The sequence below is a fragment of the Colius striatus genome, chromosome 8 (genome assembly GCF_028858725.1).
Source record: "Colius striatus isolate bColStr4 chromosome 8, bColStr4.1.hap1, whole genome shotgun sequence".
Classification (NCBI taxonomy): Eukaryota; Metazoa; Chordata; class Aves; order Coliiformes; family Coliidae; genus Colius; species Colius striatus.
In genome coordinates, this window is record NC_084766.1 from 28672784 (window position 1) to 28799505 (window position 126722).

Below are 126722 nucleotides of genomic sequence, written 5' to 3' on the forward strand. Positions count from 1 at the left end.
TACCTCAGTGGAACAACACGTTACTGTCAAGCAATTTACGGTATCATTTACTATGTGCTGTCATCCAGCCATACCTTTATGTGGATGTTTCCTTGGACAGAGGATCTGTTCTCACTGTCTGGGGAATGGCAGAGCTGTCTGTGGCTTGTGTAACTAGGGTCATTTCCTTGGGCTGATGGAGGCTCCTGGTGGGTGTTGCACTCTCAGACCCCCTGGGCTGGGTCCTTCTGGCTGCTCAAACCTCTCATAAACTCTACAAGAGCTGGGCAGTGCCCTGTGGGATGGAACCTTCACCACCTGTCCTGGTTTAAAAAGCATATATAAACACATCCCTACATCTCACTAGGGTCTTTTGTTGGAACTGCTTGTTTGTGTTGAATCCCAGATGCAGGGTGGTGTTTCTGCTGCAATGCCTCATCACTGCTCAGGCCAGGAGCCTTGAAGGTGAGTGCTGAATGCCTCTGAAGAGTTAAGGTTCCCTACCTCCAGTTTGGTAGGTGGGTTGGTTGGTTGGTTGCTGGTCCTTTGCCAAGAGATACTCAGGAATTCCAACCAGTCCTTGACTCCCTCCACTATTTGCCTCTTAAGTTCTGTTTATTTTTAGTCATTGCTGCCCAGCAGGAAGGCTACTTCTGTTAGCAGGGCATGAGCTCATGGTCTCTGTGCCTTGAGTTGCCTTAACCAGCAACTGCAGTTGTGGTTTGGGAAGCCAGGATAAGTGTTGGCAGCTCTGGGCTGAACACAGAACAGGCTGGATATGGATCTTCAGCAACTAAGTCACTGATGGCTCAGTTAAGTCCTGTGTGAAAAAAAAAGCAGGATTTTGTTCAGATGACTCATAAAACCTTTTTTTTACATAACACTAGTAAGGCAGAAGAAATGCCAAAAAAAAAAATTAAGGAAGTGCAACACAGAGATTGCAATTATTTCCAAGCTTTTAATCACTAAGGACAGGGAGAAGGAGACAGCAAGTTCTGAAATTCTTTTAATCTCTTTTTTTGAGAGGATTTTGTTGCTGGGTAAAAGTTTACTGACATTTTGCTGAGTTGCCTGAGGGTACCTAGTAAGAGAGGTGCCAGCTTACTTTAATACATCTAACAAATGTTGTCATCCGGGCTGTGCTGAGGGCTGCAAGCCCTACATATTTAAGTTAATGAAAGATCAATCAGAAGTTAATTAGGGCTTTTGGCTTTTCCTGCCTACATCAATAACAGAGCAGAAGAGGACAAATGATGGTCTCAGACTGCAATGTTTAATAGACAGTTGGAGTACCATGGCTTGTGTCAATGAAGCAGAATTTCACAGAATGGTAGGGGTTGGATGGGACCTTTAGAGATCATCTAGTCCAACCCCCCTGCAGAAGCAGGTTCACCTAGATCAGGTTGCACAGGAACATGTCCAGGCAGATTTTGAAGACCTTCAAGGAAGGAGATCACAACCTCCCTGGACAGCCTGTGCCAGTGCTCTTACCTAACTCTGAAATGCCTCTAGTGACAGTTCCACTGAACCTCAGGTAGCTGGGACAGGAAAAAGATAGAGTGATTGTACTCCTTTACCTCATTCCCAGCTCCCTGGAATGCCAAGTGTTTGCAGCTTTGTGAGCTGCATTGTGAGATGGGCAACATTAGTTCCAGTTGCCTACATATTCCATATGCTTTCTTCACTTAGGGCCTTATAGAAAAGGGTCTATGGCTGACTTCACAGTCACAGAATGGTGGGACTTGGAAGAGACTTCTAGAAACCATCCAGCTCAACCCCTTGCTAAAGCAGTTTCCCCTCAATCAGGTCACACAGGAACATGTCCAGGAGGGTTTGGAAACCTCCAGAAAAGGAGCCTCCACACCCTCCCTGGGCAGCCTGTGCCAGGGCTCCTTCATCTCAACAGGAAAGAATGTTCTCCTCCTGTTCAAGTGGAGCTTCCTACGTTCCAGCTTGTGCCTGTTACCCCTTGTCCTGTCATAGGGCACTACAGAAAAAAGACTCACCCCATCCTTTTGATACCTGCCCTTTAGGTTATTTATCAGCATTGATGAGGTCTCCCCTCAGTCTTCGCCAGACTAAACAGCCCCAGGTCTCATTAGAGAGAAGTTCCAGTCCCCTCATTATCTTGGTAGACTTGTCTGCTTGGTGTTGCTGCTGAGGCAGACAGAGTGGATAATACAAGCCATGTTGAGCAATCTCCTGTCACCCCTTTGTATCAGAGGGCTGCATGCTTTGTTCCATACTGATATTTTTCCCCCATTCCTTCTCTTACTCTTTAATATGCCCTGGAAAAGCATATATCAGAAGAGCAGTTGGATCTCCCACTTTCTTTATGTCTCTCTGCACAGTAAGCAGCTACCAAACTTCTTGATGAAAGGTTGGGAAAGTCATTCTTCACAACACAAACCAAACAATACATTGTCCTGTAACCATGTCCTAGGAAAGGACAAACATTTTAGCTGGAGACATTGAAAAAGGTCATCTGGAAGCAAATACTGCAGCTAAAGGACCACTCCTAGTCATTGGCCTTTCTCCATTTTGTTTCAGCTTGATTGAGAAAACAACTTCTATGAGAACATTTTGAGAACTGAAGGAAGTTGTTTTATATTTAGATGCTCATTTCAAAGCAAAGAGAAAGAATAACAGTCTCTGATCTTGTGGAAGCTTCACCAGAAGTCAGGGCTAGAGAGATGTGACATGCATATGAATTGGATTTCTGCTGCTTTGCCTTTTGCATGTTTGTATTAGCTGAAGTAGTTTCAATTAAAGAAAACCAGCCCCAGAAACTGGTAGGTAATTAATGTCTCTTTGGAGAGATTGGAACCTCCAAAGGAGGTTCATTGGAAATTCATGCTCTGAAAAGGCAGAGGAGAAGTTTGAACTTTCCTGACATTTCTCTTTACTGAGAAGCTGGTTTCAGTTACAATTTCATCAAACTGAAACTATTCAGGGTTATTTCTCTCCTTCAAGGTCTGTCTTACCTCCCCTCTGTCTATCCTTATCACCAGGCTTTTGTTTATATCACAAGGGTCCTGAGAGGTTTCCTTGCTTCTCCCAGACATGTGACCTGAATTGTCTGTGATGCTGCCTACAGTTCTAGCATCTTTTTTCAAACTAAGACAGTAAGGACACAACTGTGACTATGAGAAACATGAAAGTGAGTAATATTATTCTTTGAGGACTGTTACCTTTCTCAAGGGCTGAGTTCAAAGTGAGCTGATTGACAAGTATTTTCAATACTGTATTTTTTTCAGTAATTAATCTGCTTTCTGGAAAAAAAACGGTGTGAAATGTCAAGTTCTCTATGAAAAAAAACAAGGGGAAAAAAGAAAAAGAAGAGGAAAAGTTTTTTCTGCTTTATAGCTTTTTGTCCTGCAGGTGCAGGTGTCCTGCAGTGGGGAAAAACAGAAAAGTGTATATATTGTAACTACAATCAAATGAATTTCCTTGTGAACTACTAAAGCTAAGGGAGCTTTCAGTGTTTAAAATGGGTTGTGTGCCATTCAGTTCAAGGAGACTACTGTGAGTTTCCCCAGTTTTATAACTGGGAATTACTGGAAATCACAACTAATTTCCTAAGTACAGACTTTCCCTGGCTCAAGGGTGGTTTTGTTTTTCCTTGAATCCTGAGGCTGAACTATTCCAATGCTTTTGCTTCAGTCTGTTTATGGTAGCTGTTTGCTTCGGGCTGTATGGTAACTCCTGCATTCCACGTTGTATGTGCATGATGTTTGGAAGATTAGTGCTGATGTGTTATGAGAGCCAAGGGCAGCCCCTGTAAAAGCTTTGTGGGCTGTGACTGATGGGTGGGTTTGATGTCACTTCTTTCACCCCGGGATTACCGGCCACATTCTCATCACGTGTCTTTTTTTATCAGTGTAGGGAAAAGGGGTTGGGTTTCTGAGTGGATTGAAGCAACTGACTGTTCAGCCAAGATTCTTCTTTAGGTGCAGAATATTCTGAAGTGACAGTATTTATTTTATATGTGAAGAGATGGCTTCTCAGGGCTCTTGCTGAAACAGAGACTACCTATTAGCTAAAATACTTAATAATTTTGACTTAAAGAAGCATCAGTTAAACTAAGCTTTCCTTAGGCTCCAGTTCAAGGCTTTCTGGATGGAGTTGAATTTAAGACATATTCCAAGTGTGAAATTTTACTGTCACAAGGCCTGTGCCTGGAGTGGCTTCTGTTTCTGGAAGAGGGATTAATTTCTTAAAGACAGTCCATGACTTTACATTCTTTCTAGGTCCCAACTCTAATATCTGAAATATTTGTATCTGCTTCAATCTCTCTCTCTAATAGAATGGCATTTTCTTCTTCCCTACTTTGATTATATCTATGCATCACTTTTAAGACCCTCTTTAGATGCATGGTCATGCCATTTATTAACATAAACTCTTGGCCATCTTCAAACCTCTTGAACCATGGACTTGCAAGGACTGGGAAGAATTGCTGCAGCCTGCAAACTACATAACTTACATCCACTTTTGCATTTCTTGCCTTCCAATGGATTTTGTGTCCTTCCTTGCCACTCCAGAGTCTGCTTGCTTCTGTAATCGTGGAAAATGGGACACCTTGGAGTGACCTAATGCCTCCTCCTGCCCCAAAGGTGGATTGTGTTGACATAGTCTCTCATTTACCATTAGGAGGTTTAATATTGAAGTGCTTTTGCCATGATTCAAGTCTACTTTCTTACATCTTCTTCATTGTGGGTATCAAAACCAACTAATTCCATTCTTCTTTAAAGGCTATTTCCTTCCTTCAGTCTTCTCCTTTCTAGACTGAACAATATCCTTTCTATCATCGTTTTTTTTTGGGGGGGGGTGTGTGTGTGTCTCTCCTTTTGTAGGTTTTTGATCAATCTTATTCTTTCTGAATTGCTTAATCCACTTCCTACCTAAAGTACAACTGCCAGACTGGGTGTAATGTTCTGAGGCTTTATCACCACCAAGAAAAACAAGGGAATTGCGTCAGGTGAAACTCCTGTTGTACAGCTGAGGTTGATGGATGCCTTCTTTGTGACAGCATATTGTTGACTCATGTTCAGCTCTGATCCTCTGTAATACTCCCCAAGTCCTACTCAGAGCAACTGTTATCTGTCCAGTCATTCTCCATCCTGTACTTCCCAGACAATATTTTTCCTCCCTATGTACAATATTTAGCGCTTGTCCTTGCTCAGTTGAATCCTTTGATTTTCAGATCATTTCTCTGATCTCTCCAAATCATTCTGAAAATTCTTTCTTTGCCCTGGTTTGCCTAAATTTGGAAGTAACAACGGAGAAGCCCACCAGAGTTCAAGTCAGAGGTTTTTATTATTTTCCTATCTTAGCTCTGAAGTGTTTCAATAAACTAATTTGTTGTCACAGTTAACGATAGTTACTTTTCTCCTCTGTAACTGTCTCTCAAGACTGCTTTGTCATTTTTCAGTCCCTATGATATTTATTCACATAATCTATTTCCACAATCCAATGGATTCTCATCAGATTTCCAGTATGAATATGAATTTAAAAGCTCTTTAAGCTTTTCTAAAGGGGAAGGAGCTGGTGAAAGGTTGGCAACTATGGCAGTTCAGTGAAACAAGCAAGAACTGTAGATTTTGAACTGGAAGGCTAATTTTACAAGATGACCTCAACAGGTGAGCAGATCATTCCAGGTAACTTCAAAGCACTTTGGTTCTCTGCATTAAATGTCAATGTGAATTTGTCTGTTGACTTACTCAGAATATATAGATTACAGGAGCTGAGTTACATTCCAGGTCAGCAAGATCATGTTTTCCACTGGAAACATTCCAGATGATGATAAACATCATCAAATAACTTCAGGCTCATCATTAATGTTGATGAAAGCATGCCTGAAACTTCAGGGACATATAGTTTCACCTACCTTATTGAAACGCCATGTGAGTTCTTTGAAATCAGCATAGTATCTGTGCAACAAATGCTGCATGGATTTAGAACTTCTGCAAGACATCTTCTCTTTCAACTGCAGAGCTGGCCTGGCTGCAGTGGGCTGCCCCTCACTACGCAGCTGCAGGTCAGAATAGCAGTGGATTCCCCTCTCCTCTTGTTCACTCAGGGCCCACGATTCCCTCAAGAAGGTTGTCTCAATGTAATGGCTCTGCGCCACTGTCTGGCATGCAGAACATTCCTGGTTTGTCTCTGGAGATCCGTAATGCAAGTGCTGACATGTAACACCACAGCTGTGCAATTTGTCAGCGGACAAGGGGGAAGGAAGGAGCTCTCTGCGGGTCCGTGGGGAGGCACTGCGGCTCCAGCCCATGCCGACGAGCTTCACACTTTCCCCAGCCACAGCACCTGGGCAGGTCCCACCAGCAGACGGGCCTCGGGCAGGTGGCCTGGGAAAAGCTCACTCTTGCAGAAAATCTTTCACAAGTGAGAGGTCCCAGGAATAGATCCATTTGCCACAGACCAGATGAGTGTGTGTGTCAGTCATTCCAGTCCAGAGCAGCCTTGCTGACAGGGATAGGCGTCTCATCTCTGGCTGCTTTCAGTGCATTTCTCTTTTCCTGTTGCCCATCACATGCTGGTCTCTAAGGATACCAAAGCAGAACTCCATCGGTCATCAGATGTTTCCAATATCTGGATCTAATTTTCATCAGAAAAATAATACTAAAAAAACCTGGTTTTGTGCTGGAGACAGCATGCCAAGCACAAAACCTCCACAACTTGGACTACTTCAGGAAATGCAAGATTTCCTCGATAGCTATCCACTCTGCTTTCTTGTTTTAAAACTCAGATGCTTTAAATGCTCAGCTTAGTCCATTCTGGTCTTCAGCATCATTAGCAGTGCACAAGGACTACCAAAGATAAAATGTGTCTCTAAGTGAAGAGAAGTTTGGCTTGGTACTAAAATGACTTGCAGTGAAATTCATGCAGGACTTCTCCAGGGGAATTAATATTTTACTTGGCTAATAAAGCCTCAGTCTACTAGACAAAACAATCTTCATGGCCAAATACTAGTTACAGGTGTTTAAGACATGCCCTCTTTGGTACTGTACTCCTTAGGCATACTTTCAGAAACTGGTTGTCTTCATTTAAAATTTTGAAAGGCCCTACTTTGCCTTCTGAATTGTGTTCAGTTTATCCTTGAGTGTTGGTAGCATTCATCCCTATCTAATGGTACTTAGCAGTTTCATAAAAACTCTACAGGGAAAGAAACCATTAAGCTTTAGATTTGCCTCCAGCTATGCATATATCTGTAGAACTTGCATGAGCATAAAGCATAATTAGTATTTAAAGGCTTGAAAAATGAAGCTTTTTAAAGTCTGGACATTCTTTCTAATCTCATATGCTTAAAAATTAAAAAGGACTGAAGTAAAAGCTGTACTAAATGTATTCATTATGGTAATATTCATTATGGTAATAATTATTATCCACAGCTTTGGAGATGAGAGGAAAAAGTCTCCAATATGAGCACACATGCGTTAGAAAGGGGTGGGCTAAACAAATAAATAGGCAATTATTGTAAGCTTGCTTGGTGCTTCTGGGGTGATGAAGGATGAGAACCAGAAGTGAGGATGACTAGAAACAGACCTGTTATGCCATGATATGAACTGATGGAATGGTGAAGGCATGGAAAGATAAGTTGGGTTATTAACGTGCATGTTTTGGTTATCTCAAGAGCCGAAGGTAACATCAAGGATTTTTTAAAGAGCACAGTTGTTCCTCAGAGTAATTTAACATAGATTTTTTTTTACTGTGCCCATTATGCTTGCTTTGATTCCTTTTAGCTTTTCTTTGAGCAGTTGGCTAATGGAGTTAAAATGGTAAACATTTGCCATTTCTGAAGCTAGAAAGGAGCGTGACACAAGCCATTAATGACATAAGCCAGTATTTTGGGATCAAACAGCATGTGTAAACATCCTAGGTATGATCAGTTGCACATTCCAGCCTTTTCTAAATTTACAATATGTGAATTGAGGATTATACTGTCACCAGCTTGAGGTGCTGAGAGGGTGTACAGCTTTTCACAGTAAATGTAAAAGCACAATTATTATTCCACATTATTCTGCACCAGCACTAAAGTTCTTCAGTATTTGCCTTTCATTAGCTGGCTGTCCCCAGTGTATTTGAAAGGCTCAGCTACCCATGGTTGAGTGTCTGCTAGCTTGTCTCCAAAGGTTATCCTTTTGTATCTTGAACAGCTCAAGTCTTTAAGGCACGTGATCATCACTGGTGTGATCAGTCCAGCTCCTGAGTTTTGTCATTCTCCTTCTGCAGATGTGGAACAAGGCTGTCTTTCTCAGTGTGTCACTCATGACCTCCATTTTCTCATTGATCATGGGGTGATTATTCTGCTTCCATCCTAATATGTTTAGTCAAAGTCTTTAGGTGATGCTGTTCCCCTATAAAAACATCAGTTCTATAGCCAAATACTTTTAAAGCACTACATCTGCCCTGTATTTTCCTTTCAAAACCACAGGAAAGTGTCTGTTTCTAATGTCAGACAATCATTTCCATTTGCTTATAAAGCAACCTGTGGCCCTGAGCTGAATTTTATCTGGTCCTTTGGATATACACCCCGAGTATTTCTGAACATCACTATTCCAGTGACATACAGAGCCCGTGCAGATGCAGGAAAAAGAAAGCAAGAGTGACTGTAAAAGAACCCGTGAATTGTGGCTACCTATTTCCACTCAAATCCAGTGAAAAGAAAAACACCAAAAAAAGAAAAAGTGTTACTGATTGAAACATTTTTCAGGAGAAGCTGATAGCAAAACCTCATAGAAGCAAACAGAGACTCACCCAGAAGGCAGATTTCATATACCCAGACACTGGAAATTTCTGCTTCAATCTTCAGCTGCTGTATCCAAACAATGATCAGAGAGAGCAACAAGCAAACATGCACAGCAAGCTCCAGGAACAGTGTTCAATGATAGCTGGGGAAAGCTACTGTGTTAATAATCATAATCCACCAAGCCCAAAGTGGATTTTGTAGCCTTTTTTTTCCTGGAGTTTGTAAGTATTTTTCTTTGTTAGATTTAAAAGTTGAATAAGAAAGTGTTTTCCTGCCTCTGTCCACAGTGTGTTAGGGGAGTATGATGTTGCCAGTCTTCTTAGATGAAGTCTTTTATTTCTGCAACTGGATCCTTATGTAGCCTCAATTCTATTTAGGAGCTGACATCTTATTTGTCATGAAATCATTTTTGTATTTTAATGACTATTTTATGGCTGCTTGCAGAGCCATCACAACACTGTCTAGATGACAGTCTACATGACACTTGATAAATCTGAATTAAAATTCCCATCCACTGTAGTAACAGTATAAAACCCAGACTTTATTCACCTTTATTTGCATATCTCATACTCAGTTACCCTTCAGCCCTGCTACACATGCAGTGGCACCTTAACCAGCTCTGCACTTTGCAGCGTAACCAAGCAGGACGTTGACACTAGGGCACAATATGTACGAACAGGCCAGCCTCGGCCTAGGAGTACTTGTGTTATCTTGGTTTTCCATCTTTCAGTTTTTCCAACCCCCTGTTTCCCCTGATAATGAAGGGTTGATTATATATTAATTTCACAGAGGATTACCTTGGGGGTATTGAATTCGCAAGGGATTAGATTTCAGGTCACAGAGAAACAGACAGGTTCAGGCACGAACCAAAGAAAGGTCTTAGACTAAGAGGTGTATTGACTTGATATAATCTTTTATTCTTAGCTATGTTTCCTTGCTACTCTGCAGCTCTATGGTTAATTGAGCTCTTAAAGCAATGAAGTTATAGCTATTTTTGTTATTTGACGCTGAGCTATTTGGGGACACGCTATCCTGTGTGTACCTGACTCCATCACTTTTCTGCTTTATGATCCCTTTCTTTTTTTTTCCCTGGGTTTTGTGTGTGCCTTTGTTAATCTACCCTCCTAAAAATTAAATAGCCTGGCTATGAGTTCGTGTATACCAGAGAGCTGCTTCTGATTTAGACTTGTGCAAATTAGAACAGCAGTTAGATAGGGGTTTCAGTTTTAGCATGCAGACTCCTACAACTGGAAAAATAAAAAGGGCATTGCAAAAGGTGGGAGTCGTTACTCATCATATTTGGGGATGCAGTAAGCACATCCATCTCAGCTGAAGATGGGGTTTTCATTAATACCCACGGCTTAGATGCTTTGAAAAAAATCAACACCTTTAATCTAAAATCCTAGACATTTCAAGACTCGGGCATCAGCAATAGGAGAGTCAGCATTTTGCCAGATTCATTGCTAAACTTGCCATTAGATGACAGCTACACTAACACAGAATGGGGCTTTAGCCAAGGGGAAAAACCTACAGGCGGGATATCTCTGTGTGTGTAAATAACCAGATTCCCTATTAGGAGAGCAGGAACTTGTACTGCAGTTTGCACTTGCTCAGTTCTGCTGCAAAATCCAGACCCTAAAACAATATTTGGCCCAGCTATTGCTCTTCCCTTCTTATGGCAGTGCTCCAGAAATACTGAAAGGCTTGAAGAGAAAAATGTTGATTTCTGGAATGAGAGAGTCCATGAACCTTCATCAGCCCTGTTCACAAGGAGTTAAACACTCACCCACGTATTTCCATGCAAGACAACTAGTGATGCAGCTCGGCATCCCTGTGAGCCCTCTTGTTAGTGTATTCTGACAAGGCAGGGATAGGCATGGGTGGGTAGGACAGTGCTCCTGCCAGATCATACCAAGCCAAACTCCGTGGTATGATGGCAAAAGAGGAAAAAAAAAAGGCAAAAGAGAAAGAAAATCTTGGCAAAAGGAGATGTGAGGATGGGGGCTGTGGCTTTGAAGACAGCAAATAGAGTAAAACTTTGCAGAGTTTAAGCCCCCATGCTGAGTCTGAGTGCCAAGCTGTAGGCTGTGTGTCTTAAATGCAGAAATAGTAGTGCCTGCTAAAACACACTTGATCCATTTTTATAAGTGATGTAATGTAACTGTCTGTGTGAAGTAACACGTTCTTGTGACTATCCACTTTCTAATCCAGGGCCGTGCGTTAGTGTCATAGCTGTGCTCCTGCTGCCTTCAGAGCCATGAGTCACCATCTTTCACTTCCTCAAACAATTACAGGCAGTAAAAAGCCGCTGTCTCTTGGTCTCCCGAGGGCTTCCTCTGCTGCTGTAACAAGGAGGAAATTGACGTCTGTGGATGATCAGTGGACACCTGAGGCTCATTTTAAACCTTAGGGAAAGATAGCACTGTGTGCTATGCTTTTTGCTTCTGGGCATTGCCTCACCTGTCTACCAGATCTCCCCTTTCCTGAACTGGGATATATGGCCACACAGCACTGACTACTCCTTGGCCCTCACTGAACCAGAAAACAAAGGATATTGCAATTTTTTCTTCCTCGGAGGAAAGCTCTGTTGTTTGTATTTCTCAGAACAGAGGGTGTGTAAGCCTATGTGTCTAAACCAGTACCTATTACCGTTCATTTTCAGAAGGTACATTTGGTGTTACATTGCTACTATGTCACTGTGCAACTGAAACACAGCTTGATTCCCCGCTGCCCTGCACCTGGTTACTGCTCTCCATCTCCAAAGCGCAAAGGACGTGATCAAGGCAAATAACGTACAATTTTCCAGTCTCTGGTGATAGCATTTTGTACCCATTTACAAGGCTATGTACTTGTAAATGACTATGCCAGGTGCAGTGGGGAGGAGAACCTGAGCCCCTCCAAAATTAATCTTTTTCCCCTGAATCGGGATTAACTTTTCAAAGAAGCCAGGATGTTTCTGCTTTCCTCCGTGCGTGTGTGAGTGTGTGTGGGTGCTGGCGGGGGTGCAGGGGGGTGAGTGGTTTCTGACTCAGCCCTCTCTAACAAACAAGAGCCCCCTACAAAGGAAGCAAGAAGACTTCGAAGGAACGTTTTCAGTGTCACTGAGTTGGTATGAGCAGCACAATTTCTGATCTGTCACTCATCTGAAAGGTACTCCCAAAACACCTGCAGGTAAAACTTCTTTGTCACACTGTACCATTGAGCGACAATACCAGTTGTGAGTGCTGTGTTGTTAGAGCAGTGAGCAAAGCCTTGCTGGACAGGTCTTGATCCCACTATTGTGTGTATTTGGGAGAGCTCAAGACTGACCATCCTTTATCATAAACTGTTGCTTTGGTTAGGCCCAGACTGGCGATTTGCTTTAGGGATGACTCTGTTACTAGAGAAGGTTTGTATTTGTTGGCTTGGGCAAACTCTCGTCTCCCGTTTTGTTTCAGCTGCTGGAGCCTATGTCTGACAGATGAGTAACACCATTTCCACAGAGGTGAACTGGCGAGGGATTAAAACAGTTATGGACACTTTCTTCCCCCGGCCCTTGGGAAGGGGAAAGATTCGATGTTTGCAGACCGCTGCAGGAGCCTGAGCAGGCCGGTGCCGCTCGCTCTTTCCCGTACTGCCGTTTCCCTCCCGAAGCACGGCCCCGAGGCGAACCCCCGGTATGGTCAGGTGCCCCCCGCCGCCCTGCCCGGCCGGCCCACGGGGCACAGCCGCCCGGGGGCGGGGGCCCGGGAGTCCCCCCGGGCAGGTGCCGGCGGCAGGAGGCTGCGGGCCCGGCGCCCAGGTGGGGCGGGCGGGGCGGCGGGGGGGGGGGGGGGGCCGGGCCGGGCCGGGGGCGCCGCCCGCCCCTCGAGCCCCGCCAGCGCCGCCGAGGCTCCCGCGCGGCGCCGGCCGCCCCCGGCCGGGATCGCGGCCCTCCTGCAGGGCGGGCTCAGCCGCGGCGGCCGCAGGCACTGCTCGTCCCGCCGCCAGCCCGGCGCGGGTGCCTGCGCGGCCGGTCCTCTGCCCTCTCCCTCCCTCCCTCCTGCCGGGGCGGCGGAGGGCTGCGCGGCCACCCGCGCCTCCCGCCGCAGGGGGCCTCCCCGCATGGTCCCCGCCGCTGCCATGAGCCAGGCCCCGGCCCCCCGCGGCGCTGACCCGCCGGAGAGCGATGCCCGCAGCGGGGCCCCGAGCCGCGGCCCCGGCCGAGGGATGCCGCCGCCGCCGCCCAGCCTGCCTCAGCTCCTCCACAAGTAAGAGCCGCCCCGCGTTCCGCCGGGCTGGGAGGGCGGGCAGGCGGGCAGGCGGGCGGGCAGGCGCGGGTCGCTCTCCCTCCCCGCCGGTGGTGCCCCCCTTCCCTCCCCCGCGCCCAGACTGACAGCCGGGCGGGCGGAGGGTCGGCCCGGCGCCGGCCCTGGCCGAGCGGTTCCCCGGGGGCTGAGCCTCGCCTCCACCGCCCGGCGCGGCTGCCGTCAGGAGGGCGGCGGGGCCGTCCCCGCTGATGCGGGAGCACGTACTCCCCTCAACGACCGCCACCGGTCCCGCTTCCTTGCAGAAATTTTCTGCCCGGGAAGTCTCTCATGTCGGTTTTCCGAGGGCTCGCCCCGGCACCGCGTCTGCTGCCGCCCGGGAGCTCGGTCGGGAAAGTTTTCCGTCCCTTCCGTGGTGACTGCGGCGCGTCCGTGCGTGCCCTGCCCGCAGCTGCTGCCCTGCCCGCGGGCTGAGGCGCTTCCTGGCTGGGCCTGGGGTGCGGGAGCTCGCGTTGTGCCAGAAGCGACCGCATCTCCGCAAAACTGGCACAGAAAAAGTAACCTGTGCAGGCGTGGAAGGTTTATTGGTGAGGGCAACGATACGAATGGCATTTTGCTGTTTCGTTTCCATCCGGAAAGAGAGGGAAGAAGTACTTTTGCTACACAGATAATAGCGGTGCACGCGTTACTTTTCTGCCTAAATGAGAAGCTTGAAGACAAACCGAATGCTCCGTAGTTAGTACGTGACGCATAGGTAATACATAAATTGATCTGTGCTGATTGAAGGTGTTTGGTTTGTTTTTTTTCCAAGCCGTAACATGTTTAAAAAGAGGCAGGGGCTGTTAACAGAGCGATAAATGTACTAACGAACACCCGGTCATGGAGCCGTTTGAATTGCCTTCTATTGCTTTAAGGCTTGCTGCTTGAGTTGCCGAGCAGGACACAGCGCAGCGGCGTAGGTTGGGAAACGCTTTTGACGTTGTGTCCCAGGCCACCAACTGGACTGAGCCTGTGTTCGGCCATCAAGCAGAGCACGACTATGACAAAGCAATGCAGAGCTGCGGCCGCCTCGCTGTGGGGCTTGCACTGCTCCCCTTACGAAACAACAAACCCCCTTACGAAAGGGGTTGCTGGCTTAGGCATCTCCTTTATTAGTTTATCAACAAAACCCAACGGTATAACTAATACAGGGCACGATTTCAACCTTCTCACATGTATTTGCAAAATACATATGTATACATACATAAATATATGTGCATCAACATTACAGCAAACTTAGACCATGACCGTTGTTTAACTTGGGAGTTGTGTTGTCTTTTTTAAATATACGTAAAACCGGACTTTTAAGTTGCTGTGGAGTGTGGCCCATAAATTTCTTGATGCTTGGTTACCTTTTTGCCTGTTTGCTTTTAAATCACGTTCTACAATTTCAGCGTGAAAACATTAATGATTCTTGTTACCCACGTTTTTATTCCTAATTGGAAATACGGACTTGGGAGTTTACATTGAAACTGAAACAGTAATGATTGCTCCCTAAGTCCGCTGAGCAGCTGCAGTGCCACTTACGAGTTATTGTGCAACCAGAAGGTAGTTTACACTTACTCAAAATCAGTCTTAAGTTTTAAACTGGGCCCTCTAAAATGGGCCTTATTTTTTCACGGTTACCAAGACTTTATGCGGATGTACATTGCAAGTCAGAGAGGCGAAGCTGTCGAGAGGGCTTCATGACTGTGTTTCTAAACGCGGCGCATGTTACATCCAAAGGCATCGCAGCTTTGCCTCCTAGCAAATGATAGGTAAGAAAACTTGAAATGGTTTAGCTCTGATCCTATCTTTAATGGAAAGACTTGAGACAGGTGCCATGTTCTGATCGATCTTTGTCATGGCAATGTGACGCAGAAGGGCAAATGTCGAACGTCTCCATCTAAGGTCCTGCAACTTGATCGTGTGATTTTGTAACTGTGTGGTGGGAGCCTCTGTATTTACCTGATAATTAACAAATCTCCGCCCTGCATTTAATTATAAACTCAAGCAAAGTCTGCTGTAATGAGAAAAACTCGGTGGTTTATAATGTGAATTGGATATTCTGGGATTGTTGGGAAAGGTGATGCTAGGGAATATCTTAAAATGCTCTTCTGAATTTGCTTCTTATATGCTAGAACAGGTATTACGACTGGTGAAATAGGATGGAAAGGAAAGCAGTGTTTCTTTGACCAAAAAATAATTGTGATTTTTTTTTTACTCAGAAAGAAAACATTGACGTCTTTTCCAGAATGTTTTTTGTTTTCTTGATTTTTGTTTTTTTTTCCAGGAATTGCTGTCTTTTTGCTTTGCAAACTGCAGTAAACAAGTGTGCAGTTGCAGAAAACTAATCCAGAGCCATGTAGGTCAGAATATTGGGTGGTGCTTAACTGGATCTCCCTATTTCAACCCTTTTATTTTTCATTATACTGTATAAACTTTAAAAGCTCTCTGGATTCCTTCTTTCTTCCCCCAACACTTGTGTTAGAAACTTTTACAGAAGTTAGGTGAAGACTAATATAATCTAAAAAAAGTATTTCTTATGTGGGCAGCTGATAAACTTTCACTGTGAACACTGAGTGCTGAATGAGGATTAAAATGTAATGAAACTGGAGATCTGAAATGGTTTTGGTAGCAGCTATATTGGCTGAACTCATGCGATGCAGGTAGCACGTACCATATTCTTTAAACGCCTCTCCGCTTTAATGTTTATAATGTAATTTTAGTATTAAACTACAACCGAATCCCTCATTTGAAATTCCTTGCTGAGAGTACAATAACATATAAATTAAAATATGCCACCTACGTGTTGTATTTTTCTCCCGAGTGACAACGTCATTTCAGTTGATAATAAAGGTCCAGTCGTAAGATTTACAGCGCAGTTCGCACTTTCTATCTACGCAGGTTGCTGTGATGTTTGACGGGAAAATGCTTGGTATTTTCCAAAAGTAAAAGTCTTACTGCAGTCAAAGCTCTGAAGTTGTAGAGCTGAGAATGAAAAGGTGGGGAGGAAGGGAAACCTGAAGGTGACTTAGAAAAATATAGGCTTGCATACGAAATAATGCAGAAGGCTGAGCAAGAGAAGGACGGTTGTAACGGTGTTGATCCGTGTTTGTAGCCTGTTTCTACTGCAGTTGTGTGGAAGGAGTGGAAATGTAGAGCAGTAGGGTCTGTAGTAGCAGCCAGTGAAACCCCTGTGGGAAACCTCTGAAAAGACCTCAAATACCTGTTCTGCACAGAAAGGTTTTACTGCGCTTTTGGAACTGCTGGTTGGGGTTTTTTTTGCCCTCCTCTTGGTAAGTATTCTCTGGGAAAATTTTTGTTTGTAACTTGGAGGTGTTGCTTATAGTTTGCAATTATATTGCAAAACATAATTTTTAGATGATGGCTCAGTGTGTGACAAATGTTAGCACCTGCTGTTGGATGGACTGGAGTGCTTTAGCAGCACGGGAGAGTGGAGTCTCCTATATATAATTCCAGGTGTGTGATTCATTGTGGTCTGGTGGAGCAATTAGCTGGAAATAACTGGGAGAAGGGACCAAGTGGTGGCTGTGGGCTGTGAAATGTTGCTTTCTTGCTTAAAGCACCAAGAGTAAAGTCCATAATTACAGAAGACCTAATTGCATTGAAATGCAATCTCTTTGTATGTTTTGATGGCTGGTTACATGCTTTTGGTTCTAATGATTTGTCACGGGTAATATCTGCTCAGTGGAGCAGTTTTCAACTCCCTATGTTGATCTAGGAGTAAACGTTTGTTTTACAAATTGAATAAAGACGTTTTAAAACAATGGGGGAAAAACCAAAGTGAATATTTTTTTTTCTAAGGGGTTGTGCTCTGGAGATTTTGAGATCCTCTGGAAGGAAGATGGAATTTCCAACATCTGCGCTCGAGTCGTCATCAGTTTGTGCCAGTTCTGGGGGCAGACAGGAGTAAGCAGGCTGGTGCTGAATGCTTTGAGTCCTTTATTTCCTGTAGCAGCGAGGAGGAAACTTGTTGGGAAAAATAACCTCCAACTTAATTATTTGTTAAACTGAAAGCTGTTATGTTAAGCATATGCTTTTTTATTTGCTTCCTTGTGTGTTTATTTTGTGTAAAGTGTGGGATTTTGTTTTTCTTTTTTCTTCTTTTTTTCCCCAACTCAAGGTCTCTCAGGAGAGATAAAATATGAAATGTACTCCCGTCATATACATTAGTCATGGCAAATAGTTTGGCATAATATGGCAAAGGCTAAACTGATACTTAACAAGGGGACATGAGAAGAAACACTGGTTTCACTGTTTCTCTTACTGTTACTGATCCAGACTTTCCATGTTTATTTGCCTTTTAAAGTACATCTCCAAAATCTGAGTTGCTTCCTGACAGGACCCTGAAAACTTGTAGAATTTGTCCTGTAACAACTATAGTGACCCTGAATGGAGATGAGAACAAACCAGAAAGTGCTGTAACTGTCTTAGCTGGGAAGCTGTGCCAAAACAAGGGCCAAGAGCTGAAAAAGCAGACTGCGTGGTATGGGACTCACCAGAGAATGTGGGAACCAAACCCTAGTGTTTCCTATTAATTGCCTCTGTATGTTAGGAAATAGACAATGAGGAAACCTCAGTTTTCTTGGAATTGTCTTCCTCTTTGCTGTGTAATTATTGAGACTTTTCTTAGACCTCACCTGAGATAAAAATCAGAACTTAAAATGTGTGTACCAAACACATGTGTGTGAGGCAGGGCAGGGACTGGGACACCTGGGGATTGCTTCACTTTTGAGTTTACTTGCTTATGAAAAGAAATATTGGAGATGATAGACACTGTCAAGTCAGGTAATTAAAATCTCTCTTTTAATATTTCCTTTACTTAACAATTCTCATTTAAAATACTTATAAAATTTTCTTTTTTTGATTGAAATCAATGACCCTTCCTGTATCTGAGGTGTGACTGACCCAAAGCTTTCAGATGAATTAATCATATGCATGTTCTCTGTTTTAAACAAAAGTGACTGAAACCCTAGGTTTCTTTATCTCAAAACCTTTTCTATTTGTTTGGATTTTTTTCCATTTTTATTATTTTAAAGTGCATGTTTAAAACCCAACAGCTTATTGCAAGAAAAGTATAATAAAATTGAATTTAAGGCTTGAAAAAAGAGCACAGAGGTACAAATTGGAAAGGGGTTAGAAAAATGCCTTGCATGCAAACATTTCCATATAATCTGTATTGCATTATCAGTTATCAGTTAATTCTTAGTGGCCCAGAAATGTCAAAACATATTTTATTGAAGTGAGAGGTGACAGCAGTGATACTGACTTTAATAAAAAAGTTAAATAACTTGTGCTTTATAAGGAGCAATGTAGTGACTGGGTTTTGGATCACAACAAATGGCAGTGGAGTCCTCTTTACTGAAACTAAGTTGCCTGGATGTTGGGTTTTTTTATTGGAAATTTAATACTACTGTTCCCATCAGTGGGAAGACTGAGAAATGTCTTCTTTTGGTTTTCCTCTTAATTCAGCCCTTGTCCATTCAATGCTCTGTGAGTGGTTACATGTGACCTGCTGAGTTACTGCTATGTGGTGGTGATGATGTGAAAATCTTTGACTCCTTTCGGAGGAAAGGAAAACGAAGATGGGTAAAAACTTCAATACCTCTTAGTTCTGATCCTTTCTGAGAACCGTCAGATAGAAAGAACTAGGTCTTCAAAGATATGTTTATACTTCATAGAGGATTTTAGAAATTTATTTTGGAGAGTAAAAATGGACTGTTTGCATGAAATAATATTTTTTCATCACTTTAAAATAGTCCTTGAAATAGAATTTTTCTAGAGTAAGCTGTCTTGGTTATTTTTTTAATTTAAATGAACTCCTTTGATCTGATTTGCAGCTAGACACTTTATCAGACTGACTTTATTCCCTGAATATACTCCCCCGCCTTTTTCCCCCTCTTCATCCTTTGTAACATTTTATAGTTGATTTAAGGATGTAATCGCTCTGTTAGCCTCTGCCCCTCTGTGTCCAGCTGCTTTCTCTTTGTCACGCTAATGACCCATCACAGTGTAGCTGTCACTTGACACACTGGGTGAAACCAGAAAACCTGCCCTTTTGGGTTATAGAAATGTTTAATATCTGTCCTGTTCTGACAACTCAAGCCTAGCCCGCTTTACAAATGCCTCTTGCCTATTTAGAGAAAATGCCAAATAGAAGCATCGGGTGTTCTGTTGCAGGAAGGCAGCAAAGGCTCATTTTCTTAAAGGATCAGTATTTATGAGTGCACAGACTATTATTTTGTTGCATGATTACTGCATTTTGTGATTGTGTGTATGTAAACTTGTGAAATGTGAGTTTAACAGATGTTAGTTGTACCAGAAGGCATGTATTTATCTCGTGCATCCAAGCAAGATGGATTTATTGGTAGTTTGCTGCATGTCCCTGTTGGGAGATGAGCTGAACAGACAGTGGACAGGACCGGGTGGAGTTATGCTGTGTGTTGCACTAAACGGTGCTGTTCAGGTTTGACTTCTGTCATTTCTGTTCTCTAGAGACACATAGATGTCTCACCAGCTTTTGCAGAATGCTCCAAAAGTGCCATGAGCTTTGCCTGGCTCTGGGAGTGATAGGAATCTGTAGCTATACTGGTTGTGTAGTCAGTCTCCTGCAGGGCCTTAACCCTAAAGTCTCTGTCACATGAAATGTTAGCAATGGTGACCGCTTCAGGAAGGGTGGGAAAATAGACAGGGGCAGGATAAAGAAACGTTTCCCTCCTGTTCCCTTGAGTAATGTCTTCTGCTGGCTAAGAGGTACAGAGAAAATGGGCTGGTCATGAACAAGCTCCCTGGCTGATTTCTGATCACCTGGTCCCTTTCCTGCCTTACTGGCCTCTGAGATATCAGAAATATCTGACATTATCTAGTCTCAGCTTTCCTCAACCATAAATCTTGTGATTTTCTGTACAGTAGGCTGCAGAGTATTCAAATTCAAGCAGTGTAAAATGTCTTGTGTTGGTAGTGTCAAAAGCTACAGTTTTGGGCATCCTGGCTTTTTCCCTGGAGGGGCAAGATGTATGAGTTGATGGTGCCTGTGAGCTAGGGTCACTTCTTTAGAGCCATCCAGGAGTTACTCTTGCATGTTTTACTTACATCTCAGCCTTTAAGAAATAGACTTTACCTACCTCTGTGACAAGTGGCTTGATGTCTGACATTTCCTTTACTGAGACAGCACATACTCTTCTGTGGGCTTTTGCACGTTGTAAAAGTAGGAACAAGTTGACCGCAACCTGTCTCTGCAGTAAGGAATAATATCTCTGTCTGTGCTGATTAACAGATTCTTCTCTTAGAGGAAGAAGTCTTAAGTAATTTTATTAGCTTGATGATACATACAGTTCATTACACTGACCCATTTTTATTGTTTTCTTTTTGGCCTCAGTAATATAGTTGTGAAACACTTACTTGAGAACAAAATACTGTAAAATGTTTTAATGATGTCTTTTTCATCCTACTTTCTGCTCTGCCTGGAGGTTAATTTCTGGTAGAGAAGAGTTTGCTCCAGTCCCTGCAGGGCTGTGCTTAGCTACTTGTGTTTGTGTGGTTTGCAGTCTGGATGGCACTTGAGAGATTGTCAGAGGTTTTCTCTGCATCTGCACATAAAGTTCTTTGTCAGAGACTGAGAGTAGGACTGGGGAAAAGATCACTCTTGTCTCCTGAAACTATAGAGAGAAATATTAGCAAGCCAGGGTGAGGGTTTTTCAGCTCTAGGCTCCTCTTATCTTCCAAACCATTCCTCTGACACATCTTAACATTCACACTCCTGCTACCCATGCACTCTGTGCCCCAGTCATGGCACATTCTTGTAAGGTCACCTACAGCTTTCTGCTGTCTTGCCAACCAAACATTGGGCTCTTTTCTTTAATTGCTGCTTCATTCAAGGTCACTATTTTATCCTGTAGCAACACCTTCTCCTCATGGTACAAGCAGGACTTATCCCTTTGCTGGCATCTTTCTGTTGAGTCTGAGATGGCACAAGAGGTTTGTCTCAGCTTACTCTGATGGCCATTCTGCTTAGAAAAGTGTCATTGATGTGTCTAGAGGTGAACATGTTTGTAAGTCATGTGGAAGAACAGTAGTTGAGTGGGATGGTGTTTACAGAACCCTCTGTTGGCAGCATGGGCAAACAGGGTCGTAAGTAAGTGATATAAACACAAGAATTCAAGTTCTGTGATACTTAAAGTCAGTTCTTGTATTTTCTGTGCTGAAATGGATATTATTTTATGCTATCACCTCTTTTCCATTTCCTGGAGAGGTAAAAAGTACCGACCACTTCAAATCTGACAGTAACATTTGAGTTAATTGTGTGTCAGTGTATCTTTGGTGGATCAGAATTCTAAAAGACAAGGAATGATTACTGTTCAACTTAGATTTTGTAGACTTTCTGTGTTGCAAAGTATTAAAGGATTGAATTTCCTTTAAAAAAAAAAAGAGAGAAATGGAAATTTACAAGGACTGGAAGTGATATAGTCATTTTATTTAGATGGTTAAAGTATATCTCTGCGGAGTGAAGCATGTGTTAGAAAATATATTAGGTGGCTAAGGCAGTTTGCTTGTCAGTTGTAAATACAACTTAAATTCCTCTTTCACTATAGTATATATACTATGAGACTCATCTTGCAAAGCTTTATTCATACACATGAGGATTATTTATGTGTGTGAGACTTCAGAGGATCAAATCCTATCCTCTAAGCCTGCAAGGCTTCATGACTATTTACTGCTTGGTTGTTTTTTTTTTTGTCAGGTAACTAGGAATCTGGCACAGAAATGTTAAGAACAGTAATTGCTGATAGGAGAGATCTAATATAGTAGAAACCAAAGAAAATAGCAGAAAGATACCTTCTGTTCCAGCATTGAAACTTCTCTTCTAAAAGAGCGCGTGGAGCTGTGTGGAGCAGAGTATGGATCCATGCTCCTTTTTGCTGCTTAACAGCACATTAATGGTATGATATGTTTTAAAACCAGTACTCAAGGGTGTTGAAGCTTCACTGTCTGTAGGGATTAGAAGAGAGAGGGGTTTACAAAGAGCCAGTCATCCCCTCTGCACAGTGCTGCACCTATGGATGGCTATCACTGCTGTCTTTCATTTGGTGCTCAGCATTTGGGAGAAAAAAAGCATGGTTTTACACCTCACAGCTAAGCTGGCTACTTGCTTTGTTTTCTGTGTAAGTTCTCAGGTTGGATTTTTGTTGTTGCTGTTGTTACATTTGCTGCCATATTTTAATGGAATAACGTGAAAATAACAGATTTGGATCTGTGGTATTTCCATCTCTATTCAAAAGAGCTTTTATAAATGTTACATTCCCATTTTATCCTAATCCATATGGCGAGGACATAACTTGCCATAATCAGCAACTAACAGTACTTCCTGAATTGCTGGCATAATTTAGAGAGGGAATCTGCTCTAAACTGCAAGACAGCTATTTGCAGCCATTTCTGTACAACAGACTGGCTCTTACTGTGCATTTTGTCAGTATTTGGCACTGCTCTGTTTGTAGTCTTCTCCTGCTCTGTAAAACGTAAGACCCTTTTACACAAAGACACAGAACAGAGGCTACTCACACATTTCTCATTTATCTGTTTAGTTTGGTAGATTATTCTTTTGTGTGTCCTTCTTTGAAGCATTAAATCCTACTGTTTTGTTTTGACACTTCTATACTTTCAAGCTGTATTATGTGAAAGTTGGTAGCAGTGTTCCAAAGCCAAGGACTTGATTGGCAAGTTTTAGCTGTGAATAAATTTTCACAGCTGATCCATAAATCCCCGACAGACCATTAGGAGCTTCAGAGCAGCTCTGGCAAGCTCTCCTATAATAATTGTAGTTTTAAGTTTGTTATATTTAGTTTTCTCACCTCTTAGCTGGATGCCAGGGGGACCTCTAGAAGCAGGCCAGATCTGTATGTACTTTTTCATCCAAGCTGGCAGTTTGTGTGGATAGCATGATGTGGGAGGAGGTTTTTCTGGTTGACCCTCAGTGGACAAAGCAGAAGTTGTCTAAGAGTGTGACTTGTGACGAATGGACTCTAGATCTGGGATTAGACATTTCAGTAATTTGAAGGACTTGGAGTACATAATTTTTTTGTCACTCCTGCCCTTGCAATAGAATGGAAAATAAACACCACAATTGTAAGGAGGAGGAAAAAAAGCTTCTTCAAGCTTAAACTTGACAGAGTTGTACATAACTCTGTGAGACAAGAGAGGCAGCTCTGAATTTAAATTCCCTGAGGTAATTGAACTTATTTATCTGTAGTGAAGCTGTCAGAGTGACCAGCTTTTAGGAGTGACGACTGCTCCAAGAACAGAACTGCATGGGTGGCCGTGGAGAGAGCAGCCGGCATCTCTTTCGGGTGACAGTGTCTGATGGTAACCATGTTGCTGGAGCATCTGGAAGCCTGGCTTTGAGACCACTTACCCTTTAGGCTTACTGCTCTATACACACGCAGTAAAGACAGTGCTATAGTGACTATATTGCATCTTTGATAAGCCCTGGAGAATACTTCTTATATGCTAAGGCCTCAGTGGACAGCCAAATAAAGCCAGAGGAGTTTCCTGGATTTGGATCTTGCTGGATGGGCTCTGGAAGCAAACTCAGACTTGTCTGCTTGTTTGAGAAATGAATGAATGTTTTGTGCAGTTCCTTCTGAAATCTGAACTAATTTGCCAAGGATGTACTTGCCACTTGGTGGAGTCTGGTGTGCTGTCTTGCTGAAAGCACAAGGACTGTGGAAAAGGAAGGGATGTGTCTGCATGGTAAATGCTTCCAAAGGGAGTTTTTTTTCCCCCCCTTTTTAGAAGGGAGAATGATAATTTGAATCTCTTTGTCCCCTGCTACATGAAATCAGCCTCTCATACCTATAATTCATGAATGATTTCTTTATACAGTAGGATGATAGAGAAGCCTAATCTGAACTATTTACGAATAATGAAAAGAAGAAGAATGGTGATGTTTTTTTAATTGAATTTTCAAATAATATTTTTACAGCAAAAAAATATAGAAGTTTCAGCATATTAAAAGCTCCTTCAAACAAAAATTCCTTCATGTGAAAATTTTTATTTATGAGGATCAGAAACTTTGCTGTTTAAGGGCCTGTTAGAATATGGATAGAGTAAATAACTATAAACAGTGATACAATGAGTGATGATCTTGCCCTACAAACTTTGTTTGAACTTAAGCAGGAAAAAGTAAAAATGTCAGCTGACAGCCTTCTTGCAAGGAGGAATCTCTGATTAAATAGGAGGATCTTCGGTAAAAGAAACAGAAGTGCTGATATCTTCAGTCTTTATTTTAAGTGATTTAACTTCATTTGATGCAAGAACTGAAGTGGAAGATGTCATTCCTGTGGTGGGAATAGAGTGCTGTTGATGCCTAGGCCAGTTTTGGTATCTGACACTTAAACTAGCAATGTTAGGGGTGATAAGAGTAAATGAGATAATTACATGTGTACCAATGAAGTGCAGAACATGCTTCTACTGGAAGGAAAGATGATGAGCTTCATCTGGATACCATAATGGAAAAAAAGGTTTCTGAATGTGAATTTTTAACATGAATTTGGCTTGGGGTAGAATTGTGAAAACAATTCCAATAATCAAAAATACCAAGAGATATCAGGTATTTGGGTTTAAGCAAACTACATTTATCTCCCAGGTTTCACCTGCATAAGTGGTGTGCTCTGCTTTATCTCCTCAAGAACTGTAGAGATGGGAAGCAGGTCACTAAGGACACTATGGACCTCCTATGCATTTGGGCAAACATTTCACTAAGATAGTGGGCTATAGATAAGAATGGCAGGGCATCCTCACCTAGTAATTGCTGACCAGCAGGATGTTAATGCAAACTTCCACAAACTCACATTTCATCTCCCTGGCAAATAAAATTTGCAACTGTTTATTCATGGAAGTAGCTGGAGTGCATCAGTGACCAGTGTTTGCACATGTAAGAAGCTTGCAGATGGAGCCTAAGATGAATCTTTAATTAGAGGCTAATGATAAGAGGGAGTAGATGAATCTAGAGTCTCTCTGCTGATTGTTGCCCTAAAATACATGCAAGGGTTTGCAACTGTGAAAGACAAAGGGATAATTTAGCAGGCTTGTTTTCACTGCAGGGTTAACTCAGACTCTTGCCTAGATTTGAAACATTACAATCTGTCAAGCAAAACCGATCTTAACTTAAAAGGTGCCTTTAAGACAGTTGAGAATTTCTGGGAGAATTAGACCTTTGCCTGGATAGCTGCCACTATGGGAAGAATAAGTTGGAAAAAATAATCTGAATGCTGATTATCCTCCATTTCCACCATTCCCTAAAGGACAGAAAAATTTCTCTGTGTGGTGCTATTGACCAGGAAGGATTCCAGCCCTGCCCTACTGCCAGAACTTGCCAGACTGAAAGAATGTTGGGTGGGCTGGGACCTGCGATGGGGGAGCTTGTGCATGGGTTAGGTTAATCAGAGATATATCAGGAAGTTGAAGTGAGAGGGAGCCATACCCAGGGAATCAAGCTTTCTTTATGTGGGGAAAAGCCTGTGTACTTCTATCCAGCTTCTTTGGGAGAGCCTAGGCATTATGACAGCATTAAGTCAAGAAACTTATTTTTCCCTCTCTGCAATGGTCTAGTTGGTATCAAAGTTTTCCAGCTATTGATGAAAATGAGAGTGAAATTAAACTTATTGCAAGGTGCAAACTCAGTCGTTTGTTTTCCCCTCCTCGTGAGATAGTATGTGGCGTACTAACAGCTTCAGTAATTCCAAGAGGTGAACTGATAAAAAAACTGTCTTTTCCTGCCTGGATGTTATTTACCTGTGAAGTGGCAGGGCCAGTCAGGAAGCTCTCCAACTTGTGTTTATGTCTTTGAGAGTACAAATGATTAGAAGAAAGAAACCAGAACTTTTTACTGATTTGAAAGGGTGCCTAGACTTATCTAGGGCTACAGCAGGATATTAATAGAACAGACTGCATTTCCTTCACATAAAAATACGAAGGGCACTTTGCTGAGAAAAAAATCCTGCTGTGCCTTTCTGTCTTTGGGACCAGCTCATCACTCAGCTAAAATTAAAAGGTGAAGTCAGGCAGTTCTTACTCTCTATTTTTAAACTGCTTCAGCATATGAATGTGAGTGTGAAATCTTTCTTTAGGCCTCTCTTAACTTAATTACCTACTTATTCAAAATATTCTCTTCTCAAATTGCTGCATTATAATTATATTCATCTTTCCTGTGGACACATTTTAGCTGCTTGGTGTTTGTTTAATTAGTTTTGATCTTAATTTGTAGTTCTGTAGTTATTTACAGTGATGGAGCCTCATGGTAAGAGTTTAAAATCTACTTTGATCTGTTAAAAATAAGCAAGTAGGTGATGTTTTTGTATATTTATTTCACATTTTTCTCCCAGAAAATACCACAGGGAAGCCCACTTAAAAAAAAGAAACCAAGCAAGAAAAAGAATTGATACTAATAATTTTTGTTTTACCTTAGTAGTAGGAAATGATGTCATAACTGAAAATGTTTTATTACACTTTCATTTCTTCAAATCTTTTGCTCTGTACAAGCTTATTCCTATTTTATTTTGGTTATATGCCTTTTGTTTGGTGGCAGTAGCAATGTGACTGCAGCACAGGAGGTGCAGTGGAACGGGTTATTATCCGTAGATTTCTCCCTTTTTCCTGCTGATTTGGCTATATTGCATTCTTCTCCTGTATTTCAGCAAAACTGTGAAAAATCCCTGCCAACCACCTTTGGAATCAAATCGAGTCCTCTTTTCTTGCATAGAGAAGTAATGTTTTCCAGTGCTTTGGTTTCTGCCTGCAGAGGGTGTACTTTCCCCCTCCAACCCATCACCATCCACCCCAGTGCCTGTAACACACCGTCCTGTTACCACTGGGCTGCAAACCCAGCATTGCACCCAGAGGTACGAAGGAAAAAAGGCATCTGTCTGTCTCCTCTGTGACATCTTTGCCTCGATTTCTCTGACTATCAGCTGTTTGAAGCACAAGCTGTGGGACTTCTTCCCAACTGACCCCTTTCACAGCCAAAAGGACACTCCTGAGAGAACACAGTGTTTCTTTGCATCCTCTTTCAGGACTGGATAGTGACCGTAAACATAGTCCAAAATGGAGATGCATGCTCTTTCCTTCTCAGTGTTTTCCCAGTTCCTTTGCATTTGTCAGTGGGAGCAGCTGTGGTGTGATCTTGGGAGAGTCTTTCCTGAAGTTTCCTGTGTCTGGTCAAGCAGTGACCAGGCTCCCCTGTGCTTGGTCATTCCTTAGGTACCTGAAACTGGGTGAGGTGGTAAGTTTTGAAAGACATTACCTTCAGCATCCGTGTACCCCTGGAGTGTGCTTATGGGAGTCTATATGGAGTCCATCCTTTGACTGCTAAAGGAGTAAGCCACGTGCTACAAACTGTCTTTCAGATGGTTGGTACCTGGGGACAGCAGTAAGTGTAGTTCCATCTCCCCAGGCAAGTTCCACATGCTGTGGAGATGACTGATACACTTCCACCTACCTCCCTCTCCTGCTTACCACAAATACTGAAGATCTCGTAGACTTGGGTGTTAGATGACAGTGAATTTGTATTGGTGTTGAGAAACATGTTGCTATTAATGGTGTTTAGTGGCAGTATAGTGAGATAGCTAGACAGTTAATGTTAAGTAACACAAACCTGGAGCCACAGTCTTTGGACATATCTTCCCATGCCAATCTTGGTGCTCAGAACAGCTTGCCCATAATTTTTTTTCCAAGATTTCACTTCTTCTCTGCCCTCTGCAGAAACCTTTGGGAAATCTTCTCTTCTGTAAATCCTCCTGTCTCATCTGTCCACTGTCTTTTTTTGTGCTGCCCTGTCTTGTTGCTCATTTTTGACTTCAGATTGAAAATTTGTAAGCACAGAGATTTATGTGAGCATTTTTCCTCTTGTAAAGAAATACACAGACCGTTTGTTCCTTCAGAAATGAAAAGCTGCATTTTAAGACTTAAACGTAGACATGATATTGACCTAGACTGTGGGTTTTTTTTAATATAGAATCATAGAATGGTAGGGGTTGGAAGAGACCTTTAGAGATCATCTAGTCCAACCCCCCTTCAGAAGCAGGGTCACCTAGATCGGGTAGCATAGGAACATGTCCACGCGGATCTTGAAGACCTCCAAGGAAGGAGCCTCCACAACCCCTCTGGGCAGCCTGTGCCAGGGCTCCCTCACTTCAACAGTGAAATAGTTTTTTCTTATGTTTAAGTGGAACTTTTTGTGTTCCAGCTTCATCCCATTACCCCTTTGTCCTGTTGCTAGCTACTATAGAAAAAAGGGATGTCCCAACTTCCTGACACCAGATTTTTCTCTTCTCCAACTGGACCCTGTAGAAATGCTACACTAACCATACCCGCAGAACTTCTGCTGCCATCATGTCTCTCTGCATCTTCTGCTGCTGCCTAGTTTTCAAAACTGATTGGCTCTGTATGTTTGCTTTTGTAAATGAACGTAGTTATTGTGCATTAGTGAAACACGTGCTTGACAAAAGCATCTTGACAAAATCAGTGGGTTTTAACAGTGTTCACATAATTCTGTGCTTGAAACGGAGCCTGAAGAATTTGTCCTGTGGAATCTCACATTATGGTTCAGTCACTGGAAAAACAGCACTTGACAGCATTAAGCTATCAGGAGGATTTCCAGTCATGGGCAAGGAGCCATTACGTATGTTAACCCACAGTAGGAGATTTGGATAGCTTTTGATTTACTAGCACTCATCTGTTCAATATAAGCTGGAGATCAGCACAGCAGTTACCTTTAAAATTGATTGAAGAGTGCTGAAAGACAAAAGAGAATTTTATGGCTATGATGCAAATCTTGTAGAATTACTAATTGTGCTTCTAGATAATATTAAAAGCACGTTTCTCAAGGTGGCCAAAGGAACTGTTTTGTAATTGTTACACAATTGTTGTAAAAAAATAATTTCCCAGCTTTTTCTCATTTGAAAGGAGACACTTTAAATTGTTTAATGTTCTTTTCAATAGATTGGAGAACTAGAAGCTGTGTATGATTTTTAGCAGCTTGAACATTTATACATTTGTTTGAATGCTGCAGAATTTAGATTAGCTGAGCTAAATATATGGTTTTAAAACTACACTATAAAAATTCTTCCATTTTCTTCATATTGTAGCTTTAAATAGTTTTAATAGCAGGCTTTATTTGAAGGACCCTCATTTTTATTTCCAAAAATGATACATGAAGTGTTTTTAAGTGAATAATCAAACTAAAGAGCCAGGTCATAAAGCCCTGCTCACTAAAATGTGCCAAAATAATACAAAGATTCATGTCATGATCTGATAACAAAACCAGAGGAAATATATACTTGTGTAGCACATCATGAAGCTGGAAGAGAAAACATATGTCTCAACCCCTACCATTCTATGATGAGTAACAAAGATGTATGCAACATACCAGTATTGTGATATGACCATCTGTTTTTCGGTATATTTAATGTGTTTATGCACTTACATACAGTTTTATTTATTTAAGGAACTCCTATTTTAGAAATCATTTACTGTTTTAGCTATTAATATTGCTAACCTTTCCCAACATATAAATACTACATTGTGGTCTCCCACACAGCTGTTGTGTCCTCCAAAAAGACCTGTGCTCTTTTAACCAGGGGATTGTGGAAAAACAGTGAGTGTTATGATGATGATCTATATGATATACTATATTGTCCAAATGATCCACTGGTTTCTTACCAGATTTCTGGGTCACTCTGGGGCAAAGCATTGATAGGATGGAAACTGTCTTTATATTTTCAGGGCACAATTTTAAAAACAAACAGACCTGAACTGTTCCAAATCCACCCCAGTGATTTGGCTTTTCTGTCAGTGGAGATTTCAGGTTTGTTGGGTGGCACATAGCATAACCTAACTTTTCTGTTAAGTACTCCTTCTACAGGTTTTACCACATTTGTAATAAATTTGTGATGAGCTTAGCCTGATCTGATTGTTCAGAGGGTTGGAGGTTGTGAAGGAGTTGAGAATGTTGTATGTGCATGGCTTTGTATGGAGTATGTGTGTGTGTATGTATATATACACATCTATGTACATGAATAAGTTCTTTTGAGCAGTGGGTAATAACCCTGTTGCATATTTCCTTAGAGATACTGAAGTATTAAAAGTAAAATGGGAATAGCTGCCTGGGAAAGCCAGTCCAAAGGTTTCATATGCTGAGCTCTCCACAGACTGCCCTGCCAATGGCTTGGCTTTGCTTTCCTGGGAGAAATGTCTCAAGGAGGACAGTGGGATGTGTCAGCCCAGGGCTCTGTGTAAAGGGAATCCACTGTGAAACCAAAATGCTGTGCGCTGCTACCCCTTGTTATCTTTCAGCCATGGAGCAAGTTTCAAAGCAATGGATCTAAATGCTGTTGTATAAACTTTACTTTGCATGTCAGGAGTGGTACTAGTCCCTTGTGGGCAAGGAGTAAGTTCAACTTCTCTTTTAGTGAGAGACAACTCTGTAGCACATGCATCATGGGCCAGAAATAACATGGGATGGTGGACATTCCTCATGGGAAAAGTGGGTGATACTAAAGGCAACTGTGACTTTATAAAACACAATGTTTGGCTGCTGGGTTTTCTTGAGTGCATTCTTTGGGCAGAATTTCTCTTCAGCAGCTGATCATGAACAGTTTTCTCTGGCCTTACCAGAATAGGAATAACATGCAGCACAGGAATGCAGTGGCTCTGTCCCACTCAGTGAACTGTTTGGGGCAGTGACCTCACATTTATGTGTTACTGTCAAATGCCATCACAATTTTGAATCTCACTGCCTACCTAATAGAAGTTGCTAAGTAATTTCTGGAGAATCTTTAAATCACCTTGCTGGTCCTGGAGAAGTGTATCCCAGTATGGTTTCTTTGAGCTAACTAATCCATTGCCAGAATGAATTCAGCAAATTTAATGGGGGAAATTTGCAACAGTATATAACTGGTTAAGGATATAAGCTGAAGTTCAAATTTGTACTCAGAGATGATTTTTATTTGCAGCAGTATTTTTATTTACAACAATATCCTTCTTAGGATTTCAGAAACATATTTTGCAAATCACTTTTCAGATGCTCTTCCTGGAATTTGAACAGTTACCTTATAAATGAAGAACAGATTCAAGAACATGGTGGCTACAAAGTATCAGTGATCATTTGATAATGTTTTCCAGATGGCAGAATGTGATGCAATCCATATTGCCCAGTTTATTTCACTCTACTGTATACTCTGTCATACCCAATAAGTAACCAAGAGACTTTAAGAAGCTCATCAGGCTGTTATGACGATAGCTGGTTAATCCAAGTGTTCTTTATTACGTTATGAAAACAGCAGATTAACAAATCACTTGTTGGTGGATGCAGGAAGATTGATTGCTCCTCAAAGCTCTGTGAGAACTAGATACACAACTCGGATTAGTTTAGCTCAAGCTACACTTCAGTGAACGAATTCCATTGTCTTCAGGGCTGTGGAGTAGTACCCATCTGTTCAATTGTAAATTTCTCTAGCTGCACTGGATAGTTTTGATTGCTCCTCTTTGGGGAAGTGATATGAATGTTTACTTGTTGTTATTTGCGTTGATCTGGAATAAACCCCACAGAACTAACTCACTGTTTTTGTGGGCATGGTGGCTAAGGAAAAATTAATTGCAGCTTGCACTTGCTCATAATTCTACCAGTGTTCATGCAATGGTGCTCTTTACTAACTGATGCTTTTTATTAGGTTGACAGACCATGATCTGAGTGGCAAGCCCATCAAATTTAAGTAGGCACTTAGCGCAGAATTTTCTCAGCATTAATTAAAGGCGCCAAGGATACTGCACTGGGACAGATGCAGTCTTGCTGGATTTGAGGAGTATATGGGGGAATGAAAGCTCCCTGTACATCCTGACACTTGAACCCATGTCCAAGAAGTCTTCAATGGAGATTAGGGCTGAGATAGGAGATTTCAATCTGCTGGCAATTATCCTGTAGAGTAGGTTTTGTGGACACTTCTATAGGTTATCCTACCCTTTGGTTAAGCCCCCAAAAATGGGGTGAGGAGAAGACTAATAAGAGAGGCATAAATACATGGTATTAACTGGCTTCTGGTAAGGAGGAGAAAATTCTGTGAAGTGAGTTTAGTATCTTGTGATTGTCTCATCATTCATAGAATAACTCCCCGTGGGTTGCCATTCGTAGGACGCAGGTAGATCTGGTCTGGCATGGCACTTTCTACCCCATCTATATGCATTCAGGCAAGGAAAGTTGGAGGAGGAGCTGAGGAATGCTGGAAAGAAGAGAAGTTTCCAACACAATTGTTATTTTGATGGTTGTGCCATGTTTGCCTGTGTTGCTGTTTTACCCAGTGACTTCCTCATCTGGTTTTTGTCATGCATGACATTACTTGGCTGGTAGCTGTTTTTATTTTTCCTCTATCATGTCTCTGGAGAATTCCACAGTTCCATGTCAAAACATCCTGTCATAGGGGAGGAGGGAAAGAGGAGGGGTTTACACGATGCACATGTCTCGTTTTACAGTTTCCTAATGATCTTCAGTTTGGCTGCTTCTAAGCATTTACTGTTCATGGTCACTCGGTCCGGGCTCATTTATTGACTCAAGCTGTCTTTGCTCCCTGCAGTATTACTGGTGATAAATCACTTCACTCTTCTGATTTCTACGGCTTGTCCTGTGAAACAAAATTAATGACATTGACTTTTTGAAATTGAAGAGTAGCAGAGACATAATTATATTTTTCATTGAATATTTCTCCAAGTCCAGGGAATGGGCTGTGATGCTGTTTTAAACAGCCTCTTTGCCTCTTTCTCTGCGTCATTTGCCAAGAGTATGTGGAAGATGAGCTCACCAGTGAAATAAGGGCTGGCAGAGGGGACATGGGAGGGGAAAGAGTCCTGAAAGGATGGTGGTTTTGTGCCTTTCTTCCACAGCCCTTCTCCCTTTTCTTCCTTACTAGTCAGCAACTTTTCCGTCAGGTCTTCTCACACACAAAATCTTTTCAGTCTTCTTGATGCTTTATCAGTCCTGATCTGCCAGATCCCCACTTTCTCCCCTTCCAAACCTTCTTTTGCTTAAACTCCTTTTTGTTTGGTATAAGAGTTGGCTGCTGTTTCTTCAACAGCTAAACCTTATGTATAAAGCACAAAGAAGAAACATCTATTGCTTTTTCCTGTTTACAAGAAATGCCATAGAAAATCATCACAGACTTGACACCTGGGAAGGTTTGGCTCAGAAATCCAGCACTCTGGCTTGGTTTAAGATGGTGGAAATAGAAATGAATTGTTTGTCTGAGAGTCCAGAGATTCTCAGAGTTGACAGAGAAAACTTTATGTTCTGAAAACGTAACATTTATCAAAGGCCTGCAAATTGTCTATTAAACAGTGACTTTCTAGCACTGTGGGGTCTCTAATCAAAAGAAAAAATTACTTTGTTGATGAAAGAGAGAGTGACTGTAAAAGACATAATCTTCCTGAGGAGGAGCAGATTGCCCTTTCCTGTCTTTAACGAGACTATAAAACAAGTCAAAATCCCGCCTCAAAGGATTTTTGGCGTGCAAAGCACTGCTGTAAGCATAGTTTTTGTGTTGGCTCAGCGCACAGACAACGGGTCTCGTAGCTCTAAGCGCAAAAGGTCAAGTTTGCCTTTAGCCTATAACTATCAACTCTGTGATACACTATTAGTCATAGAAACTTGAGAAATTTGTTAAGATACTCCGAGTCTGATTTTGATATATTGACAACTTTTGAAAGCACAGTTTTAAGTGGTACTCCAGTAGGAAAGTCAATCGATTGAAATACAGTGTTTTTAAAAGATTTTACTCCTTGTTCTTTTGTGGATTTACAGTCATCTTCTAATTTTAAGAGAAAAAGGTGATCTGTGTGAAAGATAGTCTGCCTGGAAGGAAATGCACAATATGGTTAAAATACTTCCACGTAACTTTTCAGCTGCAGGAGTAGTACAAAACCGTTTTAGCAGCAATAGGTTGAAACAATTATTCAGATACGTGAAAGATTTTTTTTTTTTAAATGTCACAAATGGTCCTTTAAAATTCTTAGTTATATTTTTCCAATTTATAAGTATTCCCAATTAGGCAATATTTGTTAATTAGTAGCCTGATGCTGTATTTTTTCTTTGTTTCTTAGCTCATTTACGTAAACACAGTTCCAATGTCACACTGTAACTTTTATTGGAAAGCTGCAGAGTAAACCATTAACCACTTACCCTGCATAAATCACTTCTTTTTGTCTGTAAACATCAGGTTGTACATATTAATCTTGCCCTTTTTCTGTTTAAAGGTGAAGGTTTTAATGAAGCAGAGATATGAGATGATCTGTTCAGTCTTTTGTTTTACGTACAGGAAAAAGAATAGTTTTTGCAGAAAACATATAACCAGATATCAAACTGTATTTTTCCCCATTGATAGTAGGTAGGATCAAGCTGCTAACTGTCCAGAAGTCTTAATCTGAGCAGCGACTCTTGAATAGGTTATAGGGGAGTGATGGGACAGTTCAATGTGATTGGGACAAGCAAAATGGATAATCAGTCATGTTTATCCATCAGTCAGCAATAAGATACTGTGGCACATCTGCCAATTTTGCTGTAGTTAAATATTTTCTATTTAGATACATCAAACAAAATGTTTGTTCGTATTATAGTTCATTCTTGCTTGTCAGTGTATTTCTGCTCTTGAAGGCGACTGCAAAAACGTCCCATTACTGTTCTCATTCTCTAGATATGTTGAGCATGGAAATTTAAATCATTAGCTGAAGAAGCTATTACTTTCCAAGAGATAGTGACTTATTCTTATTTTAAATTGTTTCATGTTCTTGGATCTGTAGTGCAGAGGGAAACTAATTTTTTTCATCTGTATCCCCTCAGGAAGATTGTATGTCATTGGAGAAAACGTCTTCCAAAAGCAGGAGTTAATTCTTCTGGCAAAAGAAGTCCCTTTGGGGTTAGAATCCCACACTGGAGATCGGCAGGTCAAATTTTTTATCACTTCTAAACTAAACATATAGAATGTGAAAGCTGTTTAGACGTGTCTGAATCTCCATGGTGCTATTTTGAATATTTTTTTTAAAGTACATATAGGAAAAACCTTCACATGTTTTTTATATATATATATATATATATATATATATATATATATATAAAATCAGGCTTGAAAATGACATGTTTATTGAAATTTGTGAATAAAAAAATCTTTTAAATAAGAGGGAATGCCCCTTTAGTAACAATTGTATTGAAATAACGCTATTTTTTTCTGATTTAGTAGGATTTTTATTATGTTTTTATTATATATGCTGATACTTTGTCAAATGCAATTAGCTGAGTACTAGCAAATAATACGTGTTCTTTCGGATGCTAAATAGAAATTATTTTCCCCCTTAATTTAATGACATTTTTATTCACTCTGTAATGATTCAACACCTTGGAATTCCAATAATCTGAAGGCATTGAAAGTAAAATATTAAGTATTTTCTAAAGCTTTCTGTTAAATATCAAGGTTATTGATTCTGAGTAAAAGGCAAATGAAAGATTTTTTCTTTCCTTGTACAATTTAAAAAGTAATCCTTCAGTACTCGTTGTAGTGAAAATGTCTTCATGCAATAACGTGATCTAGGCACAATGCAGAATTCCTAAACTGTTATAACTTTGGAAAGTGTTTGTAAAATTTCTGATATTGAATTTAAAAAGCATAGAAATGTGAGTTATTGTATAGTCTTGGAAAAGATTCTGTCGGTACTGTGTTTATAGAATCCAGAATACACTGTTTTTAAACAAAAGTTAAGGTTTTCGTCAAAAAAGAGAAAGATCATTTTCTTATGCAAGATAGTCTTGTAATGGAAAAAGTTTTGTTTTGCTCTTTTGCAAAGAAATTGTGTGTCTCAGCTAAAAAGCACACCACCTTTTTATTAACGAAATTGTATCTCTCAGGAACCATTTTATTTACTTTTCTTATGAAAATATAAAACTCTGTGGTGAAGAAAGTGTGTGGGTACAATACCTGCTTATTTGAAATGGATACAACTAAGTGGTTAGTAATTGGTAATATCTAGTGGAACCTGGTAGATGTTCTTGTCGTCAATGCATTTACTGAATTGTTACTGTACAAACTATAACATAACATTAACTTTCAGACTGCCCTGCCCTTAAGTTCTGTTTCTAGCACCGTGTTGCCCTTCAAAAGATAAACTTTCCATAGGCCAGTGCTTATCTGTCTGGCTTCTCGGCTGACTGAGATTTAAGTTATACTGGCTTGGACAACGCCTGCAGTTGAACCTTGCTAACTTCTGTGAGTGCTCAGCAAGAACATGAGGGATTACTGAGTTTTGCTAAGGAAACGCTTAAACGGAAAGATAATGGATCAGAAAAGGTAGCGTATTCATTTAACCTATTATTGGTTTGTTACGATTACTTAAAGTAACATTTAATAGGTAATGATATTTCTTTCTTAGGTCCATAAAAAGGGAGAGAATGTAGGGAATCTTACTGCTGTGTGTGGCTTCTTCATCTTTCGTTAGAAGCATTTGTGTCTCCTATGCGTAACATTATTGTCTTGATTAGCAAAGGCAGATGAAGGTCTGTATGCTCAGTTTTAATTCTTATTGTCAATGGGATGGTAGTGGCATTTGTAAAGAAGATATTTCCTTTTATGGAAAGCGTAATGCACAGACACAAGCGATGGGACTTGAAGGTAGAATTTATTTTTCTTAGTTGTTCCTATTACCTTTGACAAACACACTTATTCTCAAACTTGATTCAGGATAGTTGTCCCCGGTTGCAGCAGATATTGATGGCATTATATAAAGTGCTTGGTGTGGTTTGCAAAACAACTAACAATGAGATAACTGTGGAAGTGTTCTCTGCTGCTTTCAGAAGCAGACACTCTATTTTTGACCTGGAGACTAAAAATCAAGCCCTGGATTTTGTCAGATCGGGGGGTGGGCACTGAAGACTTTATCTCTTTTTCCTTTGTTGAAAACATATCCTTATCCTTCCTTGGTTCTGGGGTGACCGCTTGATAGTACTGGTATTTAAAACACCTAGATAGGAGAAGTCATGAACTCCTTTTTCTATTTTTAAGGATGTGCATTAAAGTTAATAACAAGGCTCAGTGAGCTGCAGGGGTGCTGGAAGAGACTGGGGGAGACTAGTGAGACAGGAAGCCGTAGGAAAACACTGCTTTGTTAAACAGAGGTGTATTAAAAGGGTAAAGTAGGGTTACATAAGCATAAACAATTTGAAAGTATTAAATATTTTAGACACTTTATTTATTTTTTTAATTTAATAGTTGTGCTTTCAGGAAAATGCATTTTTCTGGTGCATTTAGGAAATTTTAAATTAAACAGTTAATTGTTTTGTTTGTTTTTGAGGAGGACCACTACAATTGCACAGTAGTTTACTTAAGGAAAAGCTATTCATGTGCATTTTAAAATAAAACGATTTCTTGTTAGATAAGCAGTGAAACTCGATTATAGACCTTCATGAAGGTAAGGAATTGAAGAGGAAGCTTCAAAATAGTGATTATAAGGTGCACATCAAATTCTGTGCAAAGCTTTAGAACATGTGAAGGAGTGCTGGGTCTGTGCTGGAGTCTGGTAGTGGCCAGATTCATTCACGTTATGTTAAATGGATTTTTTTGTTTAACCATTTTTTGTCTTGGCTTAACATTGCTCCTCTTCTCCAAATTCTTGGATCCTGAAGTGCTGAAAGAGCAAACCAGTTTAACTGCAAAGCTACTACTCTGTCTCAATTTGTGGGTTAACAATAAAGAATTTCATAACTAAGAAACAATATGACTTTATTGACTTTGTTTATATTGGGATTTAAAACTAGAGCAAAATAATGTAAACAGTCTGTAACTGTGAGAATTTAAGAAATGTGAAGCTATAAGCAATGCACAGTTCTCCAGAAGAAATTATATGTGTGAACTCAAAGGGAAAAATCCTATTAAGAAGCTGCACATAGCTTCTTATTGCTACAGTATCACTATGGATAAATATTGGTGATTTTGGCGGAGTGGTAGCTTTTTCCTCTGTTTTCAGTCTCTTTCGTATCATCACAACTCTTCCTTTACTGGAGGGGAGGTAACAACAGGAAAGAAAATAAGCAATTTATTCAATATAGGCTGGTAAACATTTCCCTATCTAAATTGAAGCAGGACTTTGAAGGAGGAAGTAAAAATGTGTGGATAACACGTTAGCAGAAAGATGAATGCTCTATAGTGTATTCAGAGTCTATAAAAATGTAATTGTTCGTAATTATTATGTTGCCTCTGTCTCGTCAACTTATACCATGGAAAATATAATACAGGGTTATTTTCCTCATGGGAAATACAGAACATTCTTTTTGTTCAGTGGTTACTAGGGGGTTTTTAAGACATTTATTGACACGCCTACTGACATGAATAATCATTGTGTAATCAGCAATAGTCGTGAATTATACCTGAAATACAAAATTAAGGTGAACAATTAATATATATTTGAATTTGGGTTAGTGAAGCCTAACAGAAGCCAGTATTTAACACCTGCATTGCATAAACTTATCAGACAATGTATGCAAATGTTATATGAGGAAGAAATGCTGATGAACAAAGGAAAAGTGAAATTCTTTCATCTTTCAATGTAACTTCTTAATTGGACAAAACATGATAATCACAGTAGCAGTTCACACAGTCCAATATCTCGTTTATGAGGTCTTCCCTGGATGTCTTTGATGTGTTGACTGCAATATTAGTCTCATGAGCTTTTATGTGACTGGTTCAAAATGGTTGGAAAGAATTTTATGAAATCTGATAAATGATAGTCTGACTCAGAATGTTTCTATATGGAATGAAAGGAAGAAACAAAAGCAAGAGCTACGACATATTGCTATCAAGTAAGATTAGAAAGTGGTTGAGCTTGAATAGATATTTCTTGATGTCATGTATCTTATTTATATGAGTATAGGTATTTTCTTAGTTGCAGTCTTGGGTGAAAAACAGGAATTAAGTTAAAACTACAGAATAAATCATAGCTTAATTATGCCTCTGTTTTTCCTGTAGTGACAAAGGTGTTCTTATCCTTTAGAAAAACATTGTTAGCATTGATTACTATTATGATAATTTTTTTCTGTTGTAGTCATCCACGAGTGTCATTCCTGTTATAGCTGCATACTGGTCCTAGTTATTGTGTTAAGTGAAAAATCCGAATCACACAACTCAACCACTGCTTGTCCTGGCAGTTTGTATAATAGCTACATAGATTTGTTAAACTCTCTTATAAAAATTATTATTTTAGCAGCATAGACTGTTCTGAAGCTGTCTACAATCCTATGGATTTTGTGTGTAGGTTAATCCACAATGACCCCTAGGACTAGAAGAGTAGATGCAAAAATGTTTACCTGTTGAAAAGTGTACAATCCATTTTTCAGTGGATTGTATGTGGTGTCTGGTTAGAGATCTGTAGTTACCACATGGAAGCATTTATCGTTTTTAGTGTCACTCGTCTTGAAACTGTCACAAAATACAGCCTAGATTTTATTTTTTAAAAGAACTATAGTAAAGAAAGAACTGCTTTGATCCTACCCAGATCTTCTATACCTCTCCAGTTAGCAAGTTGGGATTTCTTCTTTAAGACACTTAACTTCAAGGATTTAAACAATCAAAATGTTCTGTTTAAGTAGCAGAAATGGCTTAACATCTGCAACATAATGGTATTTTCTATGTTTAAATTTGTCATGGTGAGTTTTTCAGTTTCCAAAAACCCAGCTTGCAAGCTCTTTTCATGTATCAGACATGTAATACGGGTCAACAGAGTATTAGAACTGTGCTGAATGTAATAAATTGCTTCAGTAGTATTTCACTGTTCCTTCTCTCCGAGTTTGTTTCTTAAAGCAATGACCCATGTTTTTCCACTTGTATTTTAGCTTTAGTGAAACCTGTAGAAGTTTCTTTTAAATGGATTTTACTGCTGATTTCCAATATGATTTGAGTATGTTTCACAGTAAATTGAGTGGCAAGGAAAATATATTAATCTAGATGCTGACGTAGCATTGTATGAGTGAAGAATGGAATTGCTATGAGCTAAACTTTTCAGTGCTCACAGTGACCTGATTCATGCAGCACATACAAGCAAACTTGTGAAGGAGTTTAAGATGCAACCTACTTATTTGCATATTATACCAAATATCACCTTGATGGGAGGTTTATTTGTCTTTTAAAAAGACTCTAGCACTCTTGTTAAGGTATACGAATAAAATCAGGGAGAAATTATATTACTTAGGAATAATTAGCTCTGGAACAGTTCTTGATGTGTACCTTTTTATTCAGTGCATATACATCATAGGTATATAACTAAGCAAATCGTATAGTTTTAGAAATCATATTGTACCAATAAATATATTCCACCTTATTACCTCCAAAGAGCAGCAGGGAGCATGAAATCTTCCTTTCCAGGAACACGGGAATTTATTTTATATTCCCTTCTATCTCTTCATCATCAATCACAGTGAGTTTGTACCAAAAATTAATATTTTAGAGACTCTTGTTCAACTCTCTCAGAACTGTACTTGCATGCAGAGATGTCAAATGCAGTTGGTTTGTGGTTTTCTGATTGTTATTCATTAGTCCTACTGGAGCTTGAAAATTTTCTTTTTAGAATTAGGAGTTCCTTTTCTGAATCTCTACTTCAGAAAATACTCCTGGGAATCCTCCACATGCTCTCTAGTATCTAAGCAAAATAGTTGTTAATGTCCAGTATTAATCTTTGTTAAACAGCCCACAAGATGAATAAATACTGAATTTCTCAATAAAATTACTAAAGAAAGAATAGGAATCTTGGCTTTTTTGAGCAAGAAAATGATCTCATTCTGTCCGGTTAGTGGTTTCAAATAGTCCTTTATGAATAACTGACATAGGACAATTTGAAGCCCAACTAATTCTCACTGATAGATCTTAAATCTTAGAACTGTTATATTTGTGGTGGTTTGTTCACTTCTATTTTTGAGCTTGAGAGAAAAACAAAACAAAAGTGACCTTAAAATAAACCAATCAACGAGTGTTGTGGAGGTGTTGGTAATCTCATTGAAAACTGTCCCCTAAAGAGCCTGCAGAATTAGGGATTTTTTTTTTCCTTCATAGCATAACTGGGACACAGAAACCCCGTTTTCTTTAGTGAGAATGCTTGGATGCCCTCCAATTGAGTGGGAACAATGAGCTGTCTGTCAGGGTCCCAAGAGCCCCCACATCTGCTTTTTAAAACAGGATGTGGGGAGGGGTAAAAATCCTCTCCATCTGTGACGCTACCATGGCTTTGAGAACACCTGGAATTACTAGAGCCAGCATTTGAAGCTTTTTGCTAGAGCTGATTTCTGATAGGCTAAATGCCTTTAGAGACTGAGTTTCTGTGTTGTGTGGGAGCTTAGTGTTAGGGCTGGTTTTCCACTGGAGAATGTGGACCCTAAAATCTGAACCCAGCCTTCTTTTCGAATATTATAAAATAATTTCAGCAAATAACTTCTATGATATTGTTTAGCCTACTTTTAACTTTTATTCTTAAACCAAACAAAATAACAACAGAAGATACTTTGGGTAATTTTTAACACATTTCACTATCTGCTCAGAAATTCGTAAGCCTTTATTTTTGTCAGTTTTTTTCTGTTTAAGTTGATTTCTCTGTGTGGATGTCCAACAAAGCTGAGAAGAATAAGCACACAACCAGGTTATTTAAGTGAAGTTCCCTCTGTGCTCAAGAGCATTAAAAACCATACCTGTGCATTTTCAGTAGAGTCTGAAAGTGTTTCATCTGGTCAATATGCAGTGCAAACAGACTAAGTATGTCATGTCAGTCATCTTTAACAGAACATAATTCAACAGATACTGAGATAATTGCATAACTAGTAAAAAAGAAGAAATATTTTGGACAATCTGTGAAAGGAAAGTTGTTTCCTGGCTTCTTCAAATTAATTATTCATGTTTCTGTTTTCAACTAAAGGTGAAGTCTGTCAACAATTTCAAAGAAGCAGTGATGTTTAAGACCTAAGTCTTTGGTTTCTGCGTGTCATGTCAAAAAGTTTTGTTGGGTTTCTATAATCTTGTTTGTTTTGTTTGCAATGAGGAAGCAATACTGGGCTACCGTGTCCTGGCTCTAACACTTCTAGATTTCAGGACTAGCAGTAATTACACTCAGCATTCTATTTCAAAGATTGGTCATTTAAATCAATGGTCTAATTAGCTGCATATTGAGAAGCTTAGAATTTTTTAATATAAAAATAATGAATCTAATTAAGAATAAATGTACAATGTTACAATTTTAGAAAATAGGCATAAAAAATGTGATTACAGCCATCTTTATTTCTGGAATTCTAAAGTTTGCAGGAAAATTCTGGAGTGGAAAGGTTGACAGCTCTAGTAGTAATTACGTGCTCTTGAAATTAGTAGGTGAATATGTGAATCACTGCTTTTTGCGTTCACTACTCATCGTTTATGATAGCACCTCAACTTGTGTTTCATGCTTTTAATATTGTAAAATCCCTGCCCTAGGGAGGAGGATGTACCATACATATTGAGAGCCAACTGAATGTGTTAATTCTTGTTGTTTCTTTTTTTACTATAAACTCAAATGTTTTAAGTCTGGCCACGGCTTTTTTGTTCAGCTGAGATTCTGCTGTTTTTCTTGAGTAAAAATCTGAATAATGTGCTTGGAGTTTTAAAATTAGATTGTTTCAGAAGTCAGCTTTAGTTCCTAAGAATGAAAGTTCAATTTCATGTCTTGTATAATTGTCTTCTTAAAAGAAAATCTTTAAATTGCTACAAACTACAGCAGAGTTAATGTGTCACTGGGTTGGTTACATCCTTCTTAACAGAGGAGTCTGTGAAATAACGAGACTATAGCACTAGGGGCACATCTACTTCATAACTTCAAGTAAAGAAAACGATATAATTGTTTGATAGATTACTTTTAAACTTAAGAAACAGAGAATATTTTAAATGGAAAAAGCCCTATGGAATTGGGTGGTTGGAGAAAATCTTGGTGACAGAATGTTTGTGTTAATCTGTCTTGCAGCTTGCCCTCACTCTTGCTTCTGACAATTTTAGCACAATGTAATCCTTCATAATTTGAAAGTGAGTATGGATTGCTTTTTCTGTGTAATAAAATATCAACTAGAGAGAAAAAAAAAGAAACAGTAACCATTAAAAAGAAAAAAAACACAAAACCCGACCCTGTGTATAACAGAGGCTTTTTCTAATTACTTGGGAGAAAGTATAGTGGCTATGACTTTTAGAATGATTTTCTATTACTGTACTCCTTGCAATCTATTCACCATTTAAGAAGTTTGTATTTCAGACATCCTGAAGCTGCTACACTGTTGATTTGTTGGAAAAAAAAGATATTTCCCTAGACATTGACTGTTATAGTAGAAATATTTAACAGCCACTTCATTCTCTGTGAATTCTCTAAAAGTAAAATATTTTAGAAACTTGTTTCAAAAAATAGTAACACCTGTCTTGAATTGACACTTTTTTCCTTTTCAGTCAAATATTTTCAAAGTAATTAAAAGTTAATTTTAAGTATATTTCTGTGTATTTTTAAGAGACACAGTATAACAATAACACAGCAAAAAGGAAGGATGATTAAATGGTAGTAATGAAAAAAATGGATCTCTTGAACAAGGCATTTCATCAGTATGGGAAAGTAGTTAAAATGTTACAGAATTTCTGTTTCTTTGAAGTTAATATATTCATATTAATTCTGACAGTGAAGTAAACTTTCTTGAAGTCCTCACTGAGCTTAGTGAGTAGTGTTCTGTTCTGTCCAGAGGGTACAGGGAATGAATGCAAAAGCATTTTGACGTTATAACTGTCAGTATATTACAATGTCTGAACAAAATGAGCTTTTCATGCCAGTCAGACAATTCTTTGATGTGTTTGCCATTAGATTTTGGGGGAGATATATAAAAAGTATATTACATAAATACGGTTAACTACCATTAATCCAGATGTTATAATACAGGAGTCAACTGATGTTTAACTATTACAATGTCTTTAATAGTGCATTTTTACATTGTAAAGGATAGAAACTTTGTTTTCCTTTGCTTACATTTAAATGTCTTGAAATGGAGTTTCATTTTGTTTCAAATGTATAGCTTTAATTTTCCTTTTTTGAGTCAGTTTTGTTCTTTTAGCTTATGGGAAAGTGTTTGCGATAGAAAAATACCGTAATGTTACCCGTGCCCTTTAAACTGGAATGGAGATACAGAGCCGTTGCATATATCATGAATTCCCTGTCTAGACACACACACATATCGTACAATCTCTTCTTTCTTCTACATACGGTGATTTTAAAAAGCTTTTTTTAAAGATTTTAGGAGGCTTGAACCTAGCTGACCTTTTTGAAAAATGGAATTTGTGTTAGATGTCTGTTTCACTTTTATCTCCAAACCTATTATCGGTGCTTTGTTTTCAAGTACTTTTAGGGATATACAAATCAAAAATACCTTGGAAATAAATAGTAACTCCTGTAAGATCTTTGAAGAGTAGTGACTGGAATATAGAGAAGATGAATTACAGGCAACACGTTAATCTACTGTTGTACAGCAACAACTAATTAAAAAGAGAATAACTAAGTAAAAGCTTGAGGACGTTATCTTCCCCGTGATATGTAGTGCAGGGTCAGTCTATTGGTTCTAGGAAAAGAGGAGGCAGTTGCCACATTACCCACCTGGCCATAGGTGCGTGGCAGGGACCTCCAGACGTAGGGGCTGCTGGCCCCTCGCTCCCTCCACATGGCAGCCCCGGCGAGTCTGCAGTGGGGCAGGCGTGCAGCAGCCTCGGAGCCCGAGCACTCGCCTTCGGGATCGCTACGGCTTACGTTGCATGGGGGATGAGAGGTTTTGATCCCATTCCCATAGGCACTGTGCATATCTAACAGGAGTGATTGCCTCTACCTCAAAGACTTTGTTAAGGATTAGAGGGCTTTAGCAAGGATTGTGTGGTTTCGTTGCTCCCAGTGTTGGAAAATGCAGTTGTGGCTTACGCGGGTAGAGGTTACAGTCTGGCTTGAAAGATGAGCTACAAGAGCTTCCTGTAATACTGTGAATTAAATAATGCAAGTTGAAGCACAACAAAGAAGATAATAAGTAGGGAGAGGATAAAGGAGAGGCATAACAACGACAAGTGAACTGGGCACACGGACTAGCATGTGCCTAGGTATTAGCAAGTACCAGGAAGTACTTAGATTTCTTGAGACAACAGTAAACAATTTAATAGTAATTTACCCATATGTATTTGGCTACTGATAAGACTTTACAATATCTTGCATGTTTTTCATTTCCATATTGGTTAAAAATAAAGCATATTACTGTCTCTCATGTGAATGAGCTGGGATACTCTGAGTGCAGTTTAAAAGATCAGTAATAGAATTTAAACCACAGAAAACACAGGTGCAGAGAACATAAATAAGATTGCACATGCTTGAGCCATTCCATATCATGAAGTGCTTAATTATCCTTCTTTACTTGTAATTGAATATAGCCAAACCAGGCTGGTGTTTATGAACAGCAATGGGTGATATTTCTTATGAGATTCCTTGATGAGATTGCCGTATCATCTGACACTCTTCACCAAAAGTCATTTTCTTACCTCCTAGCCTCTCAAGATGAGTAGACTGTTTTTTTTTTTCACAGCTTGATGACAGATGAGACTAGTGTGCTGCACATGGGAATGAATCTTCTTTGTGCTAAGATGTAAATGAATGTGTTTTATAGCAGAGAGTTAAGAAGGCTTGCACCTTTTTTCCTCCCTTTTCTTAAAATGAGCATGAAGAACATTGATATGGGTCATTAATGGTAATAGTCAACTCTAAGGAAAAGGCACCTGCCTGAATGCTTCATGGGGATAGGAAAGGCTGTCAAGTGTTCAGGCCATGGTTTTGAGTGTAAAGCCTGGGTGAAAGTATCTGAGGTTGAGCATTTTTGGTGACTCCTGTGTAGCAAACTGATAGGTCTGGTTTGAATTCCCAGTGAAAAAGCATCTGTATCTCAAAGCCTGGTTATTGGTCTCAGCAAAGGGAGACTACATTACTCCAGCCTCTGCAAGGTGTCAATATTCTCCATTGTGTGGGAGCTACTATGGTTTACTTAAACCGTTTCTAGCTGGATTGCAGCTGTTTAGTGCATCAGTAGGATCCTGATGGCCAGGCTGGCTGTATTTCCCAGTAGAGTGAGGACCCAACTCTATTTTAGCTTTCTAGACAAGCAGGATTTACATGTGGGTTTTGGAAGCTTTGTCAAGAGGCTAAAATACCTGTGTTTTGTTCTGAGGTTGCCCATCTTGGCCAGTCACAATTGGAGTTCTCCAAAACTCATTTAGAAAGTGGTAGAGAGAAAGTAAATATGAAAGAGGGATGAAACCTCTACTGAAACCAGTGGACTTATGAAGTCAGTGTCACAATTTCAGTTCAGTGGCTTATAAGAAATTAACAGTGACAATTGAGAAATATCCCCCCCAAAATAGACCTGCCATCCCAAACTAGAAGAGAAACATCAGCTTCTCTGGAAGTGCACTACGTGGAGGCAACTTACAGGCTTTTCCATAGTTTTCTCAATTTGGGGAGGAGCTAGTTTTATTCAGGGCAGTGTTGGGCTGGAGAGAAGTTTGCCTAGAGGTCACCAAGCTGTTGGGAGAATTACTGTGACATCGCTGCAGTTAGTGGTTTTGTCAGTTTGGGGCACTGGAGTGACAATGTGGCCGGTTGATCTCCTCCAGAAACCTCTGGACTCCAAGAATAAGTTTAAAGGTGATTATGGTATGTCATATCATTTACATAACTTATCTATCAGTAACACCTCCCATGTTGTCAAATGTGTGTGTGTTTCTATATATGTCTGCTGAAAGGATCGGGTTCAAAGGATAAACTCTGACTGTTGGGGACTCAATTTGACCTTGTAAAAAAGTAAGCACCTCCTCCTTTGATTGTACTGCTTTTCGTAAAAGAAAAAGCAGATGTCTACGTTAGCCATTTCTTCTTCCACAACACAGGCTATGCAGGACTTCTGTAACAAAAATGAGCAAATCTGATTATAGCCCTTGATGTAAGCTTTTGACAACAGTCTGGTTTGGTTTTGGTTCATAAGCGTTTTCTAATGTGAAAGACTTGCCTCACGATTAGGATAAACGGCTGGAATAACAAGGATTTGGGTCACTCTTGATAGTCAGCAATGCCTGTAAGCGTGGCTTTTCACCAGGCTTCATGCCATATTAATCACAAAGTTTAAGAGCAGTGGTGAGACCTGTCTCCCCGCTGTCAGACCCTGCAGCCTGTGTGCTGGATATGTCAGCACAATGCCACTGGCAGATGGAAGAGTTGCAGTAAATACACAGTTATGGTTTAAGTCAAAAAGCTGTGGGAAAGGAAATACATTAATCCATTGCGGCTGTTTTTTCTTTTAAGTAAGCCTCTGTAATAAATTATGAGTTTTTCCTGGACTTACCCTTTATATTTCTAGATTCCTTTCTTCAGTGGGGGATGGAGTGGAATAGAAATTGAACTGAAGCATAAACAAAATGTTAAAATACAGAAGCAACTGAAAATTAAATTAGGTTGTTCATGGGGAAGTAAATTTTCTTCCATATGGTCTCCTTCCTGAACACACTTCAGGAAATTCTGGTGTAGCAGGTCATAAAATATGCCCTGTGCAATACATGTGCATTGTTTGTTTATGTGGTGTTGCGGAGGCAATGTTTAGGAAGAGCTTTAAACCCAGAAAAAAAAGTGTATCCCTGAATCTGGGAAGAGTTAAGCTTGGTGAAAGATTGAGTACAGACTTGTCCTTCAAAACAACACTAAACGTTTGGTCTTTTAACTCTTTGGGTTTTAGAGACTTTCTTCCTGGATAATCAGGAGTTTCGTGTCTGATCCTCTTTGATTTTTGCAGTTTAAGAACATTTAGTGAATATTTACTCTGGATGAAAAGGAGAGGATGTTGAGTATTTTGAAGAACACTTTTTAAAATTGAAAACCATTAGTATAATTTTGAAAATACTTTTGTTTCTAAAATGCCAAATTTTCATTTTGATTCTTATGTCATCATTTTGCTCTTTTTCCAATTGTTATAATTTTTATATCATAGAAGGACTAGGTAACCTAAAGAGGCAGCTTCTTGTGCCATAGAGATATGGAGCCAAACAATGCAGGTGCAGGAAAGCTTTATTCCTTTTAAAGATCCCATGACTCCTTCTCCATGTGGCAGCGGTACAGGATGCCTGCTGTTCCAGGGCAATGTCTCCATACAGCTCCGTAGTGTTTCCATAGGGTTATTAGGGAAGGGTTTAGGCTCCTTTTCTCTGATGGTGCCACAACTGCTGTTGTGGCTAATTTGCCTGTTTGATGTTGATATGGGTGTTGCTGCAAGGGCTGGTGACATGTGGCTGTGCACTAAGGACATGGATAGCAGGAGTCTAAACTTTCTCTGTCAAAGTGCTGTTAAAATTGAATAAAATGCCTGTTCAAAGATGGAGTGGGAGCAGCAGAGCCTGCACACAAAGCTGAGCTCAGTCGGCACTGATCCAATCCTAACATATCTGCAAGCTATGCCAATTCCTTTTGGTTCTTGTTGGGGTAGATGAAGCCATGGCAGAGCTCTGTGTTTGTTACATCTAGACCCATTTCTTGTGCTCAAGCCAGTTTATTTTAAGCTGGCTTGAAATATCTCTGCACTGCACCATAGTGGGTAATGTATGCAAAGTCATGTATTTCAGTGGTATCAGTTGCAAATTGCTCTTCTGTCACATGGAAGCCTTACAGGAAGAAAAAGAAAAAGAAAAATAGGAGTAAATAACATAAAACTGTGGCTAAACTGTTGCCAAATCTTAAAATATTCATGTCTTGCTTTCCAGAAATGTTGTGGAAGATGGAAATACTCTAGGAAAAGGTGGCCAACTAAGGACACTTGGCTGAATTAAGTCATGGCTTATGTGGGTTCTGTTGTGTCAGTAATTTCATATCCTCCTAAGAGCTTGTTGATCTTCTTACAAGGGTTTGATATGAATAAAGTCGGGGCAGAAGCTGATGCAAAATATGTATTACACAGCCAAGTCATGCACAGCGAAATGGGTAAACCCACATGCATTTGTCCTGCAGGCGCCTGCTCCTTGGTTAACTGTTATTTTTGTCAGGCCTGTCCAAGTACTTACAGTATATGAGTGATCAATTTTGTTCACATTCTCATGGCTTTCCAACGTTGACAATAACACTGAAAAAGTGCAAGTACTACTTTAATAAGCTAACATTTAGAAAAACTGTAGCAGAGCTGATGGATTTTAAAAAATTATTTATTTATTTAAATGCACTGAAGTACACTGTGAGCATAATAACTTCAAATTCAACTCTCAAAGCAGCTTTTGTCCTTAGAGAAAAATCCCTTCCAGAGGAACACTGTGCACTGGCTAATGCTAGCTCTAATGTGGGTGGGACACCTGATTCCCTCATGAAGGAGAAATTGTAGCCCTGTAAACAGGAGGAGATGCAGATGTTTTCCTTGTTCAGATTCACTCCTCGGATAATGCTGTACTGTGTGCCGTGTGTGCACTGTGCCATGTGGATCCTGCAATGCTCAGAGGAGCTTTATTTAAACATACGCTGCAACATTCCAGAGCTGGGGCAACATGGATGCCCATCGCAACTTTTCTCCTTCATGCATCTTTTCTGGTGCTTGACTCATGCCAGATACTTAAACATCTTAGGAATGAAGCTTTTGCAGACTAATTTCCCCTGCTGCATATTTTCTCATGTAGATTTTAGTCCTTTTTCTTGCGTGAGATGTATTTGTTTGCTGTTAGATAAAGGGTGCAGTTTCTTGTTCACAGCTGAGAGACTGCTATCTGAAGTTTCATTAATATTTGTGCAAGTTTCTAACTCTGTTGCATTTTGAGATGCAAAATATTAATCTCTTCTACTCCACAAACTGATGGGTTACTTTTCTTCTGAAGTGTTTAATTGTTCTGTTAGTTGTCAAAATGAGATACCCCAGATGTTTTCCCCCAGCCAGAGAAGAAAACAGACTACTGTTTCTTCAGAGAAACAGCCTAATGTTTTGTTAGGGCAATAAACCACGATTCTGGCTTGATGTCAGAGTGCTTTGTGAGCAGTGTACTTAACGGAAATATCTACTGGCATATATAGAGACTGAGAGAAAGGTTAATACTACATTGCTGAGGCTATTTCAGCATCAAGGGAACAACTTCATCAGCTAGGGGAATGAAATATTAATTCTGTTGTATTTTGGAATATAAGCTTCAACTTACTTAAAAGCAGTCTTAAAGTACCTTTTTTTTTTCATCAAGAGAATCATAGAATCATAGAATGGTAGGGGTTGGAAGGGATCTTTAGAGATCATCCAGTCCAACCCTCCCTGCAGAAGCAGGTTCACCTAGATAAGGTCGCATAGGAACATGTCCAGGTGGCTCTTGAAGACCTCCAAGGAAGGAGACTCCAGAACCCCTCTGGGTAGCCTGTGCCACGGCTTCCTCACCCTCACAGTCAAATAGTTTTTTCAAACATAGCAATTTTATACCAGTTGTCTTCTGATAAATGTCCCCACATAGATTAACAGAGGTTGTGACATTGCTTTTAACCTCTCTTGATAATCTGAAAATCTTCTGTGCTGAAGCATCTGCTCCTGACCAGTAGCATAGGAATATCAGGTAGATTCTGTGATCCGTCCCCTAATGGATATGTTAGCCAGCAAGTTATGTAGCAAGCCTGCAGAGGAAGAAGGGGCTATGCCAAAACATAATGGCATAGCTTCCCTAGGAATCAGAAAATTAGGAATATAGAAATGCTAGTGTAGAAATATATTGATGACTAGAAAAAATAGGACTGACTCATGGCATGATTACATTATCTAAGAAAGAAATCTTATACTGATCTTCAGAAAGGATATTCTAAGCCTACTGCTTAATCCCTGTATATTATATCAGAGCCCTAGCTCTGCTGCACTTGAGCTGGAGAACTTCATTCTGCTGGGTGTTGAGTTTTCTGAGGACTCTCAAATCAGTATCTCTTCTTTGGGCCATCCTGAAATTTGGGCTCTCACTGCATGACGGGACAAAACTTATAAATTTGGCGATCATGTTTGCCAAAATACAGCATCCTTCCACCATAGAAGCTTTTCTTTCAGCAGATTTTGCAGCTTTTAAAAAATATGAACATGTTGGAATCACATTACTGTTCTGCTCTTACCCCAAAAGCAGCATGAGCTCTGTATGTTCACCTGCATAGCCTTTTAGTTTTTAGCAAAACTAAAAGCTTGAAAACTAGTCTGGGAGACAACAGGGGCAACAATCTGATGTTCAGGAGATACGGATTACACGTGCAAAGACCATACTGCCACAAGAAGTTTTTGTCTCTTGGTATCATAAGAGCTGGATAGTCGGAGGAGACATACAGCAGCCAGTTGAACAGCATTGTTAAGCAGCCAATTTCAGTTCCTTACTATTGGTTGTCTTGATGCGTTTTAGCGTGTTCATCAAAAGACTGTGAGGCTTTTAGCCTTCCTCTAAAGAACTGATTGTTGTTGGCAAATAGGACAGAAAGTTTGTTCATCAGTAAGAGAATATTCATAGTAATGAATTAAATTAACCATGCTGATTAGTAAGTTGTATTAAAATAAACACCAAGTGTCACCAGTGTTGTTCCACAGGGGTCAGTTCTGGGGCCAACAATTTCACCAATGACCTGGATGAGGGGACAGAGGACAGAGAACCAAACTGGGAGGACTGGCTGATTCACTGTGCTGCCATTCAAGCTCGACTGGCTTGAGAGTTGGGCAGAGAGGTACCTCATGAGATTAAACAAGGGCAAGTACAGAGTCCTGCATCGGGGAAGGAACAACCCCATGCACCAGTACAGGCTGGGGATAGACCTGCTGGAGAGCAGTATCTAGTGACAGGACAAGGGATAATGGAAAGAAGCTGGAACACAAAAAGTTCCATTTAGACACAAGGAAAAGCTATTTTACTGTGAGAGTGACAGAGCACTGGCCCAGGCTGCCGAGGGAGAGTGTGGAGTTTCCTTCTCTGGAGGTCTTTTAAACTGGCCTAGGTTTTGTTCCTGTGTGACTGACCTAGGTGGACCTGCTTTGGCAGGGGCGTTGGACTAGATGATCTGTAAAGGTCTCTTCCAACCCCCACCATTCTATGATTCTGTGAAGTGCTCTATTTTTCCTCTTGATGAATCAAATTTCTGAAAAACTGTTAGCACCCAAGTGCTTCCTTATGAGTTACTCTGCCTTTTGTAAAGATGTATCTCAAGACATCAGTGACATCTTGACTTGTTCACCTCTTCTGTGCTCTGTTAGTGTTTGGAAGGTCTCCAGAACCTATGGCGTTGTGCTTCATCCATTTGTTCAACTGTGCCGGAATGCAAAGTGACCTTCGCTCTCAACTAATGCTATGGAGATCAGTGGAAATGCAGAAACATATTCCAGCAGTAAATTTGCATCCTTAATTTCAATTACATGTATTTACCTAAATCACTTGTGCAACCAGGCTGAAGTTCAGGCTCCACGTGGCTCAATGGTATAAGTTAATTCTAGAATTATGAACAAATCTGATTTTTCTAAGTCTTTCTCTGCTCAAGCTGAGTTGACAGGAACATGGATTTTGATATTTAAATGTGTCAACAAGCAATTGAATGCAAGAGCCTAAAACTTAACTAACTTAAAAGGGTTTTTTTACCAAACTTGACACCTGGCACAAGAACTCTATAGCACAAAACTATGTGAGAATGCTGCATAATTATGTTATTGCACAATCCAAAGCGCTTGCCAAGGACTAGAGAGCTATAATCCTCAAGACCAACCGTAAGCTGTTAATTTATTTATTGTCTCAGCTATTAATATGTGCAAACATCAGATTACTTGGAGAGATACATATATATGTGAATATATGTCATAAATAATTTCTCCCACGTTCCATTCCAGGACAAGATTATTATAATGTGTTGGATTTGGCACAGAATGTGAAATCACTTAGATGATAAAGCCAGTGCAGAATGTGTCAGCTTACTTTTTAAAGCAGTGTTCCTCTATGTAAAAATGCAGCCCATATTGTGTGATCTGAACTAAGGGGCTTTTTCTTGCAAGAATTTAAGATACAAAATTTCTGATTGGTTATTTTTTACTCTCAAGTGGTGCAAGGATGACCTCCCTGCTTCAGAGAGGCACTGGGTCTGCATCTATCACTGCCTTGCAGGTGACATCTCTGAGTTGCTTTGGCTTAGGAAGCCTTCTCTGCAGAGAAGCTGCAGTTTCTGATGGCTTCAGTAACACATGGCTGGGTTCCCAGGTCATCCAGGCTCTGACCACAGAGTAGTTACCTGGGCTGCAGTCAGTACTTCAGGTTCCTGCTTCCACAAATGTAAACCTCAATCATGCAATGCCCAGCTCTTTGCAGAAGACGCAGCAGACCAGCTCCGATAGCCTTTGCATTTAACGTCTGAGTATTTCACAGGGATTTCCAATTACCTGCAGGATTAATTTGAGGTGAAATAATATTGAAACTGATAAAATAGAAAGTAGTGGATGTTCAGTAATGTATACATCTCTCAAGTCTCGGTTCTTCACTTCTTTCCACTATCCTCTGTAGATATGTTTTGTTTTCTGTATAACTTGCCTGCTGCCTCTGTGAGGTTTCCTGGGGATTTTGGCCGTGGCTGTCTAATTGTCACTTCCTATTTGAGCAGCATGGAAAGTCTGTAACTCAGAGGTCAGCAGTTCCCCTCTATATTTCAGCAGGCACAAGGATTAAAAGACATATTTGAGAGACATCACAGAGGCCGCTGCTGTGGTATTTGCTCAGGAGCTTTATGCCTGATAGAAAAGGGTTAAATTTATTTGACTGTTGGAGAGTAATAAACAGTTGTCACTGATAATAAATTATCTAAACTGCAGGTGGTCTTGGGTAATGACAAATGCAGACTTTATGACCTATGTTCAAGCTAGTAAACACTTCAGTGCATCCCTATGCTAGCTGGGCTAAAAATAGCCTCTAACTCCAGTGAAATCTACTTTAAGGATTTCTATACTAAATAACATTTGTGTTTTACTGTCTGCACTGCAAGAGAGAATGAATAAGAGGGCAAGATCAAAATAGGTAAAATCATTATGGAAAATAAAGTCTGAGTAATCACAGGAGCCCTGTGTGTGCAGGCTGATGGGTAAAGCTGTAAAGATTTGTTTATATTTGTATGTTAAAATTACGGCAGGGCTAGAAGCAAGGACGCACTTTCTCTGCAACATCTGTAAAATCTCACTCAGCAAAACTCTCATTTGCTTTAAATTGTTTCTCAGTGTTTAGATTATTTTTGTGCTGCAGTATTTTAGTGTAATCATGATTCCAGTTAACTATTAGAAATGTTAGAACTTCTGCATCTGGCTAACTGTAGCTTCAAGACAAAGAAATGCAACCAGCCTTAGAATTAGGACAAGCAGACCTCATTTCCTGGGATGTTTCTAGAAGTTGTAGTTATTTGCCTTGTGTATTGTTTCAGTCAGGATCTAGATAAGCTTAAATGAGCAACGAACACCTTTGCTTGAGAGCACTATGTAACTTGTGGAAGCTTAACTGAAGTGGCAAGGGTACACCTCCTTCTAGTGAAGCGTGTGCTAACTCAACCCGTTTAAGAAAATGACAGTGTTATGGTCCTGATCATTGTGGGTTCATCCGATTTCTCTGCCTTCACTCTTCACTCACCTGTAAAAAGTACATTATGCTCAACAGTTGACAACTCCAAACTGTAAAACATAGTTAACCAAAATTATTTAAGAACCTTGTGGTTCTTGAACAAAGAAAAGATTTTGCCAATGATCGAAACAACAAAGGTTCATTTTGTGTAGGCAAGACCAGCAATACAAATCTTCAATGTGATAAATCCAGATTGAAGTGATTACTCAGACTCTTGTGATGTTGTAAGACAGAGAAGAGCAGGACAGCAAGAATGAGTTGTGTGTATGTTTGTATACCTATCATTTTGCTGTGGCTGGTGGCAGGAGGATGAAGTATTTTGACTGGAATCTATTTCATTATTTCACTAGAAGGTACAGTCCTTATGCAAGCAAGCATGTTTGTGGAAGAGAGAGATTTCAGTTGCATCTTTCTTCAGCAACACACTGAGGCTGTTGTATATCCCCTGGTGGGAATGGGAAGGAAGAAGGAAAGTTTCTAAAACTCAGCATGAGGAAGTGCTCAGAGTGTTTGTTTCATTTATGTTCTCTATTATGAATTAAGATTTAACAAAGTGTTTGCCCTAACAGGCAAGTTTGTTTACTTGTAATTGCTTGTTCTGAACATTCTGTGGCTCCTAGATTGACACAGCGCTCATTCCGATGCCCAGGAGAAGTGTCACTTTTAATGAAGTGTAGGATGCCAATAGTAGTTGGCAGATGTGTGGCCCAACACCCTGTGGATCTCAGTAATCCATGCCTGCCTTTATGTACAGAGCTAAGTCATTCTGTTGTAAAAGGAAACCTTAGTTTGTAGAGAGCTAATTTCATTTCATTTGGGTCACACTTGCGTCACTATGCCCTGTGCTGAGAGTGTGTATGTATGTCTGCTCCAACAAGGACCTGTAAAACAGGTTCTGGGAATAAAATTGTTCCTCTGCTTTTGTCTCTGCAGGATCAAGCTCTGGGTGTTGAACTACTCATAAATGGGTTTAAAATAACCCAAAGGGAAGAGGAGACATATACTGTTGCTATTGCAAGGTTGGCTAAAGAGAATTTTTGATAAGGGTTACTTATACTAGATTATAGAGCTTAGAATAATTTCTCTTCTTACAACTACTTTAAATAGGGGAATGGAGGGAAAGAAAACAGTACCTTACATTGTTTCTTGGATGTATGCTTTTTCAGTGTACTGAATTAACTTCTTTGCTATACTCTGCAGCTTGTAACAATCACCTGCTGCTCTTCTTGTGGGAATATGCAATCCAGTTCTGCTAGGTCTGTCTTGACTCTTGGGAAGCTAAAAAACAGCTTGCTCATCCACACATTAATGTTACATACTGCAAATTGCCTTGGGGCAAGTGAATCCCTTTTTGAATCTGTTTCTGTGAAAGGTTTGATGTTCCAGGTTATTTATATCTTGCAGTTATTGCCAAATATATGATGTAATTTCCTAACTTGTGGTCTCATGACTACTTGCTGATGTTATTCCATTTCACAAATAGCATGAATGAAATACAAACTTCATACACCTAAAAGAAAACTTGTCTCGTCTGCTTCTCCCACCTGTTGTCTCTGTACCCATAGATGATGCTGCTGTCATTGCTGGCTCCTAGAGATCACGTGGTGAACTGCTCCTCCAAGGACAGTTCTTGTATCCATCAGGCTGTAAGAAACACAAAATACCTTTTCTGTGTATATGTATTGTAGGTTTAGGGTTTGGTTACATCCTAAGATATTGTCACACATCACTTTATCCATTTTGATATGTATTTCTCTTTGTGCAGTGGCCTTGTGTTTCTTGAATTGATGATGCCGGGCAATTTTAAATCCATTGTCCTTGTAAAAACAATAATTTTATGGTTTATAGCTGTGTGGCGTGTGCACAGTAGGCTAAGCTGATTGGTAACACCAGGGTTTCCCGTGAAGCTGGTGGGATTGACAGCCACAGCTTGATGATGAAGACAGATGGAAATCTGCTGTGTCTGCAGGCGGTCATGCCCAGCAGGTTTAAGGCTGCAGCTATGAGAACACCAGGCACAGAGCAAAGTCAACACCCCAAACCTCTGGTCCCTGGAACTGGTGGGATACGGAGGAATGAAAACAGCTTTCTCTAAATGCCTTTTATTGTTTGGCTTCTTGGCTTGCTGCTCTGGAGAACTAATGTAAGTTCCTGATTCTAGGACAAGCTGCAATTAGTGCAGCAATTGCACTGAGGTGAGGAGTGAAGTCTAGATACATTTCTCCTTCTTTCCGCAGTGAAGATCTAACCTACATCTACTTCTGTTGTTGACTCATTTGGTGAGAACCCAGGAAAAACTGCTGTCACTTGACATTGCTTGTCTGGGACAATGGTTTAGCCTCCTCTTGTGAACTGGGCAGGGGCATGCAGCAGCTGTGGTTAGTCAGTGGTTGTGTTTGGTGGTGTATCACGCTTGTCTCTTCTGAAACACTGGGAACTGAGTGCTAGTTTTAATTAACATGAAGAAAGTTTCCCTTATTTCTCTGTGTCTTCTAAGACAGGTAACCAGAAATGACACTATTTTTCCAGCCAAGAATAGGAAAGAAATTGTTTCGTACCCAACTGTCATCTTCAAAAACATTTAAAAAAACCCCAGCATTATTCTCATTTTTCTTTATATTTCACGTATTTCATGTGATTTTTTTTTTCCTTTTGACCAATTTTAAAGCAAAATATGGACTGTGTCAATTAGAAAATGTATGTTTAATTTCTTTATAATTGTCTTCTTTTTAACATACAGATGCAGTCATGGTCAAATATGTTACAGTGTGATACAATGAAGCCCTTTACCTTTACACGTTAACATCTATCCCTTGGTTTTGGTAGCTGGCTTTAGTACCTCCATCATCATCTAATTTTAGGTTGGCAGATTAGACCTTCTTAGTTTTCTACTCTTATCTGCACAAGATGTCTCTAGGTGTAGCTAAGAAAAAAAAATCCTGTTGTTATTCTTAGTTCTGATCTAGAACCAAAAGATAATTGTCAGGAGAAAAGAATAAAAATATACAGCAGCTTATAAACTTTTTCCTTATAGCCAACAAAATTTATCGTGATAGTAGAGCCCAAGCACAACTCTGGCCCATGTTCCAGGGAGCTGCAGAGCTCTCTGCATGCTGCAGCATGTACCTCAGAAACTGGAAGGCAAAGCAGACGTGAAAGCATTGAATTAACATTTTGTTTACAAGATCGTGTGCTGTTACTAAGTCAAATATACAAGCTGACCTGAGCTTACTATGAACAAATTGATCCCCTATTACAAAGTACATGAGAAATTGCTCACTTAGCACTGATGGGCTGTGGGAGACTGGCAGGAGGGAACTAATATTCTTAGTGATTTGAAGAAACATGTATTGCTCAAACCTTGGGGAACTGTTTGTGTGACTAGAGTCACAGACTTTATGGGATATTTCAGTTGTTGAACCAGTGCTGTGCCAGGTTATCTCAGCTGAACAGTGGCTTTGAGCACTAGATACAAATCTTGCAGGGAAGCTCCCTCAGCCCCAGTGGAAGCAAATTTACATCTGCCCAAACCAGGGCTCTGTCATCATGACTGGTCTTTGCCTTGCTATATGGTGCTTGTTCATCTCTCATACTTTCAAATGCACTGGTTGTTTGCGTTTGTTTCGTGCAATGTGGTTTGCTATGGGGTATACCCTGTAACTTCCCTCTGTGCTTATGTGGCCATCCATAGTGTTAGAAAGGATAAGCATAAAAAAGAAATGATGCTGTGTGTTATAGTGTTAAAGAATTGATGAGTAACTCATATCCACTGAGTTTTGACTGCCTCAGGATTAATTTGGTAACCAAGTTCTGGAAAAGAAACCATTAAATAAAACCAGAGACCAATGGGAACTAGTCTGCTGTATGGCAATGTGTGGGAGGAGAAGGAAAACAGATATAGAATGTTTAAAAATGGGCTTTTCAATATATAAGCTCTCTCATGCAGGCAACAGCAGCACACTTGGCATTGCTAAAAACAGATAAGATTCATTTAATACAAAAACCACAGCACACAGTTCCAGCTGAATCCATTTCAGACGTCATGAGCAGGGATGCAGATGAATTGATCAAGGGAGTGAGATTTGGTGGTTGCCTAGGGACCAGTGAGCATGACCTACTTCCCAATGAAGGAACATATGCTGATTTGTACAAGCAACACGCTGATTTGGTGTTTCAGAAAGGCTGAGTTTCATTACTCTGGGAGAAATCTTAGAGCAAAAAATTAAAAGTGTGTATATTAAACCAGGATTTTGTTAAGAAGTACTTGCAAAATATCTACTGCACTCCTCTCACTCAATAACCAAAAAAACATCCTTATGGATGGGAAATTAAATATGAAAGAATAAAATCTGTGGTTGATGGAAAAAAATAGATATTTTGAGAGAACAATGCTAGAAAGGAAAGAAACCCAGTGCCACATAAAGTTTCTAAAGGGGCTAGAAGGGATGTAAAAGAGGGCAGAACTGTTCAATAGCTATCTCACTGTCTATGTGGAAAGAAGTAACCTAGTTTGTGTGAGTATCACACAGAATTTTTTAAGTTGGAAAAGACCTTTAAGATCATGGGCTCCAACTGTTAACCCATCACTGCCACAGCCACCACTAAACCATGTCCCTAAAAAGTTGTAATAGTTGTACTGAATGAGGCCAATATGGTATTTTGAAGTCAATATTTGACAACAATATGGTGATGTTTGTCTTGGTAGAACTGCACTAAAAACCAGCCTGTCTGATTAGCTGCCCCAAAGAATCCAAAGAGTCGGAAGTTCCTTGAAATTTTTGTCCTGAGAGTTTAAAATCTCATGGAATAGATAGACTAAGACAACAAAAGCTTAGAGGGTACAAGTGTAACTGCTAAATATTTTTTCTTTAAGATTCATAGTTTTGTTTGATAAAGGTAGATAAATACATAAATAAGATTTCATGTTTGCAAACTATTTTGCTTCTTACCTTCCATTCTTTTGGGATTTTTCAGTAAGAAAACATGTTGTCAGTACAGCAACTCCCACCTGGATTAAAAACCCCAAAACTTAAAGAGATATCTGAGAACCATTGATAGCAGTGAATTTCCTTCAGCTGGGGATCTTTTTGATGTGACACCACAGAGACTTGGAAAGAGTCTTATTCATCATTTTCATCAGTGTTTTGGAGTAAACCTGGATGCTGTTCACTAGAGGTATCAATATTGTTGCAATTTTAAATAACAATAGGACTGTAACCTCTGTTGGTGTAGCAAGCTGGGCCCTTGTTAACACAACACATTTTAATGCAACTTCCAAAGTGCAGAAACATTTTTAAATTGGAATAAAAATCCATTTTAATAGTAAGAGTAATTGCCAAAAGTAGTCAAACCCAATTAATTCTCCCTCTCTTGACTAACAGATCAAGACTGTGGTGTTCTGCAGGAAGTCACGCTTTCAGGCAGATGCATGTTACAGGGATAGCTGGGTGAAGTATCCCAGGCTGTGGCACTTAGCAGGGTGACCCAGTGGCATGTCCAGCCTTGAACTTTACAAAACTGTGATTTTGTGCAGCCTTATGGGAGGAGGAGTAGAAAAGGCAGACAAGACAGACGGTAAGGACTGGACCAAAGCTTGCAATGGGAGGAAAAGCTTCAACAGGCAGTTTTGAGGTAGAGACGGGAAACTTGAATTGTATTTATCCAGCAGGGAGACAGTGAAAAGATTAGAATGGGAGAAGTGGTAAAAAGTAAAGAAAATCTCTCATCATCTCTAACTGCTCTGCACCCTCTTCTGCTTCATTTTCTGGCTCATGAGCCAAGATTTTCTCTAGAATCCTGTTGCTGTTCCTTTTAGAGTCACAGGAACAGCTTGATCACCAGTAGTCAGCACTGAGGCCTGGCTTCTCATGCCATAGCATCGTATCCTTTTGTACTGCCCATACCATGTCAGAACTAAAACTAAGGCAGGTTGGAGATGACCCTAATTTGTTTGTGTCACTAGAGCAAAGCAAGTACTGGGTGAGGAATGCTGAGATATTTGACAGTTCAGGTATGCCAGTCGCCATGCTCTCAGGCAGGGGCTAACTTGCAGTGGCTTGATGTTGCCATAAATAGGGTTGTCCACACGCTAGCAAGCTGCCCACGATGGGATGTAATGACAAAGGTCACAAGCCTGTCAATCTGTCTGGATCTTGTCTATTTGCTGTTGCAGTATTGGAGACTTGTCTGTAGTTTCCTCTCCAGCCAAAGATCTTTAGGTTCTGTAAGGGTATTTGTATTGGACAAGTGGATGTCATATAAATACTGTATACAACTCAGCTGTCGTATGTTGTCTTTGATATAGAGGAGGGTCATAACCTAATGGAGTGTGAAGAGATGCTTATCTAGCTCATTTTGCTCATACTGGAAGATTAGCTCCTCTAAAGTGAGACTGTGTACATGTCACCGCTGGGATTTTTGCTTTCTTTTCCTGAACACTTTATCCTACAGTAAAGGTGGAGCAAACACTGCTCTGGAGTAACCGCGTAAATATGATACCATACTACAGAGCTTCATTGACTTGTAGCAACTAGGGCCCAAATCCACCAAAGAATTTCAGTATTGCTTATTCTGGAAGTAACAGAAGTGATTATTTGAGTTATTTCACTGGCTTAAACCTGTCAGTAGCCCATTGAATGATAAACACATGCTTCAGTGGCCTGGAGAAATTAGTGGATAAGCAAACAACCACATGATTAAGGTGGGTTTTTTTTTTAGTTAAAGCATATTATAGGGTGCTTTTTTTAGCTCTAACCATGGTGTCCCTTTGAGGATACTGAAGTATCTTCTGAGGAGATTTGATAAAAATTTGAAATTTTTTAAAATTTACAGGCCTACTGTAGTGTTCAGTTCAGCATTTGGGAAGGGTGATATGTGTTTGGAAGCTTTGAAATATCAGATCACAACTAGCAAGGTTCCTTTGTGCTTCAGTTAAAGCAAGTTACATTGAGCTGTGAATAGGAGTCTTGGGCTTCAATCACTCCAGTGGTGTAGAGGAGCCTGTGCTTTTGTTAAGGATGTAGATGTTGGGCTTTGCTAAGGACCAGCAGGTGAAGGATTTGCTATTAGTAGACCAGACAGGTATGTTTTAATTCAGAGTTCTGAGACCTTGCACAGGTACAAAATGCATGTTCCTGTTAGACTTCTTGAACACATTGAGATGTTTTGCACAGCCTGCATATTAATAAGGACTTAGTTTGTAGACTTTAGGCAAGCACTTCCTCGTTCTTCAATGCTATGAACAGCTATGGGATGAAAAGATGGCATGTAAATCTACCACAGTGGGTAATGAGTAGCTTAGACTCTAAATTGGGCAAGCTTAGATGGTGAAGGTGCAAGACTCCTGACCTTCAGAGAACATCATAGTTTTACAAAGCATTAAACTTCAAAACAGATGACGCTGTCTAGGAGGACCACGGTAGGCAGTGCTCTGTGGTCTACAGCTACAATGAGACATGAAAATAACTTTGAGAATGTAGTCTTCTTAACATATTTTGTGGATATGTCTCTTAATGTATGTATCATATCTGTATTTGTTTATATTTGCATAAAGACATGTAAATGTGCATATTTATTTAATTACAAAGATTTTTCTTTTGTTCCATTTCTACGGTTTCTGAGACATATTTGTCCTAATTTCAGTTGCTCATTTTTGTGTACATTGAAGAGTATTAAGAAAAAACACTTCTTAAAATATCTTTCAGCAATTAAAACTTTGCATAGAACATTTCTAGAGTTCACTTTATCTGTGTGCATACTACTGATAGCAACTTTCAGTGGACTCAGCCCTCTCACCACTCCAAAGATAGACTTCGTGGTACAAGAACTTAAGCAGTTGATGCCTTGGCTGATTATCAAGTGGGTTGTCAAAATGTGCAATTTTCCCTGTCATATAATAATTTCCCCTTAACTTTTTAACCTGAGTTTGAGCAAATCAGAATTGACCAGTTACTACATTGCATCCAGCTCATCTGCATGGCAGGTGATATTTTAGCATTAATAGATAGCTTTTTCTTTCCCTTCTATTTCTACAGTAATGGTTGCCATGCCTTCCTGATGGATCTTTTAAAAAGTAGAAAAGGTCAAACATGTGTAAAGAGTACTTCAACATTACAAGATAAATGAGCCTACAACATTATCCAGTTGAAGAAAAGTTGTATTGTTTGTAAGCACTTTCACTCACTGCTGAGGAGTCCCACACCCAACAAAGGGCACAAGGGCAGTATTGTTTGCAATCTCTGCCCTTGCTGCCCCAACACCCTGAAGCAATGCAGAAGCAACTGCAGTGCTGCAGGGAAATTGCTTTTTGCTAGCAATTCAGCTGCTGCTCATGAGAAACAGAACGGAAGTAGTAGCTTGTTACTGACTTTTGTGTAAACAAAGCATGGTCAGAAGACATTTCTGGTGGGGTTCTGAGTCTCAATGATTTCACACTTCCACAGTGCTCTGCGTAGATGCCAGGGAACTACTGATCTTGAATGTTAGCCCAAAATTCCCAGAAGGCCAGTGCTGAAGTGCTGAATACAAGTCATGAGACTTCTACAGATGGTTGCAAGGTGTTTTTTAAGGCACTTTGAGGAATGTGAGAGCCGGCACCAAAATTATTTTGGAATGCATTCCCTCAGAAAGATGTGATATAAAGCAGAATTCTGTGTGCTGTTCCAAGGTAAGATAATATTAATCTGGTTTAATTAGTACTGTCCAATGTAAAGAGAGATTTGTTTGTGGTTTCTCTCTGCTTTTTATGAAAGTCTCTGAGATTCAGCAAGGCTTAACAGTGTGTTAGGAGATGAGTTTCATTCACATATGCTGGACAGTGTGTGAAAAGAAGGCACTTAAAGGGCTGCCTTTTCATTGGCGTGAATGGTACTATTTCACTGGAATTATGGCCACTTAACCACCAGTAAACTTGATCAAACCCTGGTCTAGCAAATCTTTGTTCATTTCGGGCCCAATCCAAGGACCAGACAGGGAACTGGAAATACCTCTACCAATCGTTTCTCTGGGTCAAACCCTCCATGACAACCATTTTGTTAGCTCATTTTTTATGGCTTCACGTGTCCTGTAAATTACTAGGAGCTGACATTCATAGGTGTAAAATCATTTAGCAAATGTATCTTTTGAGAATCGGGACACAGAGTGTTTACACTTTGAAACGGCATCTTTGGTAGAAGAGATTAAATTATGAGCATTTGAGAACTTCAGTGAGATTCAGAGCTTTGCAAGGGCTTGGCAAGAGGAGGATGCAGAAAATCTAAGTCAAGATAAAATTCTGCGTCCCAAAGTGTCATCCAGATCACATGCTGCTGCTTGCTTCTCTTTATGGTAATGCTATTTGACGTACTGTCAGCAACACCAAGTATGTTTCTTCCCTCTCTCACCATGTATGTGTCAACACATTTACAGCTGTGATTAAGAATCTTCTGTTTTACGTTTCATATGTTTTTGGATTATATTACACTGAAATAAGCCAGTCTTCATCTGATAGTGTTTAACTGTGTGTACACCTCATTACTTTTCCATAAGAAAAAAGCTCTGATAATGAACCATGTCTGAAATAACAGAATCATATATGTTCACACCTAGAGGAAAAATAACTGACAAAGCTGAAGGTGAGTGTAGCTGAGCAGGAGTTTACTCCACATTCCCAAATTCTTTCATCCCTGGAGAGAGGCCGGAGGGTCTCTGAGGTGGCAAGTGAAGATTTACTGCCATCTACTGTGCAGCTGAATGCTGCTTATGCATAACACAATTAAAAAAATAATAAATTGGGTTAGTATATGTTATTTGGAAGGAAGATATGAGTTAGGAATTAAGTTATTATCCCAAACAGACAGTGAGATTTGAAGTTCTGCTTCAGCAATGGCAGGACGATAACGCAGAGTAGAAGCCAGTGCATTAACTTTTGGACTGTATGTGACCAAGTGGCCGAGTACAGCTCTGGGCTCTCCCACACAGGCTTACAGCTACAGATGCCAGGGGTTTCTTTAAAGATGTCATCCTTTAAGTGCTAGAAGAAGCTGCAGCTGTTTGTAATGGATCTGACTTCTATTACCTTCATAAGGAAGATAATTAATCTTTAAAGACCTCCTGCAAGTGGTATCTTGTAGCAAATTAGTTCATAAATAGACTCCTTCCCAGAGGTGGAGATTCCTTAACATTTCTGATTTTTTTTTTTTTGCTAAGGTAAAAGGCAGAATACTGAGTGGGAGATAGCTTAAAAGTGTCTCAATGCCATGGCAGGGAGGGGAAACCTAGAAAGTAGATTCTTGTTAGTTACTACCCTCCTACGTGTAACAAGGAGCCTTTTGAACTTCTCTCACACGTGTTATGCCATGATATGTGACTTGTTACTGCCACATAAATCTCTACTTGGTACATAGCTGAAGTGGCTTCTCAGCACTTGCATCTTCCAACTGGGGCTGCAGGTCCCTTCATGCAGGCCAGGAGCACAGCCTTTTGGGTTACTGAATTCTTGTGCCGCTCCTAGGCCAGTTGTCTCCCTTCTTAAACCGGCTTCAGGCTTTGCCTTGTCAATGCAGCCTTGTACCAAAATTTGGAAGACGCCTGTGCCAGTGCTCAACCTGTGCCATCTCACTGCCATGACTGTCCAGTGGAGAGAGGCAAGTGGGGGTTAGATGCAAGTGCTGCTGCCACTCAGACTTTCCTTTCAGGATCTTTATGGTGCTTCAAAGCTTTGTTAGATAGGTCTTTGTAATCTAAGAGAGAGACAAAATTGCCCTCTGATATTGATGCATCTTTTCTTTACATCAAAATCATGTCTTAAGCCAAGAAATGGCAGTGGGGAAGTTGCAGAGAAATGATCAAGGAACTCAGACTGTTGTGAAATCCTTTTCTCTCTCAAGCACTGAAGTCCCTAGTCTTCTTTTCACAGATCTTCACCTATTTAAGATTTGTAATAAAATCTTAAAACCCAGTTTAATATATAGAAAAAAACCCCATAGATTTATATTCTTGCAGCAGAAGAACGGGAGTCATTTAGGGAAGAACCAGGAAGGAGTCTTCTACCTTTTGCTTCTTGCAAGATTGTAACTTCTGAAAAATTCCTATCCGTAGTCTTGCAGATAACTCACAGTGGTGCCTTGCAACACTTTGCCAGACTGAGGAGTTTTCATTTTTTGCTGGTTAATAATTGTTCTGCTGTATAGGATCTGTGGTGCTGGCCTTATTACAACTGTGTACTAATACAGCATGATTACATCTCATTTTATGTCTTTTACTGTAAAAGTGCAGTAAATTCTGATAGTAACAATGGCAATTGTATCACAAAGGAAAACAAATGGTGTCAGCACTAGAGAAGAGTCCTTTTTCACACCTCTACAACACCATTACAGAGAGGTGAAATTTCTTATGGTCTAAAAAAAAATACATCTCTCTCTTCTTACCCTTCCTATCATGTTCTACAATCATCTATTTATCATCATTTATCTAGCAGTTTGCTACAATTAAGAGATTTCTACAAGGACTATAAGATCTGGTTTCTAACTGAGGTTGTTCTCATCTTTTATAATGTCATAGAATGTGGATATACTCATTGTAGTCCAAGAAAAATCAGTCACTGAAACCGATGGATACTTGTGTGTGCATGTCAGTTGTTTGTCTAATTATTCTTAATTAATTATGAAATTTCCAGATAGATCACTCCTGAGATTTGGATATAAAGCATGTTTAAAAAAATCCCACTGTTTCTACAAAACACATCCTGGAACACTGATGTGTATTCACATCATTGTGAAGGATGGTGTGGAAAGATAGATTCTCTGGCTTGCTTTGAAGAGTTCTTCTCAGCTTTGTCACACTTAAGGCTTTTTTACTGCAGTATTGGAGTTCAGTATAAAACTATACATAACTATTATGTTATTTATACAATTCACTCCTAGTCCGCCCCAGGAACATCTCAGGGTGCCTGCTGTAAATGAGTGCCTAATATAATAGTAGGGCTTGGGCATTTTCAGGTTATAAGTGAACAGGATGTGCTAGAAATACCACTGTATAATTTTTGCTGGACTACTTGTAATTGTGCTGCTTAAAATAGTTCTACTTAAAACTGACTGGTATTTTTAATGACATTTTGGGTTTTCATTCAAAATCATATTTGAAACACCATAGCCTGGAATTCATTGATGTCAGGGGAGGGATCTCTCAGCATCTGCTCCACTTCTCCCTATCTGTGCACCCTGCTGCCCTAAAACCTGCAGTACCCTGGAGCATATTGGGGTTGCAAGATCCAGATGTAGAAGAGGAACAAGGATTCTTTCCCCAGTGGAATCTGGCTTTTTGGCAGGCACTATAGGCAGACAGGTGTGGGCAACTTTGGAGCTGGCTTTAGGTCTGTCACTTGATAGGGCTGCTAATAAGCTGTTTTATGCTTCCTTGCTGTAGTGGATGATGTTGTAATTCCGAGGATGGTCTCGGGTTTCCTTTTGGGAGTATTGTCCACAGCTCCTCAAGAGATCTCTGCACAGGATCTTTCATGGAGCTGTAGTTAAAGTCTTTTCTGATGCTCACATATAGTTATTCTTTTAATAAATCGGAGTGCCCACCCAGATACTGATATGCTCGAGCATAATGCGCTGAATTATTTTCTTCATGCCTGATGGGAGGGAATTCCACAGCATAATTGACTGCACAGAGCACCAAGCAGGACCAGAGCATGGGGCAATGCTTTGCCTTGCAAATGGCCAAATGTCCCTCTACAGTCAGATGCATTCTGTGTGAGAGACTGTAGTGAGCCTGTCTGAATGTTTACCAGTGGGAATGTAGGGAAGTCTGAGAACTGTAGCCAGTGCTTGTAGTTGGAGATAAGCTAGGAGAGCAATTTAAGGTATACCAACTAGGTCTTGATCTGTTTTATACAGTGACTTGGTCTTGCAGTTAATTTTGAATATGTTTGAGAAGTGAACTAAAATGAGATCTTTCTATAATTAAAAAAAATACACTACATCAAGCATTTTTTATTCTCTCACTGCGGTATGACACGATGTGCCAATGTTGGGCTGCATCTTGTATTGTAAACACACTGAGGCTCCTACGTGAACATTAACAGCATCTTCTCAGATCTCAATTATGTTAGAGCAAATTCCCTGTGGAGACTTGAGTCTGTACTGCTGAGATCAATAAATACTTTATCTTTGGCTGAGATGAATGGCAGATCAAGAATACAGCCTGCAGTGCTTTCTGTGTTTACCTTTACTTACCATTAAGTTCAAAGCCATGACAAAACATTTTGAACATAAACTTTTTGTTGGTGGTGGTTTTTTTCTCGGGGTTTGAAAACCTGACCAAAGATGTGACAACTCTGAAACACAGCTTTAGAAATAAAGCCAAGATTTTGCACTTTCAGTTGAGGGAAACTTTTTATAACCATTTTTCTTAGTTTTTTATCATTTTTGTCATTACCACAGTGGTGTTTAAAATGGTGGCAGTGTTGTGAAGAGTTTGAAAGTGAGGACTAAGAACATAGCCTTCATGCCCTAGGACATACAGAACCATTTCAAGAGGAAGAATGCATGTGCAGAAGCTCTGTCATGGATTGAAGGAGTAGGAGGTATTCAAATGTCATGAAGGGGAGGAGTGGATGTCCCATTAATTGAGACAATAGGTTTACATTGAAGTTTTAACTGTAATGTGAAAGAAAAAAGACAAGGATAGAGAAACAGGAAACTTTGCCCACCAGATGCTGGAGAGGAGGGGACCCACAAGTTAGCAGAGTAGAAAAGAGAAGCAGACAAGAGGAGGACCAAGAGCAGAAGCAGCTCCAAAAGATACCTTTTTCAGAGAAGAGAGATGGTCAGAAGTGTGAGAACCTGCCAGGACATCATGGGAGATGCACTAGCAATTTGATCTTGTCTGGATATTTGTTGAAAGTATTTTCAGGTCAGTTTGAGAATGCTCACATTGACCTGATGTTGCTTTCTACCTTGTACTGTTTATCCATCCCTTGCACAAATTAATCGTTTAAGTGCTCTTTCACTCAATCAGAGAAAGGTAAGAAGGCAAGTGCATGAGTTGTTTCCTCTTCTTCCTCTTTCCTTCTTAATACTCCAAAAAGCTTTATCTCAAGGGAGATTCCTCTTGGGTTTGTTACATTCTGAAGCCGGACATCCCCATCTAGTGGTTGTTCCATCTTCAATCGCTGAGAACCAGTTTGAGGCGAAGGATGCGTTAGCACACATGCATAGCAGTAAGACCAGTTGTAGCCCCCCGGCTATCTCAGGGTTTTCCCTGTGGATGTCTGTAACTGCTGTGTGTACTGAGTAAAGTACTTATTTTTTTCCAAGGGGATTTTTCTTTTTTTTGCTACATATGATTTGCATGTGGAAAATAATTTGCTGCTATATTGAAGTGAATTATTTTATTACTGTTTCCGACACAACAAAAGCACAAGAAAATGTTTGTCGTCATAACTGTATGTAGGGTGAGAAGATAAAGCATAACCAAGGGGGTTTTTAACAGCAGAAGTACAAAAAGAATTAGCTACTAGAGAGTACATTGTAAAGCACTTGACACTGTCTCCCACAGCATTTTCACAGCATCTTCATAGCAAAACTGAGAAAGCATGGGCTGGATGATCAGGTAGTGAGGTGGATTGTCAACTGGTTGAAGGGAAGAAGGCAGAGTTGCGATCAATGGGACAGGGGGAGGCCTGTGTCTAGTGGAGTCCTTCAGGGGTTGGTGCTGGGACTGGTACTATTCAATATATTAATTAATGATCTTGCTGAAGGAACAGAGGGCACTGTCAGCAAATTTTCTGAGGATACTAAACTGGGGGGAATGACTGACACCCCAGAAGGCTGTGCTGCCATTCAATGAGGCCTGGACAGGCTGGAGGGTTGGGCCGAGGGAAATATAATGAAATTCAACAAGGGCAAGTGTAGAGTCTTGCATCTGGGAAAGAATAACCCTATGTACCAGTACAGGTTGGGGAATGAACTCTTAGAGAGTAGTGTAGGGGAAGGGGATCTGGGGGTCCTGATGGGCAGCAAGATGAGCATGAACCAGCAACGTGCCCTCATGGCCAAGAAGGCCAATGGCATCCTAGGGGGATATTAGAAGGAGTGTGGGCATTAGGTCAAGAGAGGTTCTCCTCCCCCTCTACTCTGCCCTCGTGAGATTGCATCTGGAATTTTGTGTCCAGTTCTGGGCCCCTCAGTTCAAGAAGGACAGGGAGCTGCTGGAGATAGTTCAGCACAGAGCCACACAGATGATGGAGTGGGGCATCTCCCTTATGATGAAAGGCTGAGGGAGCTGGGGCTCTTTAGCTTGGAGGAGACTGAGGGGTGACCTCATTAATGTTTACAAATATATAAAAGGTGGTTGTCAGGAGGATGGTGCTAGGACAAGGGGCAATGGGTACAAGCTGGAACATCAGAGGTTCCAAAGAAATACAAGGAAGAGTTTCTTCCCTGATTGAGTGAGGGAGCACTGGAAGGGGCTGCCCAGATGGGTTGTGGAGTCTCCTTCTCTGGAGACATTCAAAACCCACCTGAATGAGTTCCTGTGTGACCTACTCTAGGTGGTCCTGCTCTGACAGGGAAGTTGGACTGGATGGTTTTTCGAGGCCTCTTCCAACCCTTAAGATTCTGTGATTCCATTCAAGTGAAACCATTGGGACCTTTGTAGCATGTATAATCATATTTCTATAATAATAGAATCATATTTCTGCTGCCCATAGTCATTTGTGGCCTTTCAGAGAAAAACATAAACATGTGTTTTTCATGTTGGAATCCTGCTCCCTGCAAGTTTCACCATAACCCAGTGGCTTTTGTTCTATGTTGCTGACGGTCTGATGTTTGACAGTGAGTCAGGAGCAGCTCAAGGCTGGTGTTTGTTGGAGAGTGTTTGTCCTGGGGAGGGCTGTAGTGCAGCTGTAGGACCCTCTCTGGCTGCAAGGGAAGTAGTGCTGACACAGTCAGGCAGTCATCACCTAAGATGGGGAGACATTTTTAGGACTGCTTGAGACTAGAGAGAGAAACAAGGAAGAAGTCCTTCCCCCAGTTATGCAAAGGCAAACTTGAGGTGTGTGCCAGGCTGGCAATGACTAACCTCCTGCTTCTTTCTGACAGGAGGTTACATGGTGCTTCTCCAGCAGCATGGAGTCACCTGTGCCTGTGCACAAAGAAATCCTTCCTGGACTTGACTACAGAAATGAGGCCAGAATTTTCTATTTCTTCTCAATCTTGGCTGTTTAGTTCCCTTTGCTTCTCTTCTTGAAGGCCTTTTTTCTTTATCTACATAGTTATATATATTTAGAGGTGACCAGATAACCTGTTGGATCCTCCTCTCTCTCCTGGTTTAAAAACTCTAGAGGGCCACTTGCTTTGTGTCAGGTAGGGCTAAAATGATGTAGCCAGGCTTACAGCTGCCTGGGGAGTTTTCAGGGAGTACTATCTACACAACTTTCCCCATCTGTCACAGCCCCTGGGAACAAGTATTTTCTTCCTGTGTAAACTGAGTGCTGAATTTCTCTCTCTGAAAATCTGATTTTTTTCTTAATTGTCTGGGGGGAAAAAATTGCCTGGAGGGAGCTCCTGTTACAGATCAGTAACTGGGGTGCAAGGGAAAGGAGAACGTGGCTGTGTATCCCTCCTCCTGCAGCAGGAGAACACCTTCAGAAGTGCCTGGCTGAGTACTGGGTGCAGGAGCTGGGGTCCTCGCGAGTTGAATCCCTCACCCGTGTTTATTGCTGGAGATGATAGTAAGAATAGTCAGCTGAAATTCTGAGGAGTTGCTCTGTTCTCACCTTCCTCAAATGAGTATTTTTAACATGTATTTTATGTAGTTATTTTTCATAAGATCTCTTTCGTGGAAGTGTCCTACCCAGGCACTTTCTGTTCCCGTAGCAGAAGCAGAACTGGTTCCACAGTACATCTGCTGTTATTTTTAAATTTTTTTAAGCTGTTAATGACTAACAAGCCATTGGGTGACAGTATCAGCCAGCAAACATCTCAATCAGTTACTGAGCTGAATGCAAAAGCCTGGGTAGGAAAGATTAGAAATTACAAGTTTTCTTTAGACAGAAGAAACAGGTCAGCTTTTGAAGAGGCTGTGTTTAACTCCACACCATATACATTTTGACAAATCTTTTAAAAACTAATTTTAACTAATGAAAAGATACAATATATTACAGCAGGTTTGTAAGTGCAGGTCAGGCTTTTGGACTTGAAGTCATTTTCTGTGCATAAGTTCAACCAGAAGGTGAGAGGGCCTCCTCTGATTTTATGATCTAAATGCAGCCAAAAAACCCCACCAATAAGAAAATATTGAATTTTCTGATTAAAGCATATTTTGGAAGGTACTTACTGCCTCTGCAATTGCTACCAAGAATTTTTTTGAGGAATTGGCAGTAGAGAATGAGCTGTTGTTGTTTTGTTCTGAAAGGATTTATTCTGATGCCCAGAGCTCAAATTTGGCCTTCTGGATTTAATCAGGATGGTGACCCTTTTGCTCTAATTTCTTCAAAGTCAGAAGTCATAATTTGTAATATCAATATTTTCATACATATATATAGATATCAATTATGTAAAGGTAAAGGAAACAGAAGGTAAAGGTAACAGAAACTGCCATGCAAGAGCTCCAGGCAGTGCACTGTGCACCTTTAGGGTATGCATGCACAGGGGCTTAGGGGCTATTTGAGCTTGATACTTCTGGGCACACACATCAAGGTAACAGCATCTGGGCTTCACATCATACTTTTATTTTCACTTTCCTTTTAGTCACTTTTCAGTTAACACAAAGCTCACTTCCATGTTCAGCTTCATGATTGGAAAATAGTATTTGTGATGACCCACTATTTATTTCCACAGTTGGAAGCAGCAGACTTTAAATAGCAGTGTATTTGTAATGACGTAAAACTTGCAAAACTGACTAAGAGTGCCCACTCTAGACTCTATTTCTAGATAAAGTTGTGTTTTCTGTAATAGGAATCACAGTTATTTTTGTCATGGTGTATAGTGTCAGCTCAATTATAGGCATTTTCACGGAACTACTTGTCTTTAGGTTCATGTTAACTCTCAGTACTCGCTGCTAAGTTCAGGCTGGCAAGACTGAGGGCTGCAGGCAAATTTTAACTTGTTCGTAATGTTCTTCACAAACTTCATTCAAATAGGAACATTTTGTATGGTACCAAAAAAGGCTCTGTGATCATGTTGTTCACATCTTGCTTTCAAATGAACAGATAATGCCACTTGTTTAACCTTAGTCATGTCTGGGGGAATGTCAGAAGTCTGCATCACATGAGCTGCTCCTCAGATTTCCCAGCCCGTATCAGCATGTTTTCCTTGGGAGAAGCAGAGTGGAGGTGTTATTAAAATGGCTCATCCTATATGTTAGTACTGATATTTAAATCTCAGGCTTATTCCTGTGATTTTCATGCAGCATTTCACATTTCGATTAATCTGCTTTATGTGAAAATATTTTAGTGTATTTCTTTTTTTTAAGGTGTATGTATCAGGTGGAAGAACATATGTTTTAACCACCCTGCTTGCATTCTTGTTAATGTTCTCATTTTCTGCTCAGACCCCAGGCTTACCAACTTAGGGCAGTTTTGAGCCTACCTTTTGCTTAATTTTAAACACTTCTGTCCTCTCCACTGCATGATCTACTTATAGACCTGGTGTTGCTCATCCTCCTTCCCTCCTTGGATACAAGGAAGCCATGAGGGCTGTTGGCAAGTCCTCACTTGTGCTCCAGGTCGGCAGCAAACATAGCATGTAATGGACAAGGGAAATGCCTGAAACAATCTGGCTTTCTTTCATCCTGTCTTCTGCATTTGTGGTGCTGGCAATAAAAGTGCCACATATAGAAAGAAACCAAAGATGCTCCAGCCTGGGCAGATCGTTGAGCCTTTCCTTCTTCATCCAAAAGTGTCATTTTTGGATGCTCATGTGCCACTGTGCTCACGATGCCAGCTGCGCAAACCCCAGAGAGAATTAGAGATGAGGAAACAAAAATGCTGGCAGCACTAAGAGCTGGGTTCTCTTATGCCTTTCATTTGGGAGACACTTATTCAGTGTATCTGACTCTGCCTCAGAGGAAGGTGCTGACTCTGTTCCCAGGAACTCTGATCCTGTTTCAAGAGCCAGGAATTGGTTGGCGTTGCTTCTCAAAGCCTCGGGTGTGTGCTTTGTCAGTCTCGTCCACCCAGTCCCTCCCCCGTGCTGCACATGGAGTTGCAGGCCCCACATGTGCCCATATAGGGAAAGGTGTAACCATCTTGTTGACATCAGCTAATCCAGCCAGGCATGCAAAGGAACAGCAGAGTGTGATGCTCACATGTAGTGTGGCAGATGGCACTTGGGACTGGCTGTCTCCATCACACCCCCCAAGACCGACATACAAGACAGCGAAAAGAACTTTTTTGCGCACTGCTGCACGTTCCTGACAAAGCTGCTGAGGAGCTGCACTGTGGTAGCCCCATGTAATGCAATCTTTCCTAGAGGAGAAAATGAATGGATCTTTACTGTGCTACAAATTAATAGCAGTGCTGCAATACTTTTAATTTGTGCAAAATCTACATGTGTAGATTGTTTGCCTATGTGATAAGGAACCAGATTGTTTGCCTATGTGATAAGGAACCACTGCATTCACTGTGGACTACAATACAAAACCCTGTAGGAATGACAGAAAAGTAGGAAAAACATCATTAAAGCAGGTAACACTTGTCTGCCTGTAGTTGGGAACCAGCTGGCACCAGTATTACAGAAGGCCAGTGTTTCTCTGTAGTGAAAGGTCTTTTGCTCACATCGCACACATAAACAACTGGGAATTTACTGATTCTGTTTAAAATCTGTTTTCTCCAGTAAATCATGTCTTCTTCAGAGCTAAAATACTTGTGTTAAAGCATCTGATTCGTGCACTAGATGAGCCAGCTGCAGAGCAAACGTGGATGGTGGACACCTGAGCAAATCCTGCATGCTTCCTGCTGGGCGTTCAGAGGGTCATGCTTGCTTGTCAGCTCAGCTCGGTAGAGCTTTTCTTGACTAGAAAGGACTATTAAACAATTGAGTGTGACCTTGGGTAACACAGATGTCTCATCCTGTGGCATGCAGAGAGTGCTTTGAGCCTCCCCAAATGAGTTTTTGTAGCTCTTCCCAGCAGATCTGATGGCAGGGAGCTGGCGGGACACTGACTCTGGCAGCAACGCTACTGTGTAGTCTGGATAGTTTACATCAGCAGTTTTGATGCTGCCAATCTCTGAAGCTTTACTCTCTACAGACGCTCGAGCAACTGAAGAAAAAGTTAACAATGCTGATATGGGCCTGTTTTAATAGCTAACAGCAGTTGCGCCCATAGTCCTAGGAGACTATGATAAGGTTTGTCACTGTTGATGTCATGTTAAAAGGTATTTTAGGAAATTTGAGTGGGTTTGCTATTGGTCCTCTAAAAATGTCAATCTTCAGGCACACAGAAATTGTGGAGTCATAGTTCTGTGGAGTATTTCTGGTCTTCAACTTATTATTAGAGATACAGACATGTAAAACAGATGTTCATTTTTCCTGTCTGGTAAAAGAGCTGTAGAAGAAGTTGTCCGATTCCAGTTAAGAAGCTGGTTTGCTGTCCTGGCCAAATAAAACTGTAATGCTGGCTGCAAAAAGAATTGCAGCTGGATTTGGTTTTTATCATTTGTTTGAATGTTACTATACAGAGCAGGATGAGAGCTCAGGAGGAGTAGTTGTCTATGAGTAAAAGCAGAAAAAAGACACATAAAGTTTTCTGCCTGAATTGTTAAGACAGCTTTTTTATCTCTTCTGTCTTGAGGGAAGAAAACACTATGTTGTTATAAAAGTTGAGATGGATGTAGCAAACTCCTTTAAAAGAAACGATGTGATTGTTACTAGAAATATGGAAATTCTTACAGGAGATCTAACCACAATTCTGCCTGTCTGCCAGCATCTCATTTCTTAGGGTATTATAGAATGCATGACTATAAAGCTCATTTTTGTGGAATATGGAGATAAGCTTCTTCCACCGTGTAGACGGTGATTTATGCTGGGAGATTTTCAGGCTCACGTTCCATCCAGCCATCAGGACGTGTTGTTCATTGAATAATCTCCTCTGAGTGGGGATGCTCCAATATCTGGAGATCTCTGACCTCTTTTTTCTTTTTCAGTTCTACTGTTTAAATATTCAAATTGATCCGTCACATCCCTGCTGGAAATTAATGCATCTGACTTTTCAGGATGTTTTCCAAATGACGTACTGATGTTTTGTGTAACAGTAATACTGTGATCCAGAAGCTCTGCAGATTGTGGCCGAATCTGATTTTTTTTTTCTGTGTGTGCTTGCCATAATTAAAAGAGATTTTAAAATGCATTAAGAGATATCACAATCCAGAGATTATGCTAGGCAATTTGTATGAAAATTGAGCTCTGAATTAGAAAGTCATGCCTAAACTATCCTCAAGTAGACTGTTAGAGAGCAAAATTTCCTGAAAAGCTACACCACAGGACTTACAGCTCCTCTTGCCTTGGACTCGATGATTCTCTCCATGTGTGTCAGCTGCTCAGTTAAAATTTACTTCATCTCTGCTTTTTATTTTTTGTGATACAAATGGTCTGAATTATTTTTCTTTTTTTTTCCCCCCTTACCCTCACTAATACTCGAAGGCTCACAGGGAGCTTTTCTAGTCTCACCAGTCCCTGGAAGCATCATATTACCTTAGCAGAGGACGTCAGGCAATTGAAAGATCTTGCATGTGCCTACAAAGCTTTGAGTCTCAAAGGAGTGAGACTAGCACATCATTGCTCTCTGAAAACAATGAAGAGGATCCAGGCTGAAATTTGGCCAGTTGAGTCTCTTCCTGAAATGTATTCACTTTCAAAAGTAACTTTATTTTTAATCACCTTTAATTAAGGTAGCAAAAAAAGACTTGAAGAGGTGCATTATCACAACTGTTAACTCAGTCAGTTCTGAGCTGCAGGTCTTTCCTCAGCAGGAGGAGAAAGGATTAGCTGCTGGTTTCTTTCTTTCTTATTCTTTTTTTTTTCTCCAGCTCAGCAGATAGATGAGACAAGGACATGCCACAGGGATGAGATTTACCAGATTGCCTGGAATGCTGTCGTTCTGGGGCAAGTTCTGTCCCTGGATGTGAAGCGAAACATGAGTATCTGACAGATGAAAATGCAGGTTAGGGAAAACCATAGAGCTGAGAGAATGAATCTTTTCCCGCTCCAGAGAGATCTGTGAGCCTACAGCCTACATGCTAGGTAGCGTTTTCTGAAATCAAATCGCCTGTGTTGCCTCACTTTCCTTTGCCATTGGCCTGCTCTGACTTGGTGGAAAAAATGCAAGTCCATCTGCTGACACAGTCCAGTTGGCCAGCCCTGCCCATGCCGCTGATTGGGCCGGCAGCTGCAGACGGGGAGGAACCTGCAGCCTTCAGTCACAAGCCATATGCGGGCAGCGGTGAGGATTAGCTCTGCTCCTGGCCGGAAAGGTCCCGATGTAATTCCCAGGCTGAACTCGGCATATGTGTTTCACGTGATTGTCCTGAGTGTGACACAAAATGGAGAGTTCAGAATTGAGTGCAAGTTGGTTTGTGTTTCTCCATCCTCTAATGTAATGCAGATGGAGAGGAGAGCGTGAGGGCGTCTGCGCCGGGGGGAGATGCGACGGGCTGTAGGAAAACCTCGTAGGTTTTACTTAATGCCTTCTCTTTCCCCTGAATTTTCTGCTGTTTCCTGATGGGAGTTGCATGTGTGAAGGAACACCCTTGGACCACCTGTTAGGTGCCTTTCCCCTTTCAGTCACAGTCTTTACCATCTCTTAAATATAGGGCTTTTTTATTTGGAGAAAAGCCAGGAACTTTACAGTAGTTTTCTCCTTTGGAGAGGTGGGGAGAGCTCACTGACGTGGCACAGGAAGGAAGAAAGAAGGCAAGAAAGAAAGTAGAAAACATGGATGGAGATCCCCCCAGGCTCCACTTTGAGCGAGTGGGAAGTACTGCAGAGTTATATTTATTCTTTTTTAGAGGTAAGAGGTGCATATTCACAGGTGATCTAGTTTGTGGCTTGCCTTATTGCAAAGTAATTTTGGAAATGGCATTTTCCATGAAAGGATCATGTCATACATAGAATGCCACTGGTAGTGTGAAAGGTTTCCAGACTAATGCTGTTAATTGCAAAAAGAAAGTTTAACTTGCTCTTGCTGTATCCTCTAGAGGTTACTAGAGTGGCCAGCTGAACAGCTGTAAGGGTAGTGGGCTGATGGGCTGAAGGGACTAGCATATCCCAGGCAAAAAATAAGAATATGTGCCTTTTTTTCAAGTTTTGGATATGGCAGAACAACTCATTTGTTTCTTAATGGACATATATACTGGGGCATATTAGAAGCAGGGATGGGAAAACAGCAGTTTTTGTGTCAATGTTAATTTTTTAATAATGTAAAATGCGGGAAAGATCAATAATTTTACCACCCAGATAAAATAATTTGGTTTAGGAAGGTCCAGTGTTTGTTCTTGAGGAGCTTTGGTTTAACAGAGATGGATCAGCAATGAGAAGAGACCTGCTGAAATAACTCGTCAAATCCCTCACTGAGGATGTGCAGGTTTTGCATTGCCTCTTACCCTTGCTTTAGAGTCCCAGCAGAGTCTGTGGGACAAGGCAGCATCTGAATGCATTTGGGGCAGTGGATTAGTGCTGAGTGATGGATTTCCTCTCTATTGACTGTTTCTGAGCAGGCAGATAGCTGACTTGAGCAATGATACTAACCCAAATACCAACAGTGTTATTCCTCAAAGCTTCAACTGTTCTGAGGAGGCAGCTTGTCTGAACATGGACAAATTGCTCAGGGACTAAAACACCATGTATTTGAGTGCACGTTTTTAAGAAAATGTCAAAACTTTAGCTGGGTAATTCTTGTTGCCTCCCAGAGCAAGGGCTCACTTTGTAAAAGTCAGTCGCTCTCGGTCTTCATTACGGTGACGTGTTTTTTCCACAGTTTGCCTAATTAGACTGTGACCCTCTCCCCAGTAGGATCCTGTGGCATTACACTGTGCAGAAACAGGATTTTGGTGCTGATACATGAAGAGATCAAGAACATATGGCATAAACATCAACTGATATTGTTTGCCATCCACACTTGCTGCGTGTAATGCAACAAGACCGGGTCCTGGCGGCCACGTGATCCGCCTTCCAGTCCTCCATTTGGGGTGGGGTGGGGTGGGATTTTTTTTTTCCCATTCCTGAAGTTGTGACTTTCTGAAAGGAAGCTGGTAAATAGTTGGGGCACAGGGAGCAGGTAGAATGTTAGCGGGATGTTACCGGGAGGCATGTGCGCAACGCTGACATCCGCTCCTGGCCGCGCTTCCTCCGCACCAGCTCGCTGCTCCCGGCACCTCTATATGTTGCAAGAAGGTAAGATCACATTGTGTCACCCGCGTGTGTCCCCCTCCACCCTGCCAAAATGCCTGTCTCCCTCGTCTCCAGCAAAGAGGGGTGCTGATCTGCCAAGCAGAGTATCTCAGCGATCTTTAAAATTCAGTTTTAAAGCACAGCCCTTCCCATAGCGAAGGGCAGAGTCGGGCGTGTGCAGCGCTGGCGGCAACAGCTCACTGGGGTTGCAAACGAACGATACGATCTGGTTTGTGCAGTAGCTTCTTATAGTGCTCAGCTTTTTGTAATGACAAGGCTTTTATACTTTAAAAGGCATTCCACATCAAATTGTGTCCTATTGATTTGCCATGGTTAACCACCCTGTAATGAGCCTCATAGCCCGTGTGAGTAGACACAAAGCAGAATTATATGAATGTCATTTACGATTGGTGGGCAAAGGATTATTTGCAAAACGTGGAAGAAGTCAAAACACCAAAATATTTCAAAGATGGCTGAGTTTGGAAATACCAACATTAAATATGAATAGAGTTCCTTGGAATAATAACAAAAAAAAAAGAGAGAATCGGAGCAACATTATTAATGGAGTGTTTTGGGGTGGGGTTTTTTTGTTCATATGCTTTTTAATAACCGATACTTTACACTTCAAGTCAGTTTTTTCTTCTCAGAAGTGAAGCCTGGGAAATAAATAAGATAATTTAAAAGAAAATAGTGTTATTTGTTTAAAACCCCAATAGCGGTCACAATTTTCTCAGAAATCTTTACACACAGAAAACTGCATCTGAGTCCCAGAGCGTTTTGCTATTAAAAGATATGTCAGTAACACAAGGTGTAACATATACTACGCAGGCCAGTGAAATGAATTGAAACCTATTTTGCCTAAATTACGTAAGCTGCTTAGACTACAGCTGCTGAGCAGTGCACGTGCGTTATAGTAAAAATGGAGAGAACCACCAAGCAAAAATTAAGAGGAAATGCTGCACCACCTCACCAAAAGACAGTGGCCAGCCTTCTACATTGACAGTTTTGCCAGCAGCACTGGGCAAATGCCCAGCTGAGTGTTGTGGATGGGTTAATATCTTCACACTTTTTCCTTCCTCACAGCTGCCACATGTAGTGCTCTGAAACTTGATATTTTTCATCAAAAACTGATTCTTATTTTCCTTCTTAGTATACTAATCAATTTTGCCATGCAGAGCTTGGAGCGTATTAACTGTCAGTTACTCCTAATTAATACCGAAGGCAGACATAAAGGGAGAACAAAATAATTGACGTTATTTAATATAAAATGCCTCTCCCAATTTTGTTTCCTTTGTGGAAAACTCTTTTGGTCCTTGTTCAAGATTTAAGCACTGGCCTGTTTTATGTTTTATTTCACAAGGTTGATTGAATGGCAGTTTATTATTCAAGACAATAAATTAAACTTCTCAAAGCCAAAGAGTTCCAGCAGTTCTGGCACAGGCTGTTTTCTGCCAGAAGGAACACGCTCAGGTCTGATTCATACGAACTACTGCCCTTTAACATAAGAAAAATAAAGAAAACCTCCTTTATATCTTTTAAGAGTCACATTAAATTTTTTTAGCATAGAAATGGGGATGTAGTAAATAAAAATGTGAGCAACATTCATTGCAAAATAGATAATGAGAGCTTCTAGGTTAAAATATAGTGTGTTTTACTTCCATGGAACAGCATGAATATTGTGACCTAGTATTAAAGGCTGATTTCAAGGCCATCATGAAAAGCGAGCAATTTTCTTTGATGTTTTGTGTTTAAATTAAATATAACTGAGAAGGGATACAGTAAAATCAGGACAGGCTTTGCAGCACGCTACATGAACAGCTGAGTTAGGTCTGGGCTTCATAAGATTCATGTATCATGTATATATGCCAATAATGCATGTGAATATGTAAACGATAGGAATTTATAACACTTATGTGCTTTAAAAATGTACGTAAAAGGAAAACTAAGCCTAAGTATATACTTATGTAATACATACCTTAGGCAATCCACATAGGTTCTGGTTTTCTAATCAGAAGTCTGATTAAAAAGCAAGTTAAGCTTTCTTTTCTGTTTTTTTGAAAGAAGTTTATAACTTTAAATTACAGACTTTCAGATGTTAGCAGCAAAGGTGAAGTAACTCACATTGGGCACTTTAGATAGGAGCTACTCCGGCATTTCTCCTCGTGCACTCTTGCGCTACGGTGGTTTAGTAATACGGTACATTTAAACAGCTTTTAGAGGAGAAGGTGATGGTACTAGATTAATTGTGAAATGGTGGTTGTACTTCTTGGTGACTTTTAGTTGCAAGTTGTTGCTTTTTGACTGCCCTGGGTACACAGAGAACAGCTCGGGTTTGTGCGCGATTTCTGTAGCCTGTGCCACTTCCATTACGAACACTGACTGGCGTTCGCCTGGAGGCTTATTTCACTAATAAGCTTTTTCATTAAACTTTTCAAACATATCATTGGAACTCATATTTAAAAATAAAAGGATATAAAACGTGAAGTTAATATTTTTTGTGGTTTTTTTTTTCTACAAATGGCAATCCTTTCTTCGAGCACAAATGAAGCTACTCAGAAATAAGAATTCTTCTGAGTGCTTTACCCTTTCCACACTTACACATCATTTTCCTGTCTACAAACTGAAGATATTACCCTTGTAAAAGGGCTTTTATATTGTCTTATATTACTGTGAAATAGAAATGGTTTATTCAAATGAGGAATTATCTGCCTACCGTGTTATGCTTGCTACTTGCAACACACAAATGAAAACGGCTGTGCCTTCAGGCAGTGTGAGATATCTATACACTCAGTCTTATTTTTTTTGTAGTGGTTAACAATACCATGCAGAAAACACATTAGCAGAAGGTGCGGTGAGATATTACTGTAATATCTTTCCTAGTAAGTGCTGCGTGCTGAGGATTACTTTTCATTTGGGCATATGTCTCTATACTTGTGTAAAAAACCCTTTGAAGGGTTTCTGACTTGTTTTTTTGGTGTTTTTTTTACAGGGTGTATTTTCTTCATTTCCTTATGTTATAATGGGCTTTCCAGATCATTTCTGCCCAGATTTGAGTTTTGAGGGGAGGCTTGGGGCAGTGCTGTGAAACAGAGCAGCCGCCGCGGTCTCTGAAGTATGGATGTGTTTGCTGGAGCAACTCACCCCATTCCCGCCGAGGTTATCCTACTCTGTGTATCCTACCTCTTTGTTCACCCTATGGATTTGCATTACTGTCTGTAGCATTTTTTCTTTTCCCCTCCCAATAGGCCTCCTGTGCTTCTCACTGCCTGGGACAGGAGCAGGAGGCGGCTCGGGGCACAACCAACACCCCAGCGCCGTCATCGACACAGAGTCTGTGGCTGTCTGAGTCATAAGGTTATTGGGTACCCCCAGCACCTCTTCTTATTGGAGCCCTGCTGGGGTACTGATGTGTGGGGATAATGTGACCTGTGGAGTTTGCACTGTAAAGGGTATTTGAAGCCTAGATGATAAGAGCGGTGGCAGGAAGGGTACTGGGGAGGCAAGCACAGGCAGAATGGCATTGCCAGACTGTCACAGCTTGCCCTGAAAGCTCCATAAAACTGTGACATGATTTCTGTGCTAATTTAGATCTTTGCAACATGTTCTGCAGGGCACTGATCCGGTGCTATAGCTGTTCCTGTCAGGTTTTAGCATACATTTAAAGTACAGGTTTTAAATACATTTCTTTAACTTCAGTGAATAATGAGCTGCATTTCTTTGGGAAGCAGTTGCAGATAGGTGGTTGCAGGAATTCAAGGTTCAAGGAATTTGTATGGCTGACTATCAAGGTTTTAAATGTAGACCAGTATTCCTTTGTGCACACTAGTCTTACGTATCTTTGAAATACTGTAGTGCATCATCAAAACCAAGCACCGTTTAAATGCCATGAAACAAAATGATAACTTTCCAAACTTCTTAGAGTTGTTACCTATAACCTTGGATTTAGGTGGTATAGTCACTAGATTATGTCCCTTGATGGAAAAGAGTTGAACTTTGCCTAATTAAATATTTATGTCAAGTTGTGTTGCATGAGGGAAAGCAGAAATAAGCCCAGTATACAATCTGGAGTTCCATGCAATATAAGAAACACATTTTAAGGATAAACTCTACACTGAATAACAGGGGGAGGGAGTGAGACAGCCAGTGCAGATCTCAGTGGTATCTGGTTTTGTTGTTCTCACGCTGTAAGCGCAGACTATTGTCTATGGCACTGGATTCAGCATTTGAAAGTAGGGAAATCAAATAGGAGCAAATGATGCTGTAAAGAAACCAGACCAGATATTTGATTTTTAAACAACAATCCAAAACAACTCTCCGAGAGCTATACAGCAAAACTTGTTAGTAAGAAATCATTCTCACCAGAGATGATCCACCCCTTTACTCTTGCAAGTAGGATAGTTGCTGTTTTTTAGCAGAAGTAACTGTCTGAGAGGAAAGAGCTTGGTCTCTTCATCACACAAGCAGCGCTGGTATTTAGAGAGAAAATGGAAAGGTGCATCGCAATTCATTTCTTAGGAACAGCCTTTAGTCTATTTGACACTTTCATCGATGATTTGGGTGAACAAAACATCCATTAAGTCTGAAGCTAGTGCTAAGAGAAGAGGATTTGTAAGTGCTCTGGAGGCAGCACAGGAATCCAGAGTAATCCTGAGAAACCAGATCCACTGTAACCTGAATGCAATACTGATGAGGACAATACGAAATGACGATATGATAAATCCATTGGATAGTCAAAAAGAGAAAGGACTGAGCTAACCTTTCTTCTGTGGGAAGTTAGACCAGCTGAGCTCGAGATACCTTCCAACCAATGTCTCTGGGCAGTAGCTCTTCAGGAAAGGGGCCGAGTGTAACAGGGGATCTGTGCCGTAATGAAGAAAAGCAGTCATACTGGGCATTACAGATAAAAGCAACACACATGTGCAGACAAAGGAGCTGGGGTGGTTGTAGGGAAGATTTGAAAGCAGCTGCAGGAAGGTAAGAGAAGCCCTTCTCAGTGTGTGTGGGAAGGCTGGTTTATGCTGTCAGCAGAGAGCCACCATAGGCTTTAAGAGCAGCTTTCTAAGACTGAGGGGAGTTGAGCAACCATTTGTCCCTAGAGGTCATGAAATCTCCACCAAAGGAGGTTCCTAAGAGTAGATTAAATAAATATGTTAAGAGTGGTTGTGTTCAGTTTGATCCCACCTCAGGAGCTGGTCTAACCATCCTCCTAAGATCACTTACAATTTATTTGTGTGACCACAACGTTGTCTAAGATACAGCCACTGTGCTTCTCCCTTTATCTTGTCCCTTTTTCCCTACTTCTCTACATATAAACAAAGGCAGAGAACATTTTGGCTGAAAATTTCAGATGAGCAAAAATGACTATCAGTAGGAGCCAGGGCCACTTGACTCCTACAAGCTTTGGAAACCTCAAGTTTAGCAACTCTGTGATAACATTTTACATTTCATCTTCCAGCTAACTGTTAGGTTGGGTGATTGTCCAGATAACAGAGTTTTCCATTGCCAAACACATGCAAAACTCACTTGGCAAAGCACATGTATACGTTGGCTGATGTTTTGTTTTACTCCCTCAATAGTATAAGGGAGGGCTTTAGAAATCATTATTTGGGATAAGAAGGGGTTTACTTGCAGCTTACAAACACATTAAAGTAGCTTAAGGTTTTTAGTGCTCCCCATCATTATCTGAATGTACTGAGAAACGTGATCTCCTTCTTTTAACTTTTCTAACCAGAACTCAGCAGCGAGGAAGTTTGTTGCCACATGATTTCAGAGCTGAAATTATAAATGTGGAGGGGTTTTCTCCTTTGAGCAGACTGGCCAAGCCTTTCTGGCAAAGTAATTTTACTAAAACCTAAAGAAAATACTTCTTGTGGAGCTGTAGAGAAAGCAAACAGTCATTTAGTGTCAGCCAGATGCAGTCCAGTGTATAAGAAAAAGTACCCTGTGCCCGTTTTTTAACCAGTGCTCCAGTCTTTATTGACTTACGTGGTGGGTTTATTCGACAACCAAAACTGAACATAAACCCTGTATTCTTAATGGGACCAGCCAAACAGCATCACATAAAAGTCTTTATAACACTTATTGTGATAACTCATATACGTTGTTGAGATTGCTGAGTTTTGCCTTTAGTTAAACGAGCATTTGAAATATGCCTTTGCAGTTCCCTTGAATTCAACAAGAGGCCAAATTCTGTCCTCACATAACAACATGTAATCTCACTGAAATATTGTCAAAGAGTATATTTTTACTTGAAGGTTATATTTACCTCTAATATGTTACCAACTTCATCTATATAGCAATTGATTGATTTGCTTTTAAGGAGGATTTCTTTGCTCTTTTAGTACAGTGGCAATTGTTTTGGATGGGTTTATAGAAGCCAGCCCGGTGTGTTTTGAATAAATGATACATTACAAAGAAGGGATGTTCACGCTTTTGCATAACAATGTAATTGATTTTGTGATTAGCTAATTAGGAAATGGTTCTCTTTGATGTATTCAAGAGTGTTGAGTTAAAAAAATTGAAGTTTGCTAACTGTTAGAAAAATCAATTCAGGAACAGCTTTAATGGATAAAAACCCCATCATGCTGTTGCAAATATGATCTCAATACTGTGCTAAGACAGAGTAGTCAGACATCTAGGATATCTGGGTATTTTAATATCTTTGGCCATTTTAATTCTGAAATCAACACAGCAATACAAACAGCCTGGGAAAAGAAGCACACATTTTAGAACAAGATGTATTAAAAATTTCTCTTTCAAGGATTTTGACAGGTAGGTGTAAGTATATTTAAAGCCAAATGTGTCATAGAGGAGAGAATGCATAATTTTATCAGTTCAGGGTTTTTATATTTATTTCTTAATAAACATAAAGGTGCTGGGCAGAACTTTAAAATCCTTTATTTTATAATTTTAAAATAAACCTCCAGATTGTCAGTCTGTTTTAATAGACATGTTTTGTGTCCAGCCTTTTCATCGCTCTTGTAGACAGGATTACTCAAACAATTCAGCCATCTAGATACTTCACTCCCAACACTGTGTGTTGCTCTCTGTTCTTGGATGCTAAAAGCATAATAAGGATTACAGGGGCAGCAGATGGGCTGCATTGATTTATAGCAATATAGCCTTGCCAGTGTTTGCCATCTCCTTGTGAGTGTTGCAGTAGTTGATGCATGTCTTCAACTCCCATCTCCCAGAGCTGTGTGAAAACTTGCCTGGGTTATGGATTTCTTTGTGGAAACTCTACAGCAGTGCTCCTGTCTTTATTTTAGTAAAGACAAACCATTTCTGGCTTTCCTCTTTGTGCAAAGAGACTGCAGGTGTAGCTCAGCTGTGCAGCTTACATTAAACAAATAAATGAAAGGGACGATTTCTGTTTACTTTTTACATCTCTGACCTTATAAGCGGGAATGTTTTGCGCGGGACAAAGCTAACTTTGGCTGCCACAGGCTGATTCCCTGGGTGCTCAATGGAGAATGAGAACTTCGGTCAGCTGCTTTGAATCATCTTGCGGCAGAGACCCCCCACGAGCAGGCGGGGGTTGCCTTTTGGTAACTTGAGGAGGAGCTGTGGTGGGAGGGGTGTGTGTGTAGGAGTGGTGAACAGCCCCCACAAAATGCTTTATCTGAGTGCTGTCTTCACTTTGTGTTTGCAGTTTCCAGTAGCTTAGTAAATCTGTAGCTGAATTACTTGTGTGTTATCAAGTACTTATGATTGTAGAACAGAAAGAAGGAAAGACGTTTTCAGAGCTGTGCATGCTAGTCTACTGGACCTCTTACGTCCTTTGTTTCCTAACAGAACAGAAATCCTCAGATTTGCATGTCCAAGATGCTTTATACACAGTTCTTCTCATAACCATACCCTTCCTGCTTTGCCTTGAATAGGTGATAAAATACTCTGTTTCTGCCATGGGAGGATAAAATACACAACCTGAAGCACCCTGAAATCTGTAAATTCATAGGACAGATGGATTTTGAAGCCATGGTCCTTCCTAAACCTGTCAGTGCATGAGAGCAAACCTCCTTACTAATGTTATCGCTCCAGAAGTGGCTTGGAGGCTGCAGCTTCTTATGGTATTCATTTTTTCTGCAGGTAAGGCTCCCTGCAGCCCCCAGCCCTCCCTGCTGCTGGCTTGCAGTTCAGGGATGAAGCTGGCAGGCATGGGGAGCAGCAGGGCCCAAAAGCTGTTGGCATGAGCTGGCCGGAGGCAGCCCTTGCCTTCGCCATGTCCAGCTGCAGAAGCCAGATGATTGCAGAGCGGGGCAGCTGCAAGCACCTAAGGCATAGCCCACTATGGAGAGCTCTAGCACGGCACTACTTATGTATTGGAGAGTTTCTTAGAAATGATGTGCCAAAGTTGGTCAAAATATGAGGAGGCTGAGGGAGCTCTGGGGCTTGTGGTAGTGTCAAGAGAGATGGTCTCCCTGGAGAGAGGGAGCCCGTGCCTGTGCCCAGCAGGTAGCTGCCAGAGTTGGGAAGCAGCCGCAGCTGTCGGGATATGAACTCTGCTGCGTAGGCTTGCAGCACGGAGGAATTAGATTGCTGGGAACAGGAGTCATCTGCAGCCCCTGAGCCTGAAAACATCAGATGCTGGCTGCTGGCTTTTCATTTTATTTTAAGACCACTAGGCAGTTCTTCTTTGTATGTGGTATAAAACTCAAAAGAAGCTTTACAGTTTACTTAGCTGGTTATACCTTTTGTGTGCTACCAAATGAAACAATTGTCTGGACTGTGGTAAGTCCCATGCAGCATGTCATAAGCCAGGACACTCCAGATGCTGGTGGCACAGTACAACCTGGGCACAGGAATGTGCTGCATCCCCCGTCAGTGATGACCGTGTGCATGCCGGTGTGGGACCCTCTACTTGCTGAGCCCCTCGCAACCCCATGGGGCTCCTTGGGAGCTTCTATGGGCCATCAGCATCTCAGGGGCTGAGATTTTTGAGAGACTCACATTGCTTTGACTGTACTTGCACCCTGACCCTCATTTGTAATCAAATTCACATCAAACTGCATCATAAATGCAAGGCAGAGCAAGCAATGGAACCACTGGGGAAAACAAAAGGCACCTCAGCTGTGAGGCACGCTGGTGTCAGCTTGTGCTGGCAGGGAGTCTCATCATTACATAATGATGCACTTATCCAAACAGCGTCTTGGATTTTGGGAGACAGATGTGCCTTGCAGTTGCTAGTGGAAGTTAAACGTTAAATATGAAACCCATTCATTTTCTCTTAGTCATACTTTGGATTTAAGCAGATGTTTTCCTAATTTGTGGTTTTCAAATGTAGCATGCTGACAAGACATTTATCTTTGACTACAACTTCATCCATGCAGTTTGGCAAATTGGCCAATTATTAACAGTGAGGGTTGCGTGGCGGTTGATGCATATCTCCTGCTGCTTTGAAAGGCCTACATTGAAACTCAATACATTTTTACAATATAAATTAATTGAGCTTTGGACCACATCCCCATTATTTGGATGCTCTCTGCTCTCATTTCAGAGTGAACAGCCATTTGTAATGTGCTGAGTAGCTGTGCCCTCTGTGAGCAGAGGCTTCTGGTGGTAGAAAAAGTGATGACTAACATGCTTCTGGTAGGGGCACAAAAGTGGCTGTTGGTATCGAAATGCAGACAGCATGACATACATATGGTGTATATACATGTGGTCTAGGCTGACTCTGACACAGACAATGCAGAAGACATGTTGGAAGAGTGCAGGGGAGCCAGGAAGAGCAGGGTGGGTGCAGCTGCCCGGAACCTTGTGCTGCCCAATATTTTCCATTAAAACATTTTTCTTGTTTTCGACTTTGATAGACTTTACCCATTTTGATTTCTTTTGTCCTGGCTTGTGTTCACAGGGTTTGGTGGGACAGTGGGAGGAAGTGTTGGTGGTGGTGCTGTGAGATGTCCCAGAGGTGCTTTCCAAAGTCAGGAACTACTATATGCCTGAAAATATCATCTCTGTTTTCCCAGATCTGGAACTCTGGAGGCAATTTAGCCACCATTTATTCCTCCCATGTATGAGACTTGAAGAACACTCAATGCACTTCTAATTTCTAGAAAGTTTAAAGACCGTGATTTTTACCACCTAGTACTGCAGAAATTTTGCTTTACATTCTAACTGAACAGGGAAAACTCTTTAGGACCGTTTATTCATAGTTGCTTCAGCTTCTAGCAAATCACTTTTTCCCCTCCTATACGTTTGCACAACAGGGAAACTATATGCTTTGTTATAAAACAGACTGCCATGCGGAATCATTAAAGGGGAACTGTAAGGAACTAAAATAAATACATTGAGCATATTTCATCTTGCTTTATGCAGACAGATGTGCTAGGTGTGAAGTACCTGCTGGGGTGGCTTTACAGTCCCATTTGATGTCCTTTTGTTCATATCCCCTTACTCTGGGGGAAAAGGGAGTAATGGTAGCATCATGAAATCAGTCAGGAGTAGCGACATCTCAGTGGCGAGGCAGGGGGTTGTGTAAAATGCAGGAAAGAGAGAAAAAGCAGATTTGAGGCTTCTGTTGCTGCTGTTCCTGGTCTCCCTTACAGGTGTGAGTCCTAGGTGTGCACGAATGAGCTGAAGGCCTGATTCAGAGGAATGCAATGGGGATTTTAAATGGAGATCTTTGGCATAGTTGTCTCCCTGGTAGCCTTTTGATTGAAAGAGGGAATACAGCAGCAGATGTTGAAGGAAAGACAAAAGACTGTAGCTACGTTGTCAATTGCCATCTTAGATTCCCTGGGTTTAGATAAGTCTCCAGAAGCAACAATGTATCCCATGCCAGTCTCTAACAGGAGAAGAGTGCAGGTAGACTTCAGGCACAGTTGACTGATGCACATCTTTCCCCTCTGCAGTGCTGCCAAGCTCCTGGAGAAGAGTCCATTCTCCGTCAGCACCCCGAGCCCCCTGCTCCCCTCGCCAGCGAGCCTGCAGCTGGCACAGCTCCAGGCACAGCTCACACTCCACAGGCTGAAGTTGGCTCAGACCGCCGTCACCAACAACCCAGCTGCCGCCACCGTCCTCAACCAGGTGCTCTCCAAAGTGGCCATGTCCCAGCCACTCTTCAACCAGCTGAGGCACCCCACGGTGATGAACGCCCCACAGGGCCCTGCCGCGGGGCCGCCGCAGGGGCCTGGCATCACTGGCACCAGATTCCCCTCCGGCGGCATCGCCTTTCCTGCTCAGAGCCCGGCCTTAGCCGCACCGGGGGGCGGCCTGGGGCCTGTCCAGGCCCCGACCCCCAACAGCATCGTCATGAATCCCTTTGGAGGTGTCATGGCTCCGACCTCTGGCCAGCAACCCATGGTGGTGGGTCTCAACAAGGCAGGTGTCTCCACCTCCGCAGCTGCTGCAGGGGGCTTCTATGACTACAACAAGCAAAATGCCACCGCTGCCACCCCTCAGGTGTACGCTTCAGAGGGAGACCAGCCCAGCCAGCACGGCTTCCTCCCCAGCGGCGCCCACGCAGCCTCCTCAGCAGCGGGGCCACGCTATGAGGGTCACTTTGGAGCTCCCAGCCAGCTGCAGCATGAGGCGACTGTGGCGTTTCCCAAGGAGGCCTATGGAGCAGTGGCACAGCACGGGGCGGCACGGGCCTTCCCCGGCGACCCTCACACAGGCTCCCATCCGAAAGGAGATCCCAGCCCCGTCTTGCACGGCAGCAGTAAAAGCAACCAGTGGGAAAATATCCCTAATTTCCCCAGCCAAAACAAGCCTGACCTCGTGCCCGGCGACAGCCTGTGGCCGTCAGCAAGTCAGCAGCAGTATGAAATAAGAAACGAGCTCTACAACCCTGAGGAGCCAACACCTGACACAAAGTTCAGCGCGGCCGCCCCCCCTGCCTTCGGCCGCCTGAACCACAGCAAGCAGAGCTTCGGCAGCCCGCGCATGAGGCAGAAGGAGGAGCGGAGCGGCAGCGCGCCCGACCTGCCCGCCCGCTCCCTGCCGCCACACCAGCTGGGTGACCTCCACGGCGTGGCCCCCCTCCACTTCCCTCACGTCTGCACCCTGTGTGACAAGAAGATCTTTGATCTGAAGGTGAGTGGTTTTAAGGTGCTCCTGGGACACAGTTCAGACCCTTGAACGGGCTGCCTGGTGCTCTTGCCACCCCTTTGCTGCCAGCGTCTGTTGCCATGGAGGTGCCCTAAAAGAAGTGGAAACAAAAGGGTCATAGTTTTGCTTAGAGTGTTGTACATCTGTTTCATTGCAATTGATTAGGTTTCAAGATCTGGTTTTGTTCCGCTGTGAAAGATGGTGAGATTACAGCACTGGCGTGAGAAATGCAAGGTCTGGGCTGGACTCGCAGCTCATCTCATGGGCCCATAGGGAGGGGAGCAGGAGCTTGAAACCAATTCCCCATTCTCAAGCCAGTATTTTAACAGCAGCTTCATCTGCCTCTCCCTTTCTCTCTGCATTTCTGATCCCAAAGGCTTCCCCAAACAGCCTTGTGGAAGGAAGCAGCTTGCTTAAACAAAACAGTGCATTTTGATAAAGTTATTATAAAAAATCCTCTGTTGAGATCTTGTTCTCCTCATAGTATCTCAAAGGAAAATTTAGTACTCAGGGTCCCCAGCGACTTTGGCCTGGAAGCAAGAAACTGCTCTGCACGTGTGGTGCAGACCATACTCCCACTTCTCTGTTTGTACTGCCAAAGGAGCTCCAAATTCAATCTCACCCTTGAGAAGCAGCTTCCCAGTTGCGCAGAGAGCCTGCGTGCTAGGTCACATTATATAGGTCAGGTGGCCCTCTGAGCCCCACAGCCGTTCATGGGCTCTGACTGGGGTTGTTCTGGCTTTCTGGTGAGCCCTTTGAGTCCTCAAAACATTTTCCCTCACATTGCAGGACTGGCACCTAACCACAAAGGCACGTGTTTTGCACACTGATAGTGGGCTGACAGAAACTTTACAACAACACTTCTATAGGAAGGAAGATGGCCAGCAAATTAAGTAGTACCTGATACTTACACACCTCAGGGCTTTGGGACATTTGAACGTATTTGCTTCATCATGTTTCTCTCTCTGAGCAGCTACTTGCAAAAGAATTTGCTGTGTTTACTGCAGCTACAGGGCTGTTCTGAAGTAGGCCCCATCAAGGGCATGCTGGGCATTGATTTTTCTGTCATTAAACATTTTTAAATGACGGGGAAAGGTCATTGCAGTGAATTTTGGTTGATCTGTTTGTTGATGTTTAATACACTGCCTCATTTGCATCATGGCAGTATAAATAGCCAAGTGTACTTTAACAAATTTTGCTAATCTCTTGAAATGCTTAAGCACAGTCCTGACTGCCCTGTGTACCAAACACCTTCTTTATGGACATTGTGGGAGTTGAGGGTGCTCACTGCTTTTCAGGATGAGCTCTTCAGCTAGAATGAAGTAACTGAATGAATACAAATATACAGGATTTAAAAAGTAATATGGAGAAGCTCTCCTTTTGTAAAGTAACTGATAATTTAGCCTACAATCAGTAAATGCATTGGATGAAGGTGTGCTTAACTCCAACCTCACACAGTTTGATCCTCAGCATCTCAATATTGTTTTTACAATAAGGTAAACTGAATGGAGAAGCAATCTCTTGTAAATTTGTCTCAGGATTTTTGCTGTGCTCATCATCTCTTTGTTTCAACACAGGACTGGGATCAGCACATTAAGGGAAGTCTTCACATCCAAAAATGTATGGCTTTTTCAGATAAGTAAGTATTATTTTAGAGACACTCTTCCAATTGACTTTCTAACAGAGCATCCCTTACTTCAGTGGCTTTACACCAGGAATGTACTGTCTAATAATTGTAGTTTAGTATTTATGGCAAATAATGCATGCTTCTAAAGTTCTTTTCTTTGTTTTCCAGCACTGGTATCCGGTGTGTGTTAAGCTCAGCAGATGGAACATTGCATTTGTCACCAAACAATGCAGCAGTTTTCAATCCATCTAATATTGAAGGTGATTGGTTCTATGTGCAATAGTTAAAACCACTTTTTTTTTTTATTGAAAGGGAAGTGAGTCTCTGGGGAAAAGTGGATGTTTTAAATGAAATGTGATACGAGTTTCCAAGGAAAACTTTCGAGAGGCTCTGCATGGAAGGCTAAAAGCCAATATTGTGCCTTTCAAAGTATGAATTTATTTTCCTTTCCAAGAATGATTCCTTGTCACAGTACAACAAAACAGTGCATAAGCTGATGTAGAGACTATGAAATTAACTATTGTGCAAATGGGGCATTGCTTACTGAGTACACCAATGCAACTAATATGAGTTGAGATTTTCATGAAATGTGTGTAATCCATTATTTAGACTATCCACCAAATGTTGGCGCATCTTTTATTGCTACATCAGCAAGACCCTTTGGCCAGCCAGGTCCTACATTTTCGTCTCCTCCATCAGGGGTAAGTACCTAAGTAAACCGATCTGTGTATAAAGATTCTTGTAGAAGCCACTTACTGGCATTAAAACCCTGAAGGCTTCCTTTTAGACAATAATCTGAATATTCAGTCTGTTATTTGAATTTCTCTGCAACTCTTTTATGCTTTTGATTTTGGCCAAACCAGAACTTGATTGTAAAAGTTTTTTCCCAGTGCTAAACTTGTTTGCTTGTTAGTGAGATTTGGGGAGGAGGATAAATGTTTTTGTGTGTATCCAGTTGACTTTTTTCACCCATTTTCTGAGTCACTTTAACCCAGGAAGATAAGCTTTGGATTAGTTTTTACTTGCTCTGAGTACCAATCCCAACAAGCAGCCTTTGATCTCTCCAGTTATTTATTTGGAGCAGTTGCTCTCTGCCTCTGCTGAGGCCCTTATCCCAAGTAGCAATAGTTTCACTAACCATTACTGGCCTGGAAGTCCCAGATCAATTCATTACACTGGACTACATTTTTCTCTCGTTTATTTTAGTGTACTATTTATATCATCTGCTACCTGTGATAGCCTTTCAGCAAGCTTCCTTTGGTGTACAGCCTTCCATGGGTTTTTACCTAGTACAATAATAAAAATATCAGAAAAAAAGGGCAACGTTAAAAGTGGTTCTTACACTGACAAAGCAGAAAGGTTTTTAAAGGGGGAAAAAAAAAAGATAAAAAGACAAATAAAACCAAATTGTATACATAATGGAAATACAAAGTTGTTAGGGTTAAAATAAAGCTCAGCATATATCAGAAAGCTACAATTAAAGCTGGAGACATCAAGGACTCATGTTAGGGCGTTCATGGAATAGCAGCAGTAATCCAGGGGTTCAAGGTTTCATCTTGTTAGCTTTTCTGTGTATATAGTGATGTGGTCTCAGACATTCTGGAAAGCCAGACACTCTGGAAAGCCAGGCTGAGTTGTGTCCCTGTGCCACTCCAGTTGGCATCAGGCACTGCTTACAGAAACATCACCCGGATTGGTTTAATCTGACCGATTTTCTACTGTGTGGTTTTGCTGTGTGAGAGGTTATTTAAAGGGGCTTTAGCATCTGTCTGTCACAGACAGTGTATGTGCAGGGGAGCAAAGAGCAGAGCTGCTCATGACAGCTGCCTCCAAGGTCAGAGGTGGAGTAGCAGTGGGTGCAGAGTAATGTTCCTTTTCATCATGTCTGTCAACCTCACAACAAATGAAATTACTGCTAATACCAGTATCATTTCTCCTTAGAATCTGTCACTATTTATCATTTAAGCTGCCTGCAGAAGTCCTCCTTCTGAATGACCTGCAGCACTACGAGGGATAAACGAAAAGAATAACTTTGATTTTCCTGGCCACTGTAAATCCTCATTTTCTTCAGAGGCTCATCAAGCAGTCAGGGAGCTATATTAGAGGTGCTAAGATTGAGTTTGCCAGCTGTCATTCACTCCACAACCAAGATGGCTTATAATTTATTGCACCTTTGCACGGTAGTATTCACTTTCAGTTAAGCTGCTGCCATTTAACTGAGCAGTGGGAGATTATACTTGACCCTGCATGTAATCATAAACAAAGTGTTCAGATTTCTGGAAGAGCTTGCTCTGTGCTATCCATCTGCAAATAACTCTATCCCTCTTCAAAAGGCAAATACGATGCTACAAGTCTTCACTCAGGCACAGGGAGCCATCAGCACCGAGGAGATGGAACTGCCAGCTTCTCATTATCTTTGGAAAAGATTCATGCAAAGCTTAAGAAAGGGATAAAGAATTTGAAAAGCAAGAAACAAGAAAATTAAAACAACCTATAAAGACTGTATTAAAAAATAACTAAATTGGATTGTTGAAATAATATGCCAAACTGTATGAGATGCGTTTCACTGCTGTGCATCAAATTATTTTTAGGTGGTTGTCCAGTGACATTGGTAAATCCCTGTAGACATCAGTTACAAAAAAAGTTAGCTTAGAGTCTTATGAAAAATTACATTCAACATTTGACACATAACAGTTCCTCTAACTTCCTGACTGAATATGGAAGGTGTGTATTTCTTTTCCAACAGTGATTTACAGCTCTATTTAATGAATGGATCCAATTTAACTTTAATCAGCTGACAAGGTTATTGCTTGGTACAGCCTGTTCGCTTCTGGTAGGAGTATGTGACCACTTCTTAATCATGAATTACAGCAGATTTATGGCATAGCATTTTAATTTAAGCCATTGCCAGTTGTGGGGAGGTGGTAACGTCTCACGGTCATTTAATTTAATGTACTGCTGAGCGTGGTGTGTCCGGACGCAGGCTCTGGAGCCTATGTAGGGAACAGCCAGCTCTTTTTAGTCCAATAGACTCTTAACATACCACCTCAGAACAAATCTAACAAAAGAAACAGGAGGTGTCAGGTGACCTGGGGTGCTCCTAACACTGGCACTGCATTCTCTGTCAGAAAAATTTCCCTTCTCTGCTAGTTGTAGTTGTATTCTTCTGTTGTGCACTACAGGCTGCCCAGCCAGGTGCATACAGACCACTTCGTTTCCTATTCAGGTGCAGCTGAATTGCTTCATCTTTTTCAGGATCATGTCTTTGGTGGTTTTCTGCTAGAGAAAATATCTTCTGGATTTATGCAGTTTTGACTTGCCTTATGCACCTGGGGAGGCTCTTCAAGCTGCAAGATAAATAGAGACCATTGTATCATACAGGGTCTTGCTGCAGTAAAGATACACAAATGGTTAAGTGGTGAAGCCTGGAGGGAAGGCAATGGGATGAAGGTGTAAATAAGATAACATTAGCTCTGTAACTTGTGAACTTGCTGACAAGCCAAACATTTGTGATGGCTCTGGTGAACTTGATCCCACAAGATTACATGATTTGCATCTTCCCCGGAATGGCACAATTTTAAATGAAGGTAGAGTTACTTCTTCAGTAATCCTGACAGCAGAGGTCACAACAGGGAAGTAGTCTGGGAAGACATAATCCCATGTGAGCAACGTTTTACGTGTCGTTAGCTGGGGGAAATTATGTTCCCCTCTGAGTACACCCTGATGCCTCTTTGTATAAGGCACGTAGGGCCCGCTTTCCACGTCAGGGGGATGGGCAGCTCTTTGGGAACTGCCTCAGCACTCCAAAATAGACTTCCACCCTTGGGGAGCAATTACCTCAGCAGTGCCGTGTGCCCGTGCCAGCTCAGTCTGGGAGCTCTGCGTGTCTGGTGGTCACTATGCCCTCAGGGGAGAAGTCCCTCCTACTGTGTGTTCTTGCAATGAGAGGGGGAAATAGTAACTCCTTCAACCTGAAATACAAGTGTCTGTCCTCACAAATTAAGTGGAGTCACTTTTATTTTCATCCCAGTCTGTTTCACCAGGGCAGAAGGATTTTAATTCAGTCTCTGCTATCCCAAGCTCCTCTGTAGTTACCTAAACTGATGTCTAACATCATAAATTCAGCAGAGACTGCAGTGAGCATCTGTTTCAATTTCCATACACCACCAGCACCATATAAACAAGCATTTGTAGAATAGTTGAAAATACTGTACACATTACCTGCCAAGGGCCTTGTACTGAGCAATAGTGTATGGTGTCATCCTGTGTGGGGAAGGCACAGAGTCCCCACTGTGACCCACAAATGCAGACAGGCTGGAATGACTTGGCAGAGGAACCTTAGGGGTTGTGCTGATGTATCAGATGGGTGGTGGCCCTGCAGGGAGGTCCTCAGGAGGAGCTGAGACTCCCCCATGGCAGCAGCACCCTCTTCTCCAGACACTGAGGGGCTTCCAAGCTCTCGCTGATGCAAGGTACAGTGCAGTGGCCCGTGTCCGTGGCAGGGCAGCCTGCTGCTGTAACATGCCAGGGTGCTGAAGCTCTGGAGTCCATAATGTTTGAGATAGCAAGTTAGCTTTGGCCTCAATATCCTTAATCCTGTTAGCATGAGAGCATATCTTCTAGAAAACCTCTCTGGGCTCCATCCAGGGATGGAGACTCCATTGCAAGCTGCACTGCAGTTAAACATTTCCCTTCCCCCTTTGTATTTCGAAACCAGGATGTTAAAATACAGGGTTTTAAAGAAGAATCTTTGTCCTTAATGAGAGAGATGCAGAAATGAACTTTTTTTTTTTTTTTTTTCAGAAGTAAGGTCTTACCTAGTGGAGAGAATATATAAGATAAAAACATTAGTTTGAGTTGTTTTTCTTTTCCCCAGTTTCCCCAGAGGAAATCTACACTGGGTCGAGTTGTGCACATCTGCAACCTCCCGGAGGGAAGCTGCACAGAGAATGATGTTATCAACCTGGGCCTCCCCTTTGGGAAGGTCACCAACTACATCCTCATGAAATCCACTAACCAGGTACTGGGCATTTGGGATCACCACTGTTGACATCTGTTGGCATAAAGACAGAGTCTTTGGGGAAAATCTCTTTTTTTATATACTAGAAACTTAAATGTATGAAGCCTACTCTTAAAGTAACAAAAAATGCTTTTTGCAGAATGAGAGGATGGTGTGAACATGACCACTGCCTCATAGCTCTTGTCAATGAAGTGTTGTAAAATGTACTTTTAAAAATACCAATAATACTAATAACAACTTTAAAAACATTGCTAACTTGGCCACCTTCTCTCAGCCATTTGTTAAGGTTACTTTCAGGCTTCTCTTGTTCTGTTTGGGGAGTTTTTGTTGCTTTCTTACCCATACTCCCTGAGCTGGACTGGGCATTGAAGGATGACTTGGACTGCACTGTTTGCTGCACTGTTACAGCAGAGGGAGACCCAGCAGTGATGTCATTTCAGTCACAGGCTGATCAGAGGCTCCAGGCCGTGGCTGCACTGGATAATTCTGCACACACACACACTAAAGGAAGGCTCTGCCCTTGCAGAGGGCACTGACACCTCACACACTCCCTTTTAATCAGCACCAGGTTGTAGCTTAAGTCTACCATAAGTAGCTTAAGCTTACTAATGGTAGTCTGAGAAGGACAGAAAGTCTTCTCTTATATACTTACAGCAGACAGTACAGTTGGGTGTAGAGTCCACGCCAGTGGGCAGTGTTTGAGATTGGAATGTTTCAAAATGCACTCACTACCCAGCTGTGAATATATTCTTTGACTAGTTAAACTGCAGTCACATTAAGTGCATTTATTGTGTGAATAGAAGTGTCTGTTAATACAGTTCAGGTTTTTTAACTTCTTTTTTTGCATTTGTTGTGGCTGCTTATGCTCTGATTATATGCTCTTGCAATTCTACAAGACACAGATGACAATCTTGGGAGCAGTGCATGCTGCAGCATTGCAGTTCTGCATCCTGTCAGCAGCTGACCATGGTGTAGAAGCACCAGTGAGGAAGTGAGGGAAAGCTGTTGTTTTCATATATTGAGAAATACTGGATTCCAGTCATTTTGGTTTTGACTAAACTAGCTCCTGAAGTTATTAGCTTTCAGAGCCATGTTAATAACATTATTTGCTGTGAAGAGGAGGCTGAGCAATGGACTGAGTGTTACGATTTCAGTTCCAGGGCTGGGAAGCTACCCAGTTCTGTACTGTCAAGCCATTTTGCATGAGAAGAACACAAACAAATATTATTGTGCTCTCTTTTCTCTCTTATACCGTGTGTTTTCAATTGTGTAGTAGATTTTAAAGCTTTCCCCATTTGTGCTAGGCCTTTCTGGAAATGGCTTACAGTGAAGCGGCACAAGCCATGGTGCAGTACTACAAAGAAAAACCTGCCATGATAAATGATGACAAGTTACTTATCAGGATGTCTAAAAGATACAAGGAATTGCAGCTGAAGGTAAGAGAGTTATTTCTGAGTTTCTATGGCACATCCTGGAGAACATATCTAAAAATCTTTGCTGTTTACTGATTTCTGATTAGTACTTTAATATTATGGAAGTTAAATTAAGAAAGATAAATTAGTGAATGTGTGTTGAGCTGCTTGTTTCATGTTCTAAATTGTAACTCTTGGAAGAGATCACTTTTTCTCCAGTTCTCTAATACCATTATTTCAAAAATCCATTCTGAGCTGCCTTCTGAGTGGGCTCCCCACACCTGACAAAGGTGTAAAACACAGCCATGTGTAGGATACAACACATAAGCAAAAATAAGATGGTCCTGTCCTTTCAGTCAGGAATAAACCTGGAGCAATGCTTTTCTGTACTTGCATGCCTGAGCCATAGTACAATCTCTGTACCAAGCAACGATGCCAGTCATACTGATTTATTTCTCTTTCTCGTGGATGACCTAAATTAAAAAGCAAGATTTAAAGCAATTATTTTTTAATTAGCATCTGAACAGAGCAATAGTCTCGTGCTGTCTGTAAAGGGTGTGGTAGTTCTCGTGTGGACACCTGAGTGCTATCCAAAAATCAACCCTCTTGTGAGCATATTTATGGAAGTTGGTGTACTGCCATGTGTAAGAGAGGCCTTCTTTTTTCATGAAGACTTGAAATGTAACTGTCAATGCAGAGCTGAAAAGCTTCATATTGTGTTATCTTACACAGCATAAAGTTATAAAATCACTCTATAATGTTCCAAGTTAAGAGGTTAAGAGGCATTTTATGAACCTTGAGGACTCAATTGGTTTAGTTTGATCTTTGGAAAACTCCTTTTCCCTCCTGCATGTGTATAATAGTTTAAGGAGACTTAAAGGGAGTTGCCAGAAGTTTGTAAACCAGAGTAGTCTTTTCTATGGTGAGGGGTTCAGATGTAAGGTGGTGGACACTGTGCATCTTAATATAGAGACAGAACAGGAATTACCCTGGAGAGTGTGGTAGTTTGCCTGGATTTCAGGAAGATTTTCAGCCTTTCCAATGGCAGTTTTGCAGGTCATGGGACTATTTTTCTCTACACAAGCAAAAGCCCTTTTTTGTTAAAAACAAACCAAAGTGCAATGTGGAAGGGGAAATAGGCATGAGCTACTTAACCACTGCAAACTGCTCTGAGTTCCTGCATGATCATGTTGCTTGACTCTACATACTGCGTTTCACAAATTGTGTGCACTCCAGCCTGGAGTAGTGCATCTTTTATAAATGATTTTGAATCTGAAGTATTCAACACTTCCAATATGCATCTTTCTTGCACTTAACTTTTCTGAAGCTCTAAATATAGTATTTTAGAGCTAAACTCTTGAGATGAAGAGAAGGTAAATCATTCCTAGAGGGCCAGAGATAGTCTGCTATACATATTTAACTCAGATATTAGAAAAATTATCTGGTTTATTTCTTCTTGCATCTCATTCCTAGAAAATACTGTGTAGGAAGTTTGTAACAGGGAAGGACTAGCTAGTTTTCACAGCCTATCACAGCAGCCAAGTGTGAGGAGGCAGTGCTACAACGTAATGGAGCAAAGTTTCCATTTATATCATTTTACTGCTTTGATCATGTTATTGAGACAGCAGCTGCAGAAAAGACTGTTACTACAACACTGAAACCAAGTATTGCTCAGGAGTAGGATAATTGAATGATGCATGGATGCTCTTGCTTGAAGGACAAGCCATCTGTACTATCTGGGAAAATAGCATAGCGTGCTAAACGGTGTCTTTGTCTTATTTAGAAACCAGGTAAGAATGTGGCTGCTATCATCCAGGACATCCACTCACAGAGGGAGAGGGACCTGCTGCGTGAAGTGGACAGGTAAAGTTTCTCCACAGTTTGAAATTAGGACCTGGATAAGTCTCTAAACTTGTAGGCAGAAAAAGCATTACCCGTGTGCTTTCCTCTCCTAGCTCATTTGCTTTCTTATTTTGGATTTCATTCCTAATCGCTGTAAAAATACAAGCGAGTACAATAGTAGATACAGGGCCTGTATCAGGAGATCAGATTCAAACTGTGCATGTTGTGAAGATAAATGAACTCTTTCCTACTGATGATGATGGCTCAGAAAATACACCTGTCCTGTGAAGAACACATAAATTAAGCTGTTCCCCTGTCTTCCCCTTTGAGTGAAAAGTGTAAAGGCTGGGAGTGCTGCAAGACCTTGAGGGAAGGAGCTGCTTCACGTTACAGTGTGTTTGGGTGTATTTCCAATCTGCCTGCCTTCTGGACCTTCCAGCAAAATAGGAGAGGAATCATATTCCTAAACATCTCTTTTAGACAGGTGACCTTTGTCATTTTTGTCTCAGAGATGCCCTAGGTGAGTGAGTATTAAGAGTACACACCTTAGTGTCACTGTAAAGGCATTATTAACATATTATAAGCTTTTCATGCTAAACTCCAGCGAGAGGCTTCTAAGAATGAATTAATATGTTCTTGACAGATCTGTGGGGATTTAGTTTGGCTCTGTGGATATGACACTGCCTTTTCTCCTGTGCACTGTGTTTGCAGCTGTGCAGCTCCTGTCTGTGGAAGGCCTGGGCTCCTGGGTTCACAGACACCAGGGCAGTCCCCCTGTGTTTCCAGCATCCAAGAACTTGGTGGACCACAGTGGGTCAGCCAGTTACAGCTGCCTTTTCCCTCTGCAGCAGGTATGGCACAGAGAGGCCCCGCTCTCGCAGCCCCATAAGCCGCTCCCTGTCGCCCCGATCCCACACTCCCAGCTTCACGTCCTGCAGTTCACCCCACAGCCCCATGGGGACCGGCAGGACCGACTGGGGAAATGGGAGAGAGTCATGGGATCAGTCCCCGTATTTGCGACGGGAAGAGGAAAGAGACAGCAGAGAATGGCGAGAGAACGGGGATGAGAAGAGGGACAGGACTGACATGTGGGTACACGAGAGGAAACATTATTCCCGGCAGCTGGACAAGTTTGATTTGGATGAACGGATTGAAGGAGGCAGAGGGCACAGAGAAAAATATTTAAGGAGTGGTTCTCCTGGCACCCTTCACCCTTTATCTGGCTACAAGAGCAGGGAAGATGACTATTACCGAAAAACCTCTAAATCAAAATCTGACAAGTTTCAGAGGCAGCTGCATGATTTACCTGGGAGATCAAAGAGAAAAGAGGAGGCAAAGTTAAGAGAACGAAGGCATTCTTACAGTGAGGACACTGCCAGGGAGGAGGTGGCTGAGCAGAAGCACAGCAAAGCATCTGAGGGCTCCAGGCAAAAACCAAGTGACAAGAATAAGGTGAAGAAAGCAGAAAAAGACCAAGAAGAAGATGCTGCTGCTGGAGGCAACGATATGAAGGAAACCAAACCTCCTGAGAACGAGGTAAATAGAGATCTCAAACTGTATGTTAAGAAGGAGGTAAATGCTGAAGTAAAAGATTTACAAGGGGTAATGGGATGAAGCTGGAACATAAAAAGTTCCACTTAAATATAAGAAAAAACTATTTCAGTGTGAGGGTGATGGAGTCCTGGCACAGGCTGCCCAGAGGGGTTGTGGAGTCTCCTTCCTTGGAGGTCTTCAAGAGCCACCTGGACATGTTTCTATGAGACCTGATCTAGGTGAACCTGCTTCTGCGGGGCGGGTGGACTAGATGATCTCTAAAGGTCCCTTCCAACCCCTACCGTTCTATGATGCTATGTTTTAGATGACTTGTTGGCGTGGTGTGGGTGACATGCAATGCTTTTCCATCATAAAATTGGGGAATGTAGTTCTAGAAGAGGACAATCTGCTGTTTGCATGCAGGTTGTATGCACAGAGGCAACTGACCTGCTGCTCTCTCTTCTAAGTCTGTGCAGAATACCCCATAGCTGCTGTCTCTGCATCCATCACCTTCTCCCACCACCTGTGATGTGGATTGAGTTTGCTTCTACAGGGGGCTTTGACTAGATGATCTTTAAAGGTCCCTTCCAACCCCTACCATTCTAAGATTCTATGATTATCTGGGAATTCATTAGTATTTTACAGGGATGCACAGTCTTTGCAGGACAGCATAGGGAACTGGATGTTACACTGCTAAAATGGGGAGGGAACTTTTAATGAGGAACATTTTTCTTTTTTGTCAACTCAGCTGAGCAATTGGTTTCTATTAATCATCTGTCCCTACCTTCAGCTGTGGCAGGGATAATTCACACCACTCCCTTCAGTGTGCTGGCAGGAATCTCTTCCCATGGTAGAACCTCTGAGTCACCTGACCTGTAAAATTAAGGGATATCTGGAGGAGTACTCCCAGTTGGTAAAGTGGCAGCATTTGTGGGTTTGATTCTCCTCTAGGAAAAAGTGGAAAGGAAGCAGATCAAGATGCTTCATTCTCAGTCCAATACAACCCATGCTCACATCCCCACCCTCAGGACTCCTGTTCCTGGCTCCTGGCCACCCTGCCTCCCCCAGTGACACAAAGCCACTGCCCGCCCCTGGGGATGCTGGCACCAGAGCCTGCAGAGCTGCTTTGCTGACCAGGAGCCATTTCCAGCTTGTGACTTTGTGCTGCCAGAGCCATCTTCAGTTGTTTTAAGTTGACCTTGAGTTTGAACCCCTCATGTGGGGGCAAGGTTGGTGGAAATCTCTAGATCTCGTAGCTCAGCTGATTTTTGTAACAAGCAGCAGCACTACCTCATGCTATAGCTATGTGTGTCTGTACCACCTTTTGTCATCTTCTCCTTTGGCTGTCATTTCACTGTGATGGATGGTTCCTTGGGAGGAGGAGATGTCAGAAGGAAACATCAGACAGCATCCTAAATCACTCCTGTGTGTTTTTCAAGTTATTTCAAAGGAGCTTTGTTGAAGGCATAGCTCTCCAGGGACTCCTGCTAATAATTTATTTGAAATGGAAGAAATATGTTTGAATGGCTTGAAGTCATGCTTTGACTTAGTCCCTCTTTTTGCCAAGTGCCAAGTAGTACTGTGTGGTTTTGTTCTTCCAAGGTATGAACTGTGTAACCAGCTGCATTCTTAACTGATCCTACATCAATAAACAAAACAGTTGAGGTCTTTTGTAGAGTTTTAACACTGCTGCTCTCCTTACCATGGTCTGAGCCAACATAACAGATGTGGATAGAGAACAGAGGAGTGGAGGCTGGAAATTTGAACAAATTGGCATTTTCCCCCACCTGTCTTCTAACCAATTCTGTGACATAAATCGCATCTCTCTAATTTTGTTTAAATGTCATTTTCTTGATTCTTATTTGTGCAACTTTGCTAATGGAATCCAATTCTTGGGTCCTTTCCCACAGGCTAGTTGACTTGCATAAACTTTAGAAATAAAGAATGTGACCTTGTGAGTGACTTTGCTTCCCCAAACCCAGAATAGAAACACACTACTGCGCCACTGTGTGTTGCTATATGTGTGTATGTTGTATTTATTTTAGCTTGGAAAAGAGGAGCAAGTTCCAGAGAAGAGCTCACCTTCAGCTAATAAACAAGGAAAAGAATCTGGGGAGATTCTGGAAAATACAAGAAAAGAAAAGGTTGGTGACACATTGTTGGTGCAGTTTTCACGACAAAATGAGTGAAAAAAACCAGGTTTGGTTGCACATTCTGAAATACGAAACAACTGAAATACCAAACTCACATGGAAAGACTTATAAAGGGGTTATAGAAGGGGGTTCTATAAATTAACTTGCCTTATCTTGACCTCTACTTTAAGGGGTAACTTCTTGAAGTCTCCAGAACACTTTTTTCAGTTGCTCTTTGCCCATGTGCATTGCCTCACACTCACAGCCCTTGGCACTGGTGACTGTGAGTAACGTATGCCCACATCATCTGTGTGGCTTTGTGAAGCGTGCCCAAAAATAGGAGATGCAGGCAGATGGTGGAGAAGGGAGGGACTAAAGATGAAAACTTTTCAGAACATTGGCCTTGGATTACAGAGAGTTGTCTTTCTGGTTGTTTCTGGTTTTAATTAAATGATGTCTTTAGAGCAGCCCTACTGCAGCATCGCAGTTGGGGACAGCAATGTCCTTGGAATTCCTCCAGCTTCATATCTGTAGGGTCATGGGTTGATAGACAGATATGGAAGCTACTGGTATCTGTTGCTGTAGAAAACCGATCTCCTGGCAAGAACAGTGTCAACTCCCAGAGTTTTCATGCTGTTTTAGGGTTCTCAGAGGGGAAGTGTAGGAATGGCCAAACTGAAGGAGAATACAGATTATTAATAGATTATGTGCACATGATGAGTCTGGGAGTTGAAACCTAAGATGCAAGTGAGTCTTAAAAGTAACATATACCTTAAAATTCAATTACTTCTGAGGTCCAATACCAGTGTCTGAGTCCTTTAAGTTTGTAACTGCGTGTATGATGTATTTCAGATGATATACCAAGGGGTATAACTGTAAAACTAATTTTTCTTAAGGTCTAAGGCAGTCTTCTCCAGCACAATCCTGGCAGAGGGCTCTTGCTGGTGCAAGGAAATGACTGCAGAAGTTAGCCACATTTTCTCAGTCACTTTAGGAATTTAAAGGACCTAGTCCAGCAAAGTGAAAGCCACAGTGGCTAGGCTGAGGTTCAGTATATTCTCATTGTGTTGCCTATTTCTCGATGCCTTGGAATGGGGGTAGAGGAAAGGGAGAGGTTCCTTTCTGAGTTACAGAATCTCCACAAAGTGAAGTTTGTGTGGTAGTTAAAAAGAGCTTACTTGTCCTTGTACCTAAGATTTAAAATCACAACATCAAGGCATATTGTTCTTTAAAACTAAAATGCAAGAGGGGTTTAGGCATGACCAGATCAAAGTTCTTCCTGGTTACTGATGTTCAAAGCTCACTGTTTAACAGCAATGGTCTATAATCACTGATCTCTCAAACATTTTATATCTTTGTGACAGGACCGAGACTGGGAGAGTGGAAGCGAGATAGAAGGTGAGACCTGGTATCCTGCTAACATGGAAGAATTAGTGACAGTAGATGAAGTGGGGGAAGATGATTTAATTATGGAGCCCGATATAACTGAGCTTGAAGAAATAGTACCAGTTGATCAAAAAAACAAAACTGCTTCAGAAATGTGTCCCTGTATGTCAACTGTGTTAGAACTCAAAAATGATCACAGTGACTTAACCAGGAGTGGAGACAAATTTGCCCATAAAGCTTTAGAAACAAACTTCAGATCAGGAAAGGACATTGTAGCTTCTAGTGGCTGTCAGGATGAAGAGGAGGATGATGATAACGATGATGCTGTAACTGAAGCATCAAGCCTAAATCTGGACCCTGAGCAGAAGCCAGAGGAATTGCAAGAAGACCAGTCTGCGAAGGAGTCTGATCCCCAGCAGAAGGAAGGAAAAATTGATAAGTGCTCTGACACTCGTTTAAAGCCTGAAGATCATCATATACCTTCTGTTCATCTGAAAGAAGAGACTCTCCAGCTCCCTGATACATTTATAGATGATTACAAACAGATGGGATCACAAGGAACTGAGAGCAGAGAAGTTATGGAAATGCTTGTTAAAAACGCTGGAGAAGAAACAAGACACGGAAGCCAAGACTGTCCAGAGGCCAAGGGTAACTACTGTTTTTTTTTCTTTTCAGCCCACAGAGAGCCTTGCATGTTTTCTCTGACAGTAGACTGAAATTTATTGCTAACGAGAGTAAATGTTGCTAATAGTATCAAGACTTGTCCTTGGAGCAGCTCAGTAAAAGAACCTCAGTGCCTCTCGCCAAGCTAAACCATTAGAGGCTCTTAGCTGAACAGTGTAAAGGAAATATGATAAGCAGCTTGCAAGCTTTCTGAAAGGCATAAGCTGCTATAATTGTCATGTCAAGGTTCACATGAGTTTAGCTGAACTCTTTCAGTGCTCTGCTAAATTTATTTTGAATTGTCAATGAAATGAGTGACAGTCTCTGAAGGTCAACAGAAAAGTATCTGTAATGTCTGGCTGGCTCCTGGACAAGGTGGGTATTCTTACACACTGTACTGAGGGGTTAGTAACAGGGAAATCACCCCTAGATTGTTACTTCTCAGTCTCTCTTCAAGCAAATCTGTGCCTTTTGTCAGGACTTGCCTTATCATCTCTCATAATCTACTGCATGCTGCCTTTAATATGGTTGATGGGATGTACTGTGAGATAATACCAATAAATGTAATCATAGCTGCCTGTTCATATTTTAGCTGTCAGAAAAAAAAAAGATCTTGAGTGTCTGCAAGTGAGTTCACTTCCTCCTCACATTTTCAAATGAAACTTGAGCAAATGGTCTGTGTATAATGAGGGGAAGTGGAAAACCACATAGACCGTGTAGGCCAGGAATGCTCAGTGTCCATGTGATAGAGAAGGGTTTATGGACAGAAGTTGTTGGAAGATTTTTGAGGTACAATTTTTCAACCAGAAAATGATGAAACATTTAATGTGAATGTCAGATTTTGAACTGACTTCTTCCTTCAGAGCAGATTTGAAGCCTGCTTAGTTTTCAATACCTACATGTTTGTCCTGAAGACAACACCTGGCCAGGCTTTGCATATTTGGAGATAACACTGCCATGCAGACTCCCTGGGGCTGGGGATGGCGAGGTTGGCTCCCCTGGGCTGCCCTCTTCACAGGGAGCCTACTGACGTAAGACTTGGGGTATCCCAAGAGTGTAGTTCCTTCAGTGTTTTCAGTATGTCAGCTTCCAGCTTGCCAGCAGGGAGCCTGGAAGCTCCAGGGGAGCTTGTGCTTCCCAGGTTTCTGCCATAGCCTTGGTATCTGGGCCCTGCAGTGCAAGGCTCAGCAAGATACAGCTGCCAGCTCAGAAGCCTAGAAAACAACTCAAGTGGGACTGGAGTTGCCACAAAGGCCCTGGATGCCATAAGAACAGCTAGCTGGAGCTTCTGGGTTTTCTAGGATCTCTGCTGCAGATTTGGAAGTGTAGGATGGGCTTAAAGTTAACTTGAAAGCCAACCAGTCTAGATTTTATATTATTTTCTTTTATATCATCTGATAGATGTATTTAAAACAATGAAGAAAAATTCATTCTCACAGCCAGAAATTGCAGATCTTTGAACTACAGACTTGAAAGGCAGGAAGGGTTTGGTTTGGGCAAAAATATATTTGTTTTATAAGAAAATAAGTCCCTTATCTAGGTGAAATTTGCAATGCAATAGAAATTTTGTCAGGGTAAGGAAACTAGTTCTTTTGATGTAACAACTGAAGAATAGGAATCAGACCAGTTAATCTGTAATTCTGGTCCCCTGTGATAACAAATTTCTCATTTTCTAAATAAAACCAATTCACATGTTGGGAAATTAGAGCATCTGTTCTTTTGACTGGCTTTATCTGCCTCAGCAAATCAATCCACTGGTGTCCACACCTTGAATCTCCTGCCTGTGTCTATTAATGTCAGGCAGCAGGGACCAACCATCCCAATCCCACTGGCTGGGAACCAAAGTCTTCAAATGGCAAAGATCCTTAAAGCAGAAACTGTCCCTTGGAGAGATGAGGATGGGACATGACAAGGGTGCTGCAGAGGTCCTATCAGAGCAAGATTTGCTCTGCTCATACATCTCCTTAGGCAGCTTGGGGATTTGCTCTTAGCCGGTCCTGCTCGCCTCCTCTTTCTCAGCAACCCCAGTGTCAACCCAGCTCCATCACTGCTTGTGCTAGTACCACACATGGTTCCCAAGCACATATAATGTTAAAGATCTATTTAAAGATTAAAATATGAAAAGCAAAACTGTAAAGAAGATGAAATTAGAGGCAGAAAAATGGCCTACTGGGAGAGATAGAAGTGACTGCACAATGTAGTACAGGTGTTGGAGTTGCATTGAGTAGGACTCTGATTTGAATGGAGAAACCATTTTTTTTTCCAGCTATGACTTCATTTATGAATCCACCCAGAAAGCATTCCCAAGAAGTTTGCAAACATCTCTTTAATAAACTGTTTTCATTCAATACATTTATTCATTTGTTAAGCAAATTCTAGGTACCTGGAAATTAGATCTCTGGAATACCCGGAGGTAGAGTCTAAAAGGAGGCACTCTCCACCAGGCTGGGAGCAAGAGGATGTCTTCACCGAGCTCAGCATTCCCCTGGGTATGTTCCCGATGCTGCCCACTGCAATACCTAGAGCTTACAACAAGATGTCACTTTAAGGCTACTTGCTATATTTGTTTTTCAGAACAGATGTGAGAAGAGTGAAGGAACAGGGTACATGACAGAGAGCTGGTTGTTGAAAGAAATGGGCTTCTGAGTATAGATCATTGCTGTTTCATTTCAGATGAATGGCAAAAGATAGCTGCTAATGTTGCTGATGAGATCAAATAACTTCCCTGGGACTATATATGAAATGTACTTACTAGTTCAAAAGACTTTGTCATAAAGGTAGTGATTATACTTTCAGTATAAGCAAAAGTATTGGCTTCACTGTGTCAACACTGATGGTGAGTAAAACACATGAAAGAAGTGCCTCCTAAAGAGCAATGTGTGTACCTTCAGCGAGAATTTACTGCTCAGAAGTACTGCTGCTGTTTTAGCCCCTGAGGTTCACAGGGAAGTTTCCAGTCAACATTACACATGAGAAGGTACATTTTAAAATACGTATCACGTCTAAGGGAGAAGTAGAAGCTGTATTTACAATGCACAGGCTTTGAAAATGCAGCTCAGTATTGCAGAATTAGGGAAATCAGAGACATTAATCTGGGATTCAGTCTTAATATTTCTGGCATTTAACTAAACAGCAACATTTTTCTTTGAAATTAAGTTGATTGTGGAGGGGAAGGGTTTCAACTGACATACTAACATCATTCAGAATTTCTCAATAGGTGTGGAATTTGTGGTGCCTCGAACTGGGTTTTACTGCAAGCTCTGTGGACTTTTCTACACAAACGAAGAGACAGCAAAGACAAGTCACTGCAGAAGTACTGTTCACTACAAAAATCTTCAGGTAAAAATGTTCTTGAAGCTAGCTAACAACCAGCTCACGGGTTGGATTGTGCATAGGATAGGTGATGCTACAAAAAATAGGTTGATTCTGTGGATAGTATTCAGATGAAGTGATAAGCAAAACTTTTCAGTGGTTCCAAATTGTTAGCACACTCATTTCTCACTCCCAGAACCTTGAAATCAAGTTCCGTTTCACAAATAACATGAGGCTGGGTGATCATTTGATCTTCTCATCTTTGTTTGTTCCTTGCACAGCGTGCAACACATCTTTAGTTCTCTGTTCTTGAGAGTCCCAGACATTTCTCTCACTGGGATTGAGCCCAGCAACAGCCTTCCTTATTTCTTAGTTTCAGGGGCATTAAGGATGCCACTTGTTTAACACTGTTGCCAGAGTTACTTTTGCATTGGTGTGAATTTCTGCAGCATGTTGCAGCACGCGGCACTTCGTGACACACAGGCTGTGTGAGGCGTTCCCTGTGACCTGCTGGAGTCACTTCCCTGTGCTGCAGAGCTGCACAGCAGCTCAGTCACACAGAGACACCACTCTTGAATAATTTCTATAAGGATATGCAGGAGCATGTCATTACTTGTGTGGTTTCCATAAGAACACACCACGGGCACATCAGCACTTAATGGTAGCACACAGAGACCACGTGTGCTTGCAATTCGATCAAAAGACCTTACTTTATCACTTTTCAGATGCATAGTTGTGGTGTCAGCAATGACAGTATGAGACACAACTGCCCTGTGCTGAGGATTCCACAGAGGAGGTAGCCTTGCCTCTAGTCTGCTCTGCTTGTGTGCAGGGTGTGTACACTGCAGGAAGCACTTCTGTTGGTATTTGCATACTCCTAGCAAAAGTCATGAAAAAGCAAAGCAAAGCTGCTCCTTCTTTCTCTATTCCTTCCCTCTGCCCATAGAAAATGCTAGAGCTCTGCTTCTCTTCAATAGCTATCTTCCCCTCTCTGGCTACTAGGCATTGGCTTTTCTAGTGACACTCAAAGTCAAGTAATTTCTCTGGGAGAATTTTCTACTTGACTTTCCCGAAGTTACATAGCTATAACCATATGAAGGCCTCTGGCTTTCAAAGACTGTGCCTGCAGAGCACTCGGATCCTCCAAGTGTAAGCTTGAAAAACAGGTGCCAAATTTGCATGCCTTTTGTGCTTTGTATCAAAAAATCCAGAGGGATTCACCAGAGATGGCACTACTCAGTGCAGGCTGAGTATCCCATGCGAGTCTGTACCAAAGCAAGTCGTGCTAAAGCAAAGATTGCAACTCCAGCCCTTGCCCCTGGCAGCTGATCCCATGAGAAAGAAGAGGAGGTTTTTTTTATTATGTTTTCTAAGTTATTTTGTCAAAGTCTTAAAAAAAATAATGTTCATCTAAACCAGTCAGTTTAAAATAAACCAACTCATCTTCTCTCTGGTAAGACAATTTCCATGAGCACTGTCTTAGATGCCTAACACTGACTTGAGATAAAAGAACAAAGACCACAAAAGCTGTTAAAATGAAATCTGTCAGATATGGTAATGAACACAGACTGTTCTGTACCTCTTATCTTACTAAATGGAGGAAGTAAATGTCTCGTCCAACTTTCGCCCACTCAGGTGGAAACTCGGCAAATTTTAAAGGATTGTTCTGTATTACTAGAACCCTTTTAGTTGCAATCATGTCCATTTATGCACTCTGCAAGAAACATCAGTCTTCTCCCATGATGATGCAATTTAATGAGTGTCTCCACCAGTGTAAGAACCACTGACTAACTTTTACAACCTGTGAAGCTCTGGGACTGCTGCTGCAGACTTTCTGTTGTCTTGCCTACACAACAAATACCATTGTCTGAGGACAATGATGTTGTCCATGATGCTCTTGTGGCTATGAGCCTTTCATAGTTGCTTTGCTACTTATCATCTTTCATCTAATCTCTTTGGAGCCACATCCAAAATATATGTTCAGTGTTTGAACCTGAATGCAAAACTAAGCAGTTTGCTTACTATTTTTTTTGTCTTTAAGTGAAGTAGTCAGCTACATCTGAGTATGGTGCCCCCTGAAAAGCAGCAATCAGTGGAAAAAATTCTTTGCCAGCCTTGCAGACCTTTGGTAATTTTCCATTCTCTTCAGCTTAATAAATTATTTCCCCAGGTGGCATTTATATTTACAGATCCACTGCATTTTCCATGGCCAAAAATTCCATCATTTGGCCATCCCTCCCACCACTGCCACAAAAAAGGCTGACAGGTTCGTATGCTGTAAGCTACCTTGGCAACTCAGAGTTGCATTTGGTCCCATTTTCCACTGGCTTTATGCAGTATTCATCACTACTTGTCTTTAAATGAAAAAATATTTTTTCCTTGGCTGTCATTTTGCTTGAAAACTGGTGCTTGTGGTACTCATAATAGCTGACAATGTCAGCTAAAGGTGGTGGATAAACCTCAGTCTTATTTTGGTGAGTAAATCATTAAAACCCAGCACTGCAGGGGTTATCTTATCCAATGACAAGCATCAGTGATTTATGACAGTTCATGGTGTACAGATCCCTTCTCCCAGCCTTTATAGACCTCATACTACTCTCTGCATACTACTGTAACATTTACTCTGGCTACCTGCCAGATGGAATTTTGTACTCAGGGATCAAGACTGAGAGTTGGGCAATTTCCACAGCCAAATCTCTACATCCAGAGTAACGAGGCTGCATTTATCATTTTGTCACAGGTATGCCCAATTGATACCCTTACTGAGTCCCTTTCAGACTCTTACATCCCAAACTTATATCTACATGGGACAACCTGGCAGTGTTAACACAGCCCTTGGGTTTTTTACGTCCCTTTCTTGTTCTGCCGCTTCCCCATGGATGCCAAGGAGTAAACTGTACTCTGGAGAAATGCTGCAAGTAGGTAAAATTTTGCAGTGATGTGAGATGATCTGTTCAAAACAAATCAGAATAAATAATCACCCAGAAAAGAGAGTTTTATGATCCTAATAACATGCAGGTCAGTTATTCTTGCATGTGATATGCGTGTAAGTCATTAATAACATCTCTACATTATAGGGAATTTCCTGTATGTCTCTACACTAGCTGCTGCTGGAGAAGCTTCTTTCCATCCATTTCTAGGTTTGCTGATGTTGATTAAATACTTTTGAGTACCATTTTCAAAACCACACCAGTCCATCATCCATTTTGTGTGCAGGTGTGCCGACTAAGAGCACTGCCAAAAAAACCTCCTTGGCCATGTCTGTGTTTTTGAATCACACTGAAGACTTGGAGCACTGAAAGGTTTTATCTTAGAGAAACACTGTAAAAGCTTTAGCCAGACTGCTAAATTGTGTTAATTATTACTGAGTTTGAGTATTCTCTTAACACAAATGTTCTTGTGTAAAAGGTGTATCTCTGAACTGGATGTGCTGAAAATGTATATATGTGCTTTAAATTGTGGCTCAGAAAGTGCACCTATTTTCTGACACACCAGTGGGGCTTCTGTGTGTTTTCTTCCCTTTAGAGATGCTGGGAGAGTGTGAGAGCTCTGTAAAAGCATTAATCATCCCATGTTGGATATTTTCAGGTTTGGTAATGATGCTTTCTTTCTGATGTGATTGCAGAAGTATCTATCCCAGCTTGCAGAAGAGAGCCTGAAAATGAAGGAAGAAGGCAGCCATCTGTCTCAGGATGACACTGGCATTGTTCCTCACTTTGCAAAGAAAAAGCCCTGATGTGGATGAACTGGAAGAGCTGTAATGAGTGAATGCTGATACTTGATTGGGTGTCTTTTTTATTTCTATGATATAACTGTCAATTTGCACTGTACAGAGGAGGGGAAATAAAGAGCATGTTCCATGCATCTATGCCCAGAGTGCCATTAAAAACCAAAATGCCTGAAACTGTTTCCCACGGTGAAGCAATGCTGGCATATCTGTAAGAAGTGGAGCAATTCCTTCTCACACTCTGCATGCTGGGAGTGGTTTCCTAGATTAAATCGGAATTCTCAGGGATCCTTAAAAGTTTTCATTCTGATGTGACACAGCAGGTCAGGCAGAGTATTTAGAAGCACTCACCATCCTCCAGTGGACGCTGGAAGGAAAGGAGATGTGACTATAAATCGGCTTTAATGACGCTTAAAATATCTTCAGCCATTTGACTCGTCGCCCCAATGAGAAGTAGGATTTGCATAGGACATCTGAAGCCATTGTGCTAAAACTAGTCAGTAGATGGCATAATAGAAACCCCCATCAGCCTCCACCTCCCTGTGTCCTAGAGCTTGGTGGAATGACAGACTGTGTTGTTGAGCACTGACTGTACAGGACTGTGTTGTGTGAACGCAGAGGGAGCCACAGTCTGTCCGAGGGACCTCACAGCCTGAACCCAGCACAGCGAGAGCATTCACGTACTCGTGCTGTCAGCTCACCTGCTCTGGTTTTCAGCATTTTCCATGATGTGACCAGGATGTTCTCCAGGTACCATTGTGTTTGAAACTCTTCTTTTTGATAATTCTAAAAGGTGCCAACTTTGAATCTCACAGACTTGAAACTCTCACGAGAGGCTTTTTAAAGTGCCACACGTTCGGACCATGTCTCTTTTAGGCATTTCATTCGAGATCCTTGCTTTTGGGGTCTTTTTTTCTCTTTCAAGCTTGTTTTTCCTCAGCTTGGCAACGTTGAATTTTCCTGGTTTTCATGGAAAGATGCCAAACTTTTAATATTGTTTTTGTATTTTATTTCCCTGAACTTTTGAAGGCGAATACAACAACTGATGGCTCACAGAGCTCTGCGCTGAGAACACAGGATGCACCAGCAGCTCTGGCATTATTACGAGCTATTGTTTCTGCACAGTTGTTGCTTAGTGTTTTTGCAAAGTCCCTTTGAAATCCACTGTACAAGTTTCTGGTTAATTTCAATAGGGCTTTGTGTAGGAAAGTGAATACGTACGCAAACCCTTGCCAGAATTGATCCCAGAGTTATGCTTTTATAAAATGCCCCGTGCAACCTAGACAGATGGGGATTTGCAGACGTATTTCCATTCTTTGCCTGACTCTAATATCCATCACAGTACGTTCTGTAATAATTGCTGATGCTGGATGTCCTGTTTAGATGTCATGAAGAGGAAATAGTTTCCCAGAAGGTTCTAGCCATCCCTAAGACTGACATGGATGTCACAAAATATTGCCAAGTGGTTAAAATGCCAAAAGAGCTTCCACCAAAGTACTTGTTCCATTATGCCTTGTGCCAGCATCCATGCTTGCTCTCTGAAGCACCCTGTAGCCAGGCAGTGTACCTCAGACTGGCCTGGTGGTGTTACCTGAAGCTGCTCCATTTCATGGCCGGTGCTTTCCACTTGTTTTTACCAGAGGTGAGTTCACATTTCATATTTGGAATTCCTGCTTCTCACAAGTTGAGGGATTCCTTGCATCCCAGATTCAGACATGGCCTATCTAAAAGACAAGGGGAAATGAAAAACATTACAGCCTAAATCCTCCTTTGTCCAGACTTGAAGTATGATAAGACTTGGGTCCATCTGTCATTTAAAACAGCCTCTTTTGTTTTTTTAACCCTCCAAAAAAAAAGAGAAGTAGTAATGTTGCAAACCAGGTATTATTCCTTCAAGGGCTAGGGATTTTTTTGACTATTTTTCATGTTGCAGTGAAATTTGAGCACGGAGCTGCTAGGGCAAGTGCTTGTATTGGGAGTTGTAAGATTACAAAAATGGCAGTAAAGATTGTGCAAGTATCTCCTAAAGCACAGCTCTGGAGCTGGTCATGTATGATCTGTGTATGAAGTTCCCTCCGTGCCCTTCAGCACAATCTGAGCACAAGGGAAGGAAATCACTAGAAATGCAAGCACCAAACCTTTGAAGCTAACCCTGCTATCAAACTGGGGCTCTCACTGGCCTAATGGGAGCTTGTTAGACCATGTGGTTAAGCTTAATTGGATGTGAGACAGCTGACTGTAAATCAAAGTCATATGCCTCCAGCAACTTTATCCCCAGGTAACCTCAAATGAGAAAAGTATCACTGTTATAGGTCCACTGCTTTTATTATAGGTACAGCACAAATCCACAACAAAGACTTTCCCAGGCCAGAGAGCTTTAAATCAGACTTTCTGAAAACAGACAACAGGTGGATACAGGCAGGCAGGGGAAGCAGTAGGTAACCATGAGTTTTTGACTGGCAGCACCAGAATAATTAAAATGAGTCTTTACCCAGGGGCTTATTTTTTGATTTAGGAGAGATGATTCAAACTACTTCTCCTCTCCTCTGGTTCTGAACCAGGTTCACTCCCATTGTTCACAGTTTGCATATTTAACCTCCTATTTTTTCCTGGCCAGTTGCACTGGACATGCAAAATCCCTTCTTGAGAGAGTGGGCCTTGGTACCTTTCAGTCCCTGCTTGCTTAAGTTTCAGTCTCCATCCAGGGTTCCAAAAGCTGGAGTCTTGACGGAGGCTCACCAGGAACCATCCTGGCTCCAGAAACCTTGTTTGGCTCACGGGTACAGGCCCTAGCTTGCCACTGAGGAAGGAGGAGGCTCCAGATGGCATCTCTGCCCTGTGTGGTTTCCTCTGCTAGAGGTAGGTGACTCAGGCGAGTGATGCAGGTGCAGTGCCCAGCCCCGCAGACGTGATCAGACCCAGACATTTCTAGAGGTGGTTTGGACACCCCATCCCTTTGGGCTCTGTCCTGACACAACAGCAATCCACAAAATCCACAAATGGCAATTCCCCCTCTGAGTAGGTCCTTTCTCCCCATAAAACTCAACATTTGGAAGCAATTAAAAGCAACTCCAAGTCTCAACTAGCTCCTGATGATCCCTGTGATGAGTTTTCAGCCTGATGCACTTTGAGAACTCAGAGATTAATCTCCTTCCCTCTCCAAGAGGCCATCATGCAATGCTGACAGGCACTCAACTCCTCAACTTCTCTCTACTACCTATTGTGCTGAGGAAGAAGGACACGCTGTAGGCAGCCACTTACCTTTCTCAGCTTGTGTAAAAATGTGTTGTTTCTTTTGGTTTATTATATTTAAAACCTTGACTTTTTTTTTTAGTTGGCATAATTCATCATCATTATAATCCACGCTGTTTATTAATACATAACTATATATATATATATATATAGCACAAAGCAGGCTCAGGTCTAGCCAAACAAATATTGATATTTAAAAAGGAGCTTCCTTAATACATACAAATCATTTCAACACGTCTCAACCAAAGATTGCACTTTTCCAACAGGGATTATGTCTTTCATCTTTGTGAAATCTGTATTGATCTCAAATAGTCTTTAATGTCAATTTGCAACTTACTTTCTCTAAAGTAAACAATAAATTAATTAAACATTTGCCCCATAAGATTAGACAAAGTTTCATACTGGCTTTAACACTAAATTAGTGTTAGGCTGGTTATATTCAGGGTTTTTCTATTCTCTAAGGATTAAGGCTGTGATTTGTTGAATTATACTTGAACTGGACCAGATGTACTATTTATTGAGCTTATATAATCTTGTTAATTTAAGTTTTGGCTTGTAAACAGTTGGAATTTGTGAGTACTTGTTTAATTATGTAGGAACTGTCAACAACATTAACTGGTCTGTGTAACTGATTGCAAAGTGTTTCAATTTGTGTTTCTTAAAAAGAAAGATTTTAATAAAGAGAATTACAAAGTATACACACTGGTGGGCAGCTGACCCAGCAACAACGTACCTCCAGCTTCCCAGCCCATCTCCTAAAACTCTAAATATATGAAAGATAGTTTGGGGGGTAAGAAGGAAGCAGGAGGCCAAAATGTTTGCTTTTCAACATAACTTCTGGAAGCTGTAGTTCTTACCAGGTAGCTGCTGCTGTACCAATTGTGGGCGGTGGCCGTCATCTGGCAGTGAACATCTCAGCAGTTTGCTCTCTGATTAAGATGAATCAGGTGTTTGAATAGGTGTTGTCACCCACACCTATACCTTTAGTTATGTCCTCACTTCCCCTTTTGCATTTTATTTCCAAATGAGCTGGACAAGCTCTCTGTTCCTGCTGGCTTTTCCATCTCCATCCAGGTCATCTTCTAATCCTTCTGAAAGCACCATATAAAATCATCCTCAGCCAAACACCTTCTCCATGTCATCTCATCTAAGTCCCTCTGTTTGCCTGTTTACCCTCTTTCCCTTGCATCCTCCCTCTGCATTTGCTGCTTTTTCTTCTTTTCAGCAGACTGTCCTCCCTGGTGCCCTCCCAGCTCCACAGGGACTTTTCCCACTCCCCAGCCTTCTCCCTGCCTTGCCTCCATTGCCACCAATCGAAGCTCCTGGGAGGAAATACTCAACCTCAGTCAGACTTAAAGATGTGCTTGTACTAAATATTTAAAGAACACGAGGACAAAAGCCAAGGGGAAACTTCACCTCCAGCTTTGATTAATTCACTCAGTGGAAAATAGCAGGAGGAAAACTGAGACAGGACAATGTCCAGTCTGTATGCAAGGCAGGGCATGGGACACTATGGAAGCATGAGTTATGCCTCCCACTTTAATGGCCAGGGAAATGGTTCATGGGCAGAAAAAGACTGGCATTCAGATTTTCTGACTCCCCAGTTCATTAAAGCAATGCTTTAGCATCTTTTGAGTAACTATTTTGTAGCTGAGGCACACATGCGATGTATTTTAAGCACAAATGGTTTCGGTTCTTCTGTCCTGGATGTATTGAAACCTTCACATGTGTGATTTTGATCCATCTTATTGGACCTGTCTTCTTCTAGAAATCAGACAAAACAATTTTATAAGTGTTAACTTGGCATCATATATATATGTAACCAAAAAAATGTGAATTGTGGTGTTGAAAACATAATGAGTGTCCAGTCCAGATTTTGCCAGACTTCATTTTCCTGGTGGAAAGGGGAAATCGGGTCTGAAAGACTTCACCAGTGAACACCAGCCTGCACCCACATCTCAGCTTGGCCTTTTGATACAAAGCTGTGACTAGAGTCCCTTGGACAGTCAGGCTGTAACCTAGCCATCCTGCCTGAGCTGAGGGCACACCAGGTCAAGGCTGTCCAAAACCAGAAGCCTTCCCTTGGAAGCTGCACAGGAAGGAGGACAGGTGAGTGCAGTGAGCTGGGGATGGTGCTGCTTGCTCTGGATCAGGGCTGTGGGGCTCAGCCATTGATACACTGCCCTGACAAAGCTTTTCAGCACCGATGCAGCCTGGGGCTCAGCCTTGTTTGTGCAGGTGGCAGCGAGGGCAGCCTGAGAGAACAGGTTTGCCTTTGCTTACTTTTCTCTATCCGACCCCGCCAGTCTCTGCTTATCTATGTCAATACATTGAGCGCTCCTCGTGTGCTCGGCTTGCGTGATGCAATGCCTCGAGGGGAAGCCATGGGAGCACGTGGTGTGTATGTATTTGTGGAGGGAAAGTTCCCTACATTGTGGAAAAGAGGGACCTGGACAAGGACCAAGGTTTCTCCCTGCAACATATCAGTGGAACTCAGTAATGAAGCAGTGAAGCAAAAAATACCACTTTCCCTTGCACCAAAGGAATACTCATAAGGATCAACCTTGTCATTGCAGGGCCTGAGCTGGCCTTACTGACCTGGTGGCCAGGAATCCCCTCCAGCTCCCCTGGCACGTCACACCTCCCCTTTGCTTGCCTTACGTGGAGCTACAGTGCGTTACAGTGTTGGCAGTCTGACCCCAGCTCTTACAAATTGTCTTGTCTCATACTAACCTCATATTCACAGCACCATGGAAACACAACTCCCCAGATGCTGAAGTGGAAGAAGCAGAGGTGACTTTCATCTCTTCCTTCCTAGCTGTCCCCTTTTACTGACAACATGAAGGTCTGGAGGGCTCTGCCAGGCATCCCAGGGAGCAGACAGGGAAGTGATGGGACCACCAGGATCCATCCTCCACATTGTGAAAATGGTTTTCTTAGGCTCATCTGCACACAATTACGTCAGCCTACTGCAGGGGGAGATTTCTAATCAGATATCCAAGATGATTAAAGGCAGTTCATGTCAGGCTTATTCTGGTTAAAGGGCTGTCTGTCGGGAACAGTGTTCCAACTACCTGAAGTAGCTTCATTTAAACTGAAATAGGAGCATATGTCATTTTTTAATTAACTGGGTCAGACCTGAGTGAGTGAGCATGTCCAAAAGCTTTTAGTGAACTAGAAAGCTGCGTAGGGCTGGCTATTAAATGTTTAAATAATTGCTAGGCAGAGTCTTGGCCAATGTTCCTCAAGTATCAGTGGCACAGCCCTGGGTCAGGAGGCAGCTTTCCCAGACTGATTTCTTCCCTGTGCCTTAGAAACAAAGGTTCCTGTTTATAAGCTCTCCTCACCTCATTTCTGAGCCTTGTTTGAGTATATGTATGCTAGTTCCACCTTCCTTAAACAGCGTCCTGGTGTCTTTAAAGGACACAGGAAGCCTGTTTTGTTTGTGGGTTTCTTCTCCGGTTGGGCTGTGTTTGCATTGCAGCTAGTTTATCTTCAGCAGATAGCAACCTGTTCTTGGCAGCAAAGTTTCACCTTGAGCTCAGGGGGTGTAGCCACATGGTGTTTTGCACACCTGTGGTGGGGAACTAAGAAAAAATTTGCCTGTTTGCATCACTGCTGAGATGTTCAAACCAGTTTCACAGCAGTGCTGTAAGTGCTTTGCAGAGGTTCCGGCTCCCAGGTGCCTTGGAGGGCAGCGTGTGTGCATGTGTGTGCATGAGCAGGACTTGTGCTGCCTTGCATGGACTTTGACACAAAGCAGCTGGCAATCAGATGTACTTTGCCAGCATTACAAACACAGGTAACATCGGTTTGGTGTGTGCTCAAGTGGAGTTTCTATCCTCCTTATTTACCCCGTTCGCTATGACTTCCCCTACTGCACTCTCTGCAGGTGTGAGCCATGGTGGGGAGCTTGCAGAGCTGCTGCCTGCACCCAGATGGACATGGGGACTGCCATCAGCCTTCCCTGAGGTGCATTTGCCACGAAGTGCAGGGTCTCTGAAAATGAGGCAGACCTTAAACAGGCTTGTTCATAGCAGATTTGGGTACTCAGCCAAATCTTTCCACAGAAAGTACGCTGGGGCCAACAGGAAGAGCAGCCCAGGTCTGTCCTGATGCTAATGGGGATCAGCACTGCTCCAGCTGGGCTATTCCAGTACCTATTTCCATTTGATTGTGACTGGGAAAGATTAACTCAGGCAGGATGTGCTCAATATTAGTTTGCCAAGAGATCAGCAAGCAACCAAGATGCTGTAAATGATCCCAGAAGCCCTCTCCTTCCTTTTCTCTTGCAAATTAGCCTAGGTGGGGAACAAGTGGTATTTTAGTGAGGCAGGGTAGAGATCCCTTCCAACCCCTACCATTCTGTGATTCTGTGTGACATTCCCCTCCTGTGCCAGGCATAGAAGGAAGCCCAGCAGTGGCCTGGTAATGCCTTGTGTAACTAATGCCAGGCTCTGAATGAAATGGACCCAAGAGGTATGAAATAAATTGGTAGAACTGCATTCAGGGATATTTCCCACCAGCAAGCTGATGTCCCTGTGACTGCACATCCATAGGCTGTGTGTTACCTGCTCCTCTGCTTTTCTCTTCCTGCAAAGGCAGATGCTGATTCACAAGCTGCTGCTGTTCAGCCATCAGCATGTCTCTTCCCAAACCCCCTCCATGGGCTCTTATCCCAAAACCAGCAGTGAGAGGGCTACTTGAGCATGAAGGTAAGTTAAGTACCTGTTGAAAACAGTAAGCAGTGCCTAGCAGTGTGCAAAAGTGCTGGGCTCTGCCAGCCCAATGAAACAAGAAAAAAAATGGAAGGGAAAGTAACCCATTAGAAATACGGTTTGGGTGAATTCTCCTTAGCAGCTGCTTCATCTCTCTGCACTCAGGGCATGTTCACACCATGGCAAGGAATGGCATGAACTCGCTTTCATGAATTACTTCTTGTCAGCCAAACAAAGTGGGAAGTAAATTATGTTTGCTTAAACCACCATGCAGGTGGTCTGAGCAAGTGGATGTTAGCTCAGAGGCGCTCAGGGGAGCTGCATGCACCAGGAGTTAGTGTGGGTCAGCTGATACACAATAATCACCACTGCTGTGGTATCTTGATTGCTTGTGATTGAGTGAACATGCCTGAAGATGCAGACAGTATAAAGCAGAGCAGTGCTGATGAGGTTTCTGAAGCTCACATCTGCACTTTTTTGGTCCTGGAGGCTTTCCACAGAGACCACCCACTGAAACAAAGCAGCAGCATTTTCTTGAAATGCAAGAGAGTAAGACACATGTTCAAACTCTTTCAGTGCCCTTCCATGATCTTCTAGAGCCTACAAATTCCTCTTTATCTACAAGAGGTTGACTGCAGTGCAAAAGGAGCAAAAAGATGCTCCTTTCTAAGAGGATATGGGTTGTTGAGGCTGCAGATAAATGCTTCAAGGTGAGCCATCACAGGTTGCTAAAGTAATCCTTCCCTATCACTTTCCTCATGTCAGCATTTGTTGGGCTCCAGTGCGTTGTGGCTGCTGTTGTTATGTAAGGACTTATGTATGGCTGCAAAGTTCAAAGGCATATTGGCAACCCCAAGTCCCGAAAAGCCAGGAGTCAACCCGAGCCCTGCCTCATTTCCCAAGAAGTTGTTTGCCAACTATTTCTTTTCCTAACCTTTTTTTATGATTGTTAGCCCGCAAACTCCAGGATCTCTTTATTCACCTCCCAGCTTTTCTTTAGCATTTAAGTTGCATTAGTTTCATATTTTCAAGTCTTTCATCCACAGCCTTGAGGGCTAGGGATGTACTTTGTTTATAAATGAAAGTTACCATTCCCTTGTTTGACAGAGCTGGGATTTTAGGGTATATTCCCCAAAGCATAAAGGTTGTGATAAAATCACAGGAGTTGCCAGCAGTGCAGAGAGTCTCCTCTGTTTGGAAGAGGAGGCATTGGCCCGCAGCAAGCTGCAGGCATCACTAGCTACTGTCGTGTTAGTGAGTCAAATAAAAATAGCATTGTGGTTAAAAATCAGCTCTGCAGGCCTAACTAAAGAAGATAATCTCATCTCTTTCTAGCTGCAATGCTTTGCAAAATCACTGCCTTTGTAATTCTACAGATTAATGTTCACACTCACTCTCTCTGCTGCAGGAGGCCCCTGCACCCCTGGCAGAAAGCATTTAAAAGCACAAACCCCTCACTAGGATGTGGAGGAGGCTGGTGCCAGCCAGGCACTCCTGGGACATGTGGCTGCAGCTGCTTCCAAACCAGGAACATTTCAGCCCAAGTGATCTTCCTTTCTTCCCTTTCGTTCCTCTTCACTGTTGCTTTAATTTCAGCTCTGTGCCACCTTTCAGGCAGCCCCCTTCCACTTAAACTGCATCCCTATTGTCTGTGCTGTCGACACAACTGCTTAAATCCCTTCCCCCAAGTACTCCTGCTTTCCAGAAAGCTCCTGCCTGCAAGTGCCAGGAGCTGTTCTGAGTTTGCAGCTTTTTTCAGGTCCTGGGCTGAGCTCAGAGTCCTGTTTGGACCAGGATGACATCAAAATGGAGATGAACTTGGGAAAACCCTCCACTTCAGCAAGGCCTGATCCTCACTGTGCACACTGCAGCGCTCCAACCTGAGACTGATGGGAAATGGAGAGTGAAGCAAATGATTAGCATTATTAAAAGTGCTTTGTAATTATACAGCACCTTTTCATCTGAAGATTTCAAAGCACACACACAAAGTTACTTATTGACCCTGGTGTTTAGCAGAGTCAGGAAAGGGAGGGCAGCTAAGTGACTCGCCTTAGGTCATGCAGTAAGTCAGCTTCAGTGATGGGAACTCGGCCCTGAAGTGCTGACTCCGTGGCTTATGCCCCAACGTGGGGGACACACCTCACCTTCTCCTGTACCAGGCTAGCTGCTTGTACAGAAATGGAGAAGCACTCAGCCCACTCAGGGGGTTAGCACAGCCTAAGCAGTGCTCAGGGGCTGCTGTGGGATCTGCTGTGCCTGAGGCTACAGTCCAGCTTGCCATGGCACAGTGTGGCTGAGCCCACTGCAGCCAGCAGCCTGGAGGACAAAGTGTGATGTGGTGCGTCGTGTCCCTGGGCTGAGCATCCCCACTGCAGTCCTGTCTCCAGCATGCTCCCCGCAGCCCACTGACTATATGCATGTGTGGAGAGGGCACAGGGATCTTCCTTGACTGGGCACATCTCTAGAAACACCTAAACCTTGATACCCCAAAACAGGCTATGCAAGAACTGGCGAGGATCAGAGGTGGTTTTGCTTGTATCAGCACCGTAGCCAGGCTGTTCCTCTCCCACTAGCCCAGCCCTGGCTATGGTGAAGGTGCAGCAGCACAGACTCAATCCAGACAGGGTGGTCCAAGCCTGCCAAGGAGCCTAGGTGTACATGCAGGCACCTGCCAGGAGGTCAGAAATACATTTCTAAGATGTTAGGCTCTTTGGCTGGCTCAGCTGGCTGTGTTGCAGGATGCACTGGGTGCCAAACCTCCAAGCCTTGCAGCAAGAGAGCTGAACATGTCAAGCCCTTCTACACTGACACTTCCCTGACTTCCCAGTGCTGGGATTTTGGGGCAGTGTGTCAGCAGGGAGGAAAGCCAGGAGGGACTGAAGAGGAAGACAGGAGAGAGATGGAGAAAAAAGCATATGTAAAACAGGGTGAAGAGAGGCAGGTAGGCATCCAGGCCTTGCTGGCCAGGAAAAGGACTTGGCTGTGTTGCCTGGCCTCACTGAGGTAAAGCACCTTTTTAACATTTACCACAAAAAAGGTGACTTGCACAGCAATATTTTTAAGGTAAAATAGTTATTTCTAAAAAGAGCAACTAATCCACTTCTGCTCTCACACTCTGTTATTTTTACTCTAGAGATACCAGGAAAATTCACTGTGAAAAAGGGGTTTTTTTTTCTCAGGGACTTGAGATGCTTCAGGTTTTTTAACGATAAGCAGTATCCCACTTAAAATATTATAGCCCTGTGATGAAGGCAGGCGTGACTGATACAGCTCCAGACTTCCAAGGGGCGTATTAAAATAACTAACAGGAACTAATCCCTATAGGCAGCTTTCCTTAGGAACTCGGGGATTTACATGTCTAAACTTTACTGCAATGAGACTCCAGGACTGAGGATAAAACTCTAAGTTAATTAAGCATAACTTCACTGGGGATAAAACCCAGGAAAAGGGAAAAACATGAAGACAGAGACTGCAGCTGCATGAATTCCAGCCTCAGAAAGGATATTGAGAATGAACACTCATTACAAGGAATCATTTTGAAAAGCAAAATAACTGAGAGGGTATAAAAGCTACATCTCAAAAGTGAGCTGGAGTTTTGTCTTTTAAAGGATATTAATAAAAATGTGTAAATGTTTTTCCTAGTTGTATATGGCTGAAGAAAACAGGGAAAGGACAGAGATTTCATGGGATAGAAGTTAATGTGCATTGAATATGTGCAAAACCCAAACTCACTCTTTGACTTAACTTTCACTGGGGATGTTAATCGTGTGGCTTCGGATGAGAAGGATAATGGGATGGGGATATGGAAATGTTCACAGCCAGGATAGAAGCAAATCTCAGGGCTCCGTCCTGCACTGAAGGCAGAGGAACGGGCTCATCCACATGCCAGAGCTCTGGGAGAACTGGCCGGATGTCTTTAACAGGTCTCTCAGCCAGGGACAGGAGCACAGTGAGCCTGTACGGAAGAAGTGAACTGATTTGGACAAGAACAGGCATGAAGATTGCAGCTTAATAGTATATGAAAAGCCTCAGAAAAGAAAATGAAGGAAAGGCTAGCAAAAGAGGCAGAGGTAAATGGCATGAGATTAAATGGGTTTATAAAACCCATTTATCTTTCTTGGGCAAGGCAAGGTGCAAGCCATTTGCTTAGTGAAGGAAATGGGGTGGATCTGGGCTTAAATTGCACACTTCATAGGATGCCATGTAGAACAGTCTTAAGAAAAGGAAGAAGTGATTTAGCACAAGGTATAAACCCCGTAAAGACCTTCTGTGAGAACGGTGCAGGCTGTCAAGCTGGAGGGCAGTTATCAGGGGAGTGTTCAACATCAGCCCTGGAGATCTGGCAAAGTGCTTCTGTAAATGAGCTTAGCACTAATGTTAGTGGAGAACTGGTGAAATTGCTGACAAGAGAAAATATGAAATAACCTCGTGACCAAGGAGGCTTGAGATGTCACACAGAAACAAGTAGTCAGCAGCAGAAAGTGGCAGCCATAGGGATAAATGGCCAAAGCCTTTCCTACAAGCTAACTGGCAGCTCATGCTGCGATCACCGAAGAACCGACTTGCCCACACAGTGGAGACATGAAGTGAGAAAAGCAGTCCTGGAAGGCAGGAGGAAAGGTGCAGCCCAGGCTGCATCTAAGGCTGAGGTGTGCTCAAGGAGAGGCTATCTTGCTTCATTTTACAAAGCAAATGCCAAAAGCAGGAGGATTTCTCTGCATAAATACTCACAGGAAGGGAGAGGGAAGACCTGATGGTGCTAAGGAGCCAGTGTTGGTAAAGAACAAACAATGAAAAGAGGCATTAGACGTTTTGATTAGAAGATTGTTACTATCCATTTGACAGTGTGGTTCTGGAACAGCCTCCCTGTTGCAGTCGTGCATGCAAAATATTGCATTGCTTTCAGGACAGAATTTACTAGGGAAGTTTATGAAAAGGATTATACCAC

The 126722-nt window shown here is 41.6% G+C and overlaps 1 protein-coding gene across 5 annotated transcripts; it reads left to right on the forward strand.

The window, feature by feature from the left end:
• The first annotated feature begins 12823 nt into the window (after positions 1-12823).
• On the forward strand, positions 12824-117680 carry RBM20 (RNA binding motif protein 20). 5 transcript variants are annotated; one of them, XM_062001768.1, is made up of 14 exons: positions 12824-12969; positions 89953-91135; positions 92728-92789; positions 92946-93037; positions 93387-93478; positions 97654-97797; positions 99102-99233; positions 100993-101072; positions 101900-102587; positions 104630-104728; positions 106081-106750; positions 109135-109254; positions 109970-110104; positions 113703-117680. In XM_062001768.1, the coding sequence occupies exons 1-14, from the start codon at positions 12824-12826 to the stop codon at positions 113771-113773; spliced, it is 3714 nt and encodes a 1237-aa protein (XP_061857752.1). In that variant the 3' UTR covers positions 113774-117680. The 5 variants fall into 5 exon arrangements, with proteins under 5 accessions (XP_061857752.1, XP_061857753.1, XP_061857748.1 ...); XM_062001769.1 differs by having other exon boundaries at positions 113706-117680; XM_062001764.1 differs by having other exon boundaries at positions 109983-110104.
• Positions 117681-126722: the final 9042 nt, after the last annotated feature.

What these genes read in the sequence shown, in the direction of transcription:
- RBM20 (XM_062001764.1), top strand. Translation starts at nt 12,824, where the DNA reads ATGGTCCCCGCCGCTGCCATGAGCCAGGCCCCGGCCCCCCGCGGCGCT. An exon ending in TGTATGGCTTTTTCAGATAA is followed by an intron (nt 92,790 to 92,945) that starts GTAAGTATTATT and finishes TTTGTTTTCCAG; the next exon opens with CACTGGTATCCGGTGTGTGT. An exon ending in CTGCTGCGTGAAGTGGACAG is followed by an intron (nt 101,073 to 101,899) that starts GTAAAGTTTCTC and finishes TTCCCTCTGCAG; the next exon opens with CAGGTATGGCACAGAGAGGC.